This window comes from Humulus lupulus, chromosome 7 (genome assembly GCF_963169125.1).
Source record: "Humulus lupulus chromosome 7, drHumLupu1.1, whole genome shotgun sequence".
Lineage (NCBI taxonomy): Eukaryota > Viridiplantae > Streptophyta > Magnoliopsida > Rosales > Cannabaceae > Humulus > Humulus lupulus.
In genome coordinates, this window is record NC_084799.1 from 210,503,166 (window position 1) to 210,647,344 (window position 144,179).

Below are 144,179 nucleotides of genomic sequence, written 5' to 3' on the forward strand. Positions count from 1 at the left end.
AAAAAAAAATTCCCCTTTTTGAGGGCAATTTTCACAAGTTTTTTCCTTATATTCGTACGTCCCTCAGAATTTTCACTGTATCACCCTATACACACCCCGGATTTGCACGAAATTTTATACATAGAACCCTAAGACATAGGGCTACAACTTTTGTGACCATGACCCTCTTGTATTCATTAGTATTCATTATCAAAACCTTACTCGAATCCATATTAGAGAAATCGAAGATTTCTGAAAGGGGTACCCCTTTGGTGAATTGGAGATTTCACTAATTTCTCCGAAATGTATTACCCTCGTGTTCAACTCGTTCGATATTTTCCCCCAAGAGATCTCATGGGTAAATGAATATATTGGAGTCGAAACGGAGCCTTAATTCAACATTTTAAAAAAAAATCCCCTTTTTGAGGGCAATTTTCACAAGTTTTTTTCCTATTATTCGTACGTCCCTCTGAATTTTGACTGTATCACTTTATTCACACCCCGGATTTGCACGAAATTTTATACATAGAACCCTAAGACATAGGGCTACAACTTTTGTGACCATGACCCCCGCATATTCTTTAGTATTCATTATCAAAACCTTACTCGAATCCATATTAGAGAAATCGAAGATTTCTGAAAGGGGTACCCCTTTGGTGAATTGGAGATTTCACAAATTTCTCCAAAATGTATTACCCTCGTGTTCAACTCGTTCGATATTTTCCCCCATGAGATCTCATGGGTAAATGAATATATTGGAGTCGAAACGGAGCCTTAATTCAACATTTAAAAAAAATTCCCCTTTTTGAGGGCAATTTTCACAAGTTTTTTTCCTAATATTCGTACATCTCTCAGTATTTTCATTGTATCACCCTATACACACCCCGGATTTGCACGAAAGTTTATACATAGAACCCTAAGACATAGGGCTACAACTTTTGTGACCATGACCCTCGCCTATTCTTTAGTATTCATTATCAAAACCTTGCTCGAATCCATATTAGAGAAATCGAATATTTCTGAAAGGGGTACCCCTTTGGTGAATTGGAGATTTCACTAATTTCTCCGAAATGTATTACCCTCGTGTTCAACTGGTTCGATATTTTTCCCCAAGAGATCTCATGGGTAAATGAATATATTGGAGTCAAAACGGAGCCTTAATTCAACATTTAAAAAAAAATTCCCCTTTTTGAGGGCAATTTTCACAAGTTTTTTCCTTATATTCGTACGTCCCTCTGAATTTTGACTGTATCACTTTATTCACACCCCGGATATGTACGAAATTTTATACATAGAACCCTAAGACATAGGGCTACAACTTTTGTGTCCATGACCCTCTTGTATTCTTTAGTATTCATTATCAAAACCTTGCTCGAATCCATATTAGAGAAATCGAAGATTTCTGAAAGGGGTACCCCTTTGGTGAATTGGAGATTTCACTAATTTCTCCAAAATGTATTACCCTCGTGTTCAACTCGTTCGATATTTTTCCCCAAGAGATCTCATGGGTAAATGAATATATTGGAGTCGAAACGGAGCCTTAATTCAACATTTAAAAAAAATTCCCCTTTTTGAGGGGAATTTTCACAAGTTTTTTTCCTAATATTCGTACATCCCTCAGTATTTTGACTGTATCAGCCTATACACACCCCGGATTTGCACGAAATTATATACATAGATCCCTAAGACATAGGGCTACAACTTTTGTGACCATGACCCTCTTGTATTCTTTAGTATTCATTATCAAAACCTTGGTCGAATCCATATTATAGAAATCGAAGATTTCTGAAAGGGGTACCCCTTTGGTGAATTGGAGATTTCACTAATTTCTCCAAAATGTATTACCCTCGTGTTCAACTCGTTCGATATTTTTCCCCAAGAGATCTCATGGGTAAATGAATATAATGGAGTCGAAACGGAGCCTTAATTCAACATTTAAAAAAAAATTCCCCTTGTTGAGGGCAATTTTCACAAGTTTTTTTCCTATTATTCGTACGTCCATCAGAATTTTGACTGTATCACCCCATACACACCCTGGATTTGCACGAAATTTTATACATAGAACCCTAAGACATAGGGCTACAACTTTTGTGACCATGACCCTCTTGTATTCTTTAGTATTCCCTATCAAAACCTTGCTCGAATCCATATTAGAGAAATCGAAGATTTCTGAAAGGGGTACCCCTTTGGTGAATTGGAGATTTCACTAATTTCTCCGAAATGTATTACCCTCGTGTTCAACTCGTTCGATATTTTCCCCCAAGAGATCTCATGGGTAAATGAATATATTGGAGTCAAAACGGAGCCTTAATTCAACATTTAAAAAAAAAATCCCCTTTTTGAGGGCAATTTTCACAAGTTTTTTCCTTATATTCGTACGTCCCTCAGAATTTTGACTGTATCACCCTATACACACCCCGGATTTGCACGAAATTTTATACATAGAACCCTAAGACATAGGGCTACAACTTTTGTGACCATGACCCTCTTGTATTCATTAGTATTCATTATCAAAACCTTACTCGAATCCATATTAGAGAAATCGAAGATTTCTGAAAGGGGTACCCCTTTGGTGAATTGGAGATTTCACTAATTTCTCCAAAATGTATTACCCTCGTGTTCAACTCGTTCGATATTTTTCCCCAAGAGATCTCATGGGTAAATGAATATATTGGAGTCGAAACGGAGCCTTAATTCAACATTTAAAAAAAAATTCCCCTTTTTGAGGGCAATTTTCACAAGTTTTTTTCCTATTATTCGTACATCCCTCAGAATTTTGACTGTATCACCCTATACACGCCCCGGATTTGCACGAAATTTTATACATAGAACCCTAAGACATAGGGTTACAACTTTTGTGACCATGACCCTCTTGTATTCTTTAGTATTCATTAATAAAACCTTGCTCGAATCCATATTAGAGAAATCGAAGATTTCTGAAAGGGGTACCCCTTTGGTGAATTGGAGATTTCACTAATTTCTCCGAAATGTATTACCCTCGTGTTCAACTCGTTCGATATTTTTCCCAAAGAGATATCATGGGTAAATGAATATATTGGAGACGAAACGGAGCCTTAATTCAACATTTAAAAAAAAATTCCCCTCTTTTAGGGCAATTTTCACAAGTTTTTTCCTTATATTCGTACATCTCTCAGTATTTTCATTGTATCACCCTATACACACCCCGGATTTGCACGAAAGTTTATACATAGAACCCTAAGACATAGGGCTACAACTTTTGTGACCATGACCCTCGCCTATTCTTTAGTATTCATTATCAAAACCTTGCTCGAATCCATATTAGAGAAATCGAATATTTCTGAAAGGGGTACCCCTTTGGTGAATTGGAGATTTCACTAATTTCTCCGAAATGTATTACCCTCGTGTTCAACTCGTTCGATATTTTTCCCCAAGAGATCTCATGGGTAAATGAATATATTGGATTCGAAACGGAGCTTTAATTCAACATTTTATAAAAAAATCCCCTTATTGAGGGCAATTTTCACAAGTTTTTTTCCTATTATTCGTACGTCCCTCTGAATTTTGACTGTATCACTTTATTCACACCCCGGATTTGGACGAAATTATATACATAGATCCCTAAGACATAGGGCTACAACTTTTGTGACCATGACCCTCTTGTATTCTTTAGTATTCATTATCAAAACCTTGGTCGAATCCATATTATAGAAATCGAAGATTTCTGAAAGGGGTACCCCTTTGGTGAATTGGAGATTTCACTAATTTCTCCAAAATGTATTACCCTCGTGTTCAACTCGTTCGATATTTTCCCCCAAGAGATCTCATGGGTAAATGAATATATTGGAGTCAAAACGGAGCCTTAATTCAACATTTAAAAAAAAAATCCCCTTTTTGAGGGCAATTTTCACAAGTTTTTTCCTTATATTCGTACGTCCCTCAGAATTTTGACTGTATCACCCTATACACACCCCGGATTTGCACGAAATTTTATACATAGAACCCTAAGACATAGGGCTACAACTTTTGTGACCATGACCCTCTTGTATTCATTAGTATTCATTATCAAAACCTTACTCGAATCCATATTAGAGAAATCGAAGATTTCTGAAAGGGGTACCCCTTTGGTGAATTGGAGATTTCACTAATTTCTCCAAAATGTATTACCCTCGTGTTCAACTCGTTCGATATTTTTCCCCAAGAGATCTCATGGGTAAATGAATATATTGGAGTCGAAACGGAGCCTTAATTCAACATTTAAAAAAAAATTCCCCTTTTTGAGGGCAATTTTCACAAGTTTTTTTCCTATTATTCGTACATCCCTCAGAATTTTGACTGTATCACCCTATACACGCCCCGGATTTGCACGAAATTTTATACATAGAACCCTAAGACATAGGGTTACAACTTTTGTGACCATGACCCTCTTGTATTCTTTAGTATTCATTAATAAAACCTTGCTCGAATCCATATTAGAGAAATCGAAGATTTCTGAAAGGGGTACCCCTTTGGTGAATTGGAGATTTCACTAATTTCTCCGAAATGTATTACCCTCGTGTTCAACTCGTTCGATATTTTTCCCCAAGAGATATCATGGGTAAATGAATATATTGGAGACGAAACGGAGCCTTAATTCAACATTTAAAAAAAAATTCCCCTCTTTTAGGGCAATTTTCACAAGTTTTTTCCTTATATTCGTACATCTCTCAGTATTTTCATTGTATCACCCTATACACACCCCGGATTTGCACGAAAGTTTATACATAGTACCCTAAGACATAGGGCTACAACTTTTGTGACCATGACCCTCGCCTATTCTTTAGTATTCATTATCAAAACCTTGCTCGAATCCATATTAGAGAAATCGAATATTTCTGAAAGGGGTACCCCTTTGGTGAATTGGAGATTTCACTAATTTCTCCGAAATGTATTACCCTCGTGTTCAACTCGTTCGATATTTTTCCCCAAGAGATCTCATGGGTAAATGAATATATTGGATTCGAAACGGAGCTTTAATTCAACATTTTATAAAAAAATCCCCTTATTGAGGGCAATTTTCACAAGTTTTTTTCCTATTATTCGTACGTCCCTCTGAATTTTGACTGTATCACTTTATTCACACCCCGGATTTGTACGAAATTTTATACATAGAACCCTAAGACATAGGGCTACAACTTTTGTGACCATGACCCTCTTGTATTCTTTAGTATTCATTATCAAAACCTTGCTCGAATCCATATTAGAGAAATCGAAGATTTCTGAAAGGGGTACCCCTTTGGTGAATTGGAGATTTCACTAATTTCTCCAAAATGTATTACCCTCGTGTTCAACTCGTTCGATATTTTTCCCCAAGAGATCTCATGGGTAAATGAATATATTGGAGTCGAAACGGAGCCTTAATTCAACATTTAAAAAAAATTCCCCTTTTTTAGGGGAATTTTCACAAGTTTTTTTCCAAATATTCGTACATCCCTCAGTATTTTGACTATATCACCCTATACACACCCCGGATTTGCACGAAATTATATACATAGATCCCTAAGACATAGGGCTACAACTTTTATGACCATGACCCTCTTGTATTCTTTAGTATTCATTATCAAAACCTTGGTCGAATCCATATTAGAGAAATCGAAGATTTCTGAAAGGGGTACCCCTTTGGTGAATTGGAGATTTCACTAATTTCTCCGAAATGTATTACCCTCGTGTTCAACTCGTTCGATATTTTCCCCCATGAGATCTCATGGGTAAATGAATATATTGGAGTCGAAACGGAGCCTTAATTCAACATTTAAAAAAAATTCCCCTTTTTGAGGGCAATTTTCACAAGTTTTTTTCCTAATATTCGTACATCCCTCAGTATTTTGACTGTATCACCCCATACACACCCGGGATTTGTACGAAATTTTATACATAGAACCCTAAGACATAGGGCTAAAACTTTTGTGACCATGACCCTCTTGTATTCTTTAGTATTCCCTATCAAAACCTTACTCGAATCCATATTAGAGAAATCGAAGATTTCTGAAAGGGGTACCCCTTTGGTGAATTGGAGATTTCACTAATTTCTCCAAAATGTATTACCCTCGTGTTCAACACGTTCGATATTTTTCCCCAAGAGATCTCATGGGTAAATGAATATATTGGAGTCGAAACGGAGCCTTAATTCAACATTTAAAAAAAAATTCCCCTCTTTTAGGGCAATTTTCACAAGTTTTTTCCTTATATTCGTACATCTCTCAGTATTTTCATTGTATCACCCTATACACACCCCGGATTTGCACGAAAGTTTATACATAGAACCCTAAGACATAGGGCTACAACTTTTGTGACCATGACCCTCGCCTATTCTTTAGTATTCATTATCAAAACCTTGCTCGAATCCATATTAGAGAAATCGAATATTTCTGAAAGGGGTACCCCTTTGGTGAATTGGAGATTTCACTAATTTCTCCGAAATGTATTACCCTCGTGTTCAACTGGTTCGATATTTTTCCCCAAGAGATCTCATGGGTAAATGAATATATTGGAGTCAAAACGGAGCCTTAATTCAACATTTTAAAAAAAAATCCCCTTTTTGAGGGCAATTTTCACAAGTTTTTTTCCTATTATTCGTACGTCCCTCTGAATTTTGGCTGTATCACTTTATTCACACCCCGGATTTGTACGAAATTTTATTCATAGAACCCTAAGACATAGGGCTACAACTTTTGTGACCAGGACCCTCTTGTATTCTTTAGTATTCATTATCAAAACCTTGCTCGAATCCATATTAGAGAAATCGAAGATTTCTGAAAGGGGTACCCCTTTGGTGAATTGGAGATTTCACTAATTTCTCCGAAATGTATTACCCTCGTGTTCAACTCGTTCGATATTTTTCCGCAAGAGATCTCATGGGTAAATGAATATATTGGAGTCGAAACGGAGCCTTAATTCAACATTTAAAAAAAATTCCCCTTTTTGAGGGCAATTTTCACAAGTTTTTTTCCTAATATTCGTACATCCCTCAGTATTTTGACTGTATCACCCCATACACACCCTGGATTTGCACGAAATTTTATACATAGAACCCTAAGACATAGGGCTAAAACTTTTGTGACCATGAGCCTCTTGTATTCTTTAGTATTCCCTATCAAAACCTTGCTCGAATCCATATTAGAGAAATCGAAGATTTCTGAAAGGGGTACCCCTTTGGTGAATTGGAGATTTCACTAATTTCTCCAAAATGTATTACCCTCGTGTTCGACTCGTTCGATATTTTTCCCCAAGAGATCTCATGGGTAAATGAATATATTGGAGTCGAAACGGAGCCTTAATTCAACATTTAAAAAAAAATTCCCCTCTTTTAGGGCAATTTTCACAAGTTTTTTCCTTATATTCGTACATCTCTCAGTATTTTCATTGTATCACCCTATACACACCCCGGATTTGCACGAAAGTTTATACATAGAACCCTAAGACATAGGGCTACAACTTTTGTGACCATGACCCTCGCCTATTCTTTAGTATTCATTATCAAAACCTTGCTCGAATCCATATTAGAGAAATCGAATATTTCTGAAAGGGGTACCCCTTTGGTGAATTGGAGATTTCACTAATTTCTCCGAAATGTATTACCCTCGTGTTCAACTGGTTCGATATTTTTCCCCAAGAGATCTCATGGGTAAATGAATATATTGGAGTCAAAACGGAGCCTTAATTCAACATTTTAAAAAAAAATCCCCTTTTTGAGGGCAATTTTCACAAGTTTTTTTCCTATTATTCGTACGTCCCTCTGAATTTTGGCTGTATCACTTTATTCACACCCCGGATTTGTACGAAATTTTATTCATAGAACCCTAAGACATAGGGCTACAACTTTTGTGACCAGGACCCTCTTGTATTCTTTAGTATTCATTATCAAAACCTTGCTCGAATCCATATTAGAGAAATCGAAGATTTCTGAAAGGGGTACCCCTTTGGTGAATTGGAGATTTCACTAATTTCTCCAAAATGTATTACCCTCGTGTTCAACTCGTTCGATATTTTCCCCCATGAGATCTCATGGGTAAATGAATATATTGGAGTCGAAACGGAGCCTTAATTCAACATTTAAAAAAAATTCCCCTTTTTGAGGGCAATTTTCACAAGTTTTTTTCCTAATATTCGTACATCCCTCAGTATTTTGACTGTATCACCCCATACACACCCTGGATTTGCACGAAATTTTATACATAGAACCCTAAGACATAGGGCTAAAACTTTTGTGACCATGAGCCTCTTGTATTCTTTAGTATTCCCTATCAAAACCTTGCTCGAATCCATATTAGAGAAATCGAAGATTTCTGAAAGGGGTACCCCTTTGGTGAATTAGAGATTTCACTAATTTCTCCAAAATGTATTACCCTCGTGTTCAACTCGTTCGATATTTTTCCCCAAGAGATCTCATGGGTAAATGAATATATTGGAGTCGAAACGGAGCCTTAATTCAACATTTAAAAAAAAATTCCCCTCTTTTAGGGAAATTTTCACAAGTTTTTTCCTAATATTCGTACATCCCTCAGTATTTTGACTGTATCACCCCATACACACCCTGGATTTGCACGAAATTTTATACATAGAACCCTAAGACATAGGGCTAAAACTTTTGTGACCATGAGCCTCTTGTATTCTTTAGTATTCCCTATCAAAACCTTGCTCGAATCCATATTAGAGAAATCGAAGATTTCTGAAAGGGGTACCCCTTTGGTGAATTGGAGATTTCACTAATTTCTCCAAAATGTATTACCCTCGTGTTCAACTCGTTCGATATTTTTCCCCAAGAGATCTCATGGGTAAATGAATATATTGGAGTCGAAACGGAGCCTTAATTCAACATTTAAAAAAAAATTCCCCTCTTTTAGGGCAATTTTCACAAGTTTTTTCCTTATATTCGTACATCTCTCAGTATTTTCATTGTATCACCCTATACACACCCCGGATTTGCACGAAAGTTTATACATAGAACCCTAAGACATAGGGCTACAACTTTTGTGACCATGACCCTCGCCTATTCTTTAGTATTCATTATCAAAACCTTGCTCGAATCCATATTAGAGAAATCGAATATTTCTGAAAGGGGTACCCCTTTGGTGAATTGGAGATTTCACTAATTTCTCCGAAATGTATTACCCTCGTGTTCAACTCGTTCGATATTTTTCCCCAAGAGATCTCATGGGTAAATGAATATATTGGAGTCAAAACGGAGCCTTAATTCAACATTTAAAAAAAAATTCCCCTTTTTGAGGGCAATTTTCACAAGTTTTTTCCTTATATTCGTACGTCCCTCAGAATTTTGACTGTATCACCCTATACACACCCCGGATTTGCACGAAATTTTATACATAGAACCCTAAGACATAGGGCTACAACTTTTGTGACCATGACCCTCTTGTATTCATTAGTATTCATTATCAAAACCTTACTCGAATCCATATTAGAGAAATCGAAGATTTCTGAAAGGGGTACCCCTTTGGTGAATTGGAGATTTCACTAATTTCTCCAAAATGTATTACCCTCGTGTTCAACTCGTTCGATATTTTTCCCCAAGAGATCTCATGGGTAAATGAATATATTGGAGTCGAAACGGAGCCTTAATTCAACATTTAAAAAAAAATTCCCCTTTTTGAGGGCAATTTTCACAAGTTTTTTTCTTATTATTCGTACATCCCTCAGAATTTTGACTGTATCACCCTATACACACCCCGGATTTGCACGAAATTTTATACATAGAACCCTAAGACATAGGGTTACAACTTTTGTGACCATGACCCTCTTGTATTCTTTAGTATTCATTAATAAAACCTTGCTCGAATCCATATTAGAGAAATCGAAGATTTCTGAAAGGGGTACCCCTTTGGTGAATTGGAGATTTCACTAATTTCTCCAAAATGTATTACCCTCGTGTTCAACTCGTTCGATATTTTTCCCCAAGAGATATCATGGGTAAATGAATATATTGGAGTCGAAACGGAGCCTTAATTCAACATTTTAAAAAAAAATCTCCTTTTTGAGGGTAATTTTCACAAGTTTTTTTCCTATTATTCGTACGTCCCTCTGAATTTTGACTCTATCACTTTATTCACACCCCGGATTTGCACGAAATTTTATACATAGAACCCTAAGACATAGGGCTACAACTTTTGTGACCATGACCCTCTTGTATTCTTTAGTATTCATTATCAAAACCTTGCTCGAATCCATATTAGAGAAATCGAAGATTTCTGAAAGGGGTACCCCTTTGGTGAATTGGAGATTTCACTAATTTCTCCAAAATGTATTACCCTCGTGTTCAACTCGTTCGATATTTTTCCCCAAGAGATCTCATGGGTAAATGAATATATTGGAGTCGAAACGGAGCCTTAATTCAACATTTAAAAAAAATTCCCCTTTTTGAGGGCAATTTTCACAAGTTTTATTCCTAATATTCGTACATCCCTCAGTATTTTGACTGTATCACCCCATACACACCCAGGATTTGCACGAAATTTTATACATAGAACCCTAAGACATAGGGCTACAACTTTTGTAACCATGACCCTCTTGTATTCTTTAGTATTCCCTATCAAAACCTTGCTCGAATCCATATTAGAGAAATCAAAGATTTCTGAAAGGGGTACCCCTTTGGTGAATTGGAGATGTCACTAATTTCTCCAAAATGTATTACCCTCGTGTTCAACTCGTTCGATATTTTCCCCCAAGAGATCTCATGGGTAAATGAATATATTGGAGTCAAAACGGAGCCTTAATTCAACATTTAAAAAAAAATTCCCCTTTTTGAGGGCAATTTTCACAAGTTTTATCCTTATATTCGTACGTCCCTCAGAATTTTGACTGTATCACCCCATACACACCCCGGATTTGCACGAAATTTTATACACAGAACCCTAAGACATAGGGCTACAACTTTTGTGACCATGACCCTCTTGTATTCAGTAGTATTCATTATCAAAACCTTACTCGAATCCATATTAGAGAAATCGAAGATTTCTGAAAGGGGTACCCCTTTGGTGAATTGGAGATTTCACTAATTTCTCCAAAATGTATTACCCTCGTGTTCAACTCGTTCGATATTTTTCCCCAAGAGATCTCATGGGTAAATGAATATATTGGAGTCGAAACGGAGCCTTAATTCAACATTTAAAAAAAAATTCCCCTTTTTGAGGGCAATTTTCACAAGTTTTTTTCTTATTATTCGTACATCCCTCAGAATTTTGACTGTATCACCCTATACACACCCCGGATTTGCACGAAATTTTATACATAGAACCCTAAGACATAGGGTTACAACTTTTGTGACCATGACCCTCTTGTTTTCTTTAGTATTCATTAATAAAACCTTGCTCAAATCCATATTAGAGAAATCGAAGATTTCTGAAAGGGGTACCCCTTTGGTGAATTGGAGATTTCACTAATTTCTCCGAAATTTATTACCCTCGTGTTCAACTCGTTCGATATTTTTCCCCAAGAGATCTCATGGGTAAATGAATATATTGGAGTCGAAACGGAGCCTTAATTCAACATTTTAAAAAAAAATCCCCTTTTTGAGGGTAATTTTCACAAGTTTTTTTCCTATTATTCGTACATCCCTCAGAATTTTGACTGTATCACCCTATACACACCCCGGATTTGCACGAAATTTTATACATAGAACCCTAAGACATAGGGCTACAACTTTTGTGACCATGACCCTCTTGTATTCTTTAGTATTCATTACCAAAACCTTGCTCGAATCCATATTAGAGAAATCGAAGATTTCTGAAAGGGGTACCCCTTTGGTGAATTGGAGATTTCACTAATTTCTCCGAAATGTATTACCCTCGTGTTCAACTCATTCGATATTTTTCCCCAAGAGATCTCATGGGTAAATGAATATATTGGAGTCGAAACGGAGCCTTAATTCAACATTTAAAAAAAATTCCCCTTTTTGAGGGCAATTTTCACAAGTTTTATTCCTAATATTCGTACATCCCGCAGTATTTTGACTGTATCACCCCATACACACCCCGGATTTGCACGAAATTTTATACATAGAACCCTAAGACATAGGGCTACAACTTTTGTGACCATGACCCTCTTGTATTCTTTAGTATTCATTATCCAAACCTTGCTCGAATCCATATTAGAGAAATCAAAGATTTCTGAAAGGGGTACCCCTTTGGTGAATTGGAGATTTCACTAATTTCTCCGAAATGTATTACCCTCGTGTTCAACTCGTTCGATATTTTCCCCCATGAGATCTCATGGGTAAATGAATATATTGGAGTCGAAACGGAGCCTTAATTCAACATTTAAAAAAAATTCCCCTTTTTGAGGGGAATTTTCACAAGTTTTTTTCCTAATATTCGTACGTCCCTCTGAATTTTGACTCTATCACTTTATTCACACCCCGGATTTGCACGAAATTTTATACATAGAACCCTAAGACATAGGGCTACAACTTTTGTGACCATGACCCTCTTGTATTCTTTAGTATTCATTATCAAAACCTTGCTCGAATCCATATTAGAGAAATCGAAGATTTCTGAAAGGGGTACCCCTTTGGTGAATTGGAGATTTCACTAATTTCTCCAAAATGTATTACCCTCGTGTTCAACTCGTTCGATATTTTTCCCCAAGAGATCTCATGGGTAAATGAATATATTGGAGTCGAAACGGAGCCTTAATTCAACATTTAAAAAAAATTCCCCTTTTTGAGGGCAATTTTCACAAGTTTTATTCCTAATATTCGTACATCCCTCAGTATTTTGACTGTATCACCCCATACACACCCAGGATTTGCACGAAATTTTATACATAGAACCCTAAGACATAGGGCTACAACTTTTGTAACCATGACCCTCTTGTATTCTTTAGTATTCCCTATCAAAACCTTGCTCGAATCCATATTAGAGAAATCAAAGATTTCTGAAAGGGGTACCCCTTTGGTGAATTGGAGATGTCACTAATTTCTCCAAAATGTATTACCCTCGTGTTCAACTCGTTCGATATTTTCCCCCAAGAGATCTCATGGGTAAATGAATATATTGGAGTCAAAACGGAGCCTTAATTCAACATTTAAAAAAAAATTCCCATTTTTGAGGGCAATTTTCACAAGTTTTATCCTTATATTCGTACGTCCCTCAGAATTTTGACTGTATCACCCCATACACACCCCGGATTTGCACGAAATTTTATACACAGAACCCTAAGACATAGGGCTACAACTTTTGTGACCATGACCCTCTTGTATTCAGTAGTATTCATTATCAAAACCTTACTCGAATCCATATTAGAGAAATCGAAGATTTCTGAAAGGGGTACCCCTTTGGTGAATTGGAGATTTCACTAATTTCTCCAAAATGTATTACCCTCGTGTTCAACTCGTTCGATATTTTTCCCCAAGAGATCTCATGGGTAAATGAATATATTGGAGTCGAAACGGAGCCTTAATTCAACATTTAAAAAAAAATTCCCCTTTTTGAGGGCAATTTTCACAAGTTTTTTTCTTATTATTCGTACATCCCTCAGAATTTTGACTGTATCACCCTATACACACCCCGGATTTGCACGAAATTTTATACATAGAACCCTAAGACATAGGGTTACAACTTTTGTGACCATGACCCTCTTGTTTTCTTTAGTATTCATTAATAAAACCTTGCTCGAATCCATATTAGAGAAATCGAAGATTTCTGAAAGGGGTACCCCTTTGGTGAATTGGAGATTTCACTAATTTCTCCGAAATTTATTACCCTCGTGTTCAACTCGTTCGATATTTTTCCCCAAGAGATCTCATGGGTAAATGAATATATTGGAGTCGAAACGGAGCCTTAATTCAACATTTTAAAAAAAAATCCCCTTTTTGAGGGTAATTTTCACAAGTTTTTTTCCTATTATTCGTACATCCCTCAGAATTTTGACTGTATCACCCTATACACACCCCGGATTTGCACGAAATTTTATACATAGAACCCTAAGACATAGGGCTACAACTTTTGTGACCATGACCCTCTTGTATTCTTTAGTATTCATTACCAAAACCTTGCTCGAATCCATATTAGAGAAATCGAAGATTTCTGAAAGGGGTACCCCTTTGGTGAATTGGAGATTTCACTAATTTCTCCGAAATGTATTACCCTCGTGTTCAACTCATTCGATATTTTTCCCCAAGAGATCTCATGGGTAAATGAATATATTGGAGTCGAAACGGAGCCTTAATTCAACATTTAAAAAAAATTCCCCTTTTTGAGGGCAATTTTCACAAGTTTTATTCCTAATATTCGTACATCCCGCAGTATTTTGACTGTATCACCCAATACACACCCCGGATTTGCACGAAATTTTATACATAGAACCCTAAGACATAGGGCTACAACTTTTGTGACCATGACCCTCTTGTATTCTTTAGTATTCATTATCCAAACCTTGCTCGAATCCATATTAGAGAAATCAAAGATTTCTGAAAGGGGTACCCCTTTGGTGAATTGGAGATTTCACTAATTTCTCCGAAATGTATTACCCTCGTGTTCAACTCGTTCGATATTTTCCCCCATGAGATCTCATGGGTAAATGAATATATTGGAGTCGAAACGGAGCCTTAATTCAACATTTAAAAAAAATTCCCCTTTTTGAGGGGAATTTTCACAAGTTTTTTTCCTAATATTCGTACATCCCTCAGTATTTTGACTGTATCACCCTATACACACCCCGGATTTGCACGAAATTATATACATAGATCCCTAAGACATAGGGCTACAACTTTTGTGACCATGACCCTCTTGTATTCTTTAGTATTCATTATCAAAACCTTCGTCGAATCCATATTAGAGAAATCGAAGATTTCTGAAAGGGGTACCCCTTTGGTGAATTGGAGATTTCACTAATTTCTCCGAAATGTATTACCCTCGTGTTCAACTCGTTCGATATTTTCCCCCATGAGATCTCATGGGTAAATGAATATATTGGAGTCGAAACGGAGCCTTAATTCAACATTTATAAAAAATTCCCCTTTTTGAGGGCAATTTTCACAAGTTTTTTTCTTATTATTCGTACATCCCTCAGAATTTTGACTGTATCACCCTATACACACCCCGGATTTGCACGAAATTTTATACATAGAACCCTAAGACATAGGGTTACAACTTTTGTGACCATGACCCTCTTGTTTTCTTTAGTATTCATTAATAAAACCTTGCTCGAATCCATATTAGAGAAATCGAAGATTTCTGAAAGGGGTACCCCTTTGGTGAATTGGAGATTTCACTAATTTCTCCGAAATTTATTACCCTCGTGTTCAACTCGTTCGATATTTTTCCCCAAGAGATCTCATGGGTAAATGAATATATTGGAGTCGAAACGGAGCCTTAATTCAACATTTTAAAAAAAAATCCCCTTTTTGAGGGTAATTTTCACAAGTTTTTTTCCTATTATTCGTACATCCCTCAGAATTTTGACTGTATCACCCTATACACACCCCGGATTTGCACGAAATTTTATACATAGAACCCTAAGACATAGGGCTACAACTTTTGTGACCATGACCCTCTTGTATTCTTTAGTATTCATTACCAAAACCTTGCTCGAATCCATATTAGAGAAATCGAAGATTTCTGAAAGGGGTACCCCTTTGGTGAATTGGAGATTTCACTAATTTCTCCGAAATGTATTACCCTCGTGTTCAACTCATTCGATATTTTTCCCCAAGAGATCTCATGGGTAAATGAATATATTGGAGTCGAAACGGAGCCTTAATTCAACATTTAAAAAAAATTCCCCTTTTTGAGGGCAATTTTCACAAGTTTTATTCCTAATATTCGTACATCCCGCAGTATTTTGACTGTATCACCCAATACACACCCCGGATTTGCACGAAATTTTATACATAGAACCCTAAGACATAGGGCTACAACTTTTGTGACCATGACCCTCTTGTATTCTTTAGTATTCATTATCCAAACCTTGCTCGAATCCATATTAGAGAAATCAAAGATTTCTGAAAGGGGTACCCCTTTGGTGAATTGGAGATTTCACTAATTTCTCCGAAATGTATTACCCTCGTGTTCAACTCGTTCGATATTTTCCCCCATGAGATCTCATGGGTAAATGAATATATTGGAGTCGAAACGGAGCCTTAATTCAACATTTAAAAAAAATTCCCCTTTTTGAGGGGAATTTTCACAAGTTTTTTTCCTAATATTCGTACATCCCTCAGTATTTTGACTGTATCACCCTATACACACCCCGGATTTGCACGAAATTATATACATAGATCCCTAAGACATAGGGCTACAACTTTTGTGACCATGACCCTCTTGTATTCTTTAGTATTCATTATCAAAACCTTCGTCGAATCCATATTAGAGAAATCGAAGATTTCTGAAAGGGGTACCCCTTTGGTGAATTGGAGATTTCACTAATTTCTCCGAAATGTATTACCCTCGTGTTCAACTCGTTCGATATTTTCCCCCATGAGATCTCATGGGTAAATGAATATATTGGAGTCGAAACGGAGCCTTAATTCAACATTTATAAAAAATTCCCCTTTTTGAGGGCAATTTTCACAAGTTTTTTTCTTATTATTCGTACATCCCTCAGAATTTTGACTGTATCACCCTATACACACCCCGGATTTGCACGAAATTTTATACATAGAACCCTAAGACATAGGGTTACAACTTTTGTGACCATGACCCTCTTGTTTTCTTTAGTATTCATTAATAAAACCTTGCTCGAATCCATATTAGAGAAATCGAAGATTTCTGAAAGGGGTACCCCTTTGGTGAATTGGAGATTTCACTAATTTCTCCGAAATTTATTACCCTCGTGTTCAACTCGTTCGATATTTTTCCCCAAGAGATCTCATGGGTAAATGAATATATTGGAGTCGAAACGGAGCCTTAATTCAACATTTTAAAAAAAAATCCCCTTTTTGAGGGTAATTTTCACAAGTTTTTTTCCTATTATTCGTACATCCCTCAGAATTTTGACTGTATCACCCTATACACACCCCGGATTTGCACGAAATTTTATACATAGAACCCTAAGACATAGGGCTACAACTTTTGTGACCATGACCCTCTTGTATTCTTTAGTATTCATTACCAAAACCTTGCTCGAATCCATATTAGAGAAATCGAAGATTTCTGAAAGGGGTACCCTTTGGTGAATTGGAGATTTCACTAATTTCTCCGAAATGTATTACCCTCGTGTTCAACTCATTCGATATTTTTCCCCAAGAGATCTCATGGGTAAATGAATATATTGGAGTCGAAACGGAGCCTTAATTCAACATTTAAAAAAAATTCCCCTTTTTGAGGGCAATTTTCACAAGTTTTATTCCTAATATTCGTACATCCCTCAGTATTTTTACTGTATCACCCCATACACACCCTGGATTTGCACGAAATTTTATACATAGAACCCTAAGACATAGGGCTACAACTTTTGTGACTATGACCCTCTTGTATTCTTTAGTATTCCCTATCAAAACCTTGCCCGAATCCATATTAGAGAAATCAAAGATTTCTGAAAGGGGTACCCCTTTGGTGAATTGGAGATTTCACTAATTTCTCCGAAATGTATTACCCTCGTGTTCAACTCGTTCGATATTTTCCCCCAAGAGATCTCATGGGTAAATGAATATATTGGAGTCGAAACGGAGCCTTAATTCAACATTTAAAAAAAAATTCCCCTTTTTGAGGGCAATTTTCACAAATTTTTTTCCTATTATTCGTACATCCCTCAGAATTTTGACTGTATCACCCCATACACACCCTGGATTTGCACGAAATTTTATACATAGAACCCTAAGACATAGGGCTACAACTTTTGTGACCATGACCCTCTTGTATTCTTTAGTATTCATTATCAAAACCTTGCTCGAATCCATATTAGAGAAATCGAAGATTTCTGAAAGGGGTACCCCTTTGGTGAATTGGAGATTTCACTAATTTCTCCAAAATGTATTACCCTCGTGTTCAACTCGTTCGATATTTTTCCCCAAGAGATCTCATGGGTAAATGAATATATTGGAGTCGAAACGGAGCCTTAATTCAACATTTAAAAAAAATTCCCCTTTTTGAGGGGAATTTTCACAAGTTTTTTTCCTAATATTCGTACATCCCTCAGTATTTTGACTGTATCACCCTATACACACCCCGGATTTGCACGAAATTATATACATAGATCCCTAAGACATAGGGCTACAACTTTTGTGACCATGACCCTCTTGTATTCTTTAGTATTCATTATCAAAACCTTCGTCGAATCCATATTAGAGAAATCGAAGATTTCTGAAAGGGGTACCCCTTTGGTGAATTGGAGATTTCACTAATTTCTCCGAAATGTATTACCCTCGTGTTCAACTCGTTCGATATTTTCCCCCATGAGATCTCATGGGTAAATGAATATATTGGAGTCGAAACGGAGCCTTAATTCAACATTTATAAAAAATTCCCCTTTTTGAGGGCAATTTTCACAAGTTTTATTCCTAATATTCGTACATCCCGTAGTATTTTGACTGTATCACCCCATACACACCCCGGATTTGCACGAAATTTTATACATAGAACCCTAAGACATAGGGCTACAACTTTTGTGACCATGACCCTCTTGTATTCTTTAGTATTCATTATCAAAACCATGCTCGAATCCATATTAGAGAAATCAAAGATTTCTGAAAGGGGTACCCCTTTGGTGAATTGGAGATTTCACTAATTTCTCCGAAATGTATTACCCTCGTGTTCAACTCGTTCGATATTTTTCCCCAAGAGATCTCATGGGTAAATGAATATATTGGAGTCGAAACGGAGCCTTAATTCAACATTTTAAAAAAAAATCCCCTTTTTGAGGGCAATTTTCACAAGTTTTTTTCCTATTATTCGTACGTCCCTCTGAATTTTGACTGTATCACTTTATTCACACCCCGGATTTGCTCGAAATTTTATACATAGAGCCCTAAGACATAGGGCTACAACTTTTGTGACCATGACCCTCTTGTATTCTTTAGTATTCATTATCAAAACCTTGCTCGAATCCATATTAGAGAAATCGAAGATTTCTGAAAGGGGTACCCCTTTGGTGAATTGGAGATTTCACTAATTTCTCCAAAATGTATTACCCTCGTGTTCAACTCGTTCGATATTTTTCCCCAAGAGATCTCATGGGTAAATGAATATATTGGAGTCGAAACGGAGCCTTAATTCAACATTTAAAAAAAATTCCCCTTTTTGAGGGGAATTTTCACAAGTTTTTTTCCTAATATTCGTACATCCCTCAGTATTTTGACTGTATCACCCTATACACACCCCGGATTTGCACGAAATTATATACATAGATCCCTAAGACATAGGGCTACAACTTTTGTGACCATGACCCTCTTGTATTCTTTAGTATTCATTATCAAAACCTTCGTCGAATCCATATTAGAGAAATCGAAGATTTCTGAAAGGGGTACCCCTTTGGTGAATTGGAGATTTCACTAATTTCTCCGAAATGTATTACCCTCGTGTTCAACTCGTTCGATATTTTCCCCCATGAGATCTCATGGGTAAATGAATATATTGGAGTCGAAACGGAGCCTTAATTCAACATTTATAAAAAATTCCCCTTTTTGAGGGCAATTTTCACAAGTTTTATTCCTAATATTCGTACATCCCGTAGTATTTTGACTGTATCACCCCATACACACCCCGGATTTGCACGAAATTTTATACATAGAACCCTAAGACATAGGGCTACAACTTTTGTGACCATGACCCTCTTGTATTCTTTAGTATTCATTATCAAAACCATGCTCGAATCCATATTAGAGAAATCAAAGATTTCTGAAAGGGGTACCCCTTTGGTGAATTGGAGATTTCACTAATTTCTCCGAAATGTATTACCCTCGTGTTCAACTCGTTCGATATTTTTCCCCAAGAGATCTCATGGGTAAATGAATATATTGGAGTCGAAACGGAGCCTTAATTCAACATTTTAAAAAAAAATCCCCTTTTTGAGGGCAATTTTCACAAGTTTTTTTCCTATTATTCGTACGTCCCTCTGAATTTTGACTGTATCACTTTATTCACACCCCGGATTTGCTCGAAATTTTATACATAGAGCCCTAAGACATAGGGCTACAACTTTTGTGACCATGACCCTCTTGTATTCTTTAGTATTCATTATCAAAACCTTGCTCGAATCCATATTAGAGAAATCGAAGATTTCTGAAAGGGGTACCCCTTTGGTGAATTGGAGATTTCACTAATTTCTCCAAAATGTATTACCCTCGTGTTCAACTCGTTCGATATTTTTCCCCAAGAGATCTCATGGGTAAATGAATATATTGGAGTCGAAACGGAGCCTTAATTCAACATTTAAAAAAAATTCCCCTTTTTGAGGGGAATTTTCACAAGTTTTTTTCCTAATATTCGTACATCCCTCAGTATTTTGACTGTATCACCCTATACACACCCCGGATTTGCACGAAATTATATACATAGATCCCTAAGAGATAGGGCTACAACTTTTGTGACCATGACCCTCTTGTATTCTTTAGTATTCATTATCAAAACCTTGGTCGAATCCATATTAGAGAAATCGAAGATTTCTGAAAGGGGTACCCCTTTGGTGAATTGGAGATTTCACTAATTTCTCCGAAATGTATTACCCTCGTGTTCAACTCGTTCGATATTTTCCCCCATGAGATCTCATGGGTAAATGAATATATTGGAGTCGAAACGGAGCCTTAATTCAACATTTAAAAAAAATTCCCCTTTTTGAGGGCAATTTTCACAAGTTTTATTCCTAATATTCGTACATCCCTCAGTATTTTGATTGTATCACCCCATACACACCCCGGATTTGCACGAAATTTTATACATAGAACCCTAAGACATAGGGCTACAACTTTTGTGACCATGACCCTCTTGTATTCTTTAGTATTCCGTATCAAAACCTTGCTCGAATCCATATTAGAGAAATCGAAGATTTCTGAAAGGGGTACCCCTTTGGTGAATTGGAGATTTCACTAATTTCTCCGAAATGTATTACCCTCGTGTTCAACTCGTTCGATATTTTCCCCCAAGAGATCTCATGGGTAAATGAATATATTGGAGTCGAAACGGAGCCTTAATTCAACATTTAAAAAAAAATTCCCATTTTTGAGGGCAATTTTCACAAGTTTTTTCCTTATATTCGTACGTCCCTCAGAATTTTCACTGTATCACCCTACACACACCCCGGATTTGCACGAAATTTTATACATAGAACCCTAAGACATAGGGCTACAACTTTTGTGACCATGACCCTCTTGTATTCTTTAGTATTCATTATGAAAACCTTGCTCGAATCCATATTAGAGAAATCGAAGATTTCTGAAAGGGGTACCCCTTTGGTGAATTGGAGATTTCACTAATTTCTCCAAAATGTATTACCCTCGTGTTCAACTCGTTCGATATTTTTCCCCAAGAGATCTCATGGGTAAATGAATATATTGTAGTCGAAACGGAGCCTTAATTCAACATTGTAAAAAAAAATCCCCTTTTTGAGGGCAATTTTCACAAGTTTTATTCCTATTATTCGTACATCCCTCAGTATTTTGACTGTATCACCCCATACACACCCCGGATTTGCACGAAATTTTATACATAGAACCCTAAGACATAGGGCTACAAATTTTGTGACCATGACCCTCTTGTATTCTTTAGTATTCCCTATCAAAACCTTGCTCGAATCCATATTAGAGAAATCTAAGATTTCTGAAAGGGGTACCCCTTTGGTGAATTGGAGATTTCACTAATTTCTCCGAAATGTATTACCCTCGTGTTCAACTCGTTCGATATTTTCCCCCAAGAGATCTCATGGGTAAATGAATATATTGGAATCGAAACGGAGCCTTAAGTCAACATTTCAAAAAAAATTACCCTTTTTCATTCCAATTTTCGCAAGTTTTTTCCTTATATTCGTACATCTCGAAGTATTTTGACTGTATCACCCTCTACACACTAGAGATTTGAACGAAGTTTTATACATAGAACCCTGAGACATAGGCCTACATCTTTTGTGCCCATGACCCTCGCATATTCTTTAGTATTCACTATCAAAACATTGCTCGAATCCATATTATAGAAATCGAAGATTTCTGAAAGGGGTACCCCTTTGGTGAATTGGAGATTTCACTAATTTCTCCGAAATTTATTACCCTCGTCTTCAAATCGTTCGATATTTTTTACCCAAGAGATCTCATGGGTAAATGAATCTATTGGAGTCAAAACGGAGCCTTAAGTCAACATTTCAAAAATAATTACCATTTTTTATGGCAATTTTCGCAAGTTTTTTCCATATATTCGTACATCTCTCAGTATTTTGATTGTATCACCCACTACACACTTCAGATTTGAACGAAGTTTTATACAAAGAACCCTTAGACATAGGCCTACATCTTTTGTGTCCATGACCCTCACACATTCTTTAGTATTCACTATCAAAACATTGCTCGAATCCATATTTGAGAAATCCAAGATTTCTTAAAGGGGTACCACTTTGGAGAATTGGAGATTTCCCTAATTTCTCCGAAATGTATTACCCTCGTGTTCAACTCGTTCGATATTTTTCCCCAAGAGATCTCATGGGTAAATGAATCTATTGGAGTCGAAACGGAGCCTTAAGTCAACATTTAAAAAAAAATTACCTTTTTTATGGCAATTGTCACAAGTTTTTTCCTTATATTCTTACATCTCTCAGTATTTTGATTGTATCACCCACTACACACTTCGGATTTGAACAAAGTTTTATACATAGAACCCTAAGACATAGGCCTACAACTTTTGTGCCCATCACCCTCGCATATTCTTTAGTATTCACTATCAAAACATTGCTCGAATCCATATTATAGAAATCGAAGATTTCTGAAAGGGGTACCCCTTTGGTGAATGGGAGATTTCACTAATTTCTCTGAAATGTATTACCCTCGTGTTCAAATCGTTCGATATTTTTACTCAAGAGATCTCATGCGTAAATGAATCTATTGGAGTCGAAATGGAGCCTTAAGTCAACATTTCAAAAAAAAATTACCCTTTTTTATGGCAATTTTCAAAAGTTTTTTCCTTATATTCGTACATCTCGAAGTATTTTGACTGTATCACCCTCTACACACTAGAGATTTGAACGAAGTTTTATACATAGAACCCTGAGACATAGGCCTACATCTTTTGTGCCCATGACCCTCGCATATTCTTTAGTATTCACTATCAAAACATTGCTCGAATCCATATTATAGAAATCGAAGATTTCTGAAAGGGGTACCCCTTTGGTGAATTGGAGATTTCACTAATTTCTCCGAAATTTATTACCCTCGTGTTCAAATCGTTCGATATTTTTTACCCAAGAGATCTCATGGGTAAATGAATCTATTGGAGTCAAAACGGAGCCTTAAGTCAACAATTCAAAAATAATTACCATTTTTTATGGCAATTTTCGCAAGTTTTTTCCATATATTCGTACATCTCTCAGTATTTTGATTGTATCACCCACTACACACTTCAGATTTGAACGAAGTTTTATACAAAGAACCCTTAGACATAGGCCTACATCTTTTGTGTCCATGACCCTCACACATTCTTTAGTATTCACTATCAAAACATTGCTCGAATCCATATTTGAGAAATCCAAGATTTCTTAAAGGGGTACCACTTTGGAGAATTGGAGATTTCCCTAATTTCTCCGAAATGTATTACCCTCGTGTTCAACTCGTTCGATATTTTTCCCCAAGAGATCTCATGGGTAAATGAATCTATTGGAGTCGAAACGGAGCCTTAAGTCAACATTTAAAAAAAAATTACCATTTTTTATGGCAATTGTCACAAGTTTTTTCCTTATATTCGTACATCTCTCAGTATTTTGATTGTATCACCCACTACACACTTCGGATTTGAACAAAGTTTTATACATAGAACCCTAAGACATAGGCCTACAACTTTTGTGCCCATCACCCTCGCATATTCTTTAGTATTCACTATCAAAACATTGCTCGAATCCATATTATAGAAATCGAAGATTTCTGAAAGGGGTACCCCTTTGGTGAATGGGAGATTTCACTAATTTCTCTGAAATGTATTACCCTCGTGTTCAAATCGTTCGATATTTTTACTCAAGAGATCTCATGCGTAAATGAATCTATTGGAGTCGAAATGGAGCCTTAAGTCAACATTTCAAAAAAAAATTACCCTTTTTTATGGCAATTTTCAAAAGTTTTTTCCTTATATTCGTACATCTCTCAGTATTTTGACTGTATCACCCTCTACACACCTCGGATTTGCACGAAGTTTTATACATAGAACCCTAAGACATAGGCCTACAACTTTTGTGCCCATGACCCTCGCATATTATTTAGTATTCACTATCAAAACATTGCACCAATCGATATTAGAGAAATCGAAGATTTCTGAAAGGGGTACCCCTTTGGTGAATTGGAGATTTCACTAATATCTCTGAAATGTATTACCCTCGTGTTCAACTCGTTCAATATTTTTCCTCAAGAGATCTCATGGGTAAATGAATCTATTGGAGTCGAAACACTGCCTTAAGTCAACATTTTAGAAAAAATTCCCCTTTTTGATGGCAATTTTCGCAAGTTTTTCCTTATATTCATACATCTCTCAGTATTTTGATTGTATCACCCTCTACACACCTCTGATTTGCACGAAGTTTTATACATAGAATCCTAAGACATAGGGAGAGATATGAGGGAATTACCAGATCGCTTCGGAGCCCTAGGCTGCTGCCTAGGAGATTTGGCCGGAAATATCAATTTTTTTGTTTAGTTGAATTAGCACCCAAATTCATGGTCAATAATAGACCTATATAATATTATTGAGATGGGAAAAGGTTCAAAAAAATTAGAGCTGTTAGAGTGAAATATGAGTGAATTCCGAAATCGCTTTGGAGCCCAAGGCAGCTGCCTAGGAGATTTGGCCTGAAAGGTCAATTTTCTTGTTTGGTTGAATTAGGACCCGAATTCATGGTAAATAATAGCCCGATATAATATTATTGAGACGGGAAAAGGTTCAAAAAAATTAGAGCTTGTTAGGGAGAAATATGAGTGAATTGCGAGATCGCTTCGGAGCCCTAGGCTGCTGCCTAGGAGATTTGGCCTGAAAGGTCAATTTTTTTGTTTGGTTGAATTAGGACCCCTATTCATGGTCAATAATAGCCCTATATAATATTATTGAGATGGGAAAAGGTTCAAAAAAATTATAGCTTGTTAGAGAGAAATATGAGTGAATTACGAAATCGCTTCAGTGCCTTAGGCAGCTGCCTAGGAGATTTGGCCTGAATGGTCAATTTTTTTGTTTGGATTAATTAGGACCCGAAATAATGGTAAATAATAGCCCAATATAATATTATACAGATGGGAAATGGTTCAAAAATATTAGAGCATGTTAGGAAGAAATATGAGTGAATTGCGAGATCACTACGGAGCCCTAGGCAGCTGCATAGGAGATTTGGCCTGAAAGGTAAATTTTTTTGTTTGGTTGAATTTTTACCCGAATTCATGGTCAATAATAGCCCTATATAATATTATTGAGATGGGAAAAGTTTCAAAAAAATTACAGCTTGTTAGAGAGAAATATGAGTGAATTACGAATTCGCTTCAGAGCCCTAGGCAGCTGCCTAGGAGATTTGGCCTGAATGGTCAATTTTTTTGTTTGGTTGAATTAGGACCCGAATTCATGGTAAATAATAGCCCTATATAATATTATTGAGATGTGAAAAGGTTCAAAAAAATTAGTTCTTGTTAGGGAGAAATATGAGTGAATTGCGAGATCGCTTCGGAGCCCTAGGCAGCTGCTGCCTAGGAGATTTGGCCTGAAAGGTTAATTTTTTTGTTTGGTTGAATTAGGACCCGAATTTATGGTAAATAATATCCCTTTATAATATTATTGAGATGGGAAAAGGTTCAAAAAAATTAGAGCTTGTTAGAGAGAAATATGACTGAATTACGAAATCGCTTCGCAGCCCCAGGTAGCTGCCTAGGAGATTTGGCCTAAAAGGTCAATTTTTTTTTTGGTTGAATTAGGACCCCAATTCATGGTCAATAATTTCCCTATATAATATTATTGAGATGGGAAAAGGTTCAAAAAAATTGGAGCTTGTTAGAGAGAAATATGACTGAATTACGAAATGGGTTCGGTGCCCTTGGCAGCTACCTAGGAGATTTGGCCTGAAAGTTCATTTTTTTTGTTTGGTTTAATTAGGACCCGAATATATGGTAAATAATAGCCTTATATAATATTATTGAGATGGGAAAAGGTTCAAAAAAATTAGAGCTTGTTAGGGAGAAATATGAGTGAATTACTAGTTCGCTTCGGAGCCCTAGGCGCCCAGGAGATTTGGCCTGAAAGGTCAATTTTTTTGTTTGGTTGAATTAGGAAACCAATTCATGGTCAATAATAGCCCTATATAATATTATTGAGATGGGAAAAGGTTCAAAAAAATTAGAGCTTGTTAGAGAGAAATATGAGTGAATTACGAGATCGCTTCGGAGCCCTAGGCAGCTGCCTAGGAGATTTGGCCTGAAACGACAATTTTTTTGTTTGGTTGAATTAGGACGCCAATTCTTGGTCAATAATAGCCCTATATAATATTATTGAGTTGGGAAAAGGTTTAAAAAAATTAGAGCTTGTTAGAGAGAAATATGAGTGAATTACGAAATCGCTTCGGAGTCCTAGGCAGTTGCCTAGGAGATTTGGCCTGAAAGGTCAATTTTTTTATGTGGTTGAATTAGGACCCCAATTCATGGTAAATAATAGCCCTGTATAATATTATTGATATGGGAAAAGGTTCAAAAAAATTAGAGCTTGTTAGAGAGAAATATGGGTGAATTACCAAAATCGCTTCGGAGCCCTAGGCAGCTGCCTAAGAGATTTGGCCTGAAAGGTCAATTTTTTTTTTTGGTTGAGTTAGGTCCCGAATTCATGGTAAATAATAGCCCTATATAATATTATTGAGATGGGAGAAGGTTCAAGAAAATTAGAGCATGTTAGAGAGAAATATGAGTGAATTACGAAATCGCTTCGGAGCTCTAGGCAGCTGCCTAGGAGATTTGGCCTGAAAGGTCAATTTTTTTGTTTGGTTTAATTAGGACCCGAATTCATGGTAAATAATAGCCCTATATAATATTATTGAGATGGGAAAAGGTTCAAAAAAATTTAGAGCTTGTTAGGGAGAAATATGAGTGAATTACTAGTTCGCTTCGGAGCACTAGGCAGCTGCCTAGGAGATTTGGCCTAAAAGGTCAATTTCTTAGTTTGGTTGAATTAGGACACCAATTCATGGTCAATAATAGCCCTATATAATATTATTGAGATGGGAAAAGGTTCAAAAAAATTATAGCTTGTTAGAGAGAAATATGAGTGAATTACGAAATCGCTTCGGAGCCCTAGGCACCTGCCTAGGAGATTTGGCCTGAAATATCAATTTTTTTGTTTGGTATAATTAGAACCCGAATTCATGGTAAATAATGGCCCTATATAATATTATTGAGATGGGAAAAGGTTCAAAAACATTAGAGCATTTTAGGGAGAAATATGAGTGAATTGCGAGATCGTTTCGAAGCCCTAGGCAGCTGCCTAGGAGATTTGGCCTGAAAGGTCAATTTTTTTGTTTGGCTGAATTAGGACCCCAATTCAGTGTCAGAAATGGTTCAAAAAAATTAGAGCTTGTTAGAGAGAGATATGAGTGAATTACAAGATAGCTTCGGAGCCCTAGGCATCTGCCTAGGAAATTTGGCCTGAAAGGTCAATTTTTTTGTTTGGTGGAATTAGGACCCGAATTCATGGTAAATAATAGCCCTATATAATATTATTGAGATGGGAAAAGGTTCAAAAAAATTAGAGCTTGTTAGAGAGAAATATGAGTGAATTACGAAATCGCTTCGGAGCCCTAGGCACCTGCCTAGGAGATTTGGTCTGAAAGGTCAATTTTTTTGTTTGGTTGAATTAGGACCCCAATTCATGGTAAATAATATCCCTATATAATATTATCGAGATGGGAAAAGGTTCAAAAAAATTAGAGATTGTTAAAGAGAAATAAGAGTGAATTACAAGATCGCTTCGGAGCCCTAGGGAGCTGCCTAGGAGATTTGGCCTGAAAGGTCAATTTTTTTGTTTGGTTGAATTAGGAAACCAATTCATGGTCAATAATAGCCCTATATAATATTATTGAGATGGGAATAGGTTAAAAAAATTAGATCTTGTTAGAGAGAAATATGAGTGAATTACGAGATCGCTTCGGAGCCCTAGGCAGCTGCCTAGGAGATTTGGCCTGAAAGGTCAATTTTTTTGTTTGGTTGAATTAGGAAACCAATTCATGGTCAATAATAGCCCTATATAATATTATTGAGATAGGAAAAGGTTCAAAAAAATTAGAGCTTTTTAAATAGAAATATGAGTGAATTACGAAATCGCTTCGGAGCCCTAGGCAGCGGCCTAGGAGATTTGGCCTGATAGGTCAATTTTTTTGTTTGGTTGAATTAGGACCCCAATTCATGGTCAATAATAGCCCTATATAATATTATTGAGAAGGGAAAAGGTTAAAAAAAATTAGAGCTTTTTAGAGAGAAATATGAGTGAATTACGAAATCGCTTCGGTGCCCTAGGCAGCTGCCTTGGAGATTTGGCCTGAAAGGTCAATTTTTTTGTTTGGTTGAATTAGGACCCGAATTCGTTGTAAATAATAGCCCTATATAATATTATTGAGATGGGAAAATGTTCAAAAAAAATTAGAGCTTGTTAGAGAGAAATATAAGTGAATTACGAAATCGCTTCGGAGCCCTAGGCACCTGCCTAGGAGATTTGGTCTGAAAGGTCAATTTTTTTGTTTGGTTGAATTAGGACCCCAATTCATGGTAAATAATATCCCTATAAAATATTATCGAGATGGGAAAAGGTTCAAAAAAATTAGAGCTTGTTAAAGAGAAATATGAGTGAATTACGAGATCGCTTCGGAGCCCTAGGGAGCTGCCTAGGAGATTTGGCCTGAAAGGTCAATTTTTTTGTTTGGTTGAATTATGAAACCAATTCATTGTCAATAATAGCCCTATATAATATTATTGAGAAGGGAAAAGGTTAAAAAAATTAGATCTTGTTAGAGAGAAATATGAGAGAATTACGAGATCGATTCGGAGCCTTAGGCAGCTGCCTAGGAGATTTGGCCTGAAAGGTCAATTTTTTTGTTTGGTGGAATTAGGAAACCAATTCATGGTCAATAATAGCCCTATATAATATTATTGAGATAGGAAAAGGTTCAAAAAAATTGGAGCTTGTTAGAGAGAAATATGAGTGAATTACGAAATCTCTTCGGAGCCCTAGGTAGCTGCCTAGGAGATTTGGCCTGAAAGGTCAATTTTTTTGTTTGGTTGAATTAGGACCCGAATTCATGGTAAATAATTGCCCTATATAATAATATTGAGATGGGAAAAGGTTCAAAAAAATTAGAGCTTGTTAGAGAGAAATATGACTGAATTACGAAATCGCCTCGGAGCCCTAGGCACCTGCCTAAGAGATTTGGTCTGAAAGGTCAATTTTTTTGTTTGGTTGAATTAGGACCCCAATTCATGGTAAATAATATCCCTATATAATATTATCGAGATGGGAAAAGGTTCAAAAAAATTAGAGCTTGTTAAAGAGAAATATGAGTGAATTACGAGATCGCTTCGGAGCCCTAGGGAGCTGCCTAGGAGATTTGGCCTGAAAGGTCAATTTTTTTGTTTGGTTGAATTAGGAAACCAATTCATGGTCAATAATAGCCCTATATAATATTATTGAGACGGGAAAAGGTTAAAAAAATTAGATCTTGTTAGAGAGAAATATGAGTGAATTACGACATCGCTTCGGAGCCCTAGGCCGCCGCCTAGGAGATTTGGCCTGAAAGGTCAATTTTTTTGTTTGGTTGAATTAGGACCCCAATTCATGGTCAATAATAGCCATATATAATATTATTGAGATGGGAAAAGGTTCTAAAAAATTAGAGCTTGTTAGAGAGAAATATGAGTGAATTACGAGATCGCTTCGCAGCCCTAGGCAGCTGCCTAGGAGATTTGGCCTGAAAGGACAATTATTTTGTTTGGTTGAATTAGGACCCCAATTCATGGTCAATAATAGCCCTATATAATATTATTGAGATGGGAAAAGGTTCTAAAAAATTAGAACTTGTTAGAGAGAAATATAAGTGAATCACGAAATAGCTTCGGAGCCCTAGGCACCTGCCTAGGAGATTTGGTCTGAAAGGTCAATTTTTTTTGTTTGGTTGAATTAGGACCCCAATTCATGGTAAATAATATCCCTATATAATATTAACGAGATGGGAAAAGGTTCAAAAAAATTAGAGCTTGTTAAAGAGAAATATGAGTGAATTAGGAGATCGCTTCGGAGCCCTAGGGAGCTGCCTAGGAGATTTGGCCTGAAAGGTCAATTTTTTTGTTTGGTTGAATTAGGACCCCAATTCATGGTCAATAATAGCCCTATATAATATTATTGAGAAGGGAACAGGTTAAAAAAAATTAGAGCTTGTTAGAGAGAAATATGAGTGAATTACGAAATCGCTTCGGAGACCTAGGCAGCTGCCTTGGAGATTTGGCCTGAAAGGACAATTTTTTTGTTTGGTTGAATTAGGACCCGAATTCATGGTAAATAATAGCCCTATATAATATTATTGAGATGGGAAAAGGTTCAAAAAAATTAGAGCTTGTTAGAGTGAAATATGAGTGAATTACGAAATCGCTTCGGAGTCCTAGGCACCTGCCTAGGAGATTTGGTCTGAATGGTCAATTTTTTTGTTTGGTTGAATTAGGACCCCAATTCATGGTAAATTATATCCCTATATCATATTATCGAGAGGGGAAAAGGTTCAAAAAAATTAGAGCTTGTTAAAGAGAAATATGAGTGAATTACGAGATCGCTTCGGAGCCCTAGGGAGCTGCCTAGGAGATTTGGCCTGAAAGGTCAATTTTTATTTTTTGGTTGAATTAGGAAACCAATTCATGGTCAATAATAGCCCTATATAATATTATTGAGATGGGAAAAGGTTAAAAAAATTAGAACTTGTTAGAGAGAAATATGAGTGAATTACGAGATCGCTTCGGAGCCCTAGGCAGCTGCCTAGGAGATTTGGCCTGAAAGGTCAATTTTTTTGTTTGGTTGAATTAGGAAACCAATTCGTTGTCAATAATAGCCCTATATAATATTATTGAGATTCGAAAAGGTTCAAAAAAATTAGAGCTTGTTAGAGAGAAATATGAGTGAATTACGAAATCGTTTTGGAGCCCTAGGCAGCTGCCTAGGAGATTTTGCCTGAAAGGTCAATTTTTTTGTTTGGTTGAATTAGGGCCCGAATTCATGGTAAATAATAGCCCTATATAATATTATTGAGATGTGAAAAGGTTCAAAAAAATTAGTTCTTGTTAGGGAGAAATATGAGTGAATTGCGAGATCGCTTCGGAGCCCTAGGCAGCTGCTGCCTAGGAGATTTGGCCTGAAAGGTTAATTTTTTTGTTTGGTTGAATTAGGACCCGAATTTATGGTAAATAATATCCCTTTATAATATTATTGAGATGGGAAAAGGTTCAAAAAAATTAGAGCTTGTTAGAGAGAAATATGACTGAATTACGAAATCGCTTCGCAGCCCCAGGTAGCTGCCTAGGAGATTTGGCCTAAAAGGTCAATTTTTTTTTTGGTTGAATTAGGACCCCAATTCATGGTCAATAATTTCCCTATATAATATTATTGAGATGGGAAAAGGTTCAAAAAAATTGGAGCTTGTTAGAGAGAAATATGACTGAATTACGAAATGGGTTCGGTGCCCTTGGCAGCTACCTAGGAGATTTGGCCTGAAAGTTCATTTTTTTTGTTTGGTTTAATTAGGACCCGAATATATGGTAAATAATAGCCTTATATAATATTATTGAGATGGGAAAAGGTTCAAAAAAATTAGAGCTTGTTAGGGAGAAATATGAGTGAATTACTAGTTCGATTCGGAGCCCTAGGCGCCCAGGAGATTTGGCCTGAAAGGTCAATTTTTTTGTTTGGTTGAATTAGGAAACCAATTCATGGTCAATAATAGCCCTATATAATATTATTGAGATGGGAAAAGGTTCAAAAAAATTAGAGCTTGTTAGAGAGAAATATGAGTGAATTACGAGATCGCTTCGGAGCCCTAGGCAGCTGCCTAGGAGATTTGGCCTGAAAGGACAATTTTTTTGTTTGGTTGAATTAGGACGCCAATTCTTGGTCAATAATAGCCCTATATAATATTATTGAGTTGGGAAAAGGTTTAAAAAAATTAGAGCTTGTTAGAGAGAAATATGAGTGAATTACGAAATCGCTTCGGAGTCCTAGGCAGTTGCCTAGGAGATTTGGCCTGAAAGGTCAATTTTTTTATGTGGTTGAATTAGGACCCCAATTCATGGAAAATAATAGCCCTGTATAATATTATTGATATGGGAAAAGGTTCAAAAAAATTAGAGCTTGTTAGAGAGAAATATGGGTGAATTACCAAAATCGCTTCGGAGCCCTAGGCAGCTGCCTAGGAGATTTGGCCTAAAAGGTCAATTTTTTTTTTGGTTGAGTTAGGTCCCGAATTCATGGTAAATAATAGCCCTATATAATATTATTGAGATGGGAGAAGGTTCAAGAAAATTAGAGCTTGTTAGAGAGAAATATGAGTGAATTACGAAATCGCTTCGGAGCTCTAGGCAGCTGCCTAGGAGATTTGGCCTGAAAGGTCAATTTTTTTGTTTGGTTTAATTAGGACCCGAATTCATGGTAAATAATAGCCCTATATAATATTATTGAGATGGGAAAAGGTTCAAAAAAATTAGAGCTTGTTAGGGAGAAATATGAGTGAATTACTAGTTCGCTTCGGAGCACTAGGCAGCTGCCTAGGAGATTTGGCCTAAAAGGTCAATTTCTTAGTTTGGTTGAATTAGGACACCAATTCATGGTCAATAATAGCCCTATATAATATTATTGAGATGGGAAAAGGTTCAAAAAAATTATAGCTTGTTAGAGAGAAATATGAGTGAATTACGAAATCGCTTCGGAGCCCTAGGCACCTGCCTAGGAGATTTGGCCTGAAATATCAATTTTTTTGTTTGGTATAATTAGAACCCGAATTCATGGTAAATAATGGCCCTATATAATATTATTGAGATGGGAAAAGGTTCAAAAACATTAGAGCATTTTAGGGAGAAATATGAGTGAATTGCGAGATCGTTTCGAAGCCCTAGGCAGCTGCCTAGGAGATTTGGCCTGAAAGGTCAATTTTTTTGTTTGGCTGAATTAGGACCCCAATTCAGTGTCAGAAATGGTTCAAAAAAATTAGAGCTTGTTAGAGAGAGATATGAGTGAATTACAAGATAGCTTCGGAGCCCTAGGCATCTGCCTAGGAAATTTGGCCTGAAAGGTCAATTTTTTTGTTTGGTTGAATTAGGACCCGAATTCATGGTAAATAATAGCCCTATATAATATTATTGAGATGGGAAAAGGTTCAAAAAAATTAGAGCTTGTTAGAGAGAAATATGAGTGAATTACGAAATCGCTTCGGAGCCCTAGGCACCTGCCTAGGAGATTTGGTCTGAAAGGTCAATTTTTTTGTTTGGTTGAATTAGGACCCCAATTCATGGTAAATAATATCCCTATATAATATTATCGAGATGGGAAAAGGTTCAAAAAAATTAGAGATTGTTACAGAGAAATAAGAGTGAATTACGAGATCGCTTCGGAGCCCTAGGGAGCTGCCTAGGAGATTTGGCCTGAAAGGTCAATTTTTTTGTTTGGTTGAATTAGGAAACCAATTCATGGTCAATAATAGCCCTATATAATATTATTGAGAAGGGAATAGGTTAAAAAAATTAGATCTTGTTAGAGAGAAATATGAGTGAATTACGAGATCGCTTCGGAGCCCGAGGCAGCTGCCTAGGAGATTTGGCCTGAAAGGTCAATTTTTTTGTTTGGTTGAATTAGGAAACCAATTCATGGTCAATAATAGCCCTATATAATATTATTGAGATAGGAAAAGGTTCAAAAAAATTAGAGCTTTTTAAAGAGAAATATGAGTGAATTACGAAATCGCTTCGGAGCCCTAGGCAGCGGCCTAGGAGATTTGGCCTGATAGGTCAATTTTTTTGTTTGGTTGAATTAGGACCCCAATTCATGGTCAATAATAGCCCTATATAATATTATTGAGAAGGGAAAAGGTTAAAAAAAATTAGAGCTTTTTAGAGAGAAATATGAGTGAATTACGAAATCGCTTCGGTGCCCTAGGCAGCTGCCTTGGAGATTTGGCCTGAAAGGTCAATTTTTTTGTTTGGTTGAATTAGGACCCGAATTCGTTGTAAATAATAGCCCTATATAATATTATTGAGATGGGAAAATGTTCAAAAAAAATTAGAGCTTGTTAGAGAGAAATATAAGTGAATTACGAAATCGCTTCGGAGCCCTAGGCACCTGCCTAGGAGATTTGGTCTGAAAGGTCAATTTTTTTGTTTGGTTGAATTAGGACCCCAATTCATGGTAAATAATATCCCTATAAAATATTATCGAGATGGGAAAAGGTTCAAAAAAATTTGAGCTTGTTAAAGAGAAATATGAGTGAATTACGAGATCGCTTCGGAGCCCTAGGGAGCTGCCTAGGAGATTTGGCCTGAAAGGTCAATTTTTTTGTTTGGTTGAATTATGAAACCAATTCATTGTCAATAATAGCCCTATATAATATTATTGAGATGGGAAAAGGTTAAAAAAATTAGATCTTGTTAGAGAGAAATATGAGAGAATTACGAGATCGATTCGGAGCCTTAGGCAGCTGCCTAGGAGATTTGGCCTGAAAGGTCAATTTTTTTGTTTGGTTGAATTAGGAAACCAATTCATGGTCAATAATAGCCCTATATAATATTATTGAGATAGGAAAAGGTTCAAAAAAATTGGAGCTTGTTAGAGAGAAATATGAGTGAATTACGAAATCTCTTCGGAGCCCTAGGTAGCTGCCTAGGAGATTTGGCCTGAAAGGTCAATTTTTTTGTTTGGTTGAATTAGGACCCGAATTCATGGTAAATAATTGCCCTATATAATAATATTGAGATGGGAAAAGGTTCAAAAAAATTAGAGCTTGTTAGAGAGAAATATGACTGAATTACGAAATCGCCTCGGAGCCCTAGGCACCTGCCTAAGAGATTTGGTCTGAAAGGTCAATTTTTTTGTTTGGTTGAATTAGGACCCCAATTCATGGTAAATAATATCCCTATATAATATTATCGAGATGGGAAAAGGTTCAAAAAAATTAGAGCTTGTTAAAGAGAAATATGAGTGAATTACGAGATCGCTTCGGAGCCCTAGGGAGCTGCCTAGGAGATTTGGCCTGAAAGGTCAATTTTTTTGTTTGGTTGAATTAGGAAACCAATTCATGGTCAATAATAGCCCTATATAATATTATTGAGACGGGAAAAGGTTAAAAAAATTAGATCTTGTTAGAGAGAAATATGAGTGAATTACGACATCGCTTCGGAGCCCTAGGCCGCCGCCTAGGAGATTTGGCCTGAAAGGTCAATTTTTTTGTTTGGTTGAATTAGGACCCCAATTCATGGTCAATAATAGCCATATATAATATTATTGAGATGGGAAAAGGTTCTAAAAAATTAGAGCTTGTTAGAGAGAAATATGAGTGAATTACGAGATCGCTTCGCAGCCCTAGGCAGCGGCCTAGGAGATTTGGCCTGACAGGACTATTATTTTGTTTGGTTGAATTAGGACCCCAATTCATGGTCAATAATAGCCCTATATAATATTATTGAGATGGGAAAAGGTTCTAAAAAATTAGAACTTGTTAGAGAGAAATATAAGTGAATCACGAAATTGCTTCGGAGCCCTAGGCACCTGCCTAGGAGATTTGGTCTGAAAGGTCAATTTTTTTTGTTTGGTTGAATTAGGACCCCAATTCATGGTAAATAATATCCCTATATAATATTAACGAGATGGGAAAAGGTTCAAAAAAATTAGAGCTTGTTAAAGAGAAATATGAGTGAATTAGGAGATCGCTTCGGAGCCCTAGGGAGCTGCCTAGGAGATTTGGCCTGAAAGGTCAATTTTTTTGTTTGGTTGAATTAGGACACCAATTCATGGTCAATAATAGCCCTATATAATATTATTGAGAAGGGAACAGGTTAAAAAAAATTAGAGCTTGTTAGAGAGAAATATGAGTGAATTACGAAATCGCTTCGGAGACCTAGGCAGCTGCCTTGGAGATTTGGCCTGAAAGGACAATTTTTTTGTTTGGTTGAATTAGGACCCGAATTCATGGTAAATAATAGCCCTATATAATATTATTGAGATGGGAAAAGGTTCAAAAAAATTAGAGCTTGTTAGAGTGAAATATGAGTGAATTACGAAATCGCGTCGGAGTCCTAGGCACCTGCCTAGGAGATTTGGTCTGAATGGTCAATTTTTTTGTTTGGTTGAATTAGGACCCCAATTCATGGTAAATTATATCCCTATATAATATTATCGAGATGGGAAAAGGTTCAAAAAAATTAGAGCTTGTTAAAGAGAAATATGAGTGAATTACGAGATCGCTTCGGAGCCCTAGGGAGCTGCCTAGGAGATTTGGCCTGAAAGGTCAATTTTTATTTTTTGGTTGAATTAGGAAACCAATTCATGGTCAATAATAGCCCTATATAATATTATTGAGATGGGAAAAGGTTAAAAAAATTAGAACTTGTTAGAGAGAAATATGAGTGAATTACGAGATCGCTTCGGAGCCCTAGGCAGCTGCCTAGGAGATTTGGCCTGAAAGGTCAATTTTTTTGTTTGGTTGAATTAGGAAACCAATTAGTTGTCAATAATAGCCCTATATAATATTATTGAGATTCGAAAAGGTTCAAAAAAATTAGAGCTTGTTAGAGAGAAATATGAGTGAATTACGAAATCGTTTTGGAGCCCTAGGCAGCAGCCTAGGAGATTTTGCCTGAAAGGTCAATTTTTTTGTTTGGTTGAATTAGGACCCGAATTCATGGTAAATAATAGCCCTATCTAATATTATTGAGATGGGAAAAGGTTCAAAAAAATTTGAGCTTGTTAGAGAGAAATATGAGTGAATTACGAGATCGCTTCGGAGCCCTAGGCTGCTCCCTAGGAGATTTGGCCTGAAATTTAAATTTTTTTGTTTGGTTGAATTAGGACACGAATTCATGGTAAATAGTAGCCCTATATTATATTATTGAGACGGGAAAAGGTTCATAAATATTAGAGATTGTTAGCGAGAAATATGAGTGAATTGCGAGATCGCTTCGGAGCCCTAGGCAGCTGCCTTGGTGATTTGGCCTGAAAGTTCAATTTTTTTGTTTGGTTGAATTGGGAAACCAATTCATGGTTAATAATTGCCCTATATAATATAATTGAGATGGGTAAAGGATCAGAATAATTAGATCTTGTTAGAGAGAAATACGAGTGAATTACGAGATCGCTTCGGAGCCCTAGGCAGCTGCCTAGGAGATTTGGCCTGAAAGGACAAATTTTTTGTTTGGTTTAAATAGGACCCCAATTCATGGTCAATAATAGCCCTATATAATATTATTGAGACGGAAAAAGGTTCTAAAAAATTAGAGCTTGTTAGAGAGAAATATGAGTGAATTACGAAATCACTTCGGAGCCCTAGGCAGCTGCCTAGGAGATTTGGCCTGAAAGGTCAATTTTTTTGTTTGGTTGAATTAGGACCCCAATTCATGGTCAATAATAGCCCTATATTATATTCTTGAGACGGGAAAAGGATCAAAAATATTAGAGCTTGTTAGGGAGAAATATGAGTGAATTGCGAGATCGCTCCGGAGCCCTAGGCAGCAGCCTAGGAGATTTGGCCTGAAAGGTCCATTTTTTTGTTTGGTTGAATTAGGAAATCAATTCATGGTCAATAATAGCCCTATATAATATTATTGAGATAGGAAAAGGTTCAAAAAAATTAGAGCTTGTTAGAGTGAAATATGAGTGAATTACGAAATCGCTTCGGAGCCCTAGGCCGCCGCCTAGGAGATTTGGCCTGAAAGGTCAATTTTTTTGTTTGGTTGAATTAGGACCCCAATTCATGGTCAATAATAGCCCTATATAATATTATTGAGATGGGAAAAGGTTCTAAAAAATTAGAGTTTTTAGAGAGAAATATGAGTGAATTACGAGATCGCTTCGCAGCCCTAGGCAGCTGCCTAGGAGATTTGGCCTGAAAGGACAATTTTTTTGTTTTGTTGAATTAGGACCCCAATTCATGGTCAATGATAGCCCTATATAATATTATTGTGATGGGAAAAGGTTCAAAAAAATTAGAGCTTGTTAGAGAGAAATATGAGTGAATTACGAAATCGCTTCGGAGCCCTAGGCCGCCGCCTAGGAGATTTGGCCTGAAAGGTTAATTTTTTTGTTTGGTTGAATTAGGACCCCAATTCATGGTCAATAATAGCCCTATATAATATTATTGAGATGGGAAAAGGTTCTAAAAAATTAGAGCTTGTTAGAGAGAAATATGAGTGAATTACGAGATCGCTTCGCAGCCCTAGGCAGCTGCCTAAGAGATTTGGCCTGAAAGGACAATTTTTTTGTTTGGTTGAATTAGGACCCGAATTCATGGTAAATAATAGCCCTATATAATATTATTGAGACAGGAAAAGGTTCAAAAAAATTAGAGCTTGTTAGGGAGAAATATGAGTGAATTGCGAGATCGCTTCGGATCCCTAGGCTGCTGCCTAGGAGATTTGGCCTGAAAGTTCAATTTTTTTATTTGGTTGAATTGTGAAACCAATTCATGGTTAATAATAGCCCTATATAATATTATTGAGATGGGAAAAGGTTCAAAAAAATTAGAGCTTGTTAGATAGAAATATAAGTGAATAACGAGATCGCTTCGGAGCCCTAGGCAGCTGCCTAAGAGATTTGGCCTGAAAAGACAAATTTTTTGTTTGGTTGAATTAGGACCCCAATTCATGGTCAATAATAGCCCTATATAATATTATAGAGATGGAAAAAGGTTCTAAAAAATTAGAGCTTGTTAGAGAGAAATATGAGTGAATTACGAAATCGCTTCGGAGCCCTAGGCTGCTGCACAGGAGATTTAGCCTAAAAGGTCAATTTTTTTGTTTGGTTGAATTAGGACCCCAATTCATGGTCAATAATAGCCCTATATTATATTATTGAGACGGGAAAAGGATCAAAAATATTAGAGCTTGTTAGGGAGAAATATGAGTGAATTGCGAGATCGCTCTGGAGACCTAGGCAGCTGCCTAGGAGATTTGGCCTGAAAGGTCAATTTTTTTGTTTGGTTGAATTAGGAAACCAATTCATGGTCAATAATAGCCCTATATAATATTATTGAGATTGGAAAAGGTTCAAAAAAATTAGAGCTTGTTAGAGTGTAATATGAGTGAATTACGAAATCGCTTCGGACCCCTAGGCCGCCGCCTAGGAGATTTGGCCTGAAAGGTCAATTTTTTTGTTTGGTTGAATTAGGACCCCAATTCATGGTCAACAATAGCCCTATATAATATTATTGAGATGGGAAAAGGTTCTAAAAAATTAGAGCATGTTAGAGAGAAATATGAGTGAATTACGAAATAGCTTCGGAGCTCTAGGCAGGTGCATAGGAGATTTAGCCTAAAAGGTCAATTTTTTTGATTGGTAGAATTAGGGCCCCAATTCATGGTCAATAATAGCCCTATATAATATTATTGAGATGCGAAAAGGTTCAAAAAAATTAGAGCTTGTTAGAGAGAAATATGAGTGAATTACGAAATCGCTTCGTAGCCCTAGGTAGTTGCCTAGGATATTTGGCCTGAAAGGTCAATTTTTTTGTTTTGTTGAATTAGGACCCCAATTCATGGTCAATAATAGCCCTATATAATATTATTGAGATGGGAAAATGTTCAAAAAAATTAGAGCTTGTTAGAGAGAAATATGAGTGAATTACGAAATCACTTCAGAGCCCTAGGCAGCTGCCTAGGAGATTTGGCCTGAAAGGTCAATTTTTTTGTTTGGTTGAATTAGGACCCCAATTCATGGTCAATAATAGCCCTATATTATATTCTTGAGACGGGAAAAGGATCAAAAATATTAGAGCTTGTTAGGGAGAAATATGAGTGAATTGCGAGATCGCTCCGGAGCCCTAGGCAGCAGCCTAGGAGATTTGGCCTGAAAGGTCCATTTTTTTGTTTGGTTGAATTAGGAAATCAATTCATGGTCAATAATAGCCCTATATAATATTATTGAGATAGGAAAAGGTTCAAAAAAATTAGAGCTTGTTAGAGTGAAATATGAGTGAATTACGAAATCGTTTCGGAGCCCTAGGCCGCCGCCTAGGAGATTTGGCCTGAAAGGTCAATTTTTTTGTTTGGTTTAATTAGGACCCCAATTCATGGTCAATAATAGCCCTATATAATATTATTGAGATGGGAAAAGGTTCTAAAAAATTAGAGTTTTTAGAGAGAAATATGAGTGAATTACGAGATCGCTTCGCAGCCCTAGGCAGCTGCCTAGGAGATTTGGCCTGAAAGGACAATTTTTTTGTTTTGTTGAATTAGGAACCCAATTCATGGTCAATGATAGCCCTATATAATATTATTGTGATGGGAAAAGGTTCAAAAAAATTAGAGCTTGTTAGAGAGAAATATGAGTGAATTACGAAATCGCTTCGGAGCCCTAGGCCGCCGCCTAGGAGATTTGGCCTGAAAGGTTAATTTTTTTGTTTGGTTGAATTAGGACCCCAATTCATGGTCAATAATAGCCCTATATAATATTATTGAGATGGGAAAAGGTTCTAAAAAATTAGAGCTTGTTAGAGAGAAATATGAGTGAATTACGAGATCGCTTCGCTGCCCTAGGCAGCTGCCTAAGAGATTTGGCCTGAAAGGACAATTTTTTTGTTTGGTTGAATTAGGACCCGAATTCATGGTAAATAATAGCCCTATATAATATTATTGAGACAGGAAAAGGTTCAAAAAAATTAGAGCTTGTTAGGGAGAAATATGAGTGAATTGCGAGATCGCTTCGGATCCCTAGGCTGCTGCCTAGGAGATTTGGCCTGAAAGTTCAATTTTTTTATTTGGTTGAATTGTGAAACCAATTCATGGTTAATAATAGCCCTATATAATATTATTGAGATGGGAAAAGGTTCAAAAAAATTAGAGCTTGTTAGATAGAAATATAAGTGAATAACGAGATCGCTTCGGAGCCCTAGGCAGCTGCCTAAGAGATTTGGCCTGAAAAGACAATTTTTTTGTTTGGTTGAATTAGGACCCCAATTCATGGTCAATAATAGCCCTATATTATATTATTGAGACGGGAAAAGGATCAAAAATATTAGAGCTTGTTAGGGAGAAATATGAATGAATTGCGAGATCGCTCTGGAGACCTAGGCAGCTGCCTAGGAGATTTGGCCTGAAAGGTCAATTTTTTTGTTTGGTTGAATTAGGAAACCAATTCATGGTCAATAATAGCCCTATATAATATTATTGAGATTGGAAAAGGTTCAAAAAAATTAGAGCTTGTTAGAGTGTAATATGAGTGAATTACGAAATCCCTTCGGACCCCTAGGCCGCCGCCTAGGAGATTTGGCCTGAAAGGTCAATTTTTTTGTTTGGTTGAATTAGGACCCCAATTCATGGTCAACAATAGCCCTATATAATATTATTGAGATGGGAAAAGGTTCTAAAAAATTAGAGCATGTTAGAGAGAAATATGAGTGAATTACGAAATAGCTTCGGAGCTCTAGGCAGGTGCATAGGAGATTTAGCCTAAAAGGTCAATTTTTTTGATTGGTAGAATTAGGGCCCCAATTCATGGTCAATAATAGCCCTATATAATATTATTGAGATGCGAAAAGGTTCAAAAAAATTAGAGCTTGTTAGAGAGAAATATGAGTGAATTACGAAATCGCTTCGTAGCCCTAGGTAGTTGCCTAGGATATTTGGCCTGAAAGGTCAATTTTTTTGTTTTGTTGAATTAGGACCCCAATTCATGGTCAATAATAGCCCTATATAATATTATTGAGATGGGAAAATGTTCAAAAAAATTAGAGCTTGTTAGAGAGAAATATGAGTGAATTACGAAATCACTTCAGAGCCCTAGGCAGCTGCCTAGGAGATTTGGCCTGAAAGGTCAATTTTTTTGTTTGGTTGAATTAGGACCCCAATTCATGGTCAATAATAGCCCTATATTATATTCTTGAGACGGGAAAAGGATCAAAAATATTAGAGCTTGTTAGGGAGAAATATGAGTGAATTGCGAGATCGCTCCGGAGCCCTAGGCAGCAGCCTAGGAGATTTGGCCTGAAAGGTCCATTTTTTTGTTTGGTTGAATTAGGAAATCAATTCATGGTCAATAATAGCCCTATATAATATTATTGAGATAGGAAAAGGTTCAAAAAAATTAGAGCTTGTTAGAGTGAAATATGAGTGAATTACGAAATCGTTTCGGAGCCCTAGGCCGCCGCCTAGGAGATTTGGCCTGAAAGGTCAATTTTTTTGTTTGGTTTAATTAGGACCCCAATTCATGGTCAATAATAGCCCTATATAATATTATTGAGATGGGAAAAGGTTCTAAAAAATTAGAGTTTTTAGAGAGAAATATGAGTGAATTACGAGATCGCTTCGCAGCCCTAGGCAGCTGCCTAGGAGATTTGGCCTGAAAGGACAATTTTTTTGTTTTGTTGAATTAGGAACCCAATTCATGGTCAATGATAGCCCTATATAATATTATTGTGATGGGAAAAGGTTCAAAAAAATTAGAGCTTGTTAGAGAGAAATATGAGTGAATTACGAAATCGCTTCGGAGCCCTAGGCCGCCGCCTAGGAGATTTGGCCTGAAAGGTTAATTTTTTTGTTTGGTTGAATTAGGACCCCAATTCATGGTCAATAATAGCCCTATATAATATTATTGAGATGGGAAAAGGTTCTAAAAAATTAGAGCTTGTTAGAGAGAAATATGAGTGAATTACGAGATCGCTTCGCAGCCCTAGGCAGCTGCCTAAGAGATTTGGCCTGAAAGGACAATTTTTTTGTTTGGTTGAATTAGGACCCGAATTCATGGTAAATAATAGCCCTATATAATATTATTGAGACAGGAAAAGGTTCAAAAAAATTAGAGCTTGTTAGGGAGAAATATGAGTGAATTGCGAGATCGCTTCGGATCCCTAGGCTGCTGCCTAGGAGATTTGGCCTGAAAGTTCAATTTTTTTATTTGGTTGAATTGTGAAACCAATTCATGGTTAATAATAGCCCTATATAATATTATTGAGATGGGAAAAGGTTCAAAAAAATTAGAGCTTGTTAGATAGAAATATAAGTGAATAACGAGATCGCTTCGGAGCCCTAGGCAGCTGCCTAAGAGATTTGGCCTGAAAAGACAAATTTTTTGTTTGGTTGAATTAGGACCCCAATTCATGGTCAATAATAGCCCTATATAATATTATAGAGATGGAAAAAGGTTCTAAAAAATTAGAGCTTGTTAGAGAGAAATATGAGTGAATTACGAAATCGCTTCGGAGCCCTAGGCTGCTGCACAGGAGATTTAGCCTAAAAGGTCAATTTTTTTGTTTGGTTGAATTAGGACCCCAATTCATGGTCAATAATAGCCCTATATTATATTATTGAGACGGGAAAAGGATCAAAAATATTAGAGCTTGTTAGGGAGAAATATGAGTGAATTGCGAGATCGCTCTGGAGACCTAGGCAGCTGCCTAGGAGATTTGGCCTGAAAGGTCAATTTTTTTGTTTGGTTGAATTAGGAAACCAATTCATGGTCAATAATAGCCCTATATAATATTATTGAGATTGGAAAAGGTTCAAAAAAATTAGAGCTTGTTAGAGTGAAATATGAGTGAATTACGAAATCGCTTCGGACCCCTAGGCCGCCGCCTAGGAGATTTGGCCTGAAAGGTCAATTTTTTTGTTTGGTTGAATTAGGACCCCAATTCATGGTCAACAATAGCCCTATATAATATTATTGAGATGGGAAAAGGTTCTAAAAAATTAGAGCATGTTAGAGAGAAATATGAGTGAATTACGAAATAGATTCGGAGCTCTAGGCAGGTGCATAGGAGATTTAGCCTAAAAGGTCAATTTTTTTGATTGGTAGAATTAGGGCCCCAATTCATGGTCAATAATAGCCCTATATAATATTATTGAGATGCGAAAAGGTTCAAAAAAATTAGAGCTTGTTAGAGAGAAATATGAGTGAATTACGAAATCGCTTCGTAGCCCTAGGTAGTTGCCTAGGATATTTGGCCTGAAAGGTCAATTTTGTTGTTTTGTTGAATTAGGACCCCAATTCATGGTCAATAATAGCCCTATATAATATTATTGAGATGGGAAAATGTTCAAAAAAATTAGAGCTTGTTAGAGAGAAATATGAGTGAATTACGAAATCACTTCAGAGCCCTAGGCAGCTGCCTAGGAGATTTGGCCTGAAAGGTCAATTTTTTTGTTTGGTTGAATTAGGACCCCAATTCATGGTCAATAATAGCCCTATATTATATTCTTGAGACGGGAAAAGGATCAAAAATATTAGAGCTTGTTAGGGAGAAATATGAGTGAATTGCGAGATCGCTCCGGAGCCCTAGGCAGCAGCCTAGGAGATTTGGCCTGAAAGGTCCATTTTTTTGTTTGGTTGAATTAGGAAATCAATTCATGGTCAATAATAGCCCTATATAATATTATTGAGATAGGAAAAGGTTCAAAAAAATTAGAGCTTGTTAGAGTGAAATATGAGTGAATTACGAAATCGCTTCGGAGCCCTAGGCCGCCGCCTAGGAGATTTGGCCTGAAAGGTCAATTTTTTTGTTTGGTTGAATTAGGACCCCAATTCATGGTCAATAATAGCCCTATATAATATTATTGAGATGGGAAAAGGTTCTAAAAAATTAGAGTTTTTAGAGAGAAATATGAGTGAATTACGAGATCGCTTCGCAGCCCTAGGCAGCTGCCTAGGAGATTTGGCCTGAAAGGACAATTTTTTTGTTTTGTTGAATTAGGACCCCAATTCATGGTCAATGATAGCCCTATATAATATTATTGTGATGGGAAAAGGTTCAAAAAAATTAGAGCTTGTTAGAGAGAAATATGAGTGAATTACGAAATCGCTTCGGAGCCCTAGGCCGCCGCCTAGGAGATTTGGCCTGAAAGGTTAATTTTTTTGTTTGGTTGAATTAGGACCCCAATTCATGGTCAATAATAGCCCTATATAATATTATTGAGATGGGAAAAGGTTCTAAAAAATTAGAGCTTGTTAGAGAGAAATATGAGTGAATTACGAGATCGCTTCGCAGCCCTAGGCAGCTGCCTAAGAGATTTGGCCTGAAAGGACAATTTTTTTGTTTGGTTGAATTAGGACCCGAATTCATGGTAAATAATAGCCCTATATAATATTATTGAGACAGGAAAAGGTTCAAAAAAATTAGAGCTTGTTAGGGAGAAATATGAGTGAATTGCGAGATCGCTTCGGATCCCTAGGCTGCTGCCTAGGAGATTTGGCCTGAAAGTTCAATTTTTTTATTTGGTTGAATTGTAAAACCAATTCATGGTTAATAATAGCCCTATATAATATTATTGAGATGGGAAAAGGTTCAAAAAAATTAGAGCTTGTTAGATAGAAATATAAGTGAATAACGAGATCGCTTCGGAGCCCTAGGCAGCTGCCTAAGAGATTTGGCCTGAAAAGACAAATTTTTTGTTTGGTTGAATTAGGACCCCAATTCATGGTCAATAATAGCCCTATATAATATTATAGAGATGGAAAAAGGTTCTAAAAAATTAGAGCTTGTTAGAGAGAAATATGAGTGAATTACGAAATCGCTTCGGAGCCCTAGGCTGCTGCACAGGAGATTTAGCCTAAAAGGTCAATTTTTTTGTTTGGTTGAATTAGGACCCCAATTCATGGTCAATAATAGCCCTATATTATATTATTGAGACGGGAAAAGGATCAAAAATATTAGAGCTTGTTAGGGAGAAATATGAGTGAATTGCGAGATCGCTCTGGAGCCCTAGGCAGCTGCCTAGGAGATTTGGCCTGAAAGGTCAATTTTTTTGTTTGGTTGAATTAGGAAACCAATTCATGGTCAATAATAGCCCTATATAATATTATTGAGATAGGAAAAGGTTCAAAAAAATTAGAGCTTGTTAGAGTGAAATATGAGTGAATTACGAAATCGCTTCGGACCCCTAGGCCGCCGCCTAGGAGATTTGGCCTGAAAGGTCAATTTTTTTGTTTGGTTGAATTAGGACCCCAATTCATGGTCAACAATAGCCCTATATAATATTATTGAGATGGGAAAAGGTTCTAAAAAATTAGAGCATGTTAGAGAGAAATATGAGTGAATTACGAAATAGCTTCGGAGCTCTAGGCAGCTGCATAGGAGATTTAGCCTAAAAGGTCAATTTTTTTGATTGGTAGAATTAGGGCCCCAATTCATGGTCAATAATAGCCCTATATAATATTATTGAGATGCGAAAAGGTTCAAAAAAATTAGAGCTTGTTAGAGAGAAATATGAGTGAATTACGAAATCGCTTCGTAGCCCTAGGTAGTTGCCTAGGATATTTGGCCTGAAAGGTCAATTTTTTTGTTTTGTTGAATTAGGACCCCAATTCATGGTCAATAATAGCCCTATATAATATTATTGAGATGGGAAAAGGTTCAAAAAAATTAGAGCTTGTTAGAGAGAAATATGAGTGAATTACGAAATCACTTCGGAGCCCTAGGCAGCTGCCTAGGAGATTTGGCCTGAAAGGTCAATTTTTTTGTTTGGTTGAATTAGGACCCCAATTCATGGTCAATAATAGCCCTATATTATATTCTTGAGACGGGAAAAGGATCAAAAATATTAGAGCTTGTTAGGGAGAAATATGAGTGAATTGCGAGATCGCTCCGGAGCCCTAGGCAGCAGCCTAGGAGATTTGGCCTGAAAGGTCCATTTTTTTGTTTGGTTGAATTAGGAAATCAATTCATGGTCAATAATAGCCCTATATAATATTATTGAGATAGGAAAAGGTTCAAAAAAATTAGAGCTTGTTAGAGTGAAATATGAGTGAATTACGAAATCGCTTCGGAGCCCTAGGCCGCCGCCTAGGAGATTTGGCCGGAAAGGTCAATTTTTTTGTTTGGTTGAATTAGGACCCCAATTCATGGTCAATAATAGCCCTATATAATATTATTGAGATGGGAATAGGTTCTAAAAAATTAGAGCTTGTTAGAGAGAAATATGAGTGAATTACGAAATAGCTTCGGAGCTCTAGGCAGCTGCATAGGAGATTTGGCCTGAAAGGTCAATTTTTTTGTTTGGTTGAATTAGGACCCCAATTCATGGTCAATAATAGCCCTATATAATATTATTGAGATGGGAAAAGGTTCAAAAAAATTAGAGCTTGTTAGAGAGAAATATGAGTGAATTATGAAATCGCTTCGGAGCCCTAGGCAGATGCCTAGGGGATTCGGCCTGAGAGGACAACATTTTGTTTGGTTGAATTAGGACCCCAATTCATGGTCAATAATAGCCCTATATAATATTATTGAGATGGGCAAAGATTCAAAAAACTTAGAGCTTGTCAGAGAGAAATATGAGTGAATTACGAAATCGCATCGGAGCCCTAGGCAACTGCCTAGGAGATTTGGCTTGAAAGGTCAACTTTTTTGTTTGGTTGAATTAGGACCCCAATTCATGGTCAATAATAGCCCTATATAATATTATTGAGATGGGAAAAGGTTCTAAAAAATTAGAGCATGTTAGAGAGAAATATGAGTGAATTACGAGATCGCTTCGCAGCCCTAGGCCGCAGCCTAGGAGATTTGGCCTGAAAGGACAATTTTTTTTGTTTTGTTGAATTAGGACCCCAATTCATGGTCAATGATAGCCCTATATAATATTATTGTTATGGGAAAAGGTTCAAAAAAATTAGAGCATGCTAGAGAGAAATATGAGTGAATTACGAAATGGCTTCGGAGCTCTAGGCAGCTGCATAGGAGATTTAGCCTAAAAGGTCAATTTTTTTTATTGGTAGAATTAGGGCCCCAATTCATGGTCAATAATAGCCCTATATAATATTATTGAGATGGGAAAAGGTTCAAAAAAATTAGAGCTTGTTAGAGAGAAATATGAGTGAATTACGAAATCACTTCGGAGCCCTAGGCAGCTGCCTAGGAGATTTGGCCTGAAAGGTCAATTTTTTTGTTTGGTTGAATTAGGACCCCAATTCATGGTCAATAATAGCCCTATATTATATTCTTGAGACGGGAAAAGGATCAAAAATATTAGAGCTTTTTAGGGAGAAATATGAGTGAATTGCGAGATCGCTCCGGAGCCCTAGGCAGCTGCCTAGGAGATTTGGCCTGAAAAGTCAATTTTTTTGTTTGGTTGAATTAGGAAACCAATTCATGGTCAATAATAGCCCTATATAATATTATTGAGATAGGAAAAGGTTCAAAAAAATTAGAGCTTGTTAGAGTGAAATATGAGTGAATTACGAAATCGCTTCGGAGCCCTAGGCCGCCGCCTAGGAGATTTGGCCTGAAAGGTCAATTTTTTTGTTTGGTTGAATTAGGACCCCAATTCATGGTCAATAATAGCCCTATATAATATTATTGAGATGGGAAAAGGTTCTAAAAAATTAGAGCTTGTTAGAGAGAAATATGAGTGAATTATGAAATCGCTTCGGAGCCCTAGGCAGATGCCTAGGGGATTCGGCCTGAGAGGACAACATTTTGTTTGGTTGAATTAGGACCCCAATTCATGGTCAATAATAGCCCTATATAATATTATTGAGATGGGCAAAGATTCAAAAAACTTAGAGCTTGTCAGAGAGAAATATGAGTGAATTACGAAATCGCATCGGAGCCCTAGGCAGCTGCTTAGGAGATTTGGCCTGAAAGGTCAATTTTTTTGTTTGGTTGAATTAGGACCCCAATTCATGGTCAATAATAGCCCTATATAATATTATTGAGATGGGAAAAGGTTCTAAAAAATTAGAGCTTGTTAGAGAGAAATATGAGTGAATTACGAGATCGCTTCGCAGCCCTAGGCAGCTGCCTAGGAGATTTGGCCTGAAAGGACAATTTTTTTGTTTTGTTGAATTAGGACCCCAATTCATGGTCAATGATAGCCCTATATAATATTATTGTGATGGGAAAAGGTTCAAAAAAATTAGAGCTTGTTAGAGAGAAATATGAGTGAATTACGAAATCGCATCGGAGCCCTAGGCCGCAGCCTCGGCGATTTGGCCTGAAAGTTCAATTTTTTTGTTTGGTTGAATTACGACCCCAATTCATGGTCAATAATAGCCCTATATAATATTATTGAGATGGGAAAAGGTTCTAAAAAAATAGAGCTTGTTAGAGAGAAATATGAGTGAATTACGAGATCGCTTCGCAGCCCTAGGCAGCTGCCTAGGAGATTTGGCCTGAATGGACAATTTTTTTGTTTTGTTGAATTAGGACCTCAATTCATGGTCAATGATAGCCCTATATAATATTATTGAGATGGGAAAAGGTTCAAAAAAATTAGAGCTTGTTAGAGAGAAATATGAGTGAATTACGAAATCGCTTCAGAGCCCTAGGCCGCCGCCTAGGAGATTTGGCCTGAAAGGTCAATTTATTTGTTTGGTTGAATTAGGACCCCAATTCATGGTCAATAATAGCCCTATATAATATTATTGAGGTGGGAAAAGGTTCTAAAAAATTAGAGCTTGTTAGAGAGAAATATGAGTGATTTACGAGATCGCTTCGCTGCCCTAGGCAGCTGCCTAGGAGATTTGGCCTGAAAGGACAATTTTTTTGTTTTGTTGAATTAGGACCCCAATTCATGGTCAATGATAGCCCTATATAATATTATTGTGATGGGAAAAGGTTCAAAAAAATTAGAGCTTGTTAGAGTGAAATATGAGTGAATTACGAAATCGCTTCGGAGCCCTAGGCCGCCGCCTAGGAGATTTGGCCTGAAAGGTCAATTTTTTTGTTTGGTTGAATTAGGACCCCAATTCATGGTCAATAATAGCCCTATATAATATTATTGAGATGGGAAAAGGTTCTAAAAAATTAGAGCTTGTAAGAGAGAAATATGAGTGAATTACGAGATCGCTTCGCAGCCCTAAGCAGCTGCCTAGGAGATTTGGCCTGAACGGACAATTTTTTTGTTTGGTTGAATTAGGACCCCAATTCATGGTCAATAATAGCCCTATATAATATTATGGATATGGAAAAAGGTTCAAAAAAATTTGAGCTTGTTAGAGAGAAATATGAGTGAATTACGAAATAGCTTCTGAGGTCTAGGCAGCTGCATAGGAGATTTAGCCTAAAAGGTCAATTTTTTTGTTTGGTTGAATTAGGGCCCCAATTCATGGTCAATAATAGCCCTATATAATATTATTGAGTTGGGAAAAGGTTCTAAAAAATTAGAGCTTGTTAGAGAGAAATATGAGTGAATTACGAGATCGCTTCGCTGCCCTAGGCAGCTGCCTAGGAGATTTGGTCTGAAAGGACAATTTTTTTGTTTGGTTGAATTAGGACCCGAATTCAATGTCAATAATAGCCCTATATAATATTATTGAGATGGGAAAAGGTTCAAAAAAATTAGAGCTTGTTAGAGAGAAATATGAGTGAATTACGAAATCGCTTCGGAGCCCTAGGCCGCCGCCTAGGAGATTTGGCCTGAAAGGTCAATTTTTTTGTTTGGTTGAATTAGGACCCCAATTCATGGTCAATAATAGCCATATATAATATTATTGAGATGGGAAAAGGTTCTAAAAAATTAGAGCTTGTTAGAGAGAAATATGAGTGAATTACGAGATCGCTTCGCAGCCCTAGGCAGCTGCCTAGGAGATTTGGCCTGAAAGGACAATTATTTTGTTTGGTTGAATTAGGACCCCAATTCATGGTCAATAATAGACCTATATAATATTATTGAGATGGGAAAAGGTTCAAAAAAATTAGAGCTTGTTAGAGGGAAATATGAGTGAATTACGAAATCGCTTCGGAGCCCTAGGTAGTTGCCTAGGAGATTTGGCCTGAAAGGTCTATTTTTTTTTTTGGTTGAATTACGACCCCAATTCATGGTCAATAATAGCCCTATATAATATTATTGAAACGGGAAAAGGATCAAAAAAAATTAGAGCATATTAGGGAGAAATATGAGTGAATTACGAGATCGCTTCGGAGCCCTAGGCAGCTGCCTAGGAGATTTGGCCTGAAAGGTCAATTTTTTTGTTTGGTTGAATTTGATACCCAATTCAAGGCCAATAATAGCCTTATATAATATTATTGAGATGGGAAAAGGTTCAAAAAAATTAGATCTTGTTAGAGAGAAATATGTGTGAATTACGAAATCGCTTCGGAGCCCTAGGTAGCTGCCTAGGAGATTTGGCCTGAAAGGTCAATTTTTTTGTTTTGTTGAATTACGACCCCAATTAATGGTCAATGATAGCCCTATATAATATTATTGAGATGGGAAAAGGTTCAAAAAAATTAGAGCTTGTCAGAGAGAAATATGAGTGAATGACGAAATTTCTTCGGAACCCTAGGCCGCCGCCTAGGAGATTTGGCCTGAAAGGTCAATTTTTTTGTTTGGTTGAATTAGGACCCCAATTCATGGTCAATAATAGCCCTATATAATATTATTGAGATGGGAAAAGGTTCTAAAAAATTAGAGCTTGTTAGAGAGAAATATGAGTGAATTACGAGATCGCTTCGCAGCCCTAGGCAGCTGCCTAGGAGATTTGGCCTGAATGGACAATTTTTTTGTTTTGTTGAATTAGGACCCCAATTCATGGTCAATGATAGCCCTATATAATATTATTGAGATGGGAAAAGTTTAAAAAAAATTAGAGCTTGTTGGAGAGAAATATGAGTGAATTACGAAATCGCTTCGGAGCCCTAGGCCGCCGCCTAGGAGATTTGGCCTGAAAGGTCAATTTTTTTGTTTGGTTGAATTAGGACCCCAATTCATGGTCAATAATAGCCCTATATAATATTATTGAGATGGGAAAAGGTTCTAAAAAATTAGAGCTTGTTAGAGAGAAATATGAGTGAATTACGAGATCGCTTCGCTGCCCTAGGCAGCTGCCTAGGAGATTTGGCCTGAAAGGACAATTTTTTTGTTTGGTTGAATTAGGACCCGAATTCATGGTCAATAATAGCCCTATATAATATTATTGAGATGGGAAAAGGTTCAAAAAAATTAGAGCTTGTTAGAGAGAAATATGAGTGAATTACGAAATCGCTTCGGAGCCCTAGGCCGCCGCCTAGGAGATTTGGCCTGAAAGGTCAATTTTTTTGTTTGGTTGAATTAGGACCCCAATTCATGGTCAATAATAGCCATATATAATATTATTGAGATGGGAAAAGGTTCTAAAAAATTAGAGCTTGTTAGAGAGAAATATGAGTGAATTACGAGATCGCTTCGCAGCCCTAGGCAGCTGCCTAGGAGATTTGGCCTGAAAGGACAATTATTTTGTTTGGTTGAATTAGGACCCCAATTCATGGTCAATAATAGCCCTATATAATATTATTGAGATGGGAAAAGGTTCAAAAAAATTAGAGCTTGTTAGAGGGAAATATGAGTGAATTACGAAATCGCTTCGGAGCCCTAGGTAGTTGCCTAGGATATTTGGCCTGAAAGGTCTATTTTTTTTTTTTGTTGAATTAGGACCCCAATTCATGGTCAATAATAGCCCTATATAATATTATTGAAACGGGAAAAGGATCAAAAAAAATTAGAGCATATTAGGGAGAAATATGAGTGAATTACGAGATCGCTTCGGAGCCCTAGGCAGCTGCCTAGGAGATTTGGCCTGAAAGGTCAATTTTTTTGTTTGGTTGAATTTGATACCCAATTCAAGGCCAATAATAGCCTTATATAATATTATTGAGATGGGAAAAGGTTCAAAAAAATTAGATCTTGTTAGAGAGAAATATGAGTGAATTACGAAATCGCTTCGGAGCCCTAGGTAGCTGCCTAGGAGATTTGGCCTGAAAGGTCAATTTTTTTGTTTTGTTGAATTACGACCCCAATTAATGGTCAATGATAGCCCTATATAATATTATTGAGATGGGAAAAGGTTCAAAAAAATTAGAGCTTGTCAGAGAGAAATATGAGTGAATGACGAAATTTCTTCGGAGCCCTAGGCCGCCGCCTAGGAGATTTGGCCTGAAAGGTCAATTTTTTTGTTTGGTTGAATTAGGACCCCAATTCATGGTCAATAATAGCCCTATATAATATTATTGAGATGGGAAAAGGTTCTAAAAAATTAGAGCTTGTTAGAGAGAAATATGAGTGAATTACGAGATCGCTTCGCAGCCCTAGGCAGCTGCCTAGGAGATTTGGCCTGAATGGAAAATTTTTTTGTTTTGTTGAATTAGGACCCCAATTCATGGTCAATGATAGCCCTATATAATATTATTGAGATGGGAAAAGTTTAAAAAAAATTAGAGCTTGTTGGAGAAAAATATGAGTGAATTACGAAATCGCTTCGGAGCCCTAGGCCGCCGCCTAGGAGATTTGGCCTGAAAGGTCAATTTTTTTGTTTGGTTGAATTAGGACCCCAATTCATGGTCAATAATAGCCCTATATAATATTATTGAGATGGGAAAAGGTTCTAAAAAATTAGAGCTTGTTAGAGAGAAATATGAGTGAATTACGAGATCGCTTCGCAGCCCTAGGCAGCTGCCTAGGAGATTTGGCCTGAAAGGACAATTTTTTTGTTTGGTTGAATTAGGACCCGAATTCATGGTCAATAATAGCCCTATATAATATTATTGAGATGGGAAAAGGTTCAAAAAAATTAGAGCTTGTTAGAGAGAAATATGAGTGAATTACGAAATCGCTTCGGAGCCCTAGGCCGCCGCCTAGGAGATATGGCCTGAAAGGTCAATTTTTTTGTTTGGTTGAATTAGGACCCCAATTCATGGTCAATAATAGCCATATATAATATTATTGAGATGGGAAAAGGTTCTAAAAAATTAGAGCTTGTTAGAGAGAAATATGAGTGAATTACGAGATCGCTTCGCAGCCCTAGGCAGCTGCCTAGGAGATTTGGCCTGAAAGGACAATTATTTTGTTTGGTTGAATTAGGACCCCAATTCATGGTCAATAATAGCCCTATATAATATTATTGAGATGGGAAAAGGTTCAAAAAAATTAGAGCTTGTTAGAGGGAAATATGAGTGAATTACGAAATCGCTTCGGAGCCCTAGGTAGTTGCCTAGGAGATTTGGCCTGAAAGGTCTATTTTTTTTTTTGGTTGAATTAGGACCCCAATTCATGGTCAATAATAGCCCTATATAATATTATTGAAACGGGAAATGGATCAAAAAAAATTAGAGCATATTAGGGAGAAATATGAGTGAATTACGAGATCGCTTCGGAGCCCTAGGCAGCTGCCTAGGAGATTTGGCCTGAAAGGTCAATTTTTTGGTTTGGTTGAATTTGATACCCAATTCAAGGCCAATAATAGCCTTATATAATATTATTGAGATTGGAAAAGGTTCAAAAAAATTAGATCTTGTTAGAGAGAAATATGAGTGAATTACGAAATCGCTTCGGAGCCCTAGGTAGCTGCCTAGGAGATTTGGCCTGAAAGGTCAATTTTTTTGTTTTGTTGAATTACGACCCCAATTAATGGTCAATGATAGCCCTATATAATATTATTGAGATGGGAAAAGGTTCAAAAAAATTAGAGCTTGTCAGAGAGAAATATGAGTGAATGACGAAATCGCTTCGGAGCCCTAGGCCGCCGCCTAGGAGATTTGGCCTGAAAGGTCAATTTTTTTGTTTGGTTGAATTAGGACCCCAATTCATGGTCAATAATAGCCCTATATAATATTATTGAGATGGGAAAAGGTTCTAAAAAATTAGAGCTTGTTAGAGAGAAATATGAGTGAATTACGAGATCGCTTCGCAGCCCTAGGCAGCTGCCTAGGAGATTTGGCCTGAATGGACAATTTTTTTGTTTTGTTGAATTAGGACCCCAATTCATGGTCAATGATAGCCCTATATAATATTATTGAGATGGGAAAAGTTTAAAAAAAATTAGAGCTTGTTGGAGAGAAATATGAGTGAATTACGAAATCGCTTCGGAGCCCTAGGCCGCCGCCTAGGAGATTTGGCCTGAAAGGTCAATTTTTTTCTTTGGTTGAATTAGGACCCCAATTCATGGTCAATAATAGCCCTATATAATATTATTGAGATGGGAAAAGGTTCTAAAAAATTAGAGCTTGTTAGAGAGAAATATGAGTGAATTACGAGATCGCTTCGCAGCCCTAGGCAGCTGCCTAGGAGATTTGGCCTGAAAGGACAATTTTTTTGTTTGGTTGAATTAGGACCCGAATTCATGGTCAATAATAGCCCTATATAATATTATTGAGATGGGAAAAGGTTCAAAAAAATTAGAGCTTGTTAGAGAGAAATATGAGTGAATTACGAAATCGCTTCGGAGCCCTAGGTAGTTGCCTAGGAGATTTGGCCTGAAAGGTCTATTTTTTTTTTTTGGTTGAATTAGGACCCCAATTCATGGTCAATTATAGCCCTATATAATATTATTGAGATCGGAAAAGGTTCTAAAATATTAGAGCTTGTTAGAGAGAAATATGAGTGAATTACGAAATCGCTTCGGAGCCCTAGGCTGCCGCCTAGGAGATTTGGCCTGAAAGGTCAATTTTTTTGTTTGGTTGAATTAGGACCCCAATTCATGGTCAATAATAGCCATATATAATATTATTGAGATGGGAAAAGGTTCTAAAAAATTAGAGCTTGTTAGAGAGAAATATGAGTGAATTACGAGATCGCTTCGCAGCCCTAGGCAGCTGCCTAGGAGATTTGGCCTGAAAGGACAATTTTTTTGTATGGTTGAATTAGGACCCCAATTCATGGTCAATAATAGCCCTATATAATATTATTGAGATGGGAAAAGGTTCAAAAAAATTAGAGCTTGTTAGAGGGAAATATGAGTGAATTACGAAATCGCTTCGGAGCCCTAGGTAGTTGCCTAGGAGATTTGGCCTGAAAGGTCTATTTTTTTTTTTGGTTGAATTAGGACCCCAATTCATGGTCAATAATAGCCCTATATAATATTATTGAAACGGGAAAAGGATCAAAAAAAAATAGAGCATATTATGGAGAAATATGAGTGAATTACGAGATCGCTTCGGAGCCCTAGGCAGCTGCCTAGGAGATTTGGCCAGAAAGGTCAATTTTTTTGTTTGGTTGAATTTGATACCCAATTCAAGGCCAATAATAGCCTTATATAATATTATTGAGATGGGAAAAGGTTCAAAAAAATTAGATCTTGTTAGAGAGAAATATGAGTGAATTACGAAATCGCTTCGGAGCCCTAGGTAGCTGCCTAGGAGATTTGGCCTGAAAGGTCTATTTTTTTGTTTTGTTGAATTACGACCCCAATTAATGGTCAATGATAGCCCTATATAATATTATTGAGATGGGAAAAGGTTCAAAAAAATTAGAGCTTGTCAGAGAGAAATATGAGTGAATGACGAAATCGCTTCGGAGCCCTAGGCCGCCGCCTAAGAGATTTGGCCTGAAAGGTCAATTTTTTTGTTTGGTTGAATTAGGACCCCAATTCATGGTCAATAATAGCCCTATATAATATTATTGAGATGGGAAAAGGTTCTAAAAAATTAGAGCTTGTTAGAGAGAAATATGAGTGAATTACGAGATCGCTTCGCAGCCCTAGGCAGCTGCCTAGGAGATTTGGCCTGAATGGACAATTTTTTTGTTTTGTTGAATTAGGACCCCAATTCATGGTCAATGATAGCCCTATATAATATTATTGAGATGGGAAAAGTTTAAAAAAAATTAGAGCTTGTTGGAGAGAAATATGAGTGAATTACGAAATCGCTTCGGAGCCCTAGGCCGCCGCCTAGGAGATTTGGCCTGAAAGGTCAATTTTTTTGTTTGGTTAAATTAGGACCCCAATTCATGGTCAATAATAGCCCTATATAATATTATTGAGATGGGAAAAGGTTCTAAAAAATTAGAGCTTGTTAGAGAGAAATATGAGTGAATTACGAGATCGCTTCGCAGCCCTAGGCAGCTGCCTAGGAGATTTGGCCTGAAAGGACAATTTTTTTGTTTGGTTGAATTAGGACCCGAATTCATGGTCAATAATAGCCCTATATAATATTATTGAGATGGGAAAAGGTTCAAAAAAATTGGAGCTTGTTAGAGAGAAATATGAGTGAATTACGAAATCGCTTCGGAGCCCTAGGTAGTTGCCTAGGAGATTTGGCCTGAAAGGTCTATTTTTTTTTTTTGGTTGAATTAGGACCCCAATTCATGGTCAATTATAGCCCTATATAATATTATTGAGATGGGAAAAGGTTCTAAAATATTAGAGCTTGTTAGAGAGAAATATGAGTGAATTACGAAATCGCTTCGGAGACCTAGGCCGCCGCCTAGGAGATTTGGCCTGAAAGGTCAATTTTTTTGTTTGGATGAATTAGGACCCCAATTCATGGTCAATAATAGCCATATATAATATTATTGAGATGGGAAAAGGTTCTAAAAAATTAGAGCTTGTTAGAGAGAAATATGAGTGAATTACGAGATCGCTTCGCTGCCCTAGGCAGCTGCCTAGGAGATTTGGCCTGAAAGGACAATTTTTTTGTTTGGTTGAATTAGGACCCCAATTCATGGTCAATAATAGCCCTATATAATATTATTGAGATGGGAAAAGGTTCAAAAAAATTAGAGCTTGTTAGAGGGAAATATGAGTGAATTACGAAATCGCTTCGGAGCCCTAGGTAGTTGCCTCGGAGATTTGGCCTGAAAGGTCTATTTTTTTTTTTGGTTGAATTAGGACCCCAATTCATGGTCAATAATAGCCCTATATAATATTATTGAAACGGGAAAAGGATCAAAAAAAATTAGAGCATATTAGGGAGAAATATGAGTGAATTACGAGATCGCTTCGGAGCCCTAGGCAGCGGCCTAGGAGATTTTGCCTGAAAGGTCAATTTTTTTGTTTGGTTGAATTTGATACCCAATTCAAGGCCAATAATAGCCTTATATAATATTATTGAGATGGAAAAAGGTTCAAAAAAATTAGATCTTGTTAGAGAGAAATATGAGTGAATTACGAAATCGCTACGGAGCCCTAGGTAGCTGCCTAGGAGATTTGGCCTGAAAGGTCAATTTTTTTGTTTTGTTGAATTACGACCCCAATTAATGGTCAATGATAGCCCTATATAATATTATTGAGATGGGAAAAGGTTCAAAAAAATTAGAGCTTGTCAGAGAGAAATATGAGTGAATGACGAAATCGCTTCGGAGCCCTAGGCCGCCGCCTAGGAGATTTGGCCTGAAAGGTCAATTTTTTTGTTTGGTTGAATTAGGACCCCAATTCATGGTCAATAATAGCCCTATATAATATTATTGAGAGGGGAAAAGGTTCTAAAAAATTAGAGCTTGTTAGAGAGAAATATGAGTGAATTACGAGATCGCTTCGCAGCCCTAGGCAGCTGCCTAGGAGATTTGGCCTGAATGGACAATTTTTTTGTTTTGTTGAATTAGGACACCAATTCATGGTCAATGATAGCCCTATATAATATTATTGAGATGGGAAAAGGTTCAAAAAAATTAGAGCTTGTCAGAGAGAAATATGAGTGAATGACGAAATCGCTTCGGAGCCCTAGGCCGCCGCCTAGGAGATTTGGCCTGAAAGGTCAATTTTTTTGTTTGGTTGAATTAGGACCCCAATTCATGGTCAATAATAGCCCTATATAATATTATTGAGATGGGAAAAGGTTCTAAAAAATTAGAGCTTGTTAGAGAGAAATATGAGTGAATTACGAGATCGCTTCGCAGCCCTAGGCAGCTGCCTAGGAGATTTGGCCTGAATGGACAATTTTTTTGTTTTGTTGAATTAGGACCCCAATTCATGGTCAATGATAGCCCTATATAATATTATTGAGATGGGAAAAGTTTAAAAAAAATTAGAGCTTGTTGGAGAGAAATATGAGTGAATTACGAAATCGCTTCGGAGCCCTAGGCCGCCGCCTAGGAGATTTGGCCTGAAAGGTCAATTTTTTTGTTTGGTTGAATTAGGACCCCAATTCATGGTCAATAATAGCCCTATATAATATTATTGAGATGGGAAAAGGTTCTAAAAAATTAGAGCTTGTTAGAGAGAAATATGAGTGAATTACGAGATCGCTTCGCAGCCCTAGGCAGCTGCCTAGGAGATTTGGCCTGAAAGGACAATTTTTTTGTTTGGTTGAATTAGGACCCGAATTCATGGTCAATAATAGCCCTATATAATATTATTGAGATGGGAAAAGGTTCAAAAAAATTGGAGCTTGTTAGAGAGAAATATGAGTGAATTACGAAATCGCTTCGGAGCCCTAGGTAGTTGCCTAGGAGATTTGGCCTGAAAGGTCTATTTTTTTTTTTTGGTTGAATTAGGACCCCAATTCATGGTCAATTATAGACCTATATAATATTATTGAGATGGGAAAAGGTTCTAAAATATTAGAGCTTGTTAGAGAGAAATATGAGTGAATTACGAAATCGCTTCGGAGACCTAGGCCGCCGCCTAGGAGATTTGGCCTGAAAGGTCAATTTTTTTGTTTGGATGAATTAGGACCCCAATTCATGGTCAATAATAGCCATATATAATATTATTGAGATGGGAAAAGGTTCTAAAAAATTAGAGCTTGTTAGAGAGAAATATGAGTGAATTACGAGATCGCTTCGCTGCCCTAGGCAGCTGCCTAGGAGATTTGGCCTGAAAGGACAATTTTTTTGTTTGGTTGAATTAGGACCCCAATTCATGGTCAATAATAGCCCTATATAATATTATTGAGATGGGAAAAGGTTCAAAAAAATTAGAGCTTGTTAGAGGGAAATATGAGTGAATTACGAAATCGCTTCGGAGCCCTAGGTAGTTGCCTCGGAGATTTGGCCTGAAAGGTCTATTTTTTTTTTTGGTTGAATTAGGACCCCAATTCATGGTCAATAATAGCCCTATATAATATTATTGAAACGGGAAAAGGATCAAAAAAAATTAGAGCATATTAGGGAGAAATATGAGTGAATTACGAGATCGCTTCGGAGCCCTAGGCAGCGGCCTAGGAGATTTTGCCTGAAAGGTCAATTTTTTTGTTTGGTTGAATTTGATACCCAATTCAAGGCCAATAATAGCCTTATATAATATTATTGAGATGGAAAAAGGTTCAAAAAAATTAGATCTTGTTAGAGAGAAATATGAGTGAATTACGAAATCGCTACGGAGCCCTAGGTAGCTGCCTAGGAGATTTGGCCTGAAAGGTCAATTTTTTTGTTTTGTTGAATTACGACCCCAATTAATGGTCAATGATAGCCCTATATAATATTATTGAGATGGGAAAAGGTTCAAAAAAATTAGAGCTTGTCAGAGAGAAATATGAGTGAATGACGAAATCGCTTCGGAGCCCTAGGCCGCCGCCTAGGAGATTTGGCCTGAAAGGTCAATTTTTTTGTTTGGTTGAATTAGGACCCCAATTCATGGTCAATAATAGCCCTATATAATATTATTGAGAGGGGAAAAGGTTCTAAAAAATTAGAGCTTGTTAGAGAGATATATGAGTGAATTACGAGATCGCTTCGCAGCCCTAGGCATCTGCCTAGGAGATTTGGCCTGAATGGACAATTTTTTTGTTTTGTTGAATTAGGACACCAATTCATGGTCAATGATAGCCCTATATAATATTATTGAGATGGGAAAAGGTTCAAAAAAATTAGAGCTTGTCAGAGAGAAATATGAGTGAATGACGAAATCGCTTCGGAGCCCTAGGCCGCCGCCTAGGAGATTTGGCCTGAAAGGTCAATTTTTTTGTTTGGTTGAATTAGGACCCCAATTCATGGTCAATAATAGCCCTATATAATATTATTGAGAGGGGAAAAGGTTCTAAAAAATTAGAGCTTGTTAGAGAGAAATATGAGTGAATTACGAGATCGCTTCGGAGCCCTAGGCAGCGGCCTAGGAGATTTTGCCTGAAAGGTCAATTTTTTTGTTTGGTTGAATTTGATACCCAATTCAAGGCCAATAATAGCCTTATATAATATTATTGAGATGGAAAAAGGTTCAAAAAAATTAGATCTTGTTAGAGAGAAATATGAGTGAATTACGAAATCGCTACGGAGCCCTAGGTAGCTGCCTAGGAGATTTGGCCTGAAAGGTCAATTTTTTTGTTTTGTTGAATTACGACCCCAATTAATGGTCAATGATAGCCCTATATAATATTATTGAGATGGGAAAAGGTTCAAAAAAATTAGAGCTTGTCAGAGAGAAATATGAGTGAATGACGAAATCGCTTCGGAGCCCTAGGCCGCCGCCTAGGAGATTTGGCCTGAAAGGTCAATTTTTTTGTTTGGTTGAATTAGGACCCCAATTCATGGTCAATAATAGCCCTATATAATATTATTGAGAGGGGAAAAGGTTCTAAAAAATTAGAGCTTGTTAGAGAGAAATATGAGTGAATTACGAGATCGCTTCGCAGCCCTAGGCATCTGCCTAGGAGATTTGGCCTGAATGGACAATTTTTTTGTTTTGTTGAATTAGGACACCAATTCATGGTCAATGATAGCCCTATATAATATTATTGAGATGGGAAAAGGTTCAAAAAAATTAGAGCTTGTCAGAGAGAAATATGAGTGAATGACGAAATCGCTTCGGAGCCCTAGGCCGCCGCCTAGGAGATTTGGCCTGAAAGGTCAATTTTTTTGTTTGGTTGAATTAGGACCCCAATTCATGGTCAATAATAGCCCTATATAATATTATTGAGATGGGAAAAGGTTCTAAAAAATTAGAGCTTGTTAGAGAGAAATATGAGTGAATTACGAGATCGCTTCGCAGCCCTAGGCAGCTGCCTAGGAGATTTGGCCTGAATGGACAATTTTTTTGTTTTGTTGAATTAGGACCCCAATTCATGGTCAATGATAGCCCTATATAATATTATTGAGATGGGAAAAGTTTAAAAAAAATTAGAGCTTGTTGGAGAGAAATATGAGTGAATTACGAAATCGCTTCGGAGCCCTAGGCCGCCGCCTAGGAGATTTGGCCTGAAAGGTCAATTTTTTTGTTTGGTTGAATTAGGACCCCAATTCATGGTCAATAATAGCCCTATATAATATTATTGAGATGGGAAAAGGTTCTAAAAAATTAGAGCTTGTTAGAGAGAAATATGAGTGAATTACGAGATCGCTTCGCAGCCCTAGGCAGCTGCCTAGGAGATTTGGCCTGAAAGGACAATTTTTTTGTTTGGTTGAATTAGGACCCGAATTCATGGTCAATAATAGCCCTATATAATATTATTGAGATGGGAAAAGGTTCAAAAAAATTGGAGCTTGTTAGAGAGAAATATGAGTGAATTACGAAATCGCTTCGGAGCCCTAGGTAGTTGCCTAGGAGATTTGGCCTGAAAGGTCTATTTTTTTTTTTTGGTTGAATTAGGACCCCAATTCATGGTCAATTATAGCCCTATATAATATTATTGAGATGGGAAAAGGTTCTAAAATATTAGAGCTTGTTAGAGAGAAATATGAGTGAATTACGAAATCGCTTCGGAGACCTAGGCCGCCGCCTAGGAGATTTGGCCTGAAAGGTCAATTTTTTTGTTTTGTTGAATTAGGTCCCCAATTCATGGTCAATAATAGCCATATATAATATTATTGAGATGGGAAAAGGTTCTAAAAAATTAGAGCTTGTTAGAGAGAAATATGAGTGAATTACGAGATCGCTTCGCTGCCCTAGGCAACTGCCTAGGAGATTTGGCCTGAAAGGACAATTTTTTTGTTTGGTTGAATTAGGACCCCAATTCATGGTCAATAATAGCCCTATATAATATTATTGAGATGGGAAAAGGTTCAAAAAAATTAGAGCTTGTTAGAGGGAAATATGAGTGAATTACGAAATCGCTTCGGAGCCCTAGGTAGTTGCCTCGGAGATTTGGCCTGAAAGGTCTATTTTTTTTTTTGGTTGAATTAGGACCCCAATTCATGGTCAATAATAGCCCTATATAATATTATTGAAACGGGAAAAGGATCAAAAAAAATTAGAGCATATTAGGGAGAAATATGAGTGAATTACGAGATCGCTTCGGAGCCCTAGGCAGCGGCCTAGGAGATTTTGCCTGAAAGGTCAATTTTTTTGTTTGGTTGAATTTGATACCCAATTCAAGGCCAATAATAGCCTTATATAATATTATTGAGATGGAAAAAGGTTCAAAAAAATTAGATCTTGTTAGAGAGAAATATGAGTGAATTACGAAATCGCTACGGAGCCCTAGGTAGCTGCCTAGGAGATTTGGCCTGAAAGGTCAATTTTTTTGTTTTGTTGAATTACGACCCCAATTAATGGTCAATGATAGCCCTATATAATATTATTGAGATGGGAAAAGGTTCAAAAAAATTAGAGCTTGTCAGAGAGAAATATGAGTGAATGACGAAATCGCTTCGGAGCCCTAGGCCGCCGCCTAGGAGATTTGGCCTGAAAGGTCAATTTTTTTGTTTGGTTGAATTAGGACCCCAATTCATGGTCAATAATAGCCCTATATAATATTATTGAGAGGGGAAAAGGTTCTAAAAAATTAGAGCTTGTTAGAGAGAAATATGAGTGAATTACGAGATCGCTTCGCAGCCCTAGGCATCTGCCTAGGAGATTTGGCCTGAATGGACAATTTTTTTGTTTTGTTGAATTAGGACACCAATTCATGGTCAATGATAGCCCTATATAATATTATTGAGATGGGAAAAGGTTCAAAAAAATTAGAGCTTGTCAGAGAGAAATATGAGTGAATGACGAAATCGCTTCGGAGCCCTAGGCCGCCGCCTAGGAGATTTGGCCTGAAAGGTCAATTTTTTTGTTTGGTTGAATTAGGACCCCAATTCATGGTCAATAATAGCCCTATATAATATTATTGAGATGGGAAAAGGTTCTAAAAAATTAGAGCTTGTTAGAGAGAAATATGAGTGAATTACGAGATCGCTTCGCAGCCCTAGGCAGCTGCCTAGGAGATTTGGCCTGAATGGACAATTTTTTTGTTTTGTTGAATTAGGACCCCAATTCATGGTCAATGATAGCCCTATATAATATTATTGAGATGGGAAAAGTTTAAAAAAAATTAGAGCTTGTTGGAGAGAAATATGAGTGAATTACGAAATCGCTTCGGAGCCCTAGGCCGCCGCCTAGGAGATTTGGCCTGAAAGGTCAATTTTTTTGTTTGGTTGAATTAGGACCCCAATTCATGGTCAATAATAGCCCTATATAATATTATTGAGATGGGAAAAGGTTCTAAAAAATTAGAGCTTGTTAGAGAGAAATATGAGTGAATTACGAGATCGCTTCGCAGCCCTAGGCAGCTGCCTAGGAGATTTGGCCTGAAAGGACAATTTTTTTGTTTGGTTGAATTAGGACCCGAATTCATGGTCAATAATAGCCCTATATAATATTATTGAGATGGGAAAAGGTTCAAAAAAATTGGAGCTTGTTAGAGAGAAATATGAGTGAATTACGAAATCGCTTCGGAGCCCTAGGTAGTTGCCTAGGAGATTTGGCCTGAAAGGTCTATTTTTTTTTTTTGGTTGAATTAGGACCCCAATTCATGGTCAATTATAGCCCTATATAATATTATTGAGATGGGAAAAGGTTCTAAAATATTAGAGCTTGTTAGAGAGAAATATGAGTGAATTACGAAATCGCTTCGGAGACCTAGGCCGCCGCCTAGGAGATTTGGCCTGAAAGGTCAATTTTTTTGTTTTGTTGAATTAGGTCCCCAATTCATGGTCAATAATAGCCATATATAATATTATTGAGATGGGAAAAGGTTCTAAAAAATTAGAGCTTGTTAGAGAGAAATATGAGTGAATTACGAGATCGCTTCGCTGCCCTAGGCAACTGCCTAGGAGATTTGGCCTGAAAGGACAATTTTTTTGTTTGGTTGAATTAGGACCCCAATTCATGGTCAATAATAGCCCTATATAATATTATTGAGATGGGAAAAGGTTCAAAAAAATTAGAGCTTGTTAGAGGGAAATATGAGTGAATTACGAAATCGCTTCGGAGCCCTAGGTAGTTGCCTCGGAGATTTGGCCTGAAAGGTCTATTTTTTTTTTTGGTTGAATTAGGACCCCAATTCATGGTCAATAATAGCCCTATATAATATTATTGAAACGGGAAAAGGATCAAAAAAAATTAGAGCATATTAGGGAGAAATATGAGTGAATTACGAGATCGCTTCGGAGCCCTAGGCAGCGGCCTAGGAGATTTTGCCTGAAAGGTCAATTTTTTTGTTTGGTTGAATTTGATACCCAATTCAAGGCCAATAATAGCCTTATATAATATTATTGAGATGGAAAAAGGTTCAAAAAAATTAGATCTTGTTAGAGAGAAATATGAGTGAATTACGAAATCGCTACGGAGCCCTAGGTAGCTGCCTAGGAGATTTGGCCTGAAAGGTCAATTTTTTTGTTTTGTTGAATTACGACCCCAATTAATGGTCAATGATAGCCCTTTATAATATTATTGAGATGGGAAAAGGTTCAAAAAAATTAGAGCTTGTCAGAGAGAAATATGAGTGAATGACGAAATCGCTTCGGAGCCCTAGGCCGCCGCCTAGGAGATTTGGCCTGAAAGGTCAATTTTTTTGTTTGGTTGAATTAGGACCCCAATTCATGGTCAATAATAGCCCTATATAATATTATTGAGAGGGGAAAAGGTTCTAAAAAATTAGAGCTTGTTAGAGAGAAATATGAGTGAATTACGAGATCGCTTCGCAGCCCTAGGCAGCTGCCTAGGAGATTTGGCCTGAATGGACAATTTTTTTGTTTTGTTGAATTAGGACACCAATTCATGGTCAATGATAGCCCTATATATTATTATTGAGATGGGAAAAGTTTAAAAAAAATTAGAGCTTGTTGGAGAGAAATATGAGTGAATTACGAAATCGCTTCGGAGCCCTAGGCCGCCGCCTAGGAGATTTGGCCTGAAAGGTCAATTTTTTTGTTTGGTTGAATTAGGACCCCAATTCATGGTCAATAATAGCCCTATATAATATTATTGAGATGGGAAAAGGTTCTAAATAATTAGAGCTTGTTAGAGAGAAATATGAGTGAATTACGAGATCGCTTCGCAGCCCTAGGCAACTGCCTAGGAGATTTGGCCTGAAAGGACAATTTTTTTGTTTGGTTGAATTAGGACCCGAATTCATGGTCAATAATAGCCCTATATAATATTATTGAGATGGGAAAAGGTTCAAAAAAATTAGAGCTTGTTAGAGAGAAATATGAGTGAATTACGAAATCGCTTCGGAGCCCTAGGTGGTTGCCTAGGAGATTTGGCCTGAAAGGTCTATTTTTTTTTTTGGTTGAATTAGGACCCCAATTCATGGTCAATTATAGCCCTATATAATATTATTGAGATGGGAAAAGGTTCTAAAATATTAGAGCTTGTTAGAGAGAAATATGAGTGAATTACGAAATCGCTTCGGAGCCTTAGGCCGCCGCCTAGGAGATTTGGCCTGAAAGGTCAATTTTTTTGTATGGTTGAATTAGGACCCCAATTCATGGTCAATAATAGCCATATATAATATTATTGAGATGGGAAAAGGTTCTAAAAAATTAGAGCTTGTTAGAGAGAAATATGAGTGAATTACGAGATCGCTTCGCAGCCCTAGGCAGCTGCCTAGGAGATTTGGCCTGAAAGGACAATTTTTTTGTTTGGTTGAATTAGGACCCCAATTCATTGTCAATAATAGCCCTATATAATATTATTGAGATGGGAAAAGGTTCAAAAAAATTAGAGCTTGTTAGAGGGAAATATGAGTGAATTACGAAATCGCTTCGGAGACCTAGGTAGTTGCCTAGGAGATTTGGCCTGAAAGGTCTTTTTTTTTTTTGGTTGAATTAGGACCCCAATTCATGGTCAATAATAGCCCTATATAATATTATTGAAACGGGAAAAAGGATCAAAAAAAATTAGAGCATATTAGGGAGAAATATGAGTGAATTACGAGATCGCTTCGGAGCCCTAGGCAGCTGCCTAGGAGATTTGGCCTGAAAGGTCAATTTTTTTGTTTGGTTGAATTTGATACCCAATTCAAGGCCAATAATAGCCTTATATAATATTATTGAGATGGGAAAAGGTTCAAAAAAATTTGATCTTGTTAGAGAGAAATATGAGTGAATTACGAAATCGCTTCGGAGCCCTAGGTAGCTGCCTAGGAGGTTTGGCCTGAGAGGTCAATTTTTTTGTTTTGTTGAATTAGGACCCCAATTAATGGTCAATGATAGCCCTATATAATATTATTGAGATGGGAAAAGGTTCAAAAAAATTAGAGCTTGTCAGAGAGAAATATGAGTGAATGACGAAATCGCTTCGGAGCCCTAGACCGCCGCCTAGGAGATTTGGCCTGAAAGGTCAATTTTTTTGTTTGGTTGAATTAGGACCCCAATTCATGGTCAATAATAGCCCTATATAATATTATTGAGATGGGAAAAGGTTCTAAAAAATTAGAGCTTGTTAGAGAGAAATATGAGTGAATTACGAGATCGCTTCGCAGCCATAGGCAGCTGCCTAGGAGATTTGGCCTGAATGGACAATTTTTTTGTTTTGTTGAATTAGGACCCCAATTCATGGTCAATGATAGCCCTATATAATATTATTGAGATGGGAAAAGTTTAAAAAAAATTAGAGCTTGTTGGAGAGAAATATGAGTGAATTACGAAATCGCTTCGGAGCCCTAGGCCGCCGCCTAGGAGATTTGGCCTTAAAGGTCAATTTTTTTGTTTGGTTGAATTAGGACCCCAATTCATGGTAAATTATTGCCCTATATTATATTATTGAGATGGGAAAAGGTTCTAAAATATTAGAGCTTGTTAGAGAGAAATATGAGTGAATTACGAAATCGCTTCGGAGCCCTAGGCCGCCGCCTAGGAGATTTGGCCTGAAAGGTCAATTTTTTTGTTTGGTTGAATTAGGACCCCAATTCATGGTCAATAATAGCCATATATAATATTATTGAGATGGGAAAAGGTTCTAAAAAATTAGAGCTTGTTAGAGAGAAATATTAGTGAATTACGAGATCGCTTCGCAGCCCTAGGCAGCTGCCTAGGAGATTTGGCCTGAAAGGACAATTTTTTTGTTTGGTTGAATTAGGACCCCAATTCATGGTCAATAATAGCCCTATATAATATTATTGAGATGGGAAAAGGTTCAAAAAAATTAGAGCTTGTTAGAGGGAAATATGAGTGAATTACGAAATCGCTTCGGAGCCCTAGGTAGTTGCCTAGGAGATTTGGCCTGAAAGGTCTATTTTTTTTTTTGGTTGAATTAGGACCCCAATTCATGGTCAATAATAGCCCTATATAATATTATTGAAATGAGAAAAGGATCAAAAAAAATTAGAGCATATTAGGGAGAAATATGAGTGAATTACGAGATCGCTTCGGAGCCCTAGGCAGCTGCCTAGGAGATTTGGCCTGAAAGGTCAATTTTTTTGTTTGGTTGAATTTGATACCCAATTCAAGGCCAATAATAGCCTTATATAATATTATTGAGATGGGAAAAGGTTCAAAAAAAATTAGATCTTGTTAGAGAGAAATATGAGTGAATTACGAAATCGCTTCGGAGCCCTAGGTAGCTGCCTAGGAGGTTTGGTCTGAGAGGTCAATTTTTTTGTTTTGTTGAATTAGGACCCCAATTAATGGTCAATGATAGCCCTATATAATATTATTGAGATGGGAAAAGGTTCAAAAAAATTAGAGCTTGTCAGAGAGAAATATGAGTGAATGACGAAATCGCTTCGGAGCCCTAGACCGCCGCCTAGGAGATTTGGCCTGAAAGGTCAATTTTTTTGTTTGGTTGAATTAGGACCCCAATTCATGGTCAATAATAGCCCTATATAATATTATTGAGATGGGAAAAGGTTCTAAAAAATTAGAGCTTGTTAGAGAGAAATATGAGTGAATTACGAGATCGCTTCGCAGCCATAGGCAGCTGCCTAGGAGATTTGGCCTGAATGGACAATTTTTTTGTTTTGTTGAATTAGGACCCCAATTCATGGTCAATGATAGCCCTATATAATATTATTGAGATGGGAAAAGTTTAAAAAAAATTAGAGCTTGTTGGAGAGAAATATGAGTGAATTACGAAATCGCTTCGGAGCCCTAGGCCGCCGCCTAGGAGATTTGGCCTTAAAGGTCAATTTTTTTGTTTGGTTGAATTAGGACCCCAATTCATGGTCAATTATTGCCCTATATTATATTATTGAGATGGGAAAAGGTTCTAAAATATTAGAGCTTGTTAGAGAGAAATATGAGTGAATTACGAAATCGCTTCGGAGCCCTAGGCCGCCGCCTAGGAGATTTGGCCTGAAAGGTCAATTTTTTTGTTTGGTTGAATTAGGACCCCAATTCATGGTCAATAATAGCCATATATAATATTATTGAGATGGGAAAAGGTTCTAAAAAATTAGAGCTTGTTAGAGAGAAATATTAGTGAATTACGAGATCGCTTCGCAGCCCTAGGCAGCTGCCTAGGAGATTTGGCCTGAAAGGACAATTTTTTTGTTTGGTTGAATTAGGACCCCAATTCATGGTCAATAATAGCCCTATATAATATTATTGAGATGGGAAAAGGTTCAAAAAAATTAGAGCTTGTTAGAGGGAAATATGAGTGAATTACGAAATCGCTTCGGAGCCCTAGGTAGTTGCCTAGGAGATTTGGCCTGAAAGGTCTATTTTTTTTTTTGGTTGAATTAGGACCCCAATTCATGGTCAATAATAGCCCTATATAATATTATTGAAATGAGAAAAGGATCAAAAAAAATTAGAGCATATTAGGGAGAAATATGAGTGAATTACGAGATCGCTTCGGAGCCCTAGGCAGCTGCCTAGGAGATTTGGCCTGAAAGGTCAATTTTTTTGTTTGGTTGAATTTGATACCCAATTCAAGGCCAATAATAGCCTTATATAATATTATTGAGATGGGAAAAGGTTCAAAAAAAATTAGATCTTGTTAGAGAGAAATATGAGTGAATTACGAAATCGCTTCGGAGCCCTAGGTAGCTGCCTAGGAGGTTTGGTCTGAGAGGTCAATTTTTTTGTTTTGTTGAATTAGGACCCCAATTAATGGTCAATGATAGCCCTATATAATATTATTGAGATGGGAAAAGGTTCAAAAAAATTAGAGCTTGTCAGAGAGAAATATGAGTGAATGACGAAATCGCTTCGGAGCCCTAGGCCGCCGCCTAGGAGATTTGGCCTGAAAGGTCAATTTTTTTGTTTGGTTGAATTAGGACCCCAATTCATGGTCAATTCATGGACAATTTTTGAGATGGGAAAAGTTTAAAAAAAATTAGAGCTTGTTGGAGAGAAATATGAGTGAATTACGAAATCGCTTCGGAGCCCTAGGCCGCCGCCTAGGAGATTTAGCCTGAAAGGTCAATTTTTTTGTTTGGTTGAATTAGGACCCGAATTCATGGTAAATAATAGCCCTATATAATATTATTGAGACAGGAAAAGGTTCAAAAAAATTAGAGCTTGTTAGGGAGAAATATGAGTGAATTGCGAGATCGCTTCGGAACCCTAGGCAGCTGCCTAGGAGATTTGGCCTGAAAGTTCAATTTTTTTGTTTGGTTGAATTGGGAAACCAATTCATGGTTAATAATAGCCCTATATAAAATTATTGAGATTGGAAAAGGATCGAAAAAATTAGAGCTTGTTAGAGAGAAATATGAGTGAATTACGAGATCGCTTCGGAGCCCTAGGCAGCTGCCTAAGAGATTTGGCCTGAAAAGACAAATTTTTTGTTTGGTTGAATTAGGACCCCAATTCATGGTCAATAATAGCCCTATATAATATTATTGAGATGGGAAAAGGTTCTAAAAAATTAGATCTTGTTAGAGAGAAATATGAGTGAATTACGAGATCGCTTCGGAGCCCTAGGCAGCTGCCTAAGAGATTTGGCCTGAAAAGACAAATTTTTTGTTTGGTTGAATTAGGACCCCAATTCATGGTCAATAATTGCCCTATATAATATTATAAAGATGGAAAAAGGTTCTAAAAAATTAGAGCTTGTTAGAGAGAAATATGAGTGAATTACGAAATCGCTTCGGAGCCCTAGGCTGCTGCACAGGAGATTTAGCCTAAAAGGTCAATTTTTTTGTTTGGTTGAATTAGGACCCCAATTCATGGTCAATAATAGCCCTATATTATATTATTGAGACGGGAAAAGGTTCAAAAATATTAGAGCTTGTTAGGGAGAAATATGAGTGAATTGCGAGATCGCTCCGGAGCCCTAGGCAGCTGCCTAGGAGATTTGGCCTGAAAGGTCAATTTTTTTGTTTGGTTGAATTAGGAAACCAATTCATGGTCAATAATAGCCCTATATAATATTATTGAGATAGGAAAAGGTTCAAAAAAATTAGAGCTTGTTAGAGTGAAATAAGAGTGAATTACGAAATCGCTTCGGAGCCCTAGGCCGCCGCCTAGGAGATTTGGCCTGAAAGGTCAATTTTTTTGTTTGGTTGAATTAGGACCCCAATTCATGGTCAATAATAGCCCTTAATAATATTATTGAGATGGGAAAAGGTTCTAAAAAATTAGAGCTTGTTAGAGAGAAATATGAGTGAATTACGAGATCGCTTCGCAGCCCTAGGCTGCTGCCTAGGAGATTTGGCCTGAAAGGACAATTTTTTTGTTTGGTTGAATTAGGACCCCAATTCATGGTCAATAATAGCCCTATATAATATTATGGATATGGAAAAAGGTTCAAAAAAATTTGAGCTTGTTAGGGAGAAATATGAGTGAATTACGAAATAGCTTCGGAGCTCTAGGCAGCTGCATAAGAGATTTAGCCTAAAAGGTCAATTTTTTTGTTTGGTTGAATTAGGGCCCCAATTCATGGTCAATAATAGCCCTATATAATATTATTGAGATGGGAAAAGGTTCAAAAAAATTAGAGCTTGTTAGAGAGAAATATGAGTGAATTACGAAATCGTTTCGTAGCCCTAGGTAGTTGCCTAGGAGATTTGGCCTGAAAGGTCAATTTTTTTGTTTTGTTGAATTAGGACCCCAATTCATGGTCAATAATAGCCCTATATAATATTATTGAGATGGGAAAAGGTTCAAAAAAATTAGAGCTTGTTAGAGAGAAATATGAGTGAATTACGAAATCACTTCGGAGCCCTAGGCAGCTGCCTAGGAGATTTGGCTTGAAAGGTCAATTTTTTTGTTTGGTTGAATTAGGAGCCCAATTAATGGTCAATAATAGCCCTATATAATATTATTGAGATGGGAAAAGGTTCAAAAAAATTAGAGCTTGTTAGAGAGAAATATGAGTGAATTATGAAATCGCTTCGGAGCGCTAGGCAGATGCCTAGGGAATTCGGCCTGAGAGGACAATATTTTGTTTGGTTGAATTAGGACCCCAATTCATGGTCAATAATAGCCCTATATAATATTATTGAGATGGGAAAAGGTTCAAAAAAATTAGAGCTTGTTAGAGGGAAATATGAGTGAATTACGAAATCGCTTCGGAGCCCTAGGTAGTTGCCTAGGAGATTTGGCCTGAAAGGTCTATTTTTTTTTTTTGGTTGAATTAGGACCCCAATTCATGGTCAATAATAGCCCTATATAATATTATTGAAACGGGAAAAGGATCAAAAAAAATTAGAGCATATTAGGGAGAAATATGAGTGAATTACGAGATCGCTTCGGAGCCCTAGGCAGCAGCCTAGGAGATTTGGCCTGAAAGGTCAATTTTTTTGTTTGGTTGAATTTGATACCCAATTCAAGGCCAATAATAGCCTTATATAATATTATTGAGATGGGAAAAGGTTCAAAAAAATTAGATCTTGTTAGAGAGAAATATGAGTGAATTACGAAATCGCTTCGGAGCCATAGGTAGCTGCCTAGGAGATTTGGCCTGAAAGGTCAATTTTTTTGTTTTGTTGAATTAGGACCCCAATTCATGGTCGATGATAGCCCTATATAATATTATTGAGATGGGAAAAGGTTCAAAAATATTAAAGCTTGTTAGAGAGAAATATGAGTGAATGACGAAATCGCTTCGGAGCCCTAGGCCGCCGCCTAGGAGATTTGGCCTGAAAGGTCAATATTTTTGTTTGGTTGAATTAGGACCCCAATTCATGGTCAATAATAGCCCTATATAATATTATTGAGATGGGAAAAGGATCTAAAAAATTAGAGCTTGTTAGAGAGAAATATGAGTGAATTACGAGATCGCTTCGCAGCCCTAGGCAGCTGCCTAGGAGATTTGGCCTGAATGGACAATTTTTTTGTTTTGTTGAATTAGGACCCCAATTCATGGTCAATGATAGCCCTATATAATATTATTGAGATGGGAAAAGTTTAAAAAAATTAGAGCTTGTTGGAGAGAAATATGAGTGAATTACGAAATCGCTTCGGAGCCCTAGGCCGCCGCCTAGGAGATTTGGACTGAAAGGTCAATTTTTTTGTTTGGTTGAATTAGGACCCCAATTCATGGTCAATAATAGCCCTATATAATATTATTGATATGGGAAAAGGTTCTAAAAAATTAGAGCTTGTTAGAGAGAAATATGAGTGAATTACGAGATCGCTTCGCAGCCCTAGGCAGCTGCCTAGGAGATTTGGCCTGAAAGGACAATTTTTTTGTTTGGTTGAATTAGGACCCGAATTCATGGTAAATAATAGCCCTATATAATATTATTGAGACAGGAAAAGGTTCAAAAAACTTAGAGCTTGTTAGGGAGAAATATGAGTGAATTGCGAGATCGCTTCGGATCCCTAGGCAGCTGCCTAGGAGATTTGGCCTGAAAGTTCAATTTTTTTGTTTGGTTGAATTGGGAAACCAATTCATGGTTAATAATAGCCCTATATAAAATTATTGAGATGGGAAAAGGTTCAAAAAAATTAGAGCTTGTTAGAGAGAAATATGAGTGAATTACGAGATCGCTTCGGAGCCCTAGGCAGCTGCCTAAGAGATTTGGCCTGAAAAGACAAATTTTTTGTTTGGTTGAATTAGGACCCCAATTAATGGTCAATAATAGCCCTATATAATATTATTGAGATGGGAAAAGGTTCAAAAAAATTAGAGCTTGTTAGAGAGAAATATGAGTTAATTATGAAATCGCTTCGGAGCCCTAGGCAGATGCCTAGGGAATTCGGCCTGAGAGGACAATATTTTGTATGGTTGAATTAGGACCCCAATTCATGGTCAATAATAGCCCTATATAATATTATTGAGATGGGAAAAGGTTCAAAAAAATTAGAGCTTGTTAGAGGGAAATATGAGTGAATTACGAAATCGCTTCGGAGCCCTAGGTAGTTGCCTAGGAGATTTGGCCTGAAAGGTCTATTTTTTTTTTTTGGTTGAATTAGGACCCCAATTCATGGTCAATAATAGCCCTATATAATATTATTGAAACGGGAAAAGGATCAAAAAAAATTAGAGCATATTAGGGAGAAATATGAGTGAATTACGAGATCGCTTCGGAGCCCTAGGCAGCAGCCTAGGAGATTTGGCCTGAAAGGTCAATTTTTTTGTTTGGTTGAATTTGATACCCAATTCAAGGCCAATAATAGCCTTATATAATATTATTTAGATGGGAAAAGGTTCAAAAAAATTAGATCTTGTTAGAGAGAAATATGAGTGAATTACGAAATCGCTTCGGAGCCCTAGGTAGCTCTGCCTAGGAGATTTGGCCTGAAAGGTCAATTTTTTTGTTTTGTTGAATTAGGACCCCAATTCATGGTCAATGATAGCCCTATATAATATTATTGAGATGGGAAAAGGTTCAAAAAAATTAGAGCTTGTCAGAGAGAAATATGAGTGAATGACGAAATCGCTTCGGAGCCCTAGGCCGCCGCCTAGGAGATTTGGCCTGAAAGGTCAATTTTTTTGTTTGGTTGAATTAGGACCCCAATTCATGGTCAATAATAGCCCTATATAATATTATTGAGATGGGAAAAGGTTCTAAAAAATTAGAGCTTGTTAGAGAGAAATATGAGTGAATTACGAGATCGCTTCGGAGCCCTAGGCAGCTGCCTAAGAGATTTGGCCTGAAAAGACAAATTTTTTGTTTGGTTGAATTAGGACCCCAATTAATGGTCAATAATAGCCCTATATAATATTATTGAGATGGGAAAAGGTTCAAAAAAATTAGAGCTTGTTAGAGAGAAATATGAGTTAATTATGAAATCGCTTCGGAGCCCTAGGCAGATGCCTAGGGAATTCGGCCTGAGAGGACAATATTTTGTATGGTTGAATTAGGACCCCAATTCATGGTCAATAATAGCCCTATATAATATTATTGAGATGGGAAAAGGTTCAAAAAAATTAGAGCTTGTTAGAGGGAAATATGAGTGAATTACGAAATCGCTTCGGAGCCCTAGGTAGTTGCCTAGGAGATTTGGCCTGAAAGGTCTATTTTTTTTTTTTGGTTGAATTAGGACCCCAATTCATGGTCAATAATAGCCCTATATAATATTATTGAAACGGTAAAAGGATCAAAAAAAATTAGAGCATATTAGGGAGAAATATGAGTGAATTACGAGATCGCTTCGGAGCCCTAGGCAGCAGACTAGGAGATTTGGCCTGAAAGGTCAATTTTTTTGTTTGGTTGAATATGATACCCAATTCAAGGCCAATAATAGCCTTATATAATATTATTGAGATGGGAAAAGGTTCAAAAAAATTAGATCTTGTTAGAGAGAAATATGAGTGAATTACGAAATCGCTTCGGAGCCCTAGGTAGCCGCCTAGGAGATTTGGCCTGAAAGGTCAATTTTTTTGTTTGGTTGAATTAGGACCCCAATTCATGGTCAATAATAGCCCTATATAATATTATTGAGATGGGAAAAGGTTCTAAAAAATTAGAGCTTGTTAGAGAGAAATATGAGTGAATTACGAGATCGCTTCGCAGCCCTAGGCAGCTGCCTAGGAGATTTGGCCTGAATGGACAATTTTTTTGTTTTGTTGAATTTGGACCCCAATTCAAGGTCAATGATAGCCCTATATAATATTATTGAGATGGGAAAAGTTTAAAAAAAAATTAGAGCTTGTTGGAGAGAAATATGAGTGAATTACGAAATCGCTTCGGAGCCCTAGGCAGCCGCCTAGGAGATTTGGTCTGAAAGGTCAATTTTTTTGTTTGGTTGAATTAGGACCCCAATTCATGGTCAATAATAGCCCTATATAATATTATTGAGATGGGAAAAGGTTATAAAAAATTAGAGCTTGTTAGAGAGAAATATGAGTGAATTACGAGATCGCTTCGCAGCCCTAGGTAGCTGCCTAGGAGATTTGGCCTGAAAGGACAATTTTTTTGTTTTGTTGAACTAGGACCCCAATTCATGGTCAATGATAGCCCTATATAATATTATTGTGATGGGAAAACGTTCAAAAAAATTAGAGCTTGTTAGAGAGAAATATGAGTGAATTACGAAATCGCTTCGGAGCCCAAGGCCACCGCCTAGGAGATTTGGACTGAAAGGTCAATTTTTTTGTTTGGTTGAATTAGGACCCCAATTCATGGTCAATAATACCCCTATTTAATATTATTGAGATGGGAAAAGGTTCTAAAAAATTAGAGCTTGTTAGAGAGAAATATGAGTGAATTACGAGATCGCTTCGCAGCCCTAGGCAGCTGCCTAGGAGATTTGGCCTGAAAGGACAATTTTTTTGTTTGGTTGAATTAGGACCCGAATTCATGGTAAATAATAGCCCTATATAATATTATTGAGACAGGAAAAGGTTCAAAAAATTTAGAGCTTGTTAGGGAGAAATATGAGTGAATTGCGAGATCGCTTCGGATCCCTAGGCAGCTGCCTAGGAGATTTGGCCTGAAAGTTCAATTTTTTTGTTTGGTTGAATTGGGAAACCAATTCATGGTTAATAATAGCCCTATATAAAATTATTGAGATGGGAAAAGGTTCAAAAAAATTAGAGCTTGTTAGAGAGAAATATGAGTGAATTACTAGATCGCTTCGGAGCCCTAGGCAGCGGCCTAAGAGATTTGGCCTGAAAAGACAAATTTTTTGTTTGGTTGAATTAGGACCCCAATTCATGGTCAATAATAGCCCTATATAATATTATAGAGATGGAAAAAGGATCTAAAAAATTAGAGCTTGTTAGAGAGAAATATGAGTGAATTACGAAATCGCTTCGGAGCCCTAGGCTGCTGCACAAGAGTTTAGCCTAAAAGGTCAATTTTTTTGTTTGGTTGAATTAGGACCCCAATTCATGGTCAATAATAGCCCTATATTATATTATTGAGACGGGAAAAGGTGCAAAAATATTAGAGCTTGTTAGGGAGAAATATGAGTGAATTGCGAGATCGCTCCGGAGCCCTAGGCAGCTGCCTAGGAGATTTGGCCTGAAAGGTCAATTTTTTTGTTTGGTTGAATAAGGAAACCAATTCATGGTCAATAATAGCCCTATATAATATTATTGAGATAGGAAAAGGTTCAAAAAAATTAGAGCTTGTTAGAGTGAAATATGAGTGAATTACGAAATCGCTTCGGAGCCCTAGGCCGCCGCCTAGGAGATTTGGCCTGAAAGGTCAATTTTTTTGTTTGGTTGAATTAGGACCCCAATTCATGGTCAATAATAGCCCTTTATAATATTATTGAGATGGGAAAAGGTTCTAAAAAATTAGAGCTTGTTAGAGAGAAATATGAGTGAATTACGAGATCGCTTCGCAGCCCTAGGCTGCTGCCTAGGAGATTTGGCCTGAAAGGACAATTTTTTTGTTTGGTTGAATTAGGACCCCAATTCATGGTCAATAATAGCCCTATATAATATTATGGATATGGAAAAAGGTTCAAAAAAATTTGAGCTTGTTAGAGAGAAATATGAGTGAATTACGAAATAGCTTCGGAGCTCTAGGCAGCTGCATAGGAGATTTAGCCTAAAAGGTCAATTTTTTTGTTTGGTTGAATTAGGGCCCCAATTCATGGTCAATAATAGCCCTATATAATATTATTGAGATGGGAAAAGGTTCAAAAAAATTAGAGCTTGTTAGAGAGAAATATGAGTGAATTACGAAATCGCTTCGTAGCCCTAGGTAGTTGCCTAGGAGATTTGGCCTGAAAGGTCAATTTTTTTTTTTTGTTGAATTAGGACCCCAATTCATGGTCAATAATAGCCCTATATAATATTATTGAGATGGGAAAAGGTTCAAAAAAATTAGAGCTTGTTAGAGAGAAATATGAGTGAATTACGAAATCAATTCGGAGCCCTAGGCAGCTGCCTAGGAGATTTGGCCTGAAAGGTCAATTTTTTTGTTTGGTTGAATTAGGACCCCAATTAATGGTCAATAATAGCCCTATATAATATTATTGAGATGGGAAAAGGTTCAAAAAAATTAGAGCTTGTTTGAGTGAAATATGAGTGAATTACGAAATCGCATCGGAGCCCTAGGCAGCTGCCTAGGAGATTTGGCCTGAAAGGTCAATTTTTTTGTTTGCTTGAATTAGTACCCCAATTCATGGTCAATAATAGCCCTATATAATATTATTGAGACGGGAAAAGGTTCAAAAAAATTAGAGCTTGTTAGAGAGAAATATGAGTGAATTACAAAATCGCTTCGGAGCCCTAGGTAGCTGCCTAGGAGATTTGGCCAGTAAGGTCAATTTTTTCGTTTGGTTGAATTAGGACCCCAATTCATGGTCAATAATAGCCCTATATTATATTATTGAGATGGGAAAAGTTTATAAAACATTAGAGCTTGTTAGAGAGAAATATGAGTGAATTACGAAATCGATTCGGAGCCCTAGGCAGATGCCTAGGGGATTCGGCCTGAGAGGACAATATTTTGTTTGGTTGAATTAGGACCCCAATTCATGGTCAATAATAGCCCTATATAATATTATTGAGATGGGCAAAGATTCAAAAAAATAAGAGCTTGTTAGAGAGAAATATGAGTGAATTACGAAATCGCATCGGAGACCTAGGCCGCTGCCTAGGAGATTTGGCCTGAAAGGTCAATTTTTTTGTTTGGTTGAATTAGAACCCCAATTCATGGTCAATAATAGCCCTATATAATATTATTGAGATGGGAAAAGGATCAAAAAAATTAGAGCTTGATAGAGAGAAATATGAGTGAATTACGAAATCGCATCGGAGCCCTAGGCAGCGGCCTAGGAGATTTGGCCTGAAAGGTCAATTTTTTTGTTTGGTTGAATTAGGACCCCAATTCATGGTCAATAATAGCCCTATATAATATTATTGACATGGGAAAAGGTTCAAAAAAATTAGTGCTTGTTAGAGAGAAATATGAGTGAATTACGAAATCGCATCGGAGCCCTAGGCAGCTGCCTAGGGGATTTGGCCTGAAAGGTCAATTTTTTTGTTTGGTTGATTTAGGACCCCAATTCATGGTCAATAATAGCCCTATATAATATTATTGAGATGGGGAAAGGTTCAAAAAAATTAGATCTTGTTAGAGAGAATTATGAGTGAATTACGAAATCGCTTCGGCGCCATAGGCAGCTGCCTAGGAGATTTGGCCTGAATGGTCAATTTTTTTGTTTGGTTGAATTAGGACCCCAATTCATGGTCAATAATAGCCCTATATAGTATTATTGAGATGGGAAAAGGTTCAAAAAAATTAGAGCTTGATAGAGAGAAATATGAGTGAATTACGAAATCGCTTTGGAGCCCTTGGTTGCTGCCTAGGAGATTTGGCCTGAAAGGTCAATTTTTTTGTTTGGTTGAATTAGTACCCCAATTCAAGGTCAATAATAGCCCTATATAATATTATTGAGATGGGAAATGGTTCAAAAAAATTAGAGCTTGTTAGAGTGAAATATGAGTGAATTACAAAATCGCTTCGGAGCCATAGGTAGCTGCCTAGGGGATTTGGCCTGAAAGGTCAATTTTTTTGTTTGGTTGATTTAGGACCCCAATTCATGGTCAATAATAGCCCTATATAATATTATTGAGATGGGAAAAGGTTCAAAAAAATTAGATCTTGTTAGAGAGAATTATGAGTGAATTACGAAATCGCTTCGGCGCCATAGGCAGCTGCCTAGGAGATTTGGCCTGAATGGTCAATTTTTTTGTTTGGTTGAATTAGGACCCCAATTCATGGTCAATAATAGCCCTATATAGTATTATTGAGATGGGAAAAGGTTCAAAAAAATTAGAGCTTGATAGAGAGAAATATGAGTGAATTACGAAATCGCTTTGGAGCCCTTGGTTGCTGCCTAGGAGATTTGGCCTGAAAGGTCAATTTTTTTGTTTGGTTGAATTAGTACCCCAATTCAAGGTCAATAATAGCCCTATATAATATTATTGAGATGGGAAATGGTTCAAAAAAATTAGAGCTTGTTAGAGTGAAATATGAGTGAATTACAAAATCGCTTCGGAGCCATAGGTAGCTGTCTAGGAGATTTGGCCTGAATGGTCAATTTTTTTGTTTGGTTGAATTAGGACCCCAATTCATGGTCAATAATAGCCCTATATAATATTATTGAGATGGGAAAAGTTTATAAAACATTAGAGCTTGTTAGAGAGAAATATGAGTGAATTACGAAATCGATTCGGAGCCCTAGGCAGCTGCCTAGGGGATTTGGCCTGAGAGGTCAATTTTTTGTTTGGTTGAATTAGAACGCCAATTCATTGTCAATAATAGCCCTATATAATATTATTGAGATGGGCAAAGATTCAAAAAAATTAGAGCCTGTTAGAGAGAAATATGAGTGAATTATAAAATCGCATCGGAGACCTAGGCAGCTGCCTAGGAGATTTGGCCTGAAAGGTCAATTTTTTTGTTTGGCTGAATTAGAACCCCAATTCATGGTCAATAATAGCCCTATATAATATTATTGAGATTGGAAAAGATTCAAAAAAATTAGAGCTTGTTAGAGAGAAATATGAGTGAATTATGAAATCGCATCGGAGCCCTAGGCAGTTGCCTAGGAGATTTGGCCTGAAAGGTCAATTTTTTTGTTTGGTTTAATTAGGACCCCAATTCATGGTCAATAATAGCCCTATATAATATTATTGAGATGGGAAAAGGTTCAATAAAATTAGAGCTTGTTAGAGAGAAATATGAGTGAATTACGAAATCGCATCGGAGCCCTAGGCAGCTGCCTAGGAGATTTGGCCTGAAAGGGCAATTTTTTTGTTTGGTTGAATTAGAACCCCAATTCATGGTCAATAATAGCCCTATATAATATTATTGAGATGGGCAAAGATTCAAAAAAATTAGAGCTTGTTAGAGAGAAATATGAGTGAATTACGAAATCGCATCGAAGCCCTAGGCCGCTGCCTAGGAGATTTGGCCTGAAAGGTCAATTTTTTTGTTTGGTTTAATTAGAACCCCAATTCATGGTCAATAATAGCCCTATATAATATTATTGAGATGGGCAAAGATTCAAAAAAATTAGAGCTTGTTAGAGAGAAATATGAGTGAATTACGAAATCGCATCGAAGCCCTAGGCCGCTGCCTAGGAGATTTGGCCTGAAAGGTCAATTTTTTTGTTTGGTTGAATTAGAACCCCAATTCATGGTCAATAATAGCCCTATATAATATTATTGAGATGGGAAAAGATTCAAAAAAATTAGAGCTTGTTAGAGAGAAATATGAGTGAATTACGAAATCGCATCGGAGCCCTAGGCAGCTGCCTAGGAGATTTAGCCTAAAAGGACAATTTTTTTGTTTGGTTGAATTAGAACCCCAATTCATGGTCAATAATAGCCCTATATAATATTATTGAGATGGGCATAGATTCAATAAAATTAGAGCTTGTTAGAGAGAAATATGAGTGAATTACGAAATCGCTTCGGAGCCCTAGGCAGATGCCTAGGGGATTCGGCCTGAGAGGACAATATTTTGTTTGGTTGAATTAGGACCCCAATTCATGGTCAATAATAGCCCTATATAATATTATTGAGATGGGCAAAGATTCAAAAAAATTAGAGCTTGTTAGAGAGAAATATGAGTGAATTACGAAATCGCATCGGAGCCCTAGGCAGCTGCCTAGGAGATTTGGCCTGAAAGGGCAATTTTTTTGTTTGGTTGAATTAGAACCCCAATTCATGGTCAATAATAGCCCTATATAATATTATTGAGATGGGCAAAGATTCAAAAAAATTAGAGCTTGTTAGAGAGAAATATGAGTGAATTACGAAATCGCATCGAAGCCCTAGGCCGCTGCCTAGGAGATTTGGCCTGAAAGGTCAATTTTTTTGTTTGGTTGAATTAGAACCCCAATTCATTGTCAATAATAGCCCTATATAATATTATTGAGATGGGCAAAGATTCAAAAAAATTAGAGCTTGTTAGAGAGAAATATGAGTGAATTACGAAATCGCATCGAAGCCCTAGGCTGCTGCCTAGGAGATTTGGCCTGAAAGGTCAATTTTTTTGTTTGGTTGAATTAGAACCCCAATTCATGGTCAATAATAGCCCTATATAATATTATTGAGATGGGAAAAGATTCAAAAAAATTAGAGCTTGTTAGAGAGAAATATGAGTGAATTACGAAAACGCATCGGAGCCCTAGGCAGCTGCCTAGGAGATTTAGCCTAAAAGGACAATTTTTTTGTTTGGTTGAATTAGAACCCCAATTCATGGTCAATAATAGCCCTATATAATATTATTGAGATGGGCATAGATTCAATAAAATTAGAGCTTGTTAGAGAGAAATATGAGTGAATTACGAAATCGATTCGGAGCTCTAGGCAGATGCCTAGGGGATTCGGTTTGAGAGGACAATATTTTGTTTGGTTGAATTAGGACCCCAATTCATGGTCAATAATAGCCCTATATAATATTATTGAGATGGGCAAAGATTCAAAAAAATTAGAGCTTGTTAGAGAGAAATATGAGAGAATTACGAAATCGCATCGGAGCCCTAGGCAGCTGCCTAGGAGATTTGGCCTGAAAGGGCAATTTTTTTGTTTGGTTGAATTAGAACCCCAATTCATGGTCAATAATAGCCCTATATAATATTATTGAGATGGGCAAAGATTCAAAAAAATTAGAGCTTGTTAGAGAGAAATATGAGTCAATTACGAAATCACATCGAAGCCCTAGGCCGCTGCCTAGGAGATTTGGCCTGAAAGGTCAATTTTTTTGTTTGGTTGAATTAGAACCCCAATTCATGGTCAATAATAGCCCTATATAATATTATTGAGATGGGAAAAGGGTCAAAAAAATTAGAGCTTGATAGAGAGAAATATGAGTGAATTACGAAATAGCTTAGGAGCCCTTGGTAGCTGCGTAGGAGATTTGGCCTGGAAGGTCAATTTTTTTGTTTGGTTGAATTAGTACCACAATTCAAGGTCAATAATAGCCATATATAATATTATTGAGATGGGAAATGGTTCAAAGAAATTAGAGCTTGTTAGAGAGAAATATGAGTGAATTACAAAATCGCTTCGGAGCCCTAGGTAGCTGCCTAGGAGATTTGGCCTAAAAGGTCAATCTTTTCGTTTGGTTGAATTAGGACCCCAATTCATGGACAATAATAGTCCTATATTATATTATTGAGATGGGAAATGGTTCAAAAAAATTAGAACTTGTTAGAGAGAAATATGAGTGAATTACAAAATCGCTTCGGAGCCCTAGGTAGCTGCCTAGGAGATTTGGCCTGAAAGGTCAATTTTTTCGTTTGGTTGAATTAGGACCCCAATTCATGGTCAATAATAGCCCTATATAATATTATTGAGATGGGAAAAGTTTATAAAACATTAGAGCTTGTTAGAGAGAAATATGAGAGAATTACGAAATCGATTCGGAGCCCTAGGCCGCCGCCTAGGAGATTTGGACTGAAAGGTCAATTTTTTTGTTTGGTTGAATTAGGACCCCAATTCATGGTCAATAATACCCCTATTTAATATTATAGGGATGGCAAAAGTTTCTAAAAAATTAGAGCTTGTTAGAGAGAAATATGAGTGAATTACGAGATCGCTTCGCAGCCCTAGGCAGCTGCCTAGGAGATTTGGCCTGAAAGGACAATTTTTTTGTTTGGTTGAATTAGGACCCGAATTCATGGTAAATTATAGCCCTATATAATATTATTGAGACAGGAAAAGGTTCAAAAAAATTAGAGCTTGTTAGGGAGAAATATGAGTGAATTGCGAGATCGCTTCGGATCCCTAGGCAGCTGCCTAGGAGATTTGGCCTGAAAGTTCAATTTTTTTGTTTGGTTTAATTGGGAAACCAATTCATGGTTAATAATAGCCCTATATAAAATTATTGAGATGGGAAAAGGTTCAAAAAAATTAGAGCTTGTTAGAGAGAATTATGAGTGAATTACGAAATCGCTTCGGAGCCCTAGGCTGCTGCACAGGAGATTTAGCATAAAAGGTCAAATTTTTTGTTTGGTTGAATTAGGAGCCCAATTCATGGTCAATAATAGCCCTATATTATATTATTGAGACGGGAAAAGGTTCAAAAATATTAGAGCTTGTTAGGGAGAAATATGAGTGAATTGCGAGATCGCTCCGGAGCCCTAGGCAGCTGCCTAGGAGATTTGGCCTGAAAGGTCAATTTTTTTGTTTGGTTGAATTAGGAAACCAATTCATGGTCAATAATAGCCCTATATAATATTATTGAGATAGGAAAAGGTTCAAAAAAATTAGAGCTTGTTAGGGAGAAATATGAGTGAATTGCGAGATCGCTTCGGATCCCTAGGCAGCTGCCTAGGAGATTTGGCCTGAAAGTTCAATTTTTTTGTTTGGTTTAATTGGGAAACCAATTCATGGTTAATAATAGCCCTATATAAAATTATTGAGATGGGAAAAGGTTCAAAAAAATTAGAGCTTGTTAGAGAGAAATATGAGTGAATTACGAGATCGCTTCGGAGCCCTAGGCAGCTGCCTAAGAGATTTGGCCTGAAAAGACAAATTTTTTGTTTGGTTGAATTAGGACCCCAATTCATGGTCAATAATAGCCCTATATAATATTATAGAGATGGAAAAAGGATCTAAAAAATTAGAGCTTGTTAGAGAGAAATATGAGTGAATTACGAAATCGCTTCGGAGCCCTAGGCTGCTGCACAGGAGATTTAGCATAAAAGGTCAATTTTTTTGTTTGGTTGAATTAGGACCCCAATTCATGGTCAATAATAGCCCTATATTATATTATTGAGACGGGAAAAGGTTCAAAAAAATTAGAGCTTGTTAGGGAGAAATATGAGTGAATTTCGAGATCGCTTCGGATCCCTAGGCAGCTGCCTAGGAGATTTGGCCTGAAAGTTCAATTTTTTTGTTTGGTTGAATTGGGAAACCAATTCATGGTTAATAATAGCCCTATATAAAATTATTGAGATGGGAAAAGGTTCAAAAAAATTAGAGCTTGTTAGAGAGAAATATGAGTGAATTACGAGATCGCTTCGGAGCCCTAGGCAGCTGCCTAGGAGATTTGGCCTGAAAGGACAATTTTTTTGTTTGGTTGAATTAGGACCCCAATTCATGGTCAATAATAGCCCTATATAATATTATGGATATGGAAAAAGGTTAAAAAAAATTTGAGCTTGTTAGAGAGAAATATGAGTGAATTACGAAATAGCTTCGGAGCTCTAGGCAGCTGCATAGGAGATTTAGCCTAAAAGGTCAATTTTTTTGTTTGGTTGAATTAGGGCCCCAATTCATGGTCAATAATAGCCCTATATAATATTATTGAGATGGGAAAAGGTTAAAAAAAATTAGAGCTTGTTAGAGAGAAATATGAGTGAATTACGAAATCGCTTCGGAGCCCTAGGTAGTTGCCTAGGAGATTTGGCCTGAAAGGTCTATTTTTTTGTTTTGTTGAATTAGGACCCCAATTCATGGTCAATAATAGCCCTATAAAATATTATTGAGATGGGAAAAGGTTCAAAAAAATTAGAGCTTGTTAGAGAGAAATATGAGTGAATTACGAAATCAATTCGGAGCCCTAGGCAGCTGCCTAGGAGATTTGGCCTGAAAGGTCAATTTTTTTGTTTGGTTGAATTAGGACCCCAATTAATGGTCAATAATAGCCCTATATAATATTATTGAGATGGGAAAAGGTTCAAAAAAATTAGAGCTTGTTAGAGTGAAATATGAGTGAATTACGAAATCGCATCGGAGCCCTAGGCAGCTGCCTAGGAGATTTGGCCTGAAAGGTCAATTTTTTTGTTTGCTTGAATTAGTACCCCAATTCATGGTCAATAATAGCCCTATATAATATTATTGAGACGGGAAAAGGTTCAAAAAAATTAGAGCTTGTTAGAGAGAAATATGAGTGAATTACGAAATCGCTTCGGAGCCCTAGGTAGTTGCCTAGGAGATTTGGCCTGAAAGGTCTATTTTTTTGTTTTGTTGAATTAGGACCCCAATTCATGGTCAATAATAGCCCTATATAATATTATTGAGATGGGAAAAGGTTCAAAAAAATTAGAGCTTGTTAGAGAGAAATATGAGTGAATTACGAAATCAATTCGGAGCCCTAGGCAGCTGCCTAGGAGATTTGGCCTGAAAGGTCAATTTTTTTGTTTGGTTGAATTAGGACCCCAATTAATGGTCAATAATAGCCCTATATAATATTATTGAGATGGGAAAAGGTTCAAAAAAATTAGAGCTTGTTAGAGTGAAATATGAGTGAATTACGAAATCGCATCGGAGCCCTAGGCAGCTGCCTAGGAGATTTGGCCTGAAAGGTCAATTTTTTTGTTTGCTTGAATTAGTACCCCAATTCATGGTCAATAATAGCCCTATATAATATTATTGAGACGGGAAAAGGTTCAAAAAAATTAGAGCTTGTTAGAGAGAAATATGAGTGAATTACAAAATCGCTTCGGAGCCCTAGGTAGCTGCCTAGGAGATTTGGCCTGAAAGGTCAATTTTTTCGTTTGGTTGAATTAGGACCCCAATTCATGGTCAATAATAGCCCTATATTATATTATTGAGATGGGAAAAGTTTATAAAACATTAGAGCTTGTTAGAGAGAAATATGAGTGAATTACGAAATCGATTCGGAGCCCTAGGCAGATGCCTAGGGGATTCGGCCTGAGAGGACAATATTTTGTTTGGTTGAATTAGGACCCCAATTCATGGTCAATAATAGCCCTATATAATATTATTGAGATGGGCAAAGATTCAAAAAAATAAGAGCTTGTTAGAGAGAAATATGAGTGAATTACGAAATCGCATCGGAGACCTAGGCCGCTGCCTAGGAGATTTGGCCTGAAAGGTCAATTTTTTTGTTTGGTTGAATTAGAACCCCAATTCATGGTCAATAATAGCCCTATATAATATTATTGAGATGGGAAAAGGATCAAAAAAATTAGAGCTTGATAGAGAGAAATATGAGTGAATTACGAAATCGCATCGGAGCCCTAGGCAGCGGCCTAGGAGATTTGGCCTGAAAGGTCAATTTTTTTGTTTGGTTGAATTAGGACCCCAATTCATGGTCAATAATAGCCCTATATAATATTATTGACATGGGAAAAGGTTCAAAAAAATTAGTGCTTGTTAGAGAGAAATATGAGTGAATTACGAAATCGCATCGGAGCCCTAGGCAGCTGCCTAGGGGATTTGGCCTGAAAGGTCAATTTTTTTGTTTGGTTGATTTAGGACCCCAATTCATGGTCAATAATAGCCCTATATAATATTATTGAGATGGGAAAAGGTTCAAAAAAATTAGATCTTGTTAGAGAGAATTATGAGTGAATTACGAAATCGCTTCGGCGCCATAGGCAGCTGCCTAGGAGATTTGGCCTGAATGGTCAATTTTTTTGTTTGGTTGAATTAGGACCCCAATTCATGGTCAATAATAGCCCTATATAGTATTATTGAGATGGGAAAAGGTTCAAAAAAATTAGAGCTTGATAGAGAGAAATATGAGTGAATTACGAAATCGCTTTGGAGCCCTTGGTTGCTGCCTAGGAGATTTGGCCTGAAAGGTCAATTTTTTTGTTTGGTTGAATTAGTACCCCAATTCAAGGTCAATAATAGCCCTATATAATATTATTGAGATGGGAAATGGTTCAAAAAAATTAGAGCTTGTTAGAGTGAAATATGAGTGAATTACAAAATCGCTTCGGAGCCATAGGTAGCTGCCTAGGGGATTTGGCCTGAAAGGTCAATTTTTTTGTTTGGTTGATTTAGGACCCCAATTCATGGTCAATAATAGCCCTATATAATATTATTGAGATGGGAAAAGGTTCAAAAAAATTAGATCTTGTTAGAGAGAATTATGAGTGAATTACGAAATCGCTTCGGCGCCATAGGCAGCTGCCTAGGAGATTTGGCCTGAATGGTCAATTTTTTTGTTTGGTTGAATTAGGACCCCAATTCATGGTCAATAATAGCCCTATATAGTATTATTGAGATGGGAAAAGGTTCAAAAAAATTAGAGCTTGATAGAGAGAAATATGAGTGAATTACGAAATCGCTTTGGAGCCCTTGGTTGCTGCCTAGGAGATTTGGCCTGAAAGGTCAATTTTTTTGTTTGGTTGAATTAGTACCCCAATTCAAGGTCAATAATAGCCCTATATAATATTATTGAGATGGGAAATGGTTCAAAAAAATTAGAGCTTGTTAGAGTGAAATATGAGTGAATTACAAAATCGCTTCGGAGCCATAGGTAGCTGTCTAGGAGATTTGGCCTGAATGGTCAATTTTTTTGTTTGGTTGAATTAGGACCCCAATTCATGGTCAATAATAGCCCTATATAATATTATTGAGATGGGAAAAGTTTATAAAACATTAGAGCTTGTTAGAGAGAAATATGAGTGAATTACGAAATCGATTCGGAGCCCTAGGCAGCTGCCTAGGGGATTTGGCCTGAGAGGTCAATTTTTTGTTTGGTTGAATTAGAACGCCAATTCATTGTCAATAATAGCCCTATATAATATTATTGAGATGGGCAAAGATTCAAAAAAATTAGAGCCTGTTAGAGAGAAATATGAGTGAATTATAAAATCGCATCGGAGACCTAGGCAGCTGCCTAGGAGATTTGGCCTGAAAGGTCAATTTTTTTGTTTGGCTGAATTAGAACCCCAATTCATGGTCAATAATAGCCCTATATAATATTATTGAGATTGGAAAAGATTCAAAAAAATTAGAGCTTGTTAGAGAGAAATATGAGTGAATTATGAAATCGCATCGGAGCCCTAGGCAGTTGCCTAGGAGATTTGGCCTGAAAGGTCAATTTTTTTGTTTGGTTTAATTAGGACCCCAATTCATGGTCAATAATAGCCCTATATAATATTATTGAGATGGGAAAAGGTTCAATAAAATTAGAGCTTGTTAGAGAGAAATATGAGTGAATTACGAAATCGCATCGGAGCCCTAGGCAGCTGCCTAGGAGATTTGGCCTGAAAGGGCAATTTTTTTGTTTGGTTGAATTAGAACCCCAATTCATGGTCAATAATAGCCCTATATAATATTATTGAGATGGGCAAAGATTCAAAAAAATTAGAGCTTGTTAGAGAGAAATATGAGTGAATTACGAAATCGCATCGAAGCCCTAGGCCGCTGCCTAGGAGATTTGGCCTGAAAGGTCAATTTTTTTGTTTGGTTTAATTAGAACCCCAATTCATGGTCAATAATAGCCCTATATAATATTATTGAGATGGGCAAAGATTCAAAAAAATTAGAGCTTGTTAGAGAGAAATATGAGTGAATTACGAAATCGCATCGAAGCCCTAGGCCGCTGCCTAGGAGATTTGGCCTGAAAGGTCAATTTTTTTGTTTGGTTGAATTAGAACCCCAATTCATGGTCAATAATAGCCCTATATAATATTATTGAGATGGGAAAAGATTCAAAAAAATTAGAGCTTGTTAGAGAGAAATATGAGTGAATTACGAAATCGCATCGGAGCCCTAGGCAGCTGCCTAGGAGATTTAGCCTAAAAGGACAATTTTTTTGTTTGGTTGAATTAGAACCCCAATTCATGGTCAATAATAGCCCTATATAATATTATTGAGATGGGCATAGATTCAATAAAATTAGAGCTTGTTAGAGAGAAATATGAGTGAATTACGAAATCGCTTCGGAGCCCTAGGCAGATGCCTAGGGGATTCGGCCTGAGAGGACAATATTTTGTTTGGTTGAATTAGGACCCCAATTCATGGTCAATAATAGCCCTATATAATATTATTGAGATGGGCAAAGATTCAAAAAAATTAGAGCTTGTTAGAGAGAAATATGAGTGAATTACGAAATCGCATCGGAGCCCTAGGCAGCTGCCTAGGAGATTTGGCCTGAAAGGGCAATTTTTTTGTTTGGTTGAATTAGAACCCCAATTCATGGTCAATAATAGCCCTATATAATATTATTGAGATGGGCAAAGATTCAAAAAAATTAGAGCTTGTTAGAGAGAAATATGAGTGAATTACGAAATCGCATCGAAGCCCTAGGCCGCTGCCTAGGAGATTTGGCCTGAAAGGTCAATTTTTTTGTTTGGTTGAATTAGAACCCCAATTCATGGTCAATAATAGCCCTATATAATATTATTGAGATGGGCAAAGATTCAAAAAAATTAGAGCTTGTTAGAGAGAAATATGAGTGAATTACGAAATCGCATCGAAGCCCTAGGCCGCTGCCTAGGAGATTTGGCCTGAAAGGTCAATTTTTTTGTTTGGTTGAATTAGAACCCCAATTCATGGTCAATAATAGCCCTATATAATATTATTGAGATGGGAAAAGATTCAAAAAAATTAGAGCTTGTTAGAGAGAAATATGAGTGAATTACGAAAACGCATCGGAGCCCTAGGCAGCTGCCTAGGAGATTTAGCCTAAAAGGACAATTTTTTTGTTTGGTTGAATTAGAACCCCAATTCATGGTCAATAATAGCCCTATATAATATTATTGAGATGGGCATAGATTCAATAAAATTAGAGCTTGTTAGAGAGAAATATGAGTGAATTACGAAATCGATTCGGAGCTCTAGGCAGATGCCTAGGGGATTCGGTTTGAGAGGACAATATTTTGTTTGGTTGAATTAGGACCCCAATTCATGGTCAATAATAGCCCTATATAATATTATTGAGATGGGCAAAGATTCAAAAAAATTAGAGCTTGTTAGAGAGAAATATGAGAGAATTACGAAATCGCATCGGAGCCCTAGGCAGCTGCCTAGGAGATTTGGCCTGAAAGGGCAATTTTTTTGTTTGGTTGAATTAGAACCCCAATTCATGGTCAATAATAGCCCTATATAATATTATTGAGATGGGCAAAGATTCAAAAAAATTAGAGCTTGTTAGAGAGAAATATGAGTGAATTACGAAATCGCATCGAAGCCCTAGGCCGCTGCCTAGGAGATTTGGCCTGAAAGGTCAATTTTTTTGTTTGGTTGAATTAGAACCCCAATTCATGGTCAATAATAGCCCTATATAATATTATTGAGATGGGAAAAGGGTCAAAAAAATTAGAGCTTGATAGAGAGAAATATGAGTGAATTACGAAATAGCTTAGGAGCCCTTGGTAGCTGTGTAGGAGATTTGGCCTGGAAGGTCAATTTTTTTGTTTGGTTGAATTAGTACCCCAATTCAAGGTCAATAATAGCCATATATAATATTATTGAGATGGGAAATGGTTCAAAGAAATTAGAGCTTGTTAGAGAGAAATATGAGTGAATTACAAAATCGCTTCGGAGCCCTAGGTAGCTGCCTAGGAGATTTGGCCTAAAAGGTCAATCTTTTCGTTTGGTTGAATTAGGACCCCAATTCATGGACAATAATAGTCCTATATTATATTATTGAGATGGGAAATGGTTCAAAAAAATTAGAACTTGTTAGAGAGAAATATGAGTGAATTACAAAATCGCTTCGGAGCCCTAGGTAGCTGCCTAGGAGATTTGGCCTGAAAGGTCAATTTTTTCGTTTGGTTGAATTAGGACCCCAATTCATGGTCAATAATAGCCCTATATAATATTATTGAGATGGGAAAAGTTTATAAAACATTAGAGCTTGTTAGAGAGAAATATGAGAGAATTACGAAATCGATTCGGAGCCCTAGGCCGCCGCCTAGGAGATTTGGACTGAAAGGTCAATTTTTTTGTTTGGTTGAATTAGGACCCCAATTCATGGTCAATAATACCCCTATTTAATATTATAGGGATGGCAAAAGTTTCTAAAAAATTAGAGCTTGTTAGAGAGAAATATGAGTGAATTACGAGATCGCTTCGCAGCCCTAGGCAGCTGCCTAGGAGATTTGGCCTGAAAGGACAATTTTTTTGTTTGGTTGAATTAGGACCCGAATTCATGGTAAATTATAGCCCTATATAATATTATTGAGACAGGAAAAGGTTCAAAAAAATTAGAGCTTGTTAGGGAGAAATATGAGTGAATTGCGAGATCGCTTCGGATCCCTAGGCAGCTGCCTAGGAGATTTGGCCTGAAAGTTCAATTTTTTTGTTTGGTTTAATTGGGAAACCAATTCATGGTTAATAATAGCCCTATATAAAATTATTGAGATGGGAAAAGGTTCAAAAAAATTAGAGCTTGTTAGAGAGAATTATGAGTGAATTACGAAATCGCTTCGGAGCCCTAGGCTGCTGCACAGGAGATTTAGCATAAAAGGTCAAATTTTTTGTTTGGTTGAATTAGGAGCCCAATTCATGGTCAATAATAGCCCTATATTATATTATTGAGACGGGAAAAGGTTCAAAAATATTAGAGCTTGTTAGGGAGAAATATGAGTGAATTGCGAGATCGCTCCGGAGCCCTAGGCAGCTGCCTAGGAGATTTGGCCTGAAAGGTCAATTTTTTTGTTTGGTTGAATTAGGAAACCAATTCATGGTCAATAATAGCCCTATATAATATTATTGAGATAGGAAAAGGTTCAAAAAAATTAGAGCTTGTTAGGGAGAAATATGAGTGAATTGCGAGATCGCTTCGGATCCCTAGGCAGCTGCCTAGGAGATTTGGCCTGAAAGTTCAATTTTTTTGTTTGGTTTAATTGGGAAACCAATTCATGGTTAATAATAGCCCTATATAAAATTATTGAGATGGGAAAAGGTTCAAAAAAATTAGAGCTTGTTAGAGAGAAATATGAGTGAATTACGAGATCGCTTCGGAGCCCTAGGCAGCTGCCTAAGAGATTTGGCCTGAAAAGACAAATTTTTTGTTTGGTTGAATTAGGACCCCAATTCATGGTCAATAATAGCCCTATATAATATTATAGAGATGGAAAAAGGTTCTAAAAAATTAGAGCTTGTTAGAGAGAAATATGAGTGAATTACGAAATCGCTTCGGAGCCCTAGGCTGCTGCACAGGAGATTTAGCATAAAAGGTCAATTTTTTTGTTTGGTTGAATTAGGACCCCAATTCATGGTCAATAATAGCCCTATATTATATTATTGAGACGGGAAAAGGTTCAAAAAAATTAGAGCTTGTTAGGGAGAAATATGAGTGAATTTCGAGATCGCTTCGGATCCCTAGGCAGCTGCCTAGGAGATTTGGCCTGAAAGTTCAATTTTTTTGTTTGGTTGAATTGGGAAACCAATTCATGGTTAATAATAGCCCTATATAAAATTATTGAGATGGGAAAAGGTTCAAAAAAATTAGAGCTTGTTATAGAGAAATATGAGTGAATTACGAGATCGCTTCGGAGCCCTAGGCAGCTGCCTAGGAGATTTGGCCTGAAAGGACAATTTTTTTGTTTGGTTGAATTAGGACCCCAATTCATGGTCAATAATAGCCCTATATAATATTATGGATATGGAAAAAGGTTAAAAAAAATTTGAGCTTGTTAGAGAGAAATATGAGTGAATTACGAAATAGCTTCGGAGCTCTAGGCAGCTGCATAGGAGATTTAGCCTAAAAGGTCAATTTTTTTGTTTGGTTGAATTAGGGCCCCAATTCATGGTCAATAATAGCCCTATATAATATTATTGAGATGGGAAAAGGTTAAAAAAAATTAGAGCTTGTTAGAGAGAAATATGAGTGAATTACGAAATCGCTTCGGAGCCCTAGGTAGTTGCCTAGGAGATTTGGCCTGAAAGGTCTATTTTTTTGTTTTGTTGAATTAGGACCCCAATTCATGGTCAATAATAGCCCTATAAAATATTATTGAGATGGGAAAAGGTTCAAAAAAATTAGAGCTTGTTAGAGAGAAATATGAGTGAATTACGAAATCAATTCGGAGCCCTAGGCACCTGCCTAGGAGATTTGGCCTGAAAGGTCAATTTTTTTGTTTGGTTGAATTAGGACCCCAATTAATGGTCAATAATAGCCCTATATAATATTATTGAGATGGGAAAAGGTTCAAAAAAATTAGAGCTTGTTAGAGTGAAATATGAGTGAATTACGAAATCGCATCGGAGCCCTAGGCAGCTGCCTAGGAGATTTGGCCTGAAAGGTCAATTTTTTTGTTTGCTTGAATTAGTACCCCAATTCATGGTCAATAATAGCCCTATATAATATTATTGAGACGGGAAAAGGTTCAAAAAAATTAGAGCTTGTTAGAAAGAAATATGAGTGAATTACGAAATCGCTTCGGAGCCCTAGGTAGTTGCCTAGGAGATTTGGCCTGAAAGGTCTATTTTTTTGTTTTGTTGAATTAGGACCCCAATTCATGGTCAATAATAGCCCTATATAATATTATTGAGATGGGAAAAGGTTCAAAAAAATTAGAGCTTGTTAGAGAGAAATATGAGTGAATTACGAAATCAATTCGGAGCCCTAGGCAGCTGCCTAGGAGATTTGGCCTGAAAGGTCAATTTTTTTGTTTGGTTGAATTAGGACCCCAATTAATGGTCAATAATAGCCCTATATAATATTATTGAGATGGGAAAAGGTTCAAAAAAATTAGAGCTTGTTAGAGAGAAATATGAGTGAATTACAAAATCGCTTCAGAGCCCTAGGTAGCTGCCTAGGAGATTTGGCCTGAAAGGTCAATTTTTTTGTTTGGTTGAATTAGGACCCCAATTCATGGTCAATAATAGCCCTATATAGTATTATTGAGATGGGAAAAGGTTCAAAAAAATTAGAGCTTGATAGAGAGAAATATGAGTGAATTACGAAATCGCATCGGAGCCCTAGGCAGCGGCCTAGGAGATTTCGCCTGAAAGGTCAATTTTTTTGTTTGGTTGAATTAGGACCCCAATTCATGGTCAATAATAGCCCTATATAATATTATTGAGATGGGAAAAGGTTCAAAAAAATTAGAGCTTGTTAGAGAGAAATATGAGTGAATTACGAAATCGCATCGGAGCCCTAGGCAGCTGCCTAGGAGATTTGGCCTGAAATGTCAATTTTTTTGTTTGGTTGAATTAGAACCCCAATTCATGGTCAATAATAGCCCTATATAATATTATTGAGATGGGAAAAGATTCAAAAAAATTAGAGCTTGTTAGAGAGAAATATGAGGGAATTACGAAATCGCTTTGAAGCCCTAGGCAGCTGCCTAGGGGATTTGGCCTGAAAGGTCAATTTTTTTGTTTGGTTGATTAAGGACCCCAATTCATGGTCAATAATAGCCCTATATAATATTATTGAGATGGGAAAAGGTTCAAAAAAATTAGATCTTGTTAGAGAGAATTATGAGTGAATTACGAAATCGCTTCGGCGCCATAGGCAGCTGCCTAGGAGATTTGGCCTGAAAGGTCAATTTTTTTGTTTGGTTGAATTAGGACCCCAATTCATGGTCAATAATAGCCCTATATAGTATTATTGAGATGGGAAAAGGTTCAAAAAAATTAGAGCTTGATAGAGAGAAATATGAGTGAATTACGAAATCGCTTTGAAGCCCTTGGTTGCTGCCTAGGAGATTTGGCGTAGAAGGTCAATTTTTTTGTTTGGTTGAATTAGTACCCCAATTCAAGGTCAATAATAGCCCTATATAATATTATTGAGATGGGAAATGGTTCAAAAAAATTAGAGCTTGTTAGAGAGAAATATGAGTGAATGACGAAATCGCTTCGGAGCCCTAGGCCGCCGCCTAGGAGATTTGGCCTGAAAGGTCAATTTTTTTGTTTGGTTGAATTAGGACCCCAATTCATGGTCAATAATAGCCCTATATAATATTATTGAGATGGGAAAAGGATCTAAAAAATTAGAGCTTGTTAGAGAGAAATATGAGTGAATTACGAGATCGCTTCGCAGCCCTAGGCAGCTGCCTAGGAGATTTGGCCTGAATGGACAATTTTTTTGTTTTGTTGAATTAGGTCCCCATTTCATGGTCAATGATAGCCCTATATAATATTATTGAGATGGGAAAAGTTTAAAAAAATTAGAGCTTGTTGGAGAGAAATATGAGTGAATTACGAAATCGCTTCGGAGCCCTAGGCCGCCGCCTAGGAGATTGGGTCTGAAAGGTCAATTTTTTTGTTTGGTTGAATTAGGACCCCAATTCATGGTCAATAATAGCCCTATATAATATTATTGAGATGGGAAAAGGTTCTAAAAAATTAGAGCTTGTTAGAGAGAAATATGAGTGAATTACGAGATCGCTTCGCAGCCCTAGGCAGCTGCCTAGGAGATTTGGCCTGAAAGGACAATTTTTTTGTTTGGTTGAATTAGGACCCGAATTCATGGTAAATAATAGCCCTATATAATATTATTGAGACAGGAAAAGGTTCAAAAAAATTAGAGCTTGTTAGGGAGAAATATGAGTGAATTGCGAGATCGCTTCGGATCCCTAGGCAGCTGCCTAGGAGATTTGGCCTGAAAGTTCAATTTTTTTGTTTGGTTGAATTGGGAAACCAATTCATGGTTAATAATTGCCCTATATAAAATTATTGAGATGGGAAATGGTTCAAAAAAATTAGAGCTTGTTAGAGAGAAATATGAGTGAATTACGAGATCGCTTCGGAGCCCTAGGCAGCTGCCTAAGAGATTTGGCCTGAAAAGACAAATTTTTTGTTTGGTTGAATTAGGACCCCAATTAATGGTCAATAATAGCCCTATATAATATTATTGAGATGGGAAAAGGTTCAAAAAAATTAGAGCTTGTTAGAGAGAAATATGAGTTAATTATGAAATCGCTTCGGAGCCCTAGGCAGATGCCTAGGGAATTCGGCCTGAGAGGACAATATTTTGTATGGTTGAATTAGGACCCCAATTCATGGTCAATAATAGCCCTATATAATATTATTGATATGGGAAAAGGTTCAAAAATATTAGAGCTTGTTAGAGGGAAATATGAGTGAATTACGAAATCGCTTCGGAGCCCTAGGTAGTTGCCTAGGAGATTTGGCCTGAAAGGTCTATTTTTTTTTTTGGTTGAATTTGGACCCCAATTCATGGTCAATAATAGCCCTATATAATATTATTGAAACGGGAAAAGGATCAAAAAAAATTAGAGCATATTAGGGAGAAATATGAGTGAATTACGAGATCGCTTCGGAGCCCTAGGCAGCAGCCTAGGAGATTTGGCCTGAAAGGTCAATTTTTTTGTTTGGTTGAATTTGATACCCAATTCAAGGCCAATAATAGCCTTATATAATATTATTGAGATGGGAAAAGGTTCAAAAAAATTAGATCTTGTTAGAGAGAAATATGAGTGAATTACGAAATCGCTTCGGAGCCCTAGGTAGCTCTGCCTAGGAGATTTGGCCTGAAAGGTCAATTTTTTCGTTTCGTTGAATTAGGACCCCAATTCATGGTCAATAATAGCCCTATATAATATTATTGATATGGGAAAAGGTACAAAAAAATTAGAGCTTGTTAGAGAGAAATATGAGTGAATTACAAAATCGCTTCAGAGCCCTAGGTAGCTCTGCCTAGGAGATTTGGCCTGAAAGGTCAATTTTTTCGTTTGGTTGAATTAGGACCCCAATTCATGGTCAATAATAGCCCTATATAATATTATTGAGATGGGAAATGGTTCAAAAAAATTAGAGCTTGTTAAAGTGAAATATGAGTGAATTACAAAATCGCTTCGGAGCCCTAGGTAGCTGCCTAGGAGATTTGGCCTGAAAGGTCAATTTTTTCGTTTGGTTGAATTAGGACCCCAATTCATGGTCAATAATAGCCCTATATAATATTATTGAGATGGGAAAAGGTTCAAAAAAATTAGAGCTTGTTAGAGAGAAATATGAGTGAATTACAAAATCGCTTCAGAGCCCAAGGTAGCTGCCTAGGAGATTTGGCCTGAAAGGTCAATTTTTTTGTTTGGTTGAATTAGTACCCCAATTCATGGTCAATAATAGCCCTATATAGTATTATTGAGATGGGAAAAGGTTCAAAAAAATTAGAGCTTGATAGAGAGAAGTATGAGTGAATTACGAAATCGCATCGGAGCCCTAGGCAGCGGCCTAGGAGATTTGGCCTGAAAGGTCAATTTTTTTGTTTGGTTGAATTAGGACCCCAATTCATGGTCAATAATAGCCCTATATAATATTATTGACATGGGAAAAGGTTCAAAAAAATTAGAGCTTGTTAGAGAGAAATATGAGTGAATTACGAAATCGCATCGGAGCCCTAGGCAGCTGCCTAGGAGATTTGGCCTGAAATGTCAATTTTTTTGTTTGGTTGAATTAGAACCCCAATTCATGGTCAATAATAGCCCTATATAATATTATTGAGATGGGAAAAGATTCAAAAAAATTAGAGCTTGTTAGAGAGAAATATGAGGGAATTACGAAATCGCTTTGAAGCCCTAGGCAGCTGCCAAGGGGATTTGGCCTGAAAGGTCAATTTTTTTGTTTGGTTGATTAAGGACCCCAATTCATGGTCAATAATAGCCCTATATAATATTATTGAGATGGGAAAAGGTTCAAAAAAATTAGATCTTGTTAGAGAGAATTATGAGTGAATTACGAAATCGCTTCGGCGCCATAGGCAGCTGCCTAGGAGATTTGGCCTGAAAGGTCAATTTTTTTGTTTGGTTGAATTAGGACCCCAATTCATGGTCAATAATAGCCCTATATAGTATTATTGAGATGGGAAAAGGTTCAAAAAAATTAGAGCTTGATAGAGAGAAATATGAGTGAATTACGAAATCGCTTTGGAGCCCTTGGTTGCTGCCTAGGAGATTTGGCGTAGAAGGTCAATTTTTTTGTTTGGTTGAATTAGCACCCCAATTCAAGGTCAATAATAGCCCTATATAATATTATTGAGATGGGAAATGGTTCAAAAAAATTAGAGCTTGTTAGAGAGAAATATGAGTGAATGACGAAATCGCTTCGGAGCCCTAGGCCGCCGCCTAGGAGATTTGGCCTGAAAGGTCAATTTTTTTGTTTGGTTGAATTAGGACCCCAATTCATGGTCAATAATAGCCCTATATAATATTATTGAGATGGGAAAAGGATCTAAAAAATTAGAGCTTGTTAGAGAGAAATATGAGTGAATTACGAGATCGCTTCGCAGCCCTAGGCAGCTGCCTAGGAGATTTGGCCTGAATGGACAATTTTTTTGTTTTGTTGAATTAGGACCCCAATTCATGGTCAATGATAGCCCTATATAATATTATTGAGATGGGAAAAGTTTAAAAAAATTAGAGCTTGTTGGAGAGAAATATGAGTGAATTACGAAATCGCTTCGGAGCCTTAGGCCGCCGCCTAGGAGATTTGGTCTTAAAGGTCAATTTTTTTGTTTGGTTGAATTAGGACCCCAATTCATGGTCAATAATAGCCCTATATAATATTATTGAGATGGGAAAAGGTTCTAAAAAATTAGAGCTTGTTAGAGAGAAATATGAGTGAATTACGAGATCGCTTCGCAGCCCTAGGCAGCTGCCTAGGAGATTTGGCCTGAAAGGACAATTTTTTTGTTTGGTTGAATTAGGACCCGAATTCATGGTAAATAATAGCCCTATATAATATTATTGAGACAGGAAAAGGTTCAAAAAAATTAGAGCTTGTTAGGGAGAAATATGAGTGAATTGCGAGATCGCTTCGGATCCCTAGGCAGCTGCCTAGGAGATTTGGCCTGAAAGTTCAATTTTTTTGTTTGGTTGAATTGGGAAACCAATTCATGGTTAATAATAGCCCTATATAAAATTATTGAGATGGGAAATGGTTCAAAAAAATTAGAGCTTGTTAGAGAGAAATATGAGTGAATTACGAGATCGCTTCGGAGCCCTAGGCAGCTGCCTAAGAGATTTGGCCTGAAAAGACAAATTTTTTGTTTGGTTGAATTAGGACCCCAATTAATGGTCAATAATAGCCCTATATAATTTTATTGAGATGGGAAAAGGTTCAAAAAAATTAGAGCTTGGTAGAGAGAAATATGAGTTAATTATGAAATCGCTTCGGAGCCCTAGGCAGATGCCTAGGGAATTCGGCCTGAGAGGACAATATTTTGTATGGTTGAATTAGGACCCCAATTCATGGTCAATAATAGCCCTATATAATATTATTGAGATGGGAAAAGGTTCAAAAAAATTAGAGCTTGTTAGAGGGAAATATGAGTGAATTACGAAATCGCTTCGGAGCCCTAGGTAGTTGCCTAGGAGATTTGGCCTGAAAGGTCTATTTTTTTTTTTTGGTTGAATTAGGACCCCAATTCATGGTCAATAATAGCCCTATATAATATTATTGAAACGGTAAAAGGATCAAAAAAAATTAGAGCATATTAGGGAGAAATATGAGTGAATTACGAGATCGCTTCGGAGCCCTAGGCAGCAGCCTAGGAGATTTGGCCTGAAAGGTCAATTTTTTTGTTTGGTTGAATTTGATACCCAATTCAAGGCCAATAATAGCCTTATATAATATTATTGAGATGGGAAAAGGTTCAAAAAAATTAGATCTTGTTAGAGAGAAATATGAGTGAATTACGAAATCGCTTCGGAGGCCTAGGTAGCTCTGCCTAGGAGATTTGGCCTGAAAGGTCAATTTTTTTGTTTTGTTGAATTAGGACCCCAATTCATGGTCAATGATAGCCCTATATAATATTATTGAGATGGGAAAAGGTTCAAAAAAATTAGAGCTTGTCAGAGAGAAATATGAGTGAATGACGAAATCGCTTCGGAGCCCTAGGCCGCCGCCTAGGAGATTTGGCCTGAAAGGTCAATTTTTTTGTTTGGTTGAATTAGGACCCCAACTCATGGTCAATAATAGCCCTATATAATATTATTGAGATGGGAAAAGGTTCTAAAAAATTAGAGCTTGTTAGAGAGAAATATGAGTGAATTACGAGATCGCTTCGCAGCCCTAGGCAGCTGCCTAGGAGATTTGGCCTGAAAGGACAATTTTTTTGTTTTGTTGAACTAGGACCCCAATTCATGGTCAATGATAGCCCTATATAATATTATTGTGATGGGAAAAGGTTCAAAAAAATTAGAGCTTGTTAGAGAGAAAAATGAGTGAATTACGAAATCGCTTCGGAGCCCAAGGCCGCCGCCTAGGAGATTTGGACTGAAAGGTCAATTTTTTTGTTTGGTTGAATTAGGACCCCAATTCATGGTCAATAATACCCCTATTTAATATTATTGAGATGGGAAAAGGTTCTAAAAAATTAGAGCTTGTTAGAGAGAAATATGAGTGAATTACGAGATCGCTTCGCAGCCCTAGGCAGCTGCCTAGGAGATTTGGCCTGAAAGGACAATTTTTTTGTTTGGTTGAATTAGGACCCGAATTCATGGTAAATAATAGCCCTATATAATATTATTGAGACAGGAAAAGGTTCAAAAAAATTAGAGCTTGTTAGGGAGAAATATGAGTGAATTGCGAGATCGCTTCGGATCCCTAGGCAGCTGCCTAGGAGATTTGGCCTGAAAGTTCAATTTTTTTGTTTGGTTGAATTGGGAAACCAATTCATGGTTAATAATAGCCCTATATAAAATTATTGAGATGGGAAAAGGTTCAAAAAAATTAGAGCTTGTTAGAGAGAAATATGAGTGAATTACTAGATCGCTTCGGAGCCCTAGGCAGCGGCCTAAGAGATTTGGCCTGAAAAGACAAATTTTTTGTTTGGTTGAATTAGGACCCCAATTCATGGTCAATAATAGCCCTATATAATATTATAGAGATGGAAAAAGGTTCTAAAAAATTAGAGCTTGTTAGAGAGAAATATGAGTGAATTACTAGATCGCTTCGGAGCCCTAGGCAGCGGCCTAAGAGATTTGGCCTGAAAAGACAATTTTTTTGTTTGGTAGAATTAGGACCCCAATTCATGGTCAATAATAGCCCTATATTATATTATTGAGACGGGAAAAGGTGCAAAAATATTAGAGCTTGTTAGGGAGAAATATGAGTGAATTGCGAGATCGCTCCGGAGCCCTAGGCAGCTGCCTAGGAGATTTGGCCTGAAAGGTCAATTTTTTTGTTTGGTTGAATAAGGAAACCAATTCATGGTCAATAATAGCCCTATATAATATTATTGAGATAGGAAAAGGTTCAAAAAAATTAGAGCTTGTTAGAGTGAAATATGAGTGAATTACGAAATCGCTTCGGAGCCCTAGGCCGCCGCCTAGGAGATTTGGCCTGAAAGGTCAATTTTTTTGTTTGGTTGAATTAGGACCCCAATTCATGGTCAATAATAGCCCTATATAATATTATTGAGATGGGAAAAGGTTCTAAAAAATTAGAGCTTGTTAGAGAGAAATATGAGTGAATTACGAGATCGCTTCGCAGGCCTAGGCTGCTGCCTAGGAGATTTGGCCTGAAAGGACAATTTTTTTGTTTGGTTGAATTAGGACCCCAATTCATGGTCAATAATAGCCCTATATAATATTATGGATATGGAAAAAGGTTCAAAAAAATTTGAGCTTGTTAGAGAGAAATATGAGTGAATTACGAAATAGCTTCGGAGCTCTAGGCAGCTGCATAGGAGATTTAGCCTAAAAGGTCAATTTTTTTGTTTGGTTGAATTAGGGCCCCAATTCATGGTCAATAATAGCCCTATATAATATTATTGAGATGGGAAAAGGTTCAAAAAAATTAGAGCTTGTTAGAGAGAAATATGAGTGAATTTCGAAATCGCTTCGTAGCCCTAGGTAGTTGCTTAGGAGACTTGGCCTGAAAGGTCAATTTTTTTGTTTTGTTGAATTAGGACCCCAATTCATGGTCAATAATAGCCCTATATAATATTATTGAGATGGGAAAAGGTTCAAAAAAATTAGAGCTTGTTAGAGAGAAATATGAGTGAATTACGAAATCAATTCGGAGCCCTAGGCAGCTGCCTAGGAGATTTGGCCTGAAAGGTCAATTTTTTTGTTTGGTTGAATTACGACCCCAATTAATGGTCAATAATAGCCCTATATAATATTATTGAGATGGGAAAAGGTTCAAAAAAATTAGAGCTTGTTTGAGTGAAATATGAGTGAATTACGAAATCGCATCGGAGCCCTAGGCAGTTGCCTAGGAGATTTGGCCTGAAAGGTCAATTTTTTTGTTTGCTTGAATTAGTACCCCAATTCATGGTCAATAATAGCCCTATATAATATTATTGAGACGGGAAAAGGTTCAAAAAAATTAGAGCTTGTTAGAGAGAAATATGAGTGAATTACGAAATCAATTCGGAGCCCTAGGCAGCTGCCTAGGAGATTTGGCCTGAAAGGTCAATTTTTTTGTTTGGTTGAATTACGACCCCAATTAATGGTCAATAATAGCCCTATATAATATTATTGAGATGGGAAAAGGTTCAAAAAAATTAGAGCTTGTTTGAGTGAAATATGAGTGAATTACGAAATCGCATCGGAGCCCTAGGCAGTTGCCTAGGAGATTTGGCCTGAAAGGTCAATTTTTTTGTTTGCTTGAATTAGAACCCCAATTCATGGTCAATAATAGCCCTATATAATATTATTGAGATGGGCAAAGATTCAAAAAAATTAGAGCTTGTTAGAGAGAAATATGAGTGAGTTACGAAATCGCTTTGAAGCCCTAGGCAGCTGCCTAGGGGATTTGGCCTGAAAGGTCAATTTTTTTGTTTGGTTGATTTAGGACCCCAATTCATGGTCAATAATAGCCCTATATAATATTATTGAGATGGGAAAAGGTTAAAAAAAATAAGAGCTTGTTAGAGAGAAATATGAGTGAATTACGAAATCGCATCGGAGACCTAGGCCGCTGCCTAGGAGATTTGGCCTGAAAGGTCAATTTTTTTGTTTGGTTGAATTAGAACCCCAATTCATGGTCAATAATAGCCCTATATAATATTATTGAGATGGGCAAAGATTCAAAAAAATTAGAGCTTGTTAGAGAGAAATATGAGTGAGTTACGAAATCGCTTTGAAGCCCTAGGCAGCTGCCTAGGGGATTTGGCCTGAAAGGTCAATTTTTTTGTTTGGTTGATTTAGGACCCCAATTCATGGTCAATAATAGCCCTATATAATATTATTGAGATGGGAAAAGGTTCAAAAAATTTAGATCTTGTTAGAGAGAAATATGAGTACATTACGAAATCGCTTCGGCGCCATAGGCAGCTGCCTAAGAGATTTGGCCTGAAAGGTCAATTTTTTTTGTTTGGTTGAATTAGGACCCCAATTCATGGTCAATAATAGCCCTATATAGTATTATTGAGATGGGAAAAGGTTCAAAAAAATTAGAGCTTGATAGAGAGAAATATGAGTGAATTACGAAATCGCATCGGAGCCCTAGGCAGCGGCCTAGGAGATTTGGCCTGAAAGGTCAATTTTTTTGTTTGGTTGAATTAGGACCCCAATTCATGGTCAATAATAGCCCTATATAATATTATTGACATGGGAAAAGGTTCAAAAAAATTAGAGCTTGTTAGAGAGAAATATGAGTGAATTACGAAATCGCATCGGAGCCCTAGGCACCTGCCTAGGAGATTTGGCCTGAAATGTCAATTTTTTTGTTTGGTTGAATTAGAACCCCAATTCATGGTCAATAATAGCCCTATATAATATTATTGAGATGGGAAAAGATTCAAAAAAATTAGAGCTTGTTAGAGAGAAATATGAGGGAATTACGAAATCGCTTTGAAGCCCTAGGCAGCTGCCTAGGGGATTTGGCCTGAAAGGTCAATTTTTTTGTTTGGTTTATTTAGGACCCCAATTCATGGTCAATAATAGCCCTATATAATATTATTGAGATGGGAAAAGGTTCAAAAAAATTAGATCTTGTTAGAGAGAATTATGAGTGAATTACGAAATCGCTTCGGCGCCATAGGCAGCTGCCTAGGAGATTTGGCCTGAATGGTCAATTTTTTTGTTTGGTTGAATTAGGACCCCAATTCATGGTCTATAATAGCCCTATATAGTATTATTGAGATGGGAAAAGGTTCAAAAAAATTAGAGCTTGATAGAGAGAAATATGAGTGAATTACGAAATCGCTTTGGAGCCCTTGGTTGCTGCCTAGGAGATTTGGCGTAGAAGGTCAATTTTTTTGTTTGGTTGAATTAGTACCCCAATTCGAGGTCAATAATAGCCCTATATAATATTATAGAGATGGGAAATGGTTCAAAAAAATTAGAGCTTGTTAGAGTGAAATATGAGTGAATTACAAAATCGCTTCGGAGCCATAGGTAGCTGCCTAGGAGATTTGGCCTGAAAGGTCAATTTTTTCGTTTAGTTGAATTAGGACTCCAATTCATGGTCAACAATAGCCCTATATAATATTATTGAGATGGGAAAAGGTTCAAAAAAATTAGAGCTTGTTAGAGAGAAATATGAGTGAATTACAAAATCGCTTCAGAGCCCTAGGTAGCCGCCTAGGAGATTTGGCCTGAATGGTCAATTTTTTTGTTTGGTTGAATTAGGTCCCCAATTCATGGTCAATAATAGCCCTATATAATATTATTGAGATGGGAAAAGTTTATAAAACATTAGAGCTTGTTAGAGAGAAATATGAGTGAATTACGAAATCGATTCGGAGCCCTAGGCAGCTGCCTAGGGGATTTGGCCTGAGAGGTCAATTTTTTGTTTGGCTGAATTAGAACGCCAATTCATTGTCAATAATAGCCCTATATAATATTATTGAGATGGGCAAAGATTCAAAAAAATTAGAGCCTGTTAGAGAGAAATATGAGTGAATTACGAAATCGCATCGGAGCCCTAGGCAGCTGCCTAGGAGATTTAGCCTAAAAGGACAATTTTTTTGTTTGGTTGAATTAGAACCCCAATTCATGGTCAATAATAGCCCTATATAATATTATTGAGATGGGCAAAGATTCAATAAAATTAGAGCTTGTTAGAGAGAAATATGAGTGAATTACGAAATCGCTTCGGAGCCCTAGGCAGATGCCTAGGGGATTCGGCCTGAGAGGACAATATTTTGTTTGGTTGAATTAGGACCCCAATTCATGGTCAATAATAGCCATATATAATATTATTGAGATGGGCAAAGATTCAAAAAAATTAGAGCTTGTTAGAGAGAAATATGAGTGAATTACGAAATCGCATCGGAGCCCTAGGCAGCTGCCTAGGAGATTTGGCCTGAAAGGGCAATTTTTTTGTTTGGTTAAATTAGAACCCCAATTCATGGTCAATAATAGCCCTATATAATATTATTGAGATGGGCAAAGATTCAAAAAAATTACAGCTTGTTAGAGAGAAATATGAGTGAATTACGAAATCGCATCGAAGCCCTAGGCCGCTGCCTAGGAGATTTGGCCTGAAAGGTCAATTTTTTTGGTTGGTTGAATTAGAACCCCAATTCATGGTCAATAATAGCCCTATATAATATTATTGAGATGGGAAAAGGGTCAAAAAAATTAGAGCTTGATAGAGAGAAATATGAGTGAATTACGAAATAGCTTAGGAGCCCTTGGTAGCTGCGTAGGAGATTTGGCCTGGAAGGTCAATTTTTTTGTTTGGTTAAATTAGTACCCCAATTCAAGGTCAATAATAGCCATATATAATATTATTGAGATGGGAAATGGTTCAAAGAAATTAGAGCTTGTTAGAGAGAAATATGAGTGAATTATAAAATCGCTTCGGAGCCCTAGGTAGCTGCCTAGGAGATTTGGCGTAAAAGGTCAATCTTTTCGTTTGGTTGAATTAGGACCCCAATTCATGGACAATAATAGCCCTATATAATATTATTGAGATGGGAAATGGTTCAAAAAAATTAGAGCTTGTTAGAGAGAAATATGAGTGAATTACAAAATCGCTTCGGAGCCCTAGGTAGCTGCCTAGGAGATTTGGCCTGAAAGGTCAATTTTTTCGTTTGGTTGAATTAGAACCCCAATTCATGGTCAATAATAGCCCTATATAATATTATTGAGATGGGAAAAGTTTATAAAACATTAGAGCTTGTTAGAGAGAAATATGAGAGAATTACGAAATCGATTCGGAGCCCTAGGCCGCCGCCTAGGAGATTTGGACTGAAAGGTCAATTTTTTTGTTTGGTTGAATTAGGACCCCAATTCATGGTCAATAATACCCCTATTTAATATTATTGAGATGGCAAAAGGTTCTAAAAAATTAGAGCTTGTTAGAGAGAAATATGAGTGAATTACGAGATCGCTTCGCAGCCCTAGGCAGCTGCCTAGGAGATTTGGCCTGAAAGGACAATTTTTTTGTTTGGTTGAATTAGGACCCGAATTCATGGTAAATAATAGCCCTATATAATATTATTGAGACAGGAAAAGGTTCAAAAAAATTAGAGCTTGTTAGGGAGAAATATGAGTGAATTGCGAGATCGCTTCGGATCCCTAGGCAGCTGCCTAGGAGATTTGGCCTGAAAGTTCAATTTTTTTGTTTGGTTTAATTGGGAAACCAATTCATGGTTAATAATAGCCCTATATAAAATTATTGAGATGGGAAAAGGTTCAAAAAAATTAGATCTTGTTAGAGAGAAATATGAGTGAATTACGAGATCGCTTCGGAGCCCTAGGCAGCTGCCTAAGAGATTTGGCCTGAAAAGACAAATTTTTTGTTTGGTTGAATTAGGACCCCAATTCATGGTCAATAATAGCCCTATATAATATTATAGAGATGGAAAAAGGTTCTAAAAAATTAGAGCTTGTTAGAGAGAAATATGAGTGAATTACGAAATCGCTTCGGAGCCCTAGGCTGCTGCACAGGAGATTTAGCATAAAAGGTCAATTTTTTTGTTTGGTTGAATTAGGACCCCAATTCATGGTCAATAATAGCCCTATATTATATTATTGAGACGGGAAAAGGTTCAAAAATATTAGAGCTTGTTAGGGAGAAATATGAGTGAATTGCGAGATCGCTCCGGAGCCCTAGGCAGCTGCCTAGGAGATTTGGCCTGAAAGGTCAATTTTTTTGTTTGGTTGAATTAGGAAACCAATTCATGGTCAATAATAGCCCTATATAATATTATTGAGATAGGAAAAGGTTCAAAAAAATTAGAGCTTGTTAGGGAGAAATATGAGTGAATTGCGAGATCGCTTCGGATCCCTAGGCAGCTGCCTAGGAGATTTGGCCTGAAAGTTCAATTTTTTTGTTTGGTTGAATTGGGAAACCAATTCATGGTTAATAATAGCCCTATATAAAATTATTGAGATGGGAAAAGGTTCAAAAAAATTAGAGCTTGTTAGAGAGAAATATGAGTGAATTACGAGATCGCTTCGGAGCCCTAGGCAGCTGCCTAGGAGATTTGGCCTGAAAGGACAATTTTTTTGTTTGGTTGAATTAGGACCCCAATTCATGGTCAATAATAGCCCTATATAATATTATGGATATGGAAAAAGGTTAAAAAAAATTTGAGCTTGTTAGAGAGAAATATGAGTGAATGACGAAATAGCTTCGGAGCTCTAGGCTGCTGCATAGGAGATTTAGCCTAAAAGGTCAATTTTTTTGTTTGGTTGAATTAGGGCCCCAACTCATGGTCAATAATATCCCTATATAATATTATTGAGATGGGAAAAGGTTAAAAAAAATTAGAGCTTGTTAGAGAGAAATATGAGTGAATTACGAAATCGCTTCGGAGCCCTAGGTAGTTGCCTAGGAGATTTGGCCTGAAAGGTCTATTTTTTTGTTTTGTTGAATTAGGACCCCAATTCATGGTCAATAATAGCCCTATATAATATTATTGAGATGGGAAAAGGTTCAAAAAAATTAGAGCTTGTTAGAGAGAAATATGAGTGAATTACGAAATCAATTCGGAGCCCTAGGCAGCTGCCTAGGAGATTTGGCCTGAAAGGTCAATTTTTTTGTTTGGTTGAATTAGGACCCCAATTAATGGTCAATAATAGCCCTATATAATATTATTGAGATGGGAAAAGGTTCAAAAAAATTAGAGCTTGTTAGAGTGAAATATGAGTGAATTACGAAATCGCATCGGAGCCCTAGGCAGCTGCCTAGGAGATTTGGCCTGAAAGGTCAATTTTTTTGTTTGCTTGAATTAGTACCCCAATTCATGGTCAATAATAGCCCTATATAATATTATTGAGACGGGAAAAGGTTCAAAAAAATTAGAGCTTGTTAGAGAGAAATATGAGTGAATTACAAAATCGCTTCGGAGCCCTAGGTAGCTGCCTAGGAGATTTGGCCTGAAAGGTCAATTTTTTCGTTTGGTTGAATTAGGACCCCAATTCATGGTCAATAATAGCCCTATATTATATTATTGAGATGGGAAAAGTTTATAAAACATTAGAGCTTGTTAGAGAGAAATATGAGTGAATTACGAAATCGATTCGGAGCCCTAGGCAGATGCCTAGGGGATTCGGCCTGAGAGGACAATATTTTGTTTGGTTGAATTAGGACCCCAATTCATGGTCAATAATAGCCCTATATAATATTATTGAGATGGGCAAAGATTCAAAAAAATTAGAGCTTGTTAGAGAGAAATATGAGTGAATTACGAAATCGCATCGGAGACCTAGGCCGCTGCCTAGGAGATTTGGCCTGAAAGGTCAATTTTTTTGTTTGGTTGAATTAGAACCCCAATTCATGGTCAATAATAGCCCTATATAATATTATTGAGATGGGCAAAGATTCAAAAAAATTAGAGCTTGTTAGAGAGAAATATGAGTGAATTACGAAATCGCATCGGAGCCCTAGGCAGCTGCCTAGGAGATTTGGCCTGAAATGTCAATTGTTTTGTTTGGTTGAATTAGAACCCCAATTCATGGTCAATAATAGCCCTATATAATATTATTGAGATGGGAAAAGATTCAAAAAAATTAGAGCTTGTTAGAGAGAAATACGAGTGAGTTACGAAATCGCTTTGAAGCCCTAGGCAGCTGCCTAGGGGATTTGGCCTGAAAGGTCAATTTTTTTGTTTGGTTGATTTAGGACCCCAATTCATGGTCAATAATAGCCCTATATAATATTATTGGGATGGGAAAAGGTTCAAAAAATTTAGATCTTGTTAGAGAGAAATATGAGTACATTACGAAATCGCTTCGGCGCCATAGGCAGCTGACTAAGAGATTTGGCCTGAAAGGTCAATTTTTTTTGTTTGTTGAATTAGGACCCCAATTCATGGTCAATAATAGCCCTATATAGTATTATTGAGATGGGAAAAGGTTCAAAAAAATTAGATCTTGATAGAGAGAATTATGAGTGAATTACGAAATCGCATCGGAGCCCTAGGCAGCGGCCTAGGAGATTTGGCCTGAAAGGTCAATTTTTTTGTTTGGTTGAATTAGGACCCCAATTCATGGTCAATAATAGCCCTATATAATATTATTGACATGGGAAAAGGTTCAAAAAAATTAGAGCTTGTTAGAGAGAAATATGAGTGAATTACGAAATCGCATCGGAGCCCTAGGCAGCTGCCTAGGAGATATGGCCTGAAATGTCAATTTTTTTGTTTGGTTGAATTAGAACCCCAATTCATGGTCAATAATAGCGCTATATAATATTATTGAGATGGGAAAAGATTCAAAAAAATTAGATCTTGTTAGAGAGAATTATGAGTGAATTACGAAATCGCTTCGGCGCCATAGGCAGCTGCCTAGGAGATTTGGCCTGAAAGGTCAATTTTTTTGTTTGGTTGAATTAGGACCCCAATTCATGGTCAATAATAGCCCTATATAGTATTATTGAGATGGGAAAAGGTTCAAAAAAATTAGAGCTTGTTAGAGAGAAATATGAGTGAATTACAAAATCGCTTCAGAGCCCTAGGTAGCTGCCTAGGAGATTTGGCGTAGAAGGTCAATTTTTTTGTTTGGTTGAATTAGTACCCCAATTCAAGGTCAATAATAGCCCTATATAATATTATTGAGAAGGGAAATGGTTCAAAAAAATTAGAGCTTGTTAAAGTGAAATATGAGTGAATTACAAAATCGCTTCGGAGCCCTAGGTAGCTGCCTAGGAGATTTGGCCTGAAAGGTCAATTTTTTCGTTTGGTTCAATTAGGACCCCAATTCATGGTCAATAATAGCCCTATATAATATTATTGAGATGGGAAAAGGTTAAAAAAAATTAGAGCTTGTTAGAGAGAAATATGAGTGAATTACAAAATCGCTTCAGAGCCCTAGGTAGCTGCCTAGGAGATTTGGCCTGAAAGGTCAATTTTTTTGTTTGGTTGAATTAGGACCCCAATTCATGGTCAATAATAGCCCTATATAGTATTATTGAGATGGGAAAAGGTTCAAAAAAAGTAGAGCTTGATAGAGAGAAATATGAGTGAATTACGAAATCGCATCGGAGCCCTAGGCAGCGGCCTAGGAGATTTGGCCTGAAAGGTCAATTTTTTTGTTTGGTTGAATTAGGACCCCAATTCATGGTCAATAATAGCCCTATATAATATTATTGACATGGGAAAAGGTTCAAAAAAATTAGAGCTTGTTAGAGAGAAATATGAGTGAATTACGAAATCGCATCGGAGCCCTAGGCAGCTGCCTAGGAGATTTGGCCTGAAATGTCAATTTTTTTGTTTGGTTGAATTAGAACCCCAATTCATGGTCAATAATAGCCCTATATAATATTATTGAGATGGGAAAAGATTCAAAAAAATTAGAGCTTGTTAGAGAGAAATATGAGGGAATGACGAAATCGCTTTGAAGCCCTAGGCAGCTGCCTAGGGGATTTGGCCTGAAAGGTCAATTTTTTTGTTTGGTTGATTAAGGACCCCAATTCATGGTCAATAATAGCCCTATATAATATTATTGAGATGGGAAAAGGTTCAAAAAAATTAGATCTTGTTAGAGAGAATTATGAGTGAATTACGAAATCGCTTCGGCGCCATAGGCAGCTGCCTAGGAGATTTGGCCTGAAAGGTCAATTTTTTTGTTTGGTTGAATTAGGACCCCAATTCATGGTCAATAATAGCCCTATATAGTATTATTGAGATGGGAAAAGGTTCAAAAAAATTAGAGCTTGATAGAGAGAAATATGAGTGAATTACGAAATCGCTTTGGAGCCCTTGGTTGCTGCCTAGGAGATTTGGCGTAGAAGGTCAATTTTTTTGTTTGGTTGAATTAGTACCCCAATTCAAGGTCAATAATAGCCCTATATAATATTATTGAGATGGGAAATGGTTCAAAAAAATTAGAGCTTGTTAGAGAGAAATATGAGTGAATTACAAAATCGCTTTGGAGCCCTATGTAGCTGCCTAGGAGATTTGGCCTGAAAGGTCAATTTTTTCGTTTGGTTGAATTAGGACCCCAATTCATGGTCAATAATAGCCCTATATAATATTATTAAGATGGGAAAAGTTTATAAAACATTAGAGCTTGTTAGAGAGAAATATGAGAGAATTACGAAATCGATTCGGAGCCTTAGGCCGCCGCCTAGGAGATTTGGACTGAAAGGTCAATTTTTTTGTTTGGTTGAATTAGGACCCCAATTCATGGTCAATAATACCCCTATTTAATATTATTGAGATGGGAAAAGGTTCTAAAATATTAGAGCTTGTTAGAGAGAAATATAAGTGAATTACGAGATCGCTTCGCTGCCCTAGGCAGCTGCCTAGGAGATTTGGCCTGAAAGGACAATTTTTTTGTTTGGTTGAATTAGGACCCGAATTGATGGTAAATAATAGCCCTATATAATATTATTGAGACAGGAAAAGGTTCAAAAAAATTAGAGCTTGTTAGGGAGAAATATGAGTGAATTGCGAGATCGCTTCGGATCCCTAGGCAGCTGCCTAGGAGATTTGGCCTGAAAGTTCAATTTTTTTGTTTGGTTGAATTGGGAAAGCAATTCATGGTTAATAATAGCCCTATATAAAATTATTGAGATGGGAAAAGGTTCAAAAAAATTAGAGCTTGTTAGAGAGAAATATGAGTGAATTACGAGATCGCTTCGGAGACCTAGGCAGCTGCCTAAGAGATTTGGCCTGAAAAGACAAATTTTTTGTTTGGTTGAATTAGGACCCCAATTCGTGGTCAATAATAGCCCTATATAATATTATAGAGATGGAAAAAGGTTCTAAAAAATTAGAGCTTGTTAGAGAGAAATATGAGTGAATTACGAAATCGCTTCGGAGCCCTAGGCTGCTGCACAGGAGATTTAGCCTAAAAGGTCAATTTTTTTGTTTGGTTGAATTAGGACCCCAATTCATGGTCAATAATAGCCCTATATTATATTATTGAGACGGGAAAAGGATCAAAAATATTAGAGCTTGTTAGGGAGAAATATGAGTGAATTGCGAGATCGCTCTGGATCCCTGGGCAGCTGCCTAGGAGATTTGGCCAGAAAGGTCAATTTTTTTGTTTGGTTGAATTAGGAAACCAATTCATGGTCAATAATAGCCCTATATAATATTATTGAGATAGGAAAAGGTTCAAAAAAATTAGAGCTTGTTAGGGAGAAATATGAGTGAATTGCGAGATCGCTTCGGATCCCTAGGCAGCTGCCTAGGAGATTTGGCCTGAAAGTTCAATTTTTTTGTTTGGTTGAATTGGGAAACCAATTCATGGTTAATAATAGCCCTATATAAAATTATTGAGATGGGAAAAGGTTCAAAAAAATTAGAGCTTGTTAGAGAGAAATATTAGTGAATTACGAGATCGCTTCGGAGCCCTAGGCAGCTGCCTAGGAGATTTGGCCTGAAAGGACAATTTTTTTGTTTGGTTGAATTAGGACCCTAATTCATGGTCAATAATAGCCCTATATAATATTATGGATATGGAAAAAGGTTCAAAAAAATTTGAGCTTGTTAGAGAGAAATATGAGTGAATTACGAAATAGCTTCGGAGCTCTAGGCAGCTGCTTAGGAGATTTAGCCTAAAAGGTCAATTTTTTTGTTTGGTTGAATTAGGGCCCCAATTCATGGTCAATAATAGCCCTATATAATATTATTGAGATGGGAAAAGGTTCAAAAAAATTAGAGCTTGTTAGAGAGAAATATGAGTGAATTACGAAATCGCTTCGTAGCCCTAGGTAGTTGCCTAGGAGATTTGGCCTGAAAGGTCAATTTTTTTGTTTTGTTGAATTAGGACCCCAATTCATGGTCAATAATAGCCCTATATAATATTATTGAGATGGGAAAAGGTTCAAAAAAATTAGAGCTTGTTAGAGAGAAATATGAGTGAATTACGAAATCACTTCGGAGCCCTAGGCAGCTGCCTAGGAGATTTGGCCTGAAAGGTCAATTTTTTTGTTTGGTTGAATTAGGACCCCAATTCATGGTCAATAATAGCCCTATATAATATTATTGAGATGGGAAAAGTTTATAAAACATTAGAGCTTGTTAGAGAGAAATATGAGAGAATTACGAAATCGATTCGGAGCCCTAGGCCGCCGCCGAGGAGATATGGACTGAAAGGTCAATTTTTTTGTTTGGTTGAATTAGGACCCCAATTCATGGTCAATAATACCCCTATTTAATATTATTGAGATGGGAAAAGGTTCTAAAAAATTAGAGCTTGTTAGAGAGAAATATGAGTGAATTACGAGATCGCTTCGCAGCCCTAGGCAGCTGCCTAGGAGATTTGGCCTGAAAGGACAATTTTTTTGTTTGGTTGAATTAGGACCCGAATTCATGGTAAATAATAGCCCTATATAATATTATTGAGACAGGAAAAGGTTAAAAAATATTAGAGCTTGTTAGGGAGAAATATGAGTGAATTGCGAGATCGCTCCGAAGCCCTAGGCAGCTGCCTAGGAGATTTGGCCTGAAAGGTCAATTTTTTTGTTTGGTTGAATTAGGAAACCAATTCATGGTCAATAATAGCCCTATATAATATTATTGAGATAGGAAAAGGATCAAAAAAATTAGAGCTTGTTAGAGTGAAATATGAGTGAATTACGAAATCGCTTCGGAGCCCTAGGCCGCCGCCTAGGAGATTTGGCCTGAAAGTTCAATTTTTTTGTTTGGTTGAATTAGGACCCCAATTCATGGTCAATAATAGCCCTATATAATATTAATGAGATGGGAAAAGGTTCTAAAAAATTAGAGATTGTTAGAGAGAAATATGAGTGAATTACGAGATCGCTTCGCAGCCTTGGGCTGCTGCCTAGGAGATTTGGCCTGAAAGGACAATTTTTTTGTCTGGTTGAATTAGGACCCCAATTCATGGTCAATAATAGCCCTATATAATATTATGGATATGGAAAAAGGTTCAAAAAAATTTGAGCTTGTTAGAGAGAAATATGAGTGAATTACGAAATAGCTTCGGAGCTCTAGGCAGCTGCATAGGAGATTTAGCCTAAAAGGTCAATTTTTTTGTTTGGTTGAATTAGGGCCCCAATTCATGGTCAATAATAGCCCTATATAATATTATTGAGATGGGAAAAGGTTCAAAAAAATTAGAGCTTGTTAGAGAGAAATATGAGTGAATTACGAAATCGCTTCGTAGCCCTAGGTAGTTGCCTAGGAGATTTGGCCTGAAAGTTCAATTTTTTTGTTTTGTTGAATTTGGACCCCAATTCATGGTCATTAATAGCCCTATATAATATTATTGAGATGGGAAAAGGTTCAAAAAAATTAGAGCTTGTTAGAGAGAAATATGAGTGAATTACGAAATCGCTTCGGAGCCCTAGGCTGCTGCACAGGAGATTTAGCCTAAAAGGTCAATTTTTTTGTTTGGTTGAATTAGGACCCCAATTCATGGTCAATAATAGCCCTATATTATATTATTGAGACGGGAAAAGGATCAAAAATATTAGAGCTTGTTAGAGAGAAATATGAGTGAATTGCGAGATCGCTCCGGATCCCTAGGCAGCTGCCTAGGAGATTTGGCCAGAAAGGTCAATTTTTTTGTTTGGTTGAATTAGGAAACCAATTCATGGTCAATAATAGCCCTATATAATATTATTGAGATAGGAAAAGGTTCAAAAAAATTAGAGCTTGTTAGGGAGAAATATGAGTGAATTGCGAGATCGCTTCGGATCCCTAGGCAGCTGCCTAGGAGATTTGGCCTGAAAGTTCAATTTTTTTGTTTGGTTGAATTGGGAAACCAATTCATGGTTAATAATAGCCCTATATAAAATTATTGAGATGGGAAAAGGTTCAAAAAAATTAGAGCTTGTTAGAGAGAAATATGAGTGAATTACGAGATCGCTTCGGAGCCCTAGGCAGCTGCCTAGGAGATTTGGCCTGAAAGGACAATTTTTTTGTTTGGTTGAATTAGGACCCTAATTCATGGTCAATAATAGCCCTATATAATATTATGGATATGGAAAAAGGTTCAAAAAAATTTGAGCTTGTTAGAGAGAAATATGAGTGAATTACGAAATAGCTTCGGAGCTCTAGGCAGCTGCTTAGGAGATTTAGCCTAAAAGGTCAATTTTTTTGTTTGGTTGAATTAGGGCCCCAATTCATGTCAATAATAGCCCTATATAATATTATTGAGATGGGAAAAGGTTCAAAAAAATTAGAGCTTGTTAGAGAGAAATATGAGTGAATTACGAAATCGCTTCGTAGCCCTAGGTAGTTGCCTAGGAGATTTGGCCTGAAAGGTCAATTTTTTTGTTTTGTTGAATTAGGACCCCAATTCATGGTCAATAATAGCCCTATATAATATTATTGAGATGGGAAAAGGTTCAAAAAAATTAGAGCTTGTTAGAGAGAAATATGAGTGAATTACGAAATCACTTCGGAGCCCTAGGCAGCTGCCTAGGAGATTTGGCCTGAAAGGTCAATTTTTTTGTTTGGTTGAATTAGGACCCCAATTCATGGTCAATAATAGCCCTATATAATATTATTGAGATGGGAAAAGTTTATAAAACATTAGAGCTTGTTAGAGAGAAATATGAGAGAATTACGAAATCGATTCGGAGCCCTAGGCCGCCGCCGAGGAGATTTGGACTGAAAGGTCAATTTTTTTGTTTGGTTGAATTAGGACCCCAATTCATGGTCAATAATACCCCTATTTAATATTATTGAGATGGGAAAAGGTTCTAAAAAATTAGAGCTTGTTAGAGAGAAATATGAGTGAATTACGAGATCGCTTCGCAGCCCTAGGCAGCTGCCTAGGAGATTTGGCCTGAAAGGACAATTTTTTTGTTTGGTTGAATTAGGACCCGAATTCATGGTAAATAATAGCCCTATATAATATTATTGAGACAGGAAAAGGTTAAAAAATATTAGAGCTTGTTAGGGAGAAATATGAGTGAATTGCGAGATCGCTCCGAAGCCCTAGGCAGCTGCCTAGGAGATTTGGCCTGAAAGGTCAATTTTTTTGTTTGGTTGAATTAGGAAACCAATTCATGGTCAATAATAGCCCTATATAATATTATTGAGATAGGAAAAGGATCAAAAAAATTAGAGCTTGTTAGAGTGAAATATGAGTGAATTACGAAATCGCTTCGGAGCCCTAGGCCGCCGCCTAGGAGATTTGGCCTGAAAGGTCAATATTTTTGTTTGGTTGAATTAGGACCCCAATTCATGGTCAATAATAGCCCTATATAATATTAATGAGATGGGAAAAGGTTCTAAAAAATTAGAGCTTGTTAGAGAGAAATATGAGTGAATTACGAGATCGCTTCGCAGCCCTGGGCTGCTGCCTAGGAGATTTGGCCTGAAAGGACAATTTTTTTGTTTGGTTGAATTAGGACCCCAATTCATGGTCAATAATAGCCCTATATAATATTATGGATATGGAAAAAGGTTCAAAAAAATTTGAGCTTGTTAGAGAGAAATATGAGTGAATTACGAAATAGCTTCGGAGCTCTAGGCAGCTGCATAGGAGATTTAGCCTAAAAGGTCAATTTTTTTGTTTGGTTGAATTAGGGCCCCAATTCATGGTCAATAATAGCCCTATATAATATTATTGAGATGGGAAAAGGTTCAAAAAAATTAGAGCTTGTTAGAGAGAAATATGAGTGAATTACGAAATCGCTTCGTAGCCCTAGGTAGTGGCCTAGGAGATTTGGCTTGAAAGTTCAATTTTTTTGTTTTGTTGAATTAGGACCCCAATTCATGGTCATTAATAGCCCTATATAATATTATTGAGATGGGAAAAGGTTCAAAAAAATTAGAGCTTGTTAGAGAGAAATATGAGTGAATTACGAAATCACTTCGGAGCCCTAGGCAGCTGCCTAGGAGATTTGGCCTGAAAGGTCAATTTTTTTGTTTAGTTGAATTAGGACCCCAATTCATGGTCAATAATAGCCCTATATAATATTATTGAGATGGGAAAAGTTTATAAAACATTAGAGCTTGTTAGAGAGAAATATGAGAGAATTACGAAATCGATTCGGAGCCCTAGGCCGCCGCCTAGGAGATTTGGACTGAAAGGTCAATTTTTTTGTTTGGCTGAATGAGGACCCCAATTCATGGTCAATAATACCCCTATTTAATATTATTGAGATGGGAAAAGGTTCTAAAAAATTAGAGCTTGTTAGAGAGAAATATGTGTGAATTACGAGATCGCTTCGCAGCCCTAGGCAGCTGCCTAGGAGATTTGGCCTGAAAGGACAATTTTTTTGTTTGGTTGAATTAGGACCCGAATTCATGGTCAATAATAGCCCTATATAATATTATTGAGACAGGAAAAGGTTCAAAAAAATTAGAGCTTGTTAGGGAGAAATATGAGTGAATTGCGAGTTCGCTTCGGATCCCTAGGCAGCTGCCTAGGAGATTTGGCCTAAAAGTTCAATTTTTTTGTTTGTTTGAATTGGGAAACCAATTCATGGTTAATAATAGCCCTATATAAAATTATTGAGATGGGAAAAGGTTCAAAAAAATTAGAGCTTGTTAGAGAGAAATATGAGTGAGTTACGAAATCGCTTTGAAGCCCTAGGCAGCTGCCTAGGGGATTTGGCCTGAAAGGTCAATTTTTTTGTTTGGTTGATTTAGGACCCCAATTCATGGTCAATAATAGCCCTATATAATATTATTGAGATGGGAAAAGGTTCAAAAAATTTAGATCTTGTTAGAGAGAAATATGAGTACATTACGAAATCGCTTCGGCGCCATAGGCAGCTGCCTAAAAGATTTGGCCTGAAAGGTCAATTTTTTTTGTTTGGTTGAATTAGGACCCCAATTCATGGTCAATAATAGCCCTATATAATATTTTTGAGATGGGCAAAGGTTCAAAAAAATTAGAGCTTGATAGAGAGAAATATGAGTGAATTACGAAATAACTTCGGAGCCCTAGGCAGATGCCAAGGGGATTCGGCCTGAGAGGACAATATTTTGTTTGGTTGAATTTGGAAACCAATTCATGGTCAATAATAGCCCTATATAATATTATTGAGATAGGAAAAGGTTCAAAAAAATTAGAGCTTGTTAGAGTGAAATATGAGTGAATTATGAAATCGCTTTGGAGCCCTAGGCCGCCGCCTAGGAGATTTGGCCTGAAAGGTCAATTTTTTTGTTTGGTTGAATTAGGACCCCAATTCATGGTCAATAATAGCCCTATATAATATTATTGAGATGGGAAAAGGTTCTAAAAAATTAGAGCTTGTTAGAGAGAAATATGAGTGAATTACGAGATCGCTTCGCAGCCCTAGGCTGCTGCCTAGGAGATTTGGCCTGAAAGGAAATTTTTTTTGTTTGGTTGAATTAGGACCCCAATTCATGGTCAATAATAGCCCTATATAATATTATGGATATGGAAAAAGGTTCAAAAAAATTTGAGCTTGTTAGAGAGAAATATGAGTGAATTACGAAATCGCTTCGTAGCCCTAGGTAGTTGCCTAGGAGATTTGGCCTGATAGGTCAATTTTTTTGTTTTGTTGAATTAGGACCCCAATTCATGGTCAATAATAGCCCTATATAATATTATTGAGATGGGAAAAGGTTCAAAAAAATTAGAGCTTGTTAGAGAGAAATATGAGTGAATTACGAAATCGCATCGGAGCCCTAGGCAGCAGCCTAGGAGATTTGGCCTGAACGGTCAATTTTTTTGTTTGGTTGAATTAGGACCCCAATTAATGGTCAATAATAGCCCTATATAATATTATTGAGATGGGAAAAGGTTCAAAAAAATTAGAGCTTGTTAGAGAGAAATATGAGTGAATTATGAAATCGCTTCGGAGCCCTAGGCAGCTGCCTAGGAGATTTGGCCTGAACGGTCAATTTTTTTGTTTGGTTGAATTAGTACCCCAATTCATGGTCAATGATAGCCCTATATAATATTATTGAGACGGGAAAAGGTTCAAAAAAATTAGAGCTTGTTAGAGAGAAATATCAGTGAATTACAAAATCGCTTCGGAGCCCTAGGTAGCTGCCTAGGAGATTTGGCCTGAAAGGTCAATTTTTTCGTTTGGTTGAATTAGGACCCCAATTCATGGTCAATAATAGCCCTATATAATATTATTGAGATGTGAAAAGTTTATAAAACATTAGAGCTTGTTAGAGAGAAATCTGAGTGAATTACGAAATCGATTCTGAGCCCTAGGCAGCTGCCTAGGGGATTCGGCCTGAGAGGTGAATTTTTTGTTTGGTTGAATTAGGACCCCAATTCATGGTCAATAATAGCCCTATATAATATTATGGAGATGGGCGAAGATTCAAAAAAATTGGAGCTTGTAAGAGTGAAATATGAGGGAATTACGAAATCACATCGGAGCCCTAGGCAGCTGCCTAGGAGATTTGGCCTGCAAGGTCAATTCATTTGTTTGGTTGAATTAGAACCCCAATTCATGGTCAATAATAGCCCTATATAATATTATTGAGATGGGAAAAGATTCAAAAAAATTAGAGCTTGTTAGAGAGAAATATGAGTGCATTACGAAATCGCAACGGAGCCCTAGGCAGCGCCTAGGAGATTTGGCCTGAAAGATCAATTTTTTTGTTTGGTTGAATTAGAACCCCAATTCATGGTCAATAATAGCCATATATAATATTTTTGAGATGGGCAAAGTTTCAAAAAAATTAGAGCTTGATAGAGAGAAATATGAGTGAATTACGAAATAACTTCGGAGCCCTAGGCAGATGCCTAAGGGATTCGGCCTGAGAGGACAATATTTTGTTTGGTTGAATTAGGACCCCAATTCATGGTCAATAATAGCCCTATATAATATTATTGAGATGGGCAAAGATTCAAAAAAATTAGAGCTTGTTAGAGAGAAATATGAGTGAATTACGAAATAGCATCGGAGACCTAGGCAACTGCCTAGGAGATTTGGCCTGAATGGTCAATTTTTTTGTTTGGTTGAATTAGAACCCCAATTCATGGTCAATAATAGCCCTATATAATATTATTGAGATGGGCAAAGATTCAAAAAAATTAGAGCTTGTTAGAGAGAAATATGAGTGAATTACGAAATCGCTTCGTAGCCCTAGGTAGTAGCCTAGGAGATTTGGCTTGAAAGGTCAATTTTTTTGTTTTGTTGAATTAGGACCCCAATTCATGGTCAATAATAGCCCTATATAATATTATTGAGATGGGAAAAGGTTCAAAAAAATTAAAGCTTGTTAGAGTGAAATATGTGTGAATTACGAAATCACTTCGGAGCCCTAGGCAGCTGCCTAGGAGATTTGGCCTGAAAGGTCAATTTTTTTGTTTGGTTGAATTAGGACCCCAATTAATGGTCAATAATATCCCTATATAATATTATTGAGATGGGAAAAGGTTCAAAAAAATTAGAGCTTGTTAGAGAGAAATATGAGTGAATTATGAAATCGCTTCGGAGCCCTAGGCATATGCCTAGGGAATTCGGCCTGAGAGGACAATATTTTTTTTGGTTGAATTTGGACCCCAATTCATGGTCAATAGTAGCCCTATATAATATTATTGAGATGGGCAAAGATTCAAAAAAATTAGAGCTTGTTAGAGAGAAATATGAGTGAATTACGAAATCGCATCGGAGCCCTAGGCAGCTGCCTAGGAGATTTGGCCTAAACGGTCAATTTTTTTGTTTAGTTGAATTAGAACCCCAATTCATGGCAATAATTGCCCTATATAATATTATTGATATGGGAAAAGATTCAAAAATATTAGAGCTTGTTAGAGAGAAATATGAGTGAATTACAAAATCGCATCGGAGCCCTAGGCAGCTGCCTAGGAGATTTGGCCTGAAAGTTCAATTTTTTTGTTTGCTTGAATTAGTACCCCAATTCATGGTCAATGATAGCCCTATATAATATTATTGAGACGGGAAAAGGTTCAAAAAAATTAGAGCTTGTTAGAGAGAAATATCAGTGAATTACAAAATCGCTTCGGAGCCCTAGGTAGCTGCCTAGGAGATTTGGCCTGAAAGGTCAATTTTTTCGTTTGGTTGAATTAGGACCCCAATTCATGGTCAATAATAGCCCTATATAATATTATTGAGATGGGAAAAGTTTATAAAACATTAGAGCTTGTTAGAGAGAAATATGAGTGAATTAAGAAATCGATTCGGAGCCCTAGGCAGCTGCCTAGGGGATTCGGCCTGAGAGGTGAATTTTTTGTTTGGTTGAATTAGGACCCCAATTCATGGTCAATAATAGCCCTATATAATATTATGGAGATGGGCGAAGATTCAAAAAAATTAGAGCTTGTTAGAGTGAAATATGAGTGAATTACGAAATCACATCGGAGCCCTAGGCAGCTGCCTAGGAGATTTGGCCTGCAAGGTCAATTTATTTGTTTGGATGAATTAGAACCCCAATTCATGGTCAATAATAGCCCTATATAATATTATTGAGATGGGAAAAGATTCAAAAAAATTAGAGCTTGTTAGAGAGAAATCTGAGTGAATTACGAAATCGCAACGGAGCCCTAGGAAGCGCCTAGGAGATTTGGCCTGAAAGATCAATTTTTTTGTTTGGTTGAATTAGAACCCCAATTCATGGTCAATAATAGCCCTATATAATATTTTTGAGATGGGCAAAGTTTCAAAAAAATTAGAGCTTGATAGAGAGAAATATGAGTGAATTACGAAATAACTTCGGAGCCCTAGGCAGATGCCTAGGGGATTCGGCCTGAGAGGACAATATTTTGTTTGGTTGAATTAGGACCCCAATTCATGGTCAATAATAGCCCTATATAATATTATTGAGATGGGCAAAGATTCAAAAAAATTAGAGCTTGTTAGAGAGAAATATGAGTGAATTACGAAATCGCATCGGAGACCTAGGCAGCTGCCTAGGAGATTTGGCCTGAAAGGTCAATTTTTTTGTTTGGTTGAATTAGAACCCCAATTCATGGTCAATAATAGCCCTATATAATATTATTGAGATGGGCAAAGATTCAAAAAAATTAGAGCTTGTTAGAGAGAAATATGAGTGAATTACGAAATCGCATCGAAGCCCTAGGCAGCTGCCTAGGAGATTTGGCCTGAAATGTCAATTGTTTTGTTTGGTTGAATTAGAACCCCAATTCATGGTCAATAATAGCCCTATATAATATTATTGAGATGGGAAAAGATTCAAAAAAATTAGAGCTTGTTAGAGAGAAATATGAGTGAGTTACGAAATCGCTTTGAAGCCCTAGGCAGCTGCCTAGGGGATTTGGCCTGAATGGTCAATTTTTTTTTTTGGTTGATTTAGGACCCCAATTCATGGTCAATAATAGCCCTATATAATATTATTGAGATGGGAAAAGGTTCAAAAAATTTAGATCTTGTTAGAGAGAAATATGAGTACATTACGAAATCGCATCGGCGCCATAGGCAGCTGCCTAAGAGATTTGGCCTGAAAGGTCAATTTTTTTTGTTTGGTTGAATTAGGGCCCCAATTCATGGTCAATAATAGCCCTATATAATATTTTTGAGATGGGCAAAGTTTCAAAAAAATTAGAGCTTGATAGAGAGAAATATGAGTGAATTACGAAATAACTTCGGAGCCCTAGGCAGATGCCTAGGGGATTCGGCCTGAGAGGACAATATTTTGTTTGGTTGAATTAGGTCCCCAATTCATGTGTAATAATAGCCCTATATAATATTATTGAGATGGGCAAAGATTCAAAAAAATTAGAGCTTGTTAGAGAGAAATATGAGTGAATTACGAAATCGCATCGGAGACCTAGGCAGCTGCCTAGGAGATTTGGCCTGAAATGCCAATTTTTTTGTAGGGTTGAATTAGAACCCCAATTCATGGTCAATAATAGCCCTATATAATATTATTGAGATGAGCAAAGATTCAAAAAAATTAGAGCTTGTTAGAGAGAAATATGAGGGAATTACGAAATCGCTTTGAAGCCCTAGGCAGCTGCCTAGGGGATTTGGCCTGAAAGGTCAATTTTTTTGTTTGGTTGATTTAGGACCCCAATTCATGGTCAATATTAGCCCTATATAATATTATTGAGATGGGAAAAGGTTCGAAAAAATTAGATCTTGTTAGAGAGAATTATGAGTGAGTTACGAAATCGCTTTGAAGCCCTAGGCAGCTGCCTAGGGGATTTGCCCTGAAAGGTCAATTTTTTTGTTTGGTTGATTTAGGACCCCAATTCATGGTCAATAATAGCCCTATATAATATTATGGAGATGGGAAAAGGTTCAAAAAATTTAGATCTTGTTAGAGAGAAATATGAGTACATTACGAAATCGCTTCGGCGCCATAGGCAGCTGCCTAAGAGATTTGGCCTGAAAGGTCAATTTTTTTTGTTTGGTTGAATTAGGACTCCAATTCATGGTCAATAATAGCCCTATATAATATTATTTACATGGGAAAAGGTTCAAAAAAATTAGAGCTTGTTAGAGAGAAATATGAGTGAATTACGAAATCGCATCGGAGACCTAGGCAGCTGCCTAGGAGATTTGGCCTGAAAGGTCAATTTTTTCGTTTGGTTGAATTAGAACCCCAATTCATGGTCAATAATAGCCCTATATAATATTATTGAGATGGGCCAAGATTCAAAAAAATTAGAGCTTGTTAGAGAGAAATATGAGTGAATTACGAAATCGCATCGGAGCCCTAGGCAGCTGCCTAGTAGATTTGGCCTGAAATGTCAATTGTTTTGTTTGGTTGAATTAGAACCCCAATTCATGGTCAATAATATCCCTATATAATATTATTGAGATGGGAAAAGATTCAAAAAAATTAGAGCTTGTTAGAGAGAAATATGAGTGAGTTACGAAATCGCTTTGAGGCCCTAGGCAGCTGCCTAGGGGATTTGGCCTGAAAGGTCAATTTTTTTGTTTGGTTGATTTAGGACCCCAATTCATGGTCAATGATAGCCCTATATAATATTATTGAGATGGGAAAAGGTTCAAAAAATTTAGATCTTGTTAGAGAGAAATATGAGTACATTACGAAATCGCTTCGGCGCCATAGGCAGTTGCCTATGAGATTTGGCCTGAAAGGTCAATTTTTTTTGTTTGGTTGAATTAGGACCCCAATTCATGGTCAATAATAACCCTACATAGTACTATTGAGATGGGAAAAGGTTCAAAAAAATTAGAGCATGATAGAGAGAAATATGAGTGAATTACGAAATCGCATCGGAGCCCTAGGCAGCGGCCTAGGAGATTTGGCCTGAAAGGTCAATTTTTTTGTTTGGTTGAATTAGGACCCCAATTCATGGTCAATAATAGCCCTATATAATATTATTGACATGGCAAAAGATTCAAAAAAATTAGAGCTTGTTAGAGTGAAATATGAGGGAATTACGAAATCGTTTTGAAGCCCTAGGCAGCTGCCTAGGGGATTTGGCCTGAAAGGTCAATTTTTTTGTTTGGTTGATTTAGGACCCCAATTCATGGTCAATTATTGCCCTATATAATATTATTGAGATGGGAAAAGGTTCAAAAAAATTAGATCTTGTTAGAGAGAATTATGAGTGAATTACGAAATCGCTTCGGCGCCATAGGCAGCTGCATAGGAGATTTGGCCTGAAAGGTCAATTTTTTTGTTTGGTTGAATAATGACCCCAATTCATGGTCAATAATAGCCCTATATAATATTATTGAGATGGGAAAAGGTTCAAAAAAATTAGAGCTTGATAGAGAGAAATATGAGTGAATTACGAAATCGCTTTGGAGCCCTTGGTTGCTGCCTAGGAGATTTGGCGTAGAAGGTCAATTTTTTTGTTTGGTTGAATTAGTACCCCAATTCAAGGTCAATAATAGCCCTATATAATATTATTGAGATGGGAAATGGTTCAAAAAAATTAGAGCTTGTTAGAGTGAAATATGAGTGAATTACAAAATCGCTTCGGAGCCCTAGGTAGCTGCCTAGGAGATTTGGCCTGAAAGGTAGGACCCAAATTCATGGTCAATAATAGCCCTATATAATATTATAGAGAAGGGAAAAGGTTCAAAAAAATTAGAGCTTCTTAGAGAGAAATATGAGTGAATTACAAAATCGCTTCGAAGCCCTAGGTAGCTGCCTAGGAGATTTGGCCTGAAAGGTCAATTTTTTTTTTTGGTTGAATTAGGACCCCAATTCATGGTCAATAATAGCCCTATATAATATTATTCAGATGGGAAAAGTTTATAAAACATTAGAGCCTGTTAGAGAGAAATATGAGTGAATTACGAAATCGATTCGGAGCCCTAGGCAGCTGCCTAGGGGATTTGGCCTGAGAGGTCAATTTTTTGTTTGGTTGAATTAGAACGCCAATTCATTGTCAATAATAGCCCTATATAATATTATTGAGATGGGCAAAGATTCAAAAAAATTAGAGCCTGTTAGAGAGAAATATGAGTGAATTACAAAATCGCATCGGAGCCCTAGGCAACTGCCTAGGAAATTTGGCCTGAAAGGTCAATTTTTTTGTTTGGTTGATTTAGGACCCCAATTCATGGTCAATAATTGCCCTATATATTATTATTGAGATGGGAAAAGGTTCAAAAAAATTAGAGCTTGTTAGAGAGAAATATGAGGGAATTACGAAATCGCTTTGAAGCCCTAGGCAGCTGCCTAGGGGATTTGGCCTGAAAGGTCAATTTTTTTGTTTGGTTGATTTAGGACCCCAATTCATGGTCAATATTAGCCCTATATAATATTATTGAGATGGGAAAAGGTTCGAAAAAATTAGATCTTGTTAGAGAGAATTATGAGTGAGTTACGAAATCGCTTTGAAGCCCTAGGCAGCTGCCTAGGGGATTTGCCCTGAAAGGTCAATTTTTTTGTTTGGTTGATTTAGGACCCCAATTCATGGTCAATAATAGCCCTATATAATATTATGGAGATGGGAAAAGGTTCAAAAAATTTAGATCTTGTTAGAGAGAAATATGAGTACATTACGAAATCGCTTCGGCGCCATAGGCAGCTGCCTAAGAGATTTGGCCTGAAAGGTCAATTTTTTTTGTTTGGTTGAATTAGGACTCCAATTCATGGTCAATAATAGCCCTATATAATATTATTTACATGGGAAAAGGTTCAAAAAAATTAGAGCTTGTTAGAGAGAAATATGAGTGAATTACGAAATCGCATCGGAGACCTAGGCAGCTGCCTAGGAGATTTGGCCTGAAAGGTCAATTTTTTCGTTTGGTTGAATTAGAACCCCAATTCATGGTCAATAATAGCCCTATATAATATTATTGAGATGGGCCAAGATTCAAAAAAATTAGAGCTTGTTAGAGAGAAATATGAGTGAATTACGAAATCGCATCGGAGCCCTAGGCAGCTGCCTAGTAGATTTGGCCTGAAATGTCAATTGTTTTGTTTGGTTGAATTAGAACCCCAATTCATGGTCAATAATATCCCTATATAATATTATTGAGATGGGAAAAGATTCAAAAAAATTAGAGCTTGTTAGAGAGAAATATGAGTGAGTTACGAAATCGCTTTGAGGCCCTAGGCAGCTGCCTAGGGGATTTGGCCTGAAAGGTCAATTTTTTTGTTTGGTTGATTTAGGACCCCAATTCATGGTCAATGATAGCCCTATATAATATTATTGAGATGGGAAAAGGTTCAAAAAATTTAGATCTTGTTAGAGAGAAATATGAGTACATTACGAAATCGCTTCGGCGCCATAGGCAGTTGCCTATGAGATTTGGCCTGAAAGGTCAATTTTTTTTGTTTGGTTGAATTAGGACCCCAATTCATGGTCAATAATAACCCTACATAGTACTATTGAGATGGGAAAAGGTTCAAAAAAATTAGAGCATGATAGAGAGAAATATGAGTGAATTACGAAATCGCATCGGAGCCCTAGGCAGCGGCCTAGGAGATTTGGCCTGAAAGGTCAATTTTTTTGTTTGGTTGAATTAGGACCCCAATTCATGGTCAATAATAGCCCTATATAATATTATTGACATGGCAAAAGATTCAAAAAAATTAGAGCTTGTTAGAGTGAAATATGAGGGAATTACGAAATCGTTTTGAAGCCCTAGGCAGCTGCCTAGGGGATTTGGCCTGAAAGGTCAATTTTTTTGTTTGGTTGATTTAGGACCCCAATTCATGGTCAATTATTGCCCTATATAATATTATTGAGATGGGAAAAGGTTCAAAAAAATTAGATCTTGTTAGAGAGAATTATGAGTGAATTACGAAATCGCTTCGGCGCCATAGGCAGCTGCATAGGAGATTTGGCCTGAAAGGTCAATTTTTTTGTTTGGTTGAATAATGACCCCAATTCATGGTCAATAATAGCCCTATATAATATTATTGAGATGGGAAAAGGTTCAAAAAAATTAGAGCTTGATAGAGAGAAATATGAGTGAATTACGAAATCGCTTTGGAGCCCTTGGTTGCTGCCTAGGAGATTTGGCGTAGAAGGTCAATTTTTTTGTTTGGTTGAATTAGTACCCCAATTCAAGGTCAATAATAGCCCTATATAATATTATTGAGATGGGAAATGGTTCAAAAAAATTAGAGCTTGTTAGAGTGAAATATGAGTGAATTACAAAATCGCTTCGGAGCCCTAGGTAGCTGCCTAGGAGATTTGGCCTGAAAGGTAGGACCCAAATTCATGGTCAATAATAGCCCTATATAATATTATAGAGAAGGGAAAAGGTTCAAAAAAATTAGAGCTTCTTAGAGAGAAATATGAGTGAATTACAAAATCGCTTCGAAGCCCTAGGTAGCTGCCTAGGAGATTTGGCCTGAAAGGTCAATTTTTTTTTTTGGTTGAATTAGGACCCCAATTCATGGTCAATAATAGCCCTATATAATATTATTCAGATGGGAAAAGTTTATAAAACATTAGAGCCTGTTAGAGAGAAATATGAGTGAATTACGAAATCGATTCGGAGCCCTAGGCAGCTGCCTAGGGGATTTGGCCTGAGAGGTCAATTTTTTGTTTGGTTGAATTAGAACGCCAATTCATTGTCAATAATAGCCCTATATAATATTATTGAGATGGGCAAAGATTCAAAAAAATTAGAGCCTGTTAGAGAGAAATATGAGTGAATTACAAAATCGCATCGGAGCCCTAGGCAACTGCCTAGGAAATTTGGCCTGAAAGGTCAATTTTTTTGTTTGGTTGATTTAGGACCCCAATTCATGGTCAATAATTGCCCTATATATTATTATTGAGATGGGAAAAGGTTCAAAAAAATTAGAGCTTGTTAGAGAGAAATATGAGTGAATTACGAAATCGCTTTGAAGCCCTAGGCAGCTGCCTAGGGGATTTGGCCTGAAAGGTCAATTTTTTTGTTTGGTTGAATTAGGGCCCCAATTCATGGTCAATAATTGCCCTATATAATATTATTGAGATGGTAAAAGGTTCAAAAAAATTAGAGCTTGTTAGAGAGAAATATGAGTGAATTACGAAATCACTTCAGAGCCCTAGGCAGCTGCCTAGGAGATTTGGCCTGAAAGGTCAATTTTTTTGTTTGGCTGAATTAGGACCCCAATTCAAGGTCAATAATAGCCCTATATAATATTATTGAGATGGGAAAAGATTCAAAAAAATTAGAGCTTGTTAGAGAGAAATATGAGTGAATTACGAAATCGCATCGGAGCCCTAGGCAGCAGCCTAGGAGATTTGGCCTGAAAGGTCAATTTTTTTGTTTGGTTGAATTAGGACCCCAATTCAAGGTCAATAATAGCCCGATATAATATTATTGAGATGGGAAAAGGTTCAATAAAATTAGAGCTTGTTAGAGAGATATATGAGTGAATTACGAAATCGCTACGGAGCCCTAGGCAGATTGCCTAGGGGATTCGGCCTGAAAGGTCAATTTTTTTGTTTGGTTGAATTAGGACCCCAATTCATGGTCAATAATAGCCCTATATAATATTATTGAGATGGGAAAAGATTCAAAAAAATTAGAGCTTGTTAGAGAGAAATATGAGTGAATTACGAAATCGCATCGGAGCCCTAGGCAGCTGCCTAGGAGATTTGGCCTGGAAGGTCAATATTATTGAGATGGGAAATGGTTCAAAAAAATTAGAGCTTGTTAGAGAGAAATATGAGTGAATTACGAAATCGCATCGGAGCCCTAGGCAGCTGCCTAGGATATTTGGCCTGAAAGGGCAATTTTTTTGTTTGGTTGAATTAGGACCCCAATTCATGGTCAATAATAGCCCTATATAATATTATTGAGAAGGGAAAAGTTTATAAAACATTAGAGCTTGTTAGAGAGAAATATGAGAGAATTACGAAATCGATTCGGAGCCCTAGGCAGCAGCCTAGGGGATTTGGCCTGAGAGGTCAATTTTTTGTTTGGTTGAATTAGGACGCCAATTCATTGTCAATAATAGCCCTATATAATATTATTGAGATGGGCAAAGATTCAAAAAAATTAGAGCTTGTTAGAGAGAAATATGAGTGAATTACAAAATCGCATCGGAGCCCTAGGCAGCTGCCTAGGAGATTTGGCCTGAAAGTTCAATTTTTTTGTTTGGTTGGATTAGAACCCCAATTCATGGAAAATAATAGCCCTATATAATATTATTGAGATGGGAAAAGATTCAAAAAAATTAGAGCTTGTTAGGGAAAAATATGAGTGAATTACGAAATCGCTTTGAAGCCCTAGGCAGCTGCCTAGGGGATTTGGCCTGAAAGGTCAATTTTTTTGTTTGGTTGATTTAGGACCCCAATTCAAGGACAATAATAGCCCTATATAATATTATTGAGATGGGAAAAGGTTCAAAAAAATTAGATCTTGTTAGAGAGAATTATGAGTGAATTACGAAATCGCTTCGGCGCCATAGGCAGCTGCCTAGGAGATTTGGCCTGAAAGGTCAATTTTTTTTTTTGGTTGAATTAGGACCCCAATTCATGGTCAATAATAGCCCTATATAGTATTATTGAGATGGGAAAAGGTTCAAAAAAATTAGAGCTTGATAGAGAGAAATATGAGTGAATTACGAAATCGCTTTGGAGCCCTTGGTTGCTACCTAGGAGATTTGGCGTAGAAGGTCCATTTTTTTGTTTGGTTGAATTAGTACCCCAATTCAAGGTCAATAATAGCCCTATATAATATTATTGAGATGGGAAATGGTTCAAAAAAATTAGAGCTTGTTAGAGTGAAATATGAGTGAATTACAAAATCGCTTCGGAACCTTAGGTAGCTGCCTAGGAGATTTGGCCTGAAAGGTAGGACCCCAATTCATGGTCAATAATAGCCCTATATAATATTATTGAGATGGGAAAAGGTTCAAAAAAATTAGAGCTTGTTAGAGAGAAATATGAGTGAATTACAAAATCGCTTCGGAGCCCTAGGTAGCTGCCTAGGAGATTTGGCCTGAAAGGTCAATTTTTTTGTTTGGTTGAATTAGGACCCCAATTCATGGTCAATAATAGCCCTATATAATATTATTGAGATGGGAAAAGTTTATAAAACATTAGAGCTTGTTAGAGAGAAATATGAGTGAATTACGAAATCGATTCGGAGCCCTAGGCAGCTGCCTAGGGGATTTGGCCTGAGAGGTCAATTTTTTGTTTGGTTGAATTAGAACGCCAATTCATTGTCAATAATAGCCCTATATAATATTATTGAGATTGGCAAAGATTCAAAAAAATTAGAGCCTGTTAGAGAGAAATATGAGTGAATTACAAAATCGCATCGGAGCCCTAGGCAGCTGCCTAGGAAATTTGGCCTGAAAGGTCAATTTTTTTGTTTGGTTGATTTAGGACCCCAATTCATGGTCAATAATAGCCCTATATATTATTATTGAGATGGGAAAAGGTTCAAAAAAATTAGAGCTTGTTAGAGAGAAATATGAGTGAATTACGAAATCGCTTTGAAGCCCTAGGCAGCTGCCTAGGGGATTTGGCCTGAAAGGTCAATTTTTTTGTTTGGTTGAATTAGGGCCCCAATTCATGGTCAATAATTGCCCTATATAATATTATTGAGATGGTAAAAGGTTCAAAAAAATTAGAGCTTGTTAGAGAGAAATATGAGTGAATTACGAAATCACTTCAGAGCCCTAGGCAGCTGCCTAGGAGATTTGGCCTGAAAGGTCAATTTTTTTGTTTGGCTGAATTAGGACCCCAATTCAAGGTCAATAATAGCCCTATATAATATTATTGAGATGGGAAAAGATTCAAAAAAATTAGAGCTTGTTAGAGAGAAATATGAGTGAATTACGAAATCGCATCGGAGCCCTAGGCAGCAGCCTAGGAGATTTGGCCTGAAAGGTCAATTTTTTTGTTTGGTTGAATTAGGACCCCAATTCAAGGTCAATAATAGCCCTATATAATATTATTGAGATGGGAAAAGGTTCAATAAAATTAGAGCTTGTTAGAGAGATATATGAGTGAATTACGAAATCGCTACGGAGCCCTAGGCAGATTGCCTAGGGGATTCGGCCTGAAAGGTCAATTTTTTTGTTTGGTTGAATTAGGACCCCAATTCATGGTCAATAATAGCCCTATATAATATTATTGAGATGGGAAAAGATTCAAAAAAATTAGAGCTTGTTAGAGAGAAATATGAGTGAATTACGAAATCGCATCGGAGCCCTAGGCAGCTGCCTAGGAGATTTGGCCTGGAAGGTCAATATTATTGAGATGGGAAATGGTTCAAAAAAATTAGAGCTTGTTAGAGAGAAATATGAGTGAATTACGAAATCGCATCGGAGCCCTAGGCAGCTGCCTAGGATATTTGGCCTGAAAGGGCAATTTTTTTGTTTGGTTGAATTAGGACCCCAATTCATGGTCAATAATAGCCCTATATAATATTATTGAGAAGGGAAAAGTTTATAAAACATTAGAGCTTGTTAGAGAGAAATATGAGAGAATTACGAAATCGATTCGGAGCCCTAGGCAGCAGCCTAGGGGATTTGGCCTGAGAGGTCAATTTTTTGTTTGGTTGAATTAGGACGCCAATTCATTGTCAATAATAGCCCTATATAATATTATTGAGATGGGCAAAGATTCAAAAAAATTAGAGCTTGTTAGAGAGAAATATGAGTGAATTACAAAATCGCATCGGAGCCCTAGGCAGCTGCCTAGGAGATTTGGCCTGAAAGGTCAATTTTTTTGTTTGGTTGGATTAGAACCCCAATTCATGGAAAATAATAGCCCTATATAATATTATTGAGATGGGAAAAGATTCAAAAAAATTAGAGCTTGTTAGGGAAAAATATGAGTGAATTACGAAATCGCTTTGAAGCCCTAGGCAGCTGCCTAGGGGATTTGGCCTGAAAGGTCAATTTTTTTGTTTGGTTGATTTAGGACCCCAATTCAAGGACAATAATAGCCCTATATAATATTATTGAGATGGGAAAAGGTTCAAAAAAATTAGAGCTTGTTAGAGAGAAATATGAGTGAATTACAAAATCGCTTCGGAGCCCTAGGTAGCTGCCTAGGAGATTTGGCCTGAAAGGTCAATTTTTTCGTTTGGTTGAATTAGGACCCCAATTAATGGTCAATAATAGCCCTATATAATATTATTGAGATGGGAAAAGTTTATAAAACATTAGAGCTTGTTAGAGAGAAATATGAGAGAATTACGAAATCGATTCGGAGCCCTAGGCAGCAGCCTAGGGGATTTGGCCTGAGAGGTCAATTTTTTGTTTGGTTGAATTAGGACGCCAATTCATTGTCAATAATTGTCCTATATAATATTATTGAGATGGGAAAAGGTTCAATAAAATTAGAGCTTGATAGAGAGATATATGAGTGAATTACGAAATCGCTACGGAGCCCTAGGCAGATTGCCTAGGGGATTCGGCCTGAAAGGTCAATTTTTTTGTTTGGTTGAATTAGGACCCCAATTCATGGTCAATAATAGCCCTATATAATATTATTGAGATGGGAAAAGATTCAAAAAAATTAGAGCTTGTTAGAGAGAAATATGAGTGAATTACGAAATCGCATCGGAGCCCTAGGCAGCTGCCTAGGAGATTTGGCCTGGAAGGTCAATATTATTGAGATGGGAAATGGTTCAAAAAAATTAGAGCTTGTTAGAGAGAAATATGAGTGAATTACGAAATCGCATCGGAGCCCTAGGCAGCTGCCTAGGATATTTGGCCTGAAAGGGCAATTTTTTTGTTTGGTTGAATTAGGACCCCAATTCATGGTCAATAATAGCCCTATATAATATTATTGAGAAGGGAAAAGTTTATAAAACATTAGAGCTTGTTAGAGAGAAATATGAGAGAATTACGAAATCGATTCGGAGCTCTAGGCAGCAGCCTAGGGGATTTGGCCTGAGAGGTCAATTTTTTGTTTGGTTGAATTAGGACGCCAATTCATTGTCAATAATAGCCCTATATAATATTATTGAGATGGGCAAAGATTCAAAAAAATTAGAGCTTGTTAGAGAGAAATATGAGTGAATTACAAAATCGCATCGGAGCCCTAGGCAGCTGCCTAGGAGATTTGGCCTGAAAGGTCAATTTTTTTGTTTGGTTGGATTAGAACCCCAATTCATGGAAAATAATAGCCCTATATAATATTATTGAGATGGGAAAAGATTCAAAAAAATTAGAGCTTGTTAGGGAAAAATATGAGTGAATTACGAAATCGCTTTGAAGCCCTAGGCAGCTGCCTAGGGGATTTGGCCTGAAAGGTCAATTTTTTTGTTTGGTTGATTTAGGACCCCAATTCAAGGACAATAATAGCCCTATATAATATTATTGAGATGGGAAAAGGTTCAAAAAAATTAGAGCTTGTTAGAGAGAAATATGAGTGAATTACAAAATCGCTTCGGAGCCCTAGGTAGCTCCCTAGGAGATTTGGCCTGAAAGGTCAATTTTTTCGTTTGGTTGAATTAGGACCCCAATTCATGGTCAATAATAGCCCTATATAATATTATTGAGATGGGAAAAGTTTATAAAACATTAGAGCTTGTTAGAGAGAAATATGAGAGAATTACGAAATCGATTCGGAGCCCTAGGCAGCAGCCTAGGGGATTTGGCCTGAGAGGTCAATTTTTTGTTTGGTTTAATTAGGACGCCAATTCATTGTCAATAATAGTCCTATATAATATTATTGAGATGGGAAAAGGTTCAATAAAATTAGAGCTTGATAGAGAGATATATGAGTGAATTACGAAATCGCTACGGAGCCCTAGGCAGATTGCCTAGGGGATTCGCCCTGAAAGGTCAATTTTTTTGTTTGGTTGAATTAGGACCCCAATTCATGGTCAATAATAGCCCTATATAATATTATTGAGATGGGAAAAGTTTATAAAACATTAGAGCTTGTTAGAGAGAAATATGAGAGAATTACGAAATCGATTCGGAGCCCTAGGCAGCAGCCTAGGGGATTTGGCCTGAGAGGTCAATTTTTTGTTTGGTTGAATTAGGACGCCAATTCATTGTCAATAATAGCCCTATATAATATTATTGAGATGGGCAAAGATTCAAAAAAATTAGAGCTTGTTAGAGAGAAATATGAGTGAATTACAAAATCGCATCGGAGCCCTAGGCTGCTGCCTAGGAGATTTGGCCTGAAAGGTCAATTTTTTATGTTTGGTTGGATTAGAACCCCAATTCATGGAAAATAATAGCCCTATATAATATTATTGAGATGGGAAAAGATTCAAAAAAATTAGAGCTTGTTAGGGAAAAATATGAGTGAATTACGAAATCGCTTTGAAGCCCTAGGCAGCTGCCTAGGGGATTTGGCCTGAAAGGTCAATTTTTTTGTTTGGTTGATTTAGGACCCCAATTCAAGGACAATAATAACCCTATATCATATTATTGAGATGGGAAAAGGTTCAAAAAAATTAGAGCTTGTTAGAGAGAAATATGAGTGAATTACAAAATCGCTTCGGAGCCCTAGGTAGCAGCCTAGGAGATTTGGCCTGAAAGGTCAATTTTTTCGTTTGGTTGAATTAGGACCCCAATTCATGGTCAATAATAGCCCTATATAATATTATTGAGATGGGAAAAGTTTATAAAACATTAGAGCTTGTTAGAGAAAAATATGAGAGAATTACGAAATCGATTAGGAGCCCTAGGCAGCAGCCTAGGGTATTTGGCCTGAGAGGTCAATTTTTTGTTTGGTTGAATTAGGACGCCAATTCATTGTCAATTATAGCCCTATATAATATTATTGAGATGGGAAAAGATTCAAAAAAATTAGAGCTTGTTAGAGAGAAATATGAGTGAATTACAAAATCGCATCGGAGCCCTACGCAGCTGCCTAGGAGATTTGGCCTGAAAGGTCAATTTTTTTGTTTGGTTGGATTAGAACCCCAATTCATGGAAAATAATAGCCCTATATAATATTATTGAGATGGGAAAAGATTCAAAAAAATTAGAGCTTGTTTGGGAAAAATATGAGTGAATTACGAAATCGCTTCGGAGCCCTAGGCAGCTGCCTAGGGGATTTGGCCTGATAGGTCAATTTTTTTGTTTGGTTGATTTAGGACCCCAATTCATGGTCAATAATAGCCCTATATAATATTATTGAGATGGGAAAAGGTTCAAAAAAATTATATCTTGTTAGAGAGAAATATGAGTGAATTACGAAATCGCTTCGGCGCCCTAGGCAGCTTAGGAGATTTGGCCTGAAAGATCAATTTTTTTGTTTGGTTGAATTAGGGCCCCAATTCATGGTCAATAATAGCCCTATATAATATTATTGAGATGGGAAAAGATTCAAAAAAATTAGAGCTTGTTAGAGAGAAATATGAGTGAATTACGAAATCGCTTCGGAGCCCTAGGCAGCTGCCTAGGAGATTTGGCCTGAAAGGACAATTTTTTTGTTTGGTTGAATTAGAACCCCAATTCATGGTCAATAATAGCCCTATATAATATTATTGACATGGCAAAAGATTCAAAAAAATTAGAGCTTGTTAGAGTGAAATATGAGGGAATTACGAAATCGCTTTGAAGCCCTAGGCAGCTGCCTAGGGGATTTGGCCTGAAAGGTCAATTTTTTTGTTTGGTTGATTTAGGACCCCAATTCATGGTCAATAATTGCCCTATATAATATTATTGAGATGGGAAAAGGTTCAAAAAAATTAGATCTTGTTAGAGAGAATTATGAGTGAATTACGAAATCGCTTCGGCGCCATAGGCAGCTGCATAGGAGATTTGGCCTGAAAGGTCAATTTTTTTGTTTGGTTGAATTAGGACCCCAATTCATGGTCAATAATAGCCCTATATAATATTATTGAGATGGGAAAAGGTTCAAAAAAATTAGAGCTTGATAGAGAGAAATATGAGTGAATTACGAAATCGCTTTGGAGCCCTTGGTTGCTGCCTAGGAGATTTGGCGTAGAAGGTCAATTTTTTTGTTTGGTTGAATTAGTACCCCAATTCAAGGTCAATAATAGCCCTATATAATATTATTGAGATGGGAAATGGTTCAAAAAAATTAGAGCTTGTTAGAGTGAAATATGAGTGAATTACAAAATCGCTTCGGAGCCCTAGGTAGCTGCCTAGGAGATTTGGCCTGAAAGGTAGGACCCAAATTCATGGTCAATAATAGCCCTATATAATATTATAGAGATGGGAAAAGGTTCAAAAAAATTAGAGCTTCTTAGAGAGAAATATGAGTGAATTACAAAATCGCTTCGAAGCCCTAGGTAGCTGCCTAGGAGATTTGGCCTGAAAGGTCAATTTTTTTTTTTGGTTCAATTAGGACCCCAATTCATGGTCAATAATAGCCCTATATAATATTATTGAGATGGGAAAATTTTATAAAACATTAGAGCCTGTTAGAGAGAAATATGAGTGAATTACGAAATCGATTCGGAGCCCTAGGCAGCTGCCTAGGGGATTTGGCCTGAGAGGTCAATTTTTTGTTTGGTTGAATTAGAACGCCAATTCATTGTCAATAATAGCCCTATATAATATTATTGAGATGGGCAAAGATTCAAAAAAATTAGAGCCTGTTAGAGAGAAATATGAGTGAATTACAAAATCGCATCGGAGCCCTAGGCAACTGCCTAGGAAATTTGGCCTGAAAGGTCAATTTTTTTGTTTGGTTGATTTAGGACCCCAATTCATGGTCAATAATAGCCCTATATATTATTATTGAGATGGGAAAAGGTTCAAAAAAATTAGAGCTTGTTAGAGAGAAATATGAGTGAATTACGAAATCGCTTTGAAGCCCTAGGCAGCTGCCTAGGGGATTTGGCCTGAAAGGTCAATTTTTTTGTTTGGTTGAATTAGAACCCCAATTCATGGTCAATAATAGCCCTATATAATATTATTGAGATGGGAAATGATTCAAAAAAATTAGAGCTTGTTAGAGAGAAATATGAGGGAATTACGAAATCGCTTTGAAGCCCTAGGCAGCTGCCTAGGGGATTTGGCCTGAAAGGTCAATTTTTTTGTTTGGTTGATTTAGGACCCCAATTCATGGTCAATAATAGCCCTATATAATATTATTGAGATGGGAAAAGGTTCAAAAAAATTAGATCTTGTTAGAGAGAATTATGAGTGAATTACGAAATCGCTTCGGCGCCATAGGCAGCTGCCTAGGAGATTTGGCCTGAAAGGTCAATTTTTTTGTTTGGTTGAATTACGGCCCCAATTCATGGTCAATAATAGCCCTATATAGTATTATTGAGATAGGAAAAGGTTCAAAAAAATTAGAGCTTGATAGAGAGATATATGAGTGAATTACGAAATCGCTTTGGAGCCCTTGGTTGCTGCCTAGGAGATTTGGCGTAGAAGGTCAATTTTTTTGTTTGGTTGAATTAGTACCCCAATTCAAGGTCAATAATAGCCCTATATAATATTATTGACATGGGAAATGGTTCAAAAAAATTAGAGCTTGTTAGAGAGAAATATGAGTGAATTACGAAATCGCTTTGAAGCCCTAGGCAGCTGCCTAGGGGATTTGGCCTGAAAGGTCAATTTTTTTGTTTGGTTGAATTAGAACCCCAGTTCATGGTCAATAATAGCCCTATATAATATTATAGAGATGGGAAATGATTCAAAAAAATTAGAGCTTGTTAGAGAGAAATATGAGGGAATTACGAAATCGCTTTAAAGCCCTAGGCAGCTGCCTAGGGGATTTGGCCTGAAAGGTCAATTTTTTTGTTTGGTTGATTTAGGACCCCAATTCATGGTCAATAATAGCCCTATATAATATTATTGAGATGGGAAAAGGTTCAAAAAAATTAGATCTTGTTAGAGAGAATTATGAGTGAATTACGAAATCGCTTCGGCGCCATAGGCAGCTGCCTAGGAGATTTGGCCTGAATAGTCAATTTTTTTGTTTGGTTGAATTACGACCCCAATTCATGGTCAATAATAGCCCTATATAGTATTATTGAGATGGGAAAAGGTTCAAAAAAATTAGAGCTTGATAGAGAGATATATGAGTGAATTACGAAATCGCTTTGGAGCCCTTGGTTGCTGCCTAGGAGATTTGGCGTAGAAGGTGAATTTTTTTGTTTGGTTGAATTAGTACGCCAATTCAAGGTCAATAATAGCCCTATATAATATTATTGAGAAGGGAAATGGTTCAAAAAAATTAGAGCTTGTTAGAGTGAAATATGAGTGAATTACAAAATCGCTTCGGAGCCCTAGGTAGCTGCCTAGGAGATTTGGCCTGAAAGGTAGGACCCCAATTCATGGTCAATAATAGCCCTATATAATATTATTGAGATGGGAAAAGGTTCAAAAAAATTAGAGCTTGTTAGAGAGAAATATGAGTGAATTACAAAATCGCTTCGGAGCCCTAGGTAGCTGCCTAGGAGATTTGGCCTGAAAGGTCAATTTTTTTGTTTGGTTGAATTAGGACCCCAATTCATGGTCAATAATAGCCCTATATAATATTATTGAGATGGGAAAAGTTTATAAAACATTAGAGCCTGTTAGAGAGAAATATGAGTGAATTACGAAATCGATTCGGAGCCCTAGGCAGCTGCCTAGGGGATTTGGCCTGAGAGGTCAATTTTTTGTTTGGTTGAATTAGAACGCCAATTCATTGTCAATAATAGCCCTATATAATATTATTGAGATGGGCAAAGATTCAAAAAAATTAGAGCCTGTTAGAGAGAAATATGAGTGAATTACAAAATCGCATCGGAGCCCTAGGCAACTGCCTAGGAAATTTGGCCTGAAAGGTCAATTTTTTTGTTTGGTTGATTTAGGACCCCAATTCATGGTCAATAATAGCCCTATATATTATTATTGAGATGGGAAAAGGTTCAAAAAAATTAGAGCTTGTTAGAGAGAAATATGAGTGAATTACGAAATCGCTTTGAAGCCCTAGGCAGCTGCCTAGGGGATTTGGCCTGAAAGGTCAATTTTTTTGTTTGGTTGAATTAGAACCCCAATTCATGGTCAATAATAGCCCTATATAATATTATTGAGATGGGAAATGATTCAAAAAAATTAGAGCTTGTTAGAGAGAAATATGAGGGAATTACGAAATCGCTTTGAAGCCCTAGGCAGCTGCCTAGGGGATTTGGCCTGAAAGGTCAATTTTTTTGTTTGGTTGATTTAGGACCCCAATTCATGGTCAATAATAGCCCTATATAATATTATTGAGATGGGAAAAGGTTCAAAAAAATTAGATCTTGTTAGAGAGAATTATGAGTGAATTACGAAATCGCTTCGGCGCCATAGGCAGCTGCCTAGGAGATTTGGCCTGAAAGGTCAATTTTTTTGTTTGGTTGAATTACGGCCCCAATTCATGGTCAATAATAGCCCTATATAGTATTATTGAGATGGGAAAAGGTTCAAAAAAATTAGAGCTTGATAGAGAGATATATGAGTGAATTACGAAATCGCTTTGGAGCCCTTGGTTGCTGCCTAGGAGATTTGGCGTAGAAGGTCAATTTTTTTGTTTGGTTGAATTAGTACCCCAATTCAAGGTCAATAATAGCCCTATATAATATTATTGACATGGGAAATGGTTCAAAAAAATTAGAGCTTGTTAGAGAGAAATATGAGTGAATTACGAAATCGCTTTGAAGCCCTAGGCAGCTGCCTAGGGGATTTGGCCTGAAAGGTCAATTTTTTTGTTTGGTTGAATTAGAACCCCAGTTCATGGTCAATAATAGCCCTATATAATATTATAGAGATGGGAAATGATTCAAAAAAATTAGAGCTTGTTAGAGAGAAATATGAGGGAATTACGAAATCGCTTTAAAGCCCTAGGCAGCTGCCTAGGGGATTTGGCCTGAAAGGTCAATTTTTTTGTTTGGTTGATTTAGGACCCCAATTCATGGTCAATAATAGCCCTATATAATATTATTGAGATGGGAAAAGGTTCAAAAAAATTAGATCTTGTTAGAGAGAATTATGAGTGAATTACGAAATCGCTTCGGCGCCATAGGCAGCTGCCTAGGAGATTTGGCCTGAATAGTCAATTTTTTTGTTTGGTTGAATTACGACCCCAATTCATGGTCAATAATAGCCCTATATAGTATTATTGAGATGGGAAAAGGTTCAAAAAAATTAGAGCTTGATAGAGAGATATATGAGTGAATTACGAAATCGCTTTGGAGCCCTTGGTTGCTGCCTAGGAGATTTGGCGTAGAAGGTCAATTTTTTTGTTTGGTTGAATTAGTACGCCAATTCAAGGTCAATAATAGCCCTATATAATATTATTGAGATGGGAAATGGTTCAAAAAAATTAGAGCTTGTTAGAGTGAAATATGAGTGAATTACAAAATCGCTTCGGAGCCCTAGGTAGCTGCCTAGGAGATTTGGCCTGAAAGGTAGGACCCCAATTCATGGTCAATAATAGCCCTATATAATATTATTGAGATGGGAAAAGGTTCAAAAAAATTAGAGCTTGTTAGAGAGAAATATGAGTGAATTACAAAATCGCTTCGGAGCCCTAGGTAGCTGCCTAGGAGATTTGGCCTGAAAGGTCAATTTTTTTGTTTGGTTGAATTAGGACCCCAATTCATGGTCAATAATAGCCCTATATAATATTATTGAGATGGGAAAAGTTTATAAAACATTAGAGCTTGTTAGAGGGAAATATGAGTGAATTACGAAATCGATTCGGAGCCCTAGGCAGCTGCCTAGGGGATTTGGCCTGAGAGGTCAATTTTATGTTTGATTGAATTAGAACGCCAATTCATTGTCAATAATAGCCCTATATAATATTATTGAGATGGGCAAAGATTCAAAAAAATTAGAGCCTGTTAGAGAGAAATATGAGTGAATTACGAAATCGCATCGGAGCCCTAGGCAGCGGCCTAGGAGATTTGGCCTGAAAGGTGAATTTTTTTGTTTGGTTGAATTAGGACCCCAATTCATGGTCAATAATAGCCCTATATAATATTATTGACATGGGAAAGGGTTCAAAAAAATTAGAGCTTGTTAGAGAGAAATATGAGTGAATTACGAAATCGCATCGGAGCCCTAGGCAGCTGCCTAGGAGATTTGGCCTGAAATGTCAATTTTTTTGTTTGGTTGAATTAGAACCCCAATTCATGGTCAATAATAGCCCTATATAATATTATTGAGATGGGAAAAGATTCAAAAAAATTAGAGCTTGTTAGAGAGAAATTTGAGGGAATTACGAAATCGCTTTGAAGCCCTAGGCAGCTGCCTAGGGGATTTGGCCTGAAAGGTCAATTTTTTTGTTTGGTTGATTTAGGACCCCAATTCATGGTCAATAATAGCCCTATATAATATTATTGAGATGGGAAAAGGTTCAAAAAAATTAGATCTTGTTAGAGAGAATTATGAGTGAATTACGAAATCACTTCGGCGCCATAGGCAGCTGCCTAGGAGATTTGGCCTGAAAGGTCAATTTTTTTGTTTGGTTGAATTAGGACCCCAATTCATGGTCAATAATAGCCCTATATAGTATTATTGAGATGGGAAAAGGTTCAAAAAAATTAGAGCTTGATAGAGAGAAATAAGAGTGAATTACGAAATCGCTTTGGAGCCCTTGGTTACTACCTAGGAGATTTGGCGTAGAAGGTCCATTTTTTTGTTTGGTTGAATTAGTACCCCAATTCAAGGTCAATAATAGCCCTATATAATATTATTGAGATGGGAAATGGTTCAAAAAAATTAGAGCTTGTTAGAGTGAAATATGAGTGAATTACAAAATCGCTTCGGAACCTTAGGTAGCTGCCTAGGAGATTTGGCCTGAAAGGTAGGACCCCAATTCATGGTCAATAATAGCCCTATATAATATTATTGAGATGGGAAAAGGTTCAAAAAAATTAGAGCTTGTTAGAGAGAAATATGAGTGAATTACAAAATCGCTTCGGAGCCCTAGGTAGCTGCCTAGGAGATTTGGCCTGAAAGGTCAATTTTTTTGTTTGGTTGAATTAGGACCCCAATTCATGGTCAATAATAGCCCTATATAATATTATTGAGATGGGAAAAGTTTATAAAACATTAGAGCTTGTTAGAGAGAAATATGAGTGAATTACGAAATCGATTCGGAGCCCTAGGCAGCTGCCTAGGGGATTTGGCCTGAGAGGTCAATTTTTTGTTTGGTTGAATTAGGACGCCAATTCATTGTCAATAATAGCCCTATATAATATTATTGAGATGGGCAAAGATTCAAAAAAATTAGAGCTTGTTAGAGAGAAATATGAGTGAATTACAAAATCGCATCGGAGCCCTAGGCAGCTGCCTAGTAGATTTGGCCTGAAAGGTCAATTTTTTTGTTTGGTTGGATTAGAACCCCAATTCATGGTAAATAATAGCCCTATATAATATTATTGAGATGGGAAAAGATTCAAAAAAATTAGAGCTTGTTAGGGAAAAATATGAGTGAATTACGAAATCGCTTTGAAGCCCTAGGCAGCTGCCTAGGGGATTTGGCCTGAAAGGTCAATTTTTTTGTTTGGTTGATTTAGGACCCCAATTCATGGTCAATAATATCCCTATATAATATTATTGAGATGGGAAAAGGTTCAAAAAAATTATATCTTGTTAGAGAGAAATATGAGTGAATTACGAAATCGCTTCGGCGCCCTAGGCAGCTGCCTAGGAGATTTGGCCTGAAAGGTCAATTTTTTTGTTTGGTTGAATTAGGGCCCCAATTCATGGTCAATAATTGC